Raw genomic sequence first — 124025 nt, 5'->3', positions numbered from 1 at the left:
ACATGCATGGCTAAAAGTCCTAATATCAAGCCACCAAAATCATTATTTTCTGTCATTTTGAAAATGAGCAATGTAAGTCCTCTGAACGGAAGGCAGTCAATCATTGTGAAAACAATAAACAGCTCTGAGTTTCATGCAATGATGCTGGGTATGTTAATGACAAAGTCATCCATAAATGATTTAACACCAATAGCAAATGCATGTTAAAGCACCAGAATTAATTATGATTTGATTTAAAGGAGAAAATATTCTTTAGTAATGGTATTTTCCAAATTAATCGCCACGGGCACAAACTATTTTAAGACTCAGTGTGCAAAATGTTTACATGTAAGCAAAGCCTTTAATGTCATTTTAAAAATAATTGTTTACAACCTTAGATGAATCCACTGATTCTTTGATTGTATTATTATTGCTTGCCTGAATGAATGTATCATAAAGAAGGTTATATTCTTGATTTGTTCGCTTATGATTTTAATGACCTCCATAGTCACAGGTGACATACTGGATTTTACTATAGTAATCTTTGCTTTGCACCTATATGCTTTGAATTAACATGTAGACTGTTACACACTAAGACTTAAATGTTATCTGAATTATTTTAAATGTCCTAATTTATGCCCTAAATCCCCCATGGCATCACAAAACCTAATCCAGCTCAGATTGATATCACATCCATATGTTTTGTGATACAGCCAGTTTGTGACTATATCACATTTGCATCCTGTGAAACAAAAAGAATGTTTTAATCTACATATTGAGTTAAGTGATTATATGTTCTCTGATGGCATGACTGTGAGATCAAGCGTGGTTTGAATGATCATTACTTCCATCTGTTGCCACTTCTGTACTGTACTTCACTTTTGGTCTTGGTGAACAGGCTTACGTTTCCACCCCTCGTGCTAGCACACAGAATAAAACACATGACCCTTTGCTCAAAGGACATATACAACAGAAATTTGTTTTAGTTTGAGTAAATGTACAGCCACCTGACATGGTTTGATTGGGCCACTTCAGGCTCAATCAAAACATATACGGTGTATTAAGATATCAATTTTGCTAATGCACATGCATGCTTGTGTATGTATTTCATGTAAGAAGGAGCCAGGTTTTATTGTTGGATATAAAACCATCCAAAGATGATAGCAATTTGTTAAAAATGATTTCATTGTAAAAAACATATTACAATCTTTCATAGATTTAGTCAGGTTACACTGGTAATGTAAGTATATTATCTGAGTTTTTTTTTCCCTGTGCTCTCGGGAGGTTTCCATTGAGGAAATGCAAACAGGGAAGTCATTCTATGGGCATTGTCTTATGGCTTATAGTTTAGAGAGTGGACAATGTCAAGGACAGTATATATTTGTTTTGTTGTATAAGTCAGTCCTTGATCATTTCACAACATGTATTCATTTCCTCAGTCTGCTTGTTTCCTTGGTTGCATGACTGCTTCAGCACATCTTAACATGATCTGCAGTGCTGACCTCCAATGAATAACATCCCTCAAAAACCCAAAGCAATCATGTCCCTAATATACATCTAGTCCCTAATGACAGTCCAGAAGATATTTTCTCTCCATGACAGATAACATGCTGGCACAGACAGTGGCAGATCGCTGATGTGAATCGCAATTTTTTTTTTTTGGCTTTACCAAGGTATTTTTGCACTTTCATTTAGTTCTTTTTTGCCTTGGGGCTTAAAAAATATGCTTTTGGAAGGTGTGAGAGACAGCTTTTCTGTTTCAGCAGATATATTCATAGATGTCCTGTTTAAATCCCCCAAAGTGACAGAAGGAGCCTTCCCACATGTGTATTATGGGAAGTGACAATGCATCAGGTTTGTATTTAATCAGAAAGCAATGGTATAATGAAACAATGACAACCCGTTCTCATACTGAGGATTTTCAAAAGAGCCTGGGATAGTTCATCTTTCATCAGGCCCAGCTCACTCTACTGGCATGTGTTTTTGAACAATAGCCAAAACAATATTGTGTATGAATGATATCCTGGATTTTATGATGCCAATAATCATATTCCTTTCTTCCTGTTCCCAACCTTTCAAAATTTCCACGTGAACAGCTATCATTTGTAGCACATGCGTTGCTTTCAGTACTAGTACTATTTGTTCCCAGATATGCTTTGGCAAAGTCCTGAAAAATGCCAGTAGATGGTCTGATTCCGCAATTTTTCTCTACCTCCTGCCAGCAGGAGTATGATATAGTTCCTCTAAAGTAGTTTGCGTAATTGTTTGTTACCTTTCTTCTTGTGCTTCCTTTGTGATAGAAAATGATGAGGATGGCTGGTTTTCTTGTCTTTTCCATTTTTGCCAAGATACACTTGATTCCAATTATTATTTTTTACAAGAATGAAAAATTAAGGTGGGTTTGTTTTATTTGGTGTGTTGATTGTTTCTGATTGGTTCAACCTTTGGATCTGTGTTAAACCATTTTCATCACACACAGTATGTACTGTACTTCTGACTGATTGTTTGATCCCCTGATTGTCCCTTGAGTCCCTTCCAGCCCACAGAACTGAGATCATATCTGAGATATCCTGAAGTAATGAATAGGGTGACTCTGGGTCAGTGCTCTCAGACACCAAGGAGATTTTTAGGCACAGATTCTTGTATTTCCTTCTATTTATAGCCATTGTTTTCACTGTTCCTGATAACCTGTTCCACTCTGACACCCCTCCCAAGTCATATCTCACCACTACATACACTGCTGTTGACTAACTGTTTCATCTCCTGATTTCATTGCACAACCCCTGCTGTTGCAACTTGCCAAGGTCATCATTATAAGTGAGAAACTGTTTGCACCTGACCTACCTGGTCAGATAAAGGTTACATAAAATATTAAAGACATAAATAAAGGCACACTTAATTTTGAGTGATTTATGCAACCCTCTGCCCAAGTTTCAACATGTAGCTCAAACAATTACTTTCAACAACTCCTCCCTGATCCCGTTCCATCACTGAAACTAGGCGAAGCGAAAACAAATAAGCAGCATTAAGTAAAGTTTGGAAATGCCAAGGTCAATGCTGCTCTGTTGTTTTTGGAAGCTGTTCCATGTCACTCACTAAACGCTTCCTGGGGGCCAAAGAATATAAGCTTGTGTAAGTATTTTTTGTAATATAGAACTTTTTGTCCATGGAGTGCATTATACCTGTCAAGTTGGTGTATTGCTATAGCTTAATGTAGTTATCAGTGTTAGCCTGTGAAAGCCTGTTCACTGTATGACTATTAAAAGACATTGTTTATGGTATCACAGATAATAAGAACCCAAGTCCCAAGCTCCTAATGTTCAAATCCAGATCACTGCTGGAAACATTATCTGCTTATATTTTCAGCTGCAATTAATCAAGTAATGTTTTCAGATGAAAGGCTAATAAATGAAATTATACTATTAAATCTGCCATGTCATGATGTATCAGTATAGTTTTTAATCTGAGAGCATAAATGATAAAGTTTAACCCTTACACACATTCTCTTACAGCACATTCAATCCCCCTACAGTGCTTCCTATTTAATAAATAATTAATTACATTGAGAATCATCCCCCTTCAGAGGGGTCTTCCATTTTCTGCTTGTGTGAATTATGCAAATATATTTATATTTTTTATCTTGTCTAAAAATATTACACTATTACACAAAAATTATTACACAAAATAAATATGCTTTTTATTGGCTTTGGGGTCCATACAAAATAACTATTCAGTCATGATTAAACAAACTCAAGCCTAAGGTCTTTATTATGATAAAGATCATACATACCCATTACCCATACTTGTTCCCAGACTGTTCCCTACAACTTTTTAGTCCTCCACATCTCACCTCCTTCAGGCACTGAGGCACTGTCGTATTATATTCATAATTGTCTCTATGTACATTTTGAACTATCCATTCTAACATTTCTCATCTCTAGACAGCTTGTTATTCATGTGGACGTCCTCCTCTCAAATTACTGTCTTTGATGCTTGGCTGATATTACACCAGCATGGTTCTTACTATGATACACAAAGGCTTGGAATTTGTCCACTGTTACAGTATCCTCCATGTCTTCTGTATGGATGTACTGCTTTTAGTTGAGTATTGAAAAAAGCATATTGGGCTATCAAATTACATGTCTGTGAAATCTGACAGTGGCTCAAGTAACCTTAAAACTGACTGAACATGAAGATTAATCTCAGACAAAAAAATCGGCCACCAGATGGTTATTATTAGAATATAATTAATAGGAATTGCAGATTGACTTTAGTCTAGGTTTGTCAATATTTAATTACAGCATAGATTGGCTGTTGTTGATGTTAAAAGGAACGTTCTTGAAATGTATTTCAACCATTTTTTTCACTGTTACATTAAAGATTTAGATGCATAATGAGTTCTTAATGTAGAAATGTACCATTAATATGGCTGTTACATTTTGTACTTTTTCTGTAATGGGTGGTTGGGATTAAAAATTAAATTGTTTTGAGGTAGATTTTCCAAGAGAAGAGAATATGATTCAACTAAACAAAAATAATCAATGAGCAAGAAAGAAAGAATTACTTATGGTTGCCAGTATGTCACAGTAGTAGCCCCTGATGAGACATTAAATTGAGGTACTGAGTTCATTAAAATGCATTGCCCTTTTGATCATGAATTGGAGCAAAACTGCAATCACATAGTTAAATTGCAATCTGGCAATTTAATGCCCCTCAGTGTTCCCGACTTTTTAATATTTATCTCATCACCCATAACTGTGCAGAGCCCATGTTTGCACTACATTTGTAAACATGTTAACAAAAGAAAATAGGACTTTTAGTTGAGTTTCAGAGGGACAATTACTACTATGATAAAGCCAAGAAGCTGTCAAGTTAAAACCGTGCTGTGGTGCGAATGGGCTAAGCACTAACTGAATTATTTACTATGATATTATTTATTTTGATATCAAAAGTTTTAATAGCTAAGTAACAAGATCAGCAGGACCTTTCAGGCTCCTTCCAATTGCAACATTTTAACATTTTTGCACACACTTTGCAAGAAGTAATCAAATGCATACCAGACAACACTGATTTAATCATGAAATATTCCTTCTGTATGAAATGCATTCAGAGGTGGTGCATTATTACTTTATTTTGCTCCTCTAAAATGGATACCCAAAGCATTAAGGCACACACACACAGACACACACACACACACGCACACACAGTATCAATAATCAGCCTGTTTAAAGTAGAAATGTTGTAATGTGAAAAGTGTGCCTGATCATCACTGATTGTGTGAGAAAGGCAGCCCTCCTAGCTGTTATGCTGTGCAATAAACAATGCTGTAAATATTTTAATTGCAATTCTTGTAAATGCCTTATTTTTGTGCTCTAAACCTCAGGGAGGATTCCCCCTTTAAGCGACTATACATGTGAAAAAGGCAGCCCGCTTGGCCCTAAAACTTCATATCTGTATCTATCATATCATATATTTATATGTAAACTGTTTTCGCTTTCCCAGGGTTTTCATTCAAGTTCATTATTATTATTATTATTTTTTAATTTATGTTTGTTGGGGGAGAGTGGTCACCATTCTGCCTTGAGAAGACTTTTTAATTTGAAATATTGGATACTGCCAGGATCTTTTTAACACTTTGATTATGGATCTGGAGGTTTGAAAGGTCCTTGTTTAGAAACCGAGTGTTTGCTGTTGTCTGTGACCTACTCAGAGGTAATGGATGAGTTCCATCTCTGCAATTCCCTCTGTGGTGAACCCTTTACCTTCTGCATCTTCCCGTGCAACCATGACCCAGATCTCTGTGACACAAAGATGGCCTCTTTGAGGCTTAGCCTGCCGCATTTATTTTTTAATTAAGTTTCAAATTTTCAGACATTTCACAGAAAGTCACAGATGCAATGCCCTTTAAACAAGGTTCTGTGTAGATTTTTTTAAAAATATTCAGACATGCTATTTTAAAGCTATTTCTGCCATGACCAGTGTTTATGTCACAGCTATTTGTTGTTAAAAGCCTACTATATTACTTTGCCATCATTGACTAATCAAGATGAATGTTTTGTTCGCAAAATAAATGCATTGCCTAAAACTGAATCATAAAGTCCTATGTTTCTCCAGTGGCCGGCATCTCGTATTCACTCTGTATATCGCATTGCAGGATAAAGTTTCTCCGCTTGCTAATGTTTCGTTATTCAGATGTGGTTATAATAAACAGTCCTCTGTTGTATGCTGAAACCTTGACATGCTTTTATGATCCACTGGAGAGTGACTTGAAAACCGGGGAAGGAGGAGGTATGGGTCCACTGGGTTGACTTGGAGCTGTAAATTCTCTCCAGAAAGCCGACCCTCCACTGTCACCATAGGAAAAGCTTGGTAATTGCTCAATCTCATGCAGTGGCGTCACATGCCAACGGTTAAACAGCACTCCCCACCCTGTCCTCCAGCAGAAAAACCACAGGCAGCTGCTGATTTATGGGGTACGCAGTGTGTGTAACTTCCTACATTTTTATTGCTTCTGAATCAAATACAAAAAAGGCTAAAGAAAAGCAATTTTTAGATAATGTTTCTGGCAAAAAGTGGGGGCAGAAATAGACACCCACTGAACAGCTTGTTTTCCTGTGACTTTGCATGAAACATTTTCACTGGCCCATGCAGGGCAGTTAGCACAGTGCTAACAACAGTATACAGATCATTTATCAGAAGGATAAACAGGAATTCATTGACACACTTTAGCTTAAGAGCTAAAATGGAACACTAATAAAAAAAGTGTGTAGATGTAGTTTATGCAGTGTAGTTTACAGTGTAGTTTAGTAATGGCTGCACATGTTTGGTATTGATCAAGTGTAGTTAAGATTGAGTTAATGACAGCATTTTACTTAGACAGCTGTAGCTAGATGGAGGGTGTGGGGGTAAACATAATTTCAGGATAAATCATTCCATTGGTTGAGCACCTAGATATGAAAGGCATTTAGGGCAGTGAAGGGATGGTCAGACAGGTGGTCAACAGTGAAGGAGTGCAACGGACAGATGATGTTTACTGTAGTTTAGTAAGGACAGTGCGGTTGAAGGATATATGTGGTATATCGATGTGGTTTAACAGAGATTGTGGAAATCAAGACAAAATGTAATGAGATTAAACAAGTTTGACTGTGATCTTTCCATTTGAATCCATACATATTGTCTTCTTGTCGCTGATCCGTATCATTCATTGAGCACCTAATCATTATCCTTGCCATGTGGAAAGAAACAGGCAATGATTAAGTACTCCAATATTTTCAATCCCAGTTTCCGAGTTTGCTTTGAACTTTGAACTTCATATGTTATCTTGATGTATTTATGCACAAAAAAAGACAGCTTTACAGTTTTTTTCCCCTTTCAAAATAAAGGTTCACTCACTGGAGTATGTATTTACTTTTCCTGGCAACGCTCCCTTTGGAGAAAGACATACTTATAGGTGGTCTAGAAAAAATGCTGGAAAACAGTGGTTTCAATCATGAACATGCATGTTGCAAAATTTCCATAATGGGCAGAATGGTAATAGTAATGTAAAATGTTATAAGGACACTTTGAACACTTTCTAAGTTCAAGTGGAACAACAACTTCCATAGAACTTTCTTTGAACCTTTCATAGAACCTTCCGTCTTTTGTGAAATTAGTTATTACCTTAATTTCCTGTTTTCTTTCCTGTAAAATGCCGTTGAAGGAACAGGATTATCTGTTCTTGCTGCACAGTTTACAAAGTAGCATTTGATGTGTATAGACAATCTAGTATACCTATGAAGGTGTTTGTTGCCACATGGTGTTCTGATGGAATGATAAATATTATACTCATGTACATGGATATAACCTGCATTGTACTTCACATACTATTATGTTACACATGCTAAAATTGTGCTAATATTACTGTAGCTCTTTTAATCTTAAGAGTTCCATAATATTTCTTCCTGAGAAATGAATTGAGCAATAAATTGCAAGTGTGCTGAATGACTCCCTAGTAATCTTGGACTTGATTAATTCATCAATACCTTTCATGCATTGCAAAGAGTAATTTTCATTTCAACCTACATTTAACACAGTGGACTTGCTGCCATGTGCAATCTGCTCAGTTTGGTCAGCACCCTTAACTTTATTCTGCATTGTACAGTGTGTCCTTTTTCCATCAGCTTTAAACAAATAATGAAACAAAGCTGTTGTTGGCAAAAAAGGGTTTTAAATTGAACACACATTTTTGGCAGCTGAAGAAAATTTTCAGAATGGTTGCATTGCACTGAAGTGTATTTCATAGCACAAATGTGAATTTCCTTAGTGTTGTAATTTCAGCCCAAGGGGCAATGCTATGCTCTGTAGCTGTTGCTGGGTCCTTCTGGGCTTTAAACCCCCTCAAATGGAACATATCTGTAATGATCATGTGCAGCCTGACACTTTCTGTTTTTACTTGCAAAATCTGGAGAGGGCCATGGGTGAACACCTTTCACTAAGTAAGCCATAAACATTGCATATAGTGACAGGGTGTTTAATGCAAAAGGAAATAAAAACTGTATTTTAACAGTTTTGTCATAAACCCTCATGTTAACTCATTCCTTCAGAGATTGTTCCATTATTCATTTCAGGAATTTAATCAAACCATAAATATTAATCATTTTTATTCAAGTTCATGTTCATGATTTCAAGCTTTTTTCATTTTTGATCCTCTTTGAATCAACACACAAACACACACATACACGCACACGCACACGCACACGCACACACACACACACACACCACACTTTCATCTCAGTTTGGGTTGTTAATCTGTCACTTAACATATATTGTATTGTTCTTGTATTGTACTGATTTGCTGATTATTTTTCCACTTTTGTAGTTTTGGGGGGGATTTTGTATATGTAAATTTAGTGTCTGGAACAAATGCAATTTAGCTGTGGAATTTAATTGGTAATCTGTGTGGAAATGCAACTGGAATGGAGTGCTTTGAATTAGGGCAAAGTGGAACCCAACTATTTTGCAATTGATTTACTTTCATGCCCCTCTAATCAATGTATGTGAATGCATAACCTAAATCCTTTTCCTTTCCTCCCCAAGGGCTATACTGCAAATGAGATAATATATTTATGAAAATATTTTCCAATGATTTGCTGTTGACATTTCAGCAGATCCAGCACTGCATGTTCAGTCTGATATTTATGAAATGAACAATAATTCAAGCATAAGCTATTACCCAAATATACATAAGTAAGGAGACAGAATAATATATCACCGGGAGGAGTTCCCAGTATTTACTGTTTATATAACACACATTTTCTCATTTCCTTCAGGGTGCCATTCAATGTATGTGCACATGTACTCATAAGACAGCACCATCAGAGTTCAGAGCTGTTTAACATTCATAAGAATTTATAGATGTGACGCTTCATAAATATTACTGCGTAGTCCAGGTCCTTCCACCAATTACCAGACTAATGAAGTGATAGATCTCTCCTGTGGCCATTACAATGCATTTTACCATGTGCATTCTATTCATACAAATCCTGCCACTGAAGCCACAGAGCGGGTCGCTGCCATTTCACTGGAGCGCCTCTGCTAAGTTGGGTATTGTTCACGCACCTGGCTGCAGCACTGTGAGCAGATTTATGACACACCTTTTAGATCTGCCAGGAGGGCCTATGCATGTAGAGCTTGGCTCACGCTGTTTATTATTTTCTACCAGCACCCATTTTTTTTCCCCCCTCAGTTCATGCAAGTTCAATGCAATCTGCTTATCCCAGGTTCTTCGTTTCATATATTCATGGATTCCCATGAACTTGGCAGATATGCGTTGGTGTCAGATTGCTCAAGCTTTGAAATCGGAATAACATACAAATTTGTTCAGTTTGTGGCTTGTGATATGTCTTTAAACACACACACACGTTGGGATGTTCGGTATGCCAAGACAATCATTTCCATCTGTTTCAGACTATTGAAATACTGAAAAGTTACCTGATCAAGTTACCTGACTTAATTGAATGGAATGGAATGATGTCCCTGAAATTCACACTCATCTACACAGCTGATCAGATCAGATGTGACTGTAAACAGCGCATTTTGATACTCTGAGTAGAGTTATTGCTGTAGTGAGTTACTCACAGGATACTTCTTTGAAAGAACAAGGACAATTGACTGGAAAAAGGCAACAATGTGGAACAAGTGTTAGGACACTAAGTATGTAATTGGCGCACACTGTTGTCGTACCATTGATCAAGGCACCTGATGCTTTAGCTATGCTTTACTAAATATACAACTGGATAAACAAATTGTATGCAACTGTAGACTAGGCCTTCCTAGATTTTGAATTCCTTCCAAGCAAATGGAGAGAAGTAACAAAGCCTCTGTGGTATCAAGGCTGTCTGCGGATACACTTTTAGTTCACCCTTTAGTTCTTTTTCACTGTTTTGGCTGAAGCAAACCATTTGAGATGTGTCAAGTAGTAATCGGGTTGGGCAGAGAAGAATACAACATGGTGGAGGATAACATGGCTGACCCTTCTTTTGGACAACCAAGAGTAAGAAAGCATGGTGGTTTAACGCTGCTTTATTCTGTGGTTAGTGAAGAGGTGGGAACTGCATTCATTTATACCTGGAACCCAAACTGGCGCAAACATAAACAGGTTGCATGACCACCATCTCTGCAGCTAATTCACTTATTACCATATTACCATTATTTTGTCAAAAGAGCTACTGTACATCGCTTGGCCATCATGATTGCAATTATAAATAAAGCAGAATTACAATGATCATTTCCAGCCTTGGCCTGGGGTGATTTCAGGTGACTTGGTCTGCCTGCCTGTTTGTCTGTAGTCAGTCAGTCTGTCTGTCTGTCTGTCTGTTTGCCTCTCTGTAAGGGGAACACTAATGATGTCTCAATGCTAGAGGGCATGGTTATGTCAAAGGAGCAACGATCTGCAATCCGTGATTGTACTCGTTTTCTTGAAACACTTCTTAGAATATACCACAGACCCGAGGGAGCTTACAAGAGTGCATTAGGGAATGATGCACCCAACCCAATAGGAGCAATAGCAGTATGCGCTCTGATCATATTTCACAAAGCTGAAAGGGAAAACGAGCTTGTATTTGACCATGCCTGTAGGATACATACCAAACTGCATGGTCTTCCTGCTCAGGCTGTATCAGGTAATAGGCTGGCTATGTAATGGTGACAGTGATTGAAGCATACACACTGCTCAGTTTGTCTGAAAAAACATCAGAGTTGATGTATAGGGTGCCAGTTCGCTGACTGTGTCGTCATGAGTTTGGTATAGATTTCCTGTTTGTTTTTATGGATTACCAAAGCTTTGCTACTATAAATCATAGTGCCATGGAATGTGCTATAGAGGTAGAGCCCTCATTTGTGCAAAATATCCTTAATAATCCCCTCCATTGAGGAATGAGGTGAGTACAGCAGTTCTAATGGCCATTAAAAATCCCTCACCCCCAGGGTTTGAGACAATCGTTCTTTGTACTGGCCTGAGAGATTGGGTAATATCATCTATCTAAATGCCCATGGCTGTTGGCAAGACAAGTAAAACATACAGGCAGTGAGGGCATGCTGAAGAACTTGAAGAAAAGACAGGACATGTGATATAGGGACATTTGAATTGGGGGTGCATGGATAGCTCCTTGAAGAAAGATGTCATTCATCAAGGCACTCAGGTCCATTCTGAGCCAATTTTAGGAGCCCCACTATTGGCAGTGTGTTGTGTGAAGAATGGCTTCAGATCTCCCTCTGCTGGTAAAAGTTCTTCATACCAGCAACAGTGAATTGACTCTCAAACACTTCTCTGAAAATATTTATTTTAAACTGCAAATGATTGTACATTTTTCCTCTAAAAGATTGTCAGTGTAATCTCTAGTCATCTGTCCTTCCTCAATTAAAATCTGATGCTAAAACCTGAAAAAGTATGTTATAATCAGAAAATGTATTGTTCCATATCTGAAGTTACCTTTTAATATATATTTTTCAACATACACATTGTTATATATGAACTACCTACAGTATATTCTACCTATATTCAGTCAGTCATAACTGCAATCCTTTGATTAGAGGCACATTCTCTATCTGTAACTACCTGTAAGGTCTTACCCACTGTTATTGGATGCAGCTATAATGAAAAATGCATATTTTGTAAGCGATGATAACTGGGGTCATGTAATTCTGAAATGGTTTGCAAATAGTGACAGCCCTTTCAGAATACCATGACCCAAGCTGTCATCACTTATAAAAGATACACTTTTAATAAAATGCCTGCCTTAATGTGTTTAGTCTTCTTACTGTAAGCCCATTTAATAGTGTGGTTTTTCCATTAATAATAATTAAAAAAAAGAAATCAGGTTGAGCTTGATGGCAATGAGATGGTGGCCTGACAGCAGTAAGTCTCTGTCATCTCCCAGTCCCGGGCTTCCCTGTCCAAAGAGGGAAAGGTGAGACGCTGTTGGACATTTATACCAACACTCGATCCCCCGGCTGAGGGGAACAGGGTTGCTCATTTCTTGAACCCGTGTGCGGGATTCCAAGACAAACAGCTTGAGCTCTGGCCTCCCTCCAGGCCTGTGGGCTAGGCTGGCTTTCTCTGCGTATGCGCATGCCAGCGCCTGTCCTCCCTGGCCTTTCCCTCAAGATGAGAGTCTCGCTCAGTCCCAGAATGCTTTTCATCTCATTTTTTAAAATCCTATCTCCTATAACCCCCTTCCCACTAAACACAGTCCAGAGATGTTTAATTGGATAGGATCGGGTAGGCTGCGGCGTGGACATAATGCAATGGGACGCAATATGAATCTGAGAGACGGAGCCCCTGCTGAGTACTTTCCTTTTCACATGGATTTCTTCCTCTCTTCCTTCAGAATGTGAAAACCACTCATCAATTATGTGCCATTTCACTCTCTTGCTGGAATGGCAGTCAATTGATCATCTAATTTTCCATGTCAACACTTCATTAGCCGACCTGGAACAATTATGACTTTTTAGTCCTGGTCTAGTCTTTTGGTCTGCTGTGATGATACTTAGCATTGACTGTTTGTTCAAGGCTCTTGTTATTGGATATTTATTAGTGGTGGAGAGGCTGGCATGGCAGTTCTGTGCAAGGAGTGTTATGGTATTTACAGCATACAAAATGAACGCATGGCGAAAAGGGTGTGTTTCATTTAGGTTTCAGTTGACTCTGGTGGCCTTTCTGGTTTGAGTGTCTGTCACGAAAGCAGCCGAGTAAACAACAATTCAATTCGTGGGCCGGCCACTTCTGGCCATTTGTGTCTTTCTGTTCTGATTATGCAAAATGTGAGGTTAATTTATGAAGGATGCCACAAGCCGTGAAGGGAAATATATCCTCATCCACTTCGAAACTGCAGTGTTCTCCAGGGGGATATTGAGAACCATCTGTTGGCATTTCAGCAAGGCCTGTAAAATTTTATTCCCTTTCCCCGGTGACACAGAATACACTCCAGTTATTTTATATATCAAAATATTTCTATAGAGTTCTGCAGCTTCTGCTTTGTTAAACTGACTTTACATACCGTACTCATGGTATAGCTGTACGAACAATCCTTATCCCTTATGGATTGTTTGTTGAAACAATGTTAGGTGAAACATTCCAGTAAGTGTGATGTTATTAAAGTGTAAATGTATTGCAGAGTAGTTCTTTTTATTTAGCATTTAAACAGATTTTTATGAGAACACACAACACAATATCAGATATTTTTCAGCAATAATTAACCATAAACTTTGGATTGCACTGACAGGCCACCTGGCTATTGGCATCAAACAAATAGAATAAATGCCAAAATATTCATGGTGAGGCTTGATTTCATGTTGTCCACATTATTCTCGGTGTAAAAAGATAATAAGGTAGTATTTAAACACCAGACTTTTGCTTCAGGGCTGAGATTAATACAAAAACAATCTGCAATATATTGCTGAAGGTTGGCTACCCTCTTTAATGCCCATAACAACCAAAGACATTAAAAATTGAACAAAACCATATTTTCTTATCATGTGGGAAACAAAATCTGGGGCAACATGTCCAACTTCCATAAAAAACACATTTCCGTGGGATTCATTGCATTCAGTGTTTTGGGAAAAATTACGTGTAACTATGCAGTTTGCGGCCTGAGGTTTGGTTTGGAACTGATGGTAGCTGTGGCTGGGAACTTGAACTATCATTTACTCACATATTGCTTTAGAGGCCAAAAACCTGTTATAAACCTATCAGCACCTACATTGCGCTACAGTTAATAAATATCCAATACTGTTCAAGCTTAAGTATTGCTTCCACTGTCGTGCCACAGCCTTACAGTATTAGAAGTTTGGATCCTATGCTCATACTTGAGCATGAGACTTGAAGAAATTCTCCCAAAAGTCAGATACCTAGACAGTTGGCTTGTCATAACTAACTGGCTAACAGATAAACTTGTGTTGCTGTACTTTCTAGTTACCTACTGCATTTGTATTTACACCTTCATGTTTGCACAAAAGTTAAAAACAGAGTATTGAATCCATGCTAGTTCATCCTGCCCAGCAGCCTTTGTTTTTCATTTTGCTCTGAATGTCAAAGACATGAAACAAAGCTCCACACGAGCGGCTGAAGCGAATGCACAGAAGTATTTGCAGTAACTGTCCACAAGGGGGTGCTGTGCCACAGAGTATGGAGTCCTCGAGATGTCCTTGAATTATTCATGCCAGCATAGCCTCGTTAAAGAATGTGTTTGGGAAATACAATTTGTTTAAAATGTGTTTTTTGGACAAGGTCTTAATTTGATCACATTAGCTACATTTGCTACATCAACTGCAGATGTTTATTATTATGCCATTAGTATTAGCACTCAGCTTTGGTGTACTTGGCCCCATTTCATATTTAAATATGGAGCAATCATGTAGATACATAAGATATACTTCTTTTTTTCCTTTGGGCTGTGTTGCATAAAAAGTATCTTTATATTTACATTCAGTTTGTATCTGATAACCACCAGATTCCTGTTCCTCACAGCCTGGTGCTGCTGGGCTGTTGTGAGTGAAGCTGCCTCCATGCAGAACAAAGATCCACTGGTGGTAGCAACTGATAGGACAGAGTGTTCTCTTTAATTTGAAAGAACAGCCTGACATTCATTGTTTACTCATCATTATGGATCTATGTGCTGAACCTGACTGTGCGACTGTTCCCAGGTGACTGCTTGATGGATGATATGTTTTGACTGCGCATCATTGATCTCTTTCTGGACGCATGGTACTGTAGACAAGCTCTACAGCTCCACTTTAATCTTTCATTGTTGTTATTCCCATCACTGTAATAGTAGTGTCTGTTTATATCAGAATATCAATTTTACTGAAGTAGACTTATGCCATTTGTGTTTCAAGTTTGAATTACAGGAAAATAGCCTCTATTTCCCTTTCAGCCAAGAGCAGAGGTAGTTGCTGTATTGCGCCCTGGTGTAGATGTGCTTCTGTACTGTTTCAGAATGGTCATTTCAGTTTTTACTCATACAGAGCCCAGTATGTTATTCTGAAAGTCAGTAAAATGGCTGGTTTCTTGATAGGGTTTTTTCACTCATTTATTTATTTACTTTGTTGAGAAAATGTAAACAATTGCTTTTTTCATTATTTTAAATTGTTAATTAAAATTTCGAAATGACTTCAAATTCACAAACTAAAACTAACTAAATGACTCAAATATCTGTATTTGTACAAATGTTACAATTTTATATAATGAAAATGTGTCACACGCAAACAAATGTTCTTCTAAAACTTCACCATCCTGGTTCACAACAGCTTCTCATTCATTCAGCTGACACTGTACGGTCCACTGGTTTTGTGGTGTACTGTCATTTGTTATCCAGCTCACTGTACCCTGACTGCATTCTTCATGAGTTACGTAAGAAGAGGTCACAGTCCCCGTGTTACCTTGATGGGAGCTGTTTTCTGTCATTGATTAAGATGTATTTTTCAGTCCTGGGGCAGAACAATCACTTGTGTATTGAAGGGCACTTCTCCTGGGCAGAGGTAGGTTTGTCATGCATCTTGTTTTGTTTGAGTCATTATTCAGACAGGCGCCACACTGCTATGACAAGGTGGTCCTGAATGAGGTGAGATAGCATGTGAGGCTTTGTGAAATAGAACTCCATGTCAAAGGGCAGTTGACTCAGGGACACCCTGGAATCTGTTGAAATTAAATAACAGGTGACCTTCGCTGTCCCCCATGGGTCCTTTATTGTCCAACTGTCAAATGCTGCCCTAAACAACATACTGCACTGCAGAATCTAGATGTATAATATTATACCCTCCACATTCATCTGCTATGGTCGTGAAACATGCTATCTCATCCTAAAAATTAACCACAGTCTCCAAGAAGTCTACAGCATCAAAACACACTATGGTCCTCAAACATACCATGTTATTATCCATGTTATCTATATTAACACATAGGCAACTATACCCGAGAAATGCATATGGACTATGTTATGGATATTTCTCCTAAATGCACTTCACCTAAACCTTTACCATTGAGTGTAGACCAAAATACCACTTAACTACATCGCCTCCCTTCCACTCTGGAATTGAAACTTGGCTAGTTCAGTTCTAGTAGTTTTCCATCATCCTTTTTGTCAGGCTTACACGTGTCAATTCAGACGGCTAGCATTACTGGTGTTGGCCTGTCTGGGGGCAAAGGCAGCCAGGGTCAGTCATCTCTGTCATCTCAATCTGGGCAGATACAAGGGATTAGTGTAACATCATGTGCTGTAGTTCTGATTGCAAGTGATACAATGGACAAACGACTATGCAGTGCAGGTGTGGCCAGCTAAGGCCTAGAGCTTTCCCCAGCTCTAGAATGGAAAAGCAGTGTAGTCTAACAGGGATGTCTGTTCCCTGTCTGCAAGATTGGGAGTATTTGTTCCTTTTCCAGGAATGTTCTGTGGTTTTAATGGTCTAAGTTAAACCCCTGCTGACATTTTTGCCATCAGTCCCTCTGCTCCAAACACATTACAGTATCCAAATACATATAACAGCCTTTAAGCTTACAGCATTATCAATATGCTCACTTTAATATCCATAAATCAACCAAATAAACAATGTTGTCTATAAAGACATTGTATTATACAAAGACACATAAAAATAGCACATGTAATATCCAAATACACATTACAACAATTGCCATTGTACTTTGTACATTGTAATTCTGTGGAGAAGGCACCCCTGGCCTCCATAATAAAACATCCTTTTCTTTGTAAATGTTGGACTAAACATCGGAATTGCTTATGTTGCAGAATTGCAGAATTTACTATATAACTGTACAGCTTCCCTGAAGTGGTATTACTAGCAACTCTGTATGAGACTGCTTCTCATTTATTCAACATAAATGGTGAGAGCCTTTGTATCCTTCATTACAGCAAGAATACAGAGCAAGATTGATATATTTCATTGCACAGAATGTATAAACCTCTATGAAAAACAGTCTGACATGTACAGTAAGTGTTGTTACAGCTCATATTTTTCAAACCACACTGTTTAATTCAGTGTATATTAAGCAGTTACAAATATGTCACACACTGGACAAAAGTGTTTGACATTATATACAGTGCATCCTTTGACACAAAACAGTCCAGTTGTCTACTCCTAGTGCAATTAAATGGATCAAATGGATCAGGGGATGATTTGTATGTATGTATTCTTTGTAAAGACTTGTGGGAGCAGGCATTATTAAAGGAAATGAACCCACACCAAGAGCTCTTACTAATTCAAATTTAAATGAAGACAGCAGTAACAGACATAAAAGATTCTATTCATAAAAAAATAGCCTTTGCATTTAAGGAAGCTTGTAATCATGTTATTCCCAAATGCTGTACAAGCACTACCTTAGAAAGTGATGCAATAACACAGAATATGGTGAACAAGTAAATCACTAAAGACCATACTCGGGGGCAGAATCTCATTATAATGAGGGCTATAAAACCATTAACACCCAGTATCTAGGACTGCTTGGAGATTAAGCTCAGCCTGTTCTTGTGTTGGGCTATAAAAATGTTATTTAAAGCAGAGATATTTATGCATGTGAAATCTGTTTAGGATAAAGGTTTTTTCACAGACTCTAAAATTTTTCAACAGTTTTAAAAAGTTTTAAAGTTTTCATACAAAATAATCTGAGTAGCAAATGCTCTTCATACATGCAAACTCCTGTAGCCTACTTGGGTTAACCTAAATCAGCAAAGACATACCAGAATTCATTCCATGTTGACGAGTTAATGGCATACATATTGGAAACATTCATTTACTGAGACATAGAAAATATATGCTTGGTTCATGAGAAGACGTTAGCATATTTGGAAGTTGAAATACTTTTTGTTGTAACACTGATAAATGCCTGCCAGATGACAGACTTTTATGTCTATATTAATCAGACAGGTCCCTAAAGCTTTGTGGTCTCTTTTTCATCTGCAGTTTTTAGTCACCACATTAAATGATTCTTCAAGCATGATTTGAACATGGACTGAAACATCGATGCTAACTTTTTTATATGGGCAAGCAGACAGTGTATTCATAATAACCCATATTCAACTGAACATCAAAGGATTTTGTTTTTGCAGCCTTGATATTGTCTTCCGGTTATATCCTGGGCCAAGCCGAGAATGGTTTCTGTGGCTTATTTCCGAATAGGATACTCAGAGTGGTCAAACCAGGTTCTTAAAATATTTGCTTTGTTGAAGGAGGAACCAAGAAGGGTTTGTATGCACACATTTGCTACAAATAAATAGTCTAGAAAAGTATTTTTACTAAATTTGTGTTATGAACATTTGCTTTATAACAGAGGGAAAATGATAGGCAATTTATTGGACAAGTGAACTTTCATTTAATTCTATTTGTAATTAATGAAGTTTGCTTCAAGGGCTCTTTAATTGCTGTAAACAGTGGATGTGCTGATTAAATAGTCGATTCCACAAGGGTGCTACTTTAGCTGAAGATGACTACAGACACACAGTGCTGTTTTACTCTGAGCAGGTGCAGGAATGAATTAATTCCTTTGTGAAAATAATAGTAGCTCTCATGGCCTATGAATGAGTGACCTGTGTTTATAATAATGAATTCAAGCCTAAGAGTAATGTACTGAGAACTGGACCGAAGGAGTGAAGGACAACTGGAGTGAGGGACAGCTGTTGGCAGGAGTTCATGTCTGCTGGCGTTGGGCCATCCCCAGGTACCTGTACTTGGTCAGGTGAAAAGATATGTATCTTTGTCCCTTACCCTCACCCAGTCCTCTAAAAAGCATTCTTCTAAGTTCTGGTTCCTTTATTTCTGCAAGAAGAGGTGGAAGCTGTCTGAAGTTGTATCAGTGATGAATAGGCCTCTCAGCTCTGACTGCATTTGGCTCATCTGTCACTTGAGAGAGTGCAAAAAGATTAGGATGTGAAAACAACTCTGCTTAACTGCTCTGAACTAGCTGTTAGGTGGCTAGGGTTGTGGGAACAAATGCATGGCTGTTGAGTACATGTCAGACCTCAAGCTAAGAGATGAAGAGATGCCAGCATCAATTTGGAGTGTGAATCAATGTGGAGTGTGACTTTTTTTTAACCCTAGTACTCGAATTGTTGATGATTGCACTTCAGGTTTGTTTGCCACTTTTGAGTACTCCATTTCCTTTCAGATGAATTCTCTCTTCCTAACCAAATAAGATCTGTCATTTTCCAATCTTGAAATGACTTCTTTTGATTTTTAGTCAAATGCAGCTGGACTCCAGATCTTTAGATATCTAGTTTATTTTTCTCAGAGACGACAGCGAGAAAGCTAACTCCTGGCTATTTTTCAACTGACATTTTCATTTATTGTTATTACTTTGGCACTAATTTTTCTAACAGTGTTTCCAAGGGAAGACATTTTTTTCCGATGCCTCTCCTCAGATCCTATCATCCTTATGCATTCAGAATGGCTAGCAAGGGAGCAATGAATGTAGCCACGACATGCAATACGGTCTGCTTGTAGGAGAATTCACTCAAACGGACCCTGGTGTAAAGAATTTTTTAACAGCTACCCCTATGTTGCACTTGTGTGTAAAACCATTGAAAGGATTAATAAAATATCATTTATTTATTTATTTATTTGGTGATTTTTTTTTTTCAACATGCCCAATAGCAAGCAACTGAAAACACCTTGTCGCAAAAACCGTTGTGTATCCTTGCATTTGATTAGCAACAGCTGTGGTTGTGGCCATCGAGGTGGTGGCGAGGTTAGAGGAGGATCTCAGACTCCACACTATGTGGGATGAGGGGACTTTTTCTCCTCACAGCAGAACAAATAAACTGCAGTGCAAAACACCCACAGCTCTTTGCCAACCAGTTCTGCAAGGCAAAGATAAGGGGTACAACTTGCAGAAATCAAACCCAGGTGGTCGGATGAAAGGGAAAAAAATACACAGACTCAAGCCTTCCCTTTAATCTCTCATTCCCTCCCTCTTTTTTTCTCTTGCTATGTTTTCCTTTTTTACTCAGGAGGAAGTTATACCTCTTACTTCTTCTTTTTTGTTAGCTTTCAAAGAAAATGTCTTACCAGGCAAGAAGAGGTGAGAGAGCCTATCAGCTTTCTTTGTCAAGCACTCTTCTGGTCTCAAACTGTGACAAATTTGCCCTCCCTTCAGTTATAACATGTATCAATTTGTGGTGATTCTGAGGGATTGGCTTATGGTGAAAGTGTCCAAAATTAAGTAGTCTCTATATGACTGGTGACTCATGCACTGTTCCATTTCATTCTATGCAATGCTATTGAAGCGCATGGGGAAGATGCATTCTTTTCAGTGTTGCAATCTGAATTTCAGCAGTGTGATTAAACATGGGAAGGTGGGCCCTGTGCTGCTTAGTTGCTTTCTTTCCAGACTTCAGCACACATATCACGTGGGAGCTCTCCCCATTAGACCCCAATTTCACAGGGGCCTGCCCTGCCAACATGCCCACCGAAAAAGCAGCTATGCTATGGAATTTCAAGTGTGCAGAATTTTTGCTGATAGACACATTCTAGCACACTCATTTGCTGCTGAATCTAATATGCTTTAATGGATCGTCAATAAACTGAATGAAACCAACTGGAATTAAAAGACACGATATCTACAAAATTGGAGAGAGCGCTAGGACCATGCAAATGTTAGAGCAGGAGAGTTTTGTGCAAAAAAAAAACATGTGCACATTGAACTGACAGCCTCTCTTACTTTTGGTTACTGTTATTATCCCTATTTCTGGCATTGTCCACTTGGAGAACACCTTGTTCCACTGCAAAGCGTGATAAACGAGTCTCACTGGACAGTTGTGTGAGTAGGGTAAACAGATCGTTGTAAACCTGAGCCGAGCTGTTTGTGCGCACATCTGATAATTAATCAACCCACTGGAATAGTTTCCTCAGCATCAAAAATTAGCATTCTCCCATTCCGATTTCAGCCGAGGCAGTGCAGCTGTCTGCAAATCCACAGCAGCTTGCTGCATTTAATATTAAACCAGCCGTGAGGTGCTTAGCTCAGTGCTGCATGTAGAATTATAAAGAATACTATGCAATCACTGGGATTTGTCAGAGGTGCTGTTTTGACTGTGTATAGATATTAATCACCTTGTTTTATTTGTATTGTTCTTTTTCCAAGACAGAGATATTCACTGGTTAATAAGGAAACATGAAATGGTGATGGATTAGCTTGAACCCGGTTCATTTGTGAATTTCCTCTTTTGGACCTCTGCATGTTTTGTTAGTGTTGTTGTTGGTGTTTACCATTATGAGGGCACTTTTATCATGCTCTTGCACTTAGTGCTGCAGCATTTTCCTTTTGACAGAAAAATCACAAAATAATGCTTGGGCATACCAATCAGTACTGTAGGCATTTTAATTTCAATGCAGATCATCTGGAGTTGTGCAATGAGCAAGAACCATTTCTGTTATTGTATAATATTTTATGGTTTTTTGTGTGTCACACCTGCACTGTCCTCTCCTCCAGGAATGTGGCACACAGCTGATTATGTCAACCATTGACTGAGTGGGTTTGATGGTTGGGTTGCCCCTGGAAATGGACCTTGAGAGTGTGGTTATGGATGATGCCAGTATTTCACAGGCAAGCATAACCCAAATTGAAACCCTGTTTGAAATTCCCCCATAGCTGCCACACCTGCAACTTTTTATTGCCCTTTTACTGTAATAGAGACCTCATAGGAAGAGTAGATGGAAAGGAAGAGAGAGAGGGAGAGGAAGAAAAAAAACTGGTCAGATTTTAAATACCAGGTTGCTTGCTGGGATGTTCCTTCCACAGTATTTTCCCAGCAGACTAATAACCATTCAACAATCATGTTTTAACCACTCCCCCCCCCCCCCTTTTATTTCCCCCCTCAATCAAAGGGGTTCATTGTCAAGAGAGTTAGTTTAGGGAGAAGGCTGGGGGTGGTTTGCCTACAGACAGTGAAAGAGCTGTCTCAAAGCTCCAGGTGACCTTGAGCTGGCCAGCCCCTGGGGTGTGTCAGGCGGTGTACACGCGTGTATGTATGTGTGTGTTTGTGTGTGAATGCCTTGTGTTTGTATGTGCATGTGTGTGCATGTGTGCAGCTCTGTGTGTGTGTGTATGTGTTTGTGAATATCTTGTGTACGTATGTGCATGCGCATGTGAGTACATGCGTGTTTGCGTGTGTGTGAATGTCTAGTGCATGTATGTACGTGTGTATGTGTGTATGTGTGCACAAAGGTCTTCTACATGTATGTGTGCATATGTGTGTATGCACTATAGGCAGGTGCTCAGTGGCTGCAGAGTATGACAGCTGTCCAGCTGCAAAAACAGTTCCTGCTGCAAGCCCTCTGATGACCTCTCTTCATCGCTTCCACAAATAGGTGTTGAAATACACACGTCAGTGCATATTTTGCATCAGTGAATGGCAGAAGAGAGCACAGTGTAATTTATTTCCTCAATTATGCAAAACGTCAAACCCTGGCCAGGAGCTGAAGTCCAACAACTGTGAGATTTACGTGTCAGCCGTGCTCCATCTAATGGGTTTCTGCAATTGTGGAACTGATTTTTTTTCTTTTGGAGAGAGAAATTGTCTGGCCTGTGGCCCGTTAGATGGGAAATCAAAATGGAATTGGTGTGTGTGTGTGTGTGTGTGTGTGTGTGTGTGTGCATGTGTGTGTGTGTGTGTGTGTGTGTGTGTGTGTGTGTGTGAGAGAGAGAGAGAGAGAGAGAAAGAGAGAGAGAGAATTGACCACTGACCTTTCCCACCTTTTCCCCACTCCCTGCATGAGGCAGCTGCATCCTGGGTCCCTCAGTCACAAATATGGCTGTTATATCCTAGGACATATTCGTGTGTGTGTGTGTGTGTGTGTGTCTCTCTCTCCTCCTCCTGCTCCCCATCCAGGTTACTGTGCGATTGCCGGATCGCTGTGATTGGCTGGAAGATGGGTGGGGAGATTTGAAAAGCGGCATCTGGGCAGGACCGGGAATTTTTCCTCCTGCGAACCCCCTTGCTGCTTACACTGTTGGAAAGTTTGTGCTGGGGTTTGAACGTGGATGTGTGTGTCTGTATTATTGTAAATAGTTTATATTTGTTACCTTTGTGCTATTTTCCTTGTCAGCCTGAACGTTCAGGGGGTGGGTGCCATTTTTTGTGTAATGACTGTTTTCTCCTGTTTTTCATTAGTTAAGGAGTTAGGGAAGTTGTTTTGTATTTCGTTTCGTTATTTTTATTTTTTTTTTGATAGGTTAGCTAGCTTCCCTCCTCCCCAGTTAGTAGTGTTTTGTTTATTATTTTGGCCTGGCTCACCCCTGAACTATTTTTTTTTTCGTTCAAAGAAAAAGAAAATTAATGAAAAGGGCTGACTTGAAATTTGCAGTGTGTGTGCATGGTTCAGGTGGCAGGGGTCGGAGGATGTCAGGTTTATGTTCACCCCACCCTAGACTTTGGATATTGTCACCAGATGTTGTTTTCCAGCACTGTGTATTGCGCGTCCATAGTGTGTGCACACAGCGGGCTCGTTTGCCAAGGAACATCTCCTCCATTGTGTCTATTATTACAGTTTTCAAAACATGCACCAGAGCAATTGGAGTGGTCTGGAGTGCAGACCCTGGGGGCATGCATGAGAGAGGGTCTGTGGCTCTTTCCCTCATGGCTTCGGCACAGAGCAGGCAGGGGCAGACAGTGACAGGCGCTGCACGAGGACAGGGAGCTCAGCAGCAGCCGAACCGCTGCCACCCCTGCTGACTTGCACCAGACAGATGGCCCAGGGGAGAGGAGCGAGAGGCAGCCACAGGAGCACTGCATTAGGCAGTGCAGCAGGAGCAGCAGGCCCTTCTGCACTGGGCCCCCTCTGGTGCCATGGTTATGAAACCTGCAGGTCTCTGTCCGGGTCAGAACTATAGCTTTTGCATCTGTTTATGTGTGTGTGTGTGTGTGTGTGTGTGTTATTACATTCACAGCTCCCCCGTATTTTACAATGCTTAAAAGTTAATCCACATTGTTTGTATTCCTCTTCCCTTTTTCTCCTTTTTTCTCCTTCAGAAACATTCTACTCTACTATTTTCTACTTTTCTACTATGACTGATACACTGTTACATCACTGAAAAGGTCTGGATGAAATATTCCTGCCATTGTTAGCCATTGCCCACTGCCCTGTGTATGATTTAGTATCGATTGGGCTTTTGTAGAACTCTGTCTCTATCAATAATAATCGTGGAATGGCATCTAATGTACATAGTGTACATTACATAGACCGTTACTCTTGGCTGTGCAGTCGGGAGCCTATTACAATGAGTTACAGTGCCCTATTTAGCACTCATTGCCCAAATGTGACCAGTCATCTCTGTCCTCCTCTGAGGCTGTCCATTTAGCAAGGGGCCGTGATGGGAATGTAAATGAGATGACTTCCATATACTCCAGCTGGTAAAAGGGCAAGGGAAAATGTCTGAGGAGACACAGTGCCGCTGTGGTCCCCGCATGTCTTTGATTGGCTGACCTATCATGTGAGGTGAATTGACATTCATCTTTGTTGTAGCTTGTCCTTTGTCAGGTGAGGCTGCATCAAACCCATGAAATCCCAGGAGCACCTTTTGTTTTATTAACCATGAGTGCATCAGTGCAACCCAACAGCTCTGTGATGGAGAGGGCTGTTCCTTGGTCAGGTAATTAATATGATATCTTAGCCTGTAGCATGTGAGACGGGTAATTAGTTGCAAATTTCCCTTATTATTCATGTAATGAGTTTTATTGAGAGGTTTAACCTGAATAAAGGCAATTTTTTGGCATGCGCGGCTCACAATACAAGTTCCAAATTCTACTCCATTCTAAAGTGTTGTTTTCAAGTTTTTCTGCACAACATACAATTGGCAAAAACTGTCAACATTACAAGGCAAATGACCATTCACTTAGATGTTATTAGTTGTTAAGTCTTATTTATTGCATCAGATTTTTTAATCATCTGCTCAAGGTGACACACGAAAGACATGTAAGATGTAAGGTGATTTCAGCTGAACCAAAGGAGGCCTGTGTCTGAAAAATAATGGCACAAGTTTAATGTCTTCAGACTCGCTCGGCTCAATTTCCTGGTCTACGCCCCAGTGCAGCTCATATCTCATATGTCAGGGCCTGTCACTCCTCCCAGCCATCATACTATTCCCCTGGACCTGCCTCCATTTGGGCGAGTCTGTCTGTCAGTGGTTGATGTGGCTCTTTTGATCAACAGTGTCATTTGTGAATAGTGCATTCAGAAGGGCACTTTTTGACTTTATGGAATTAATGGAGGAGAATTATAAAACGTAATTAGGCAGGTCTTAACCTCAAGTATAACACAATACAAAAGAAACAACAAACCTTTCCTGATGTTAAGTTGTGGAGGAAAGGTACACAGAGCCTGTTTTGCTCTCTTCAGGTTTCAGCCTTGCTTATGTTTCCCACAGATCATCCCCTTTTCATCCTTCACATTGTCCATGCAATGCATAAAATCACCTTCTACGTCACCTGTGCCCGAGTATTACACTTTGTGGACCAGAGAGGCTGAAGGGAATGTCACAAATACTCACGTCTGCCTTTCAGGAAGCTTGTGATGTCAGGAGCGTAGGCAGACCCCCTGGGGCCCTGCAGGCTGCCAGCTCTCCAGCGGGACCCCCACGTCAAGGGAAGGCCTAGCTCTATCATTGGGTGAAAAATTACTGCATCAAGGGCACAGTGCTGGCTGACAGCCCCCTACACTCATCCTCTTACTCATAGTGGGGACCTAATTTCTCCTGACACTGGTTTGGAGCAAAGAGGTTTCCCCTGGTTGAAGAGTGCAGGGGTGGTGCATTGTAAAGGACTGTGTGAGGATTGAATAAAGGTGACATTTTCTCCCTATGTATGCGAGGATGCCTGTGAGATAAAACAGTGTGCGAGCATACCAGCATGCCAAAAACAGCGACCGAGATACACTCAGCAAGGGTGTGGGAGGGCACAGCAGACCACAGAAAAAGTGATCAATTTTAATCTCTCTTACTCCACTTCCAATTAATCAACAAGGTCGTTAATTGCTTTTGGTGCTGACTGCTGCCCTCCATGCTTCAGTGTGCTGAATGTGGCACAGTGAAAACTGGGTTAAAGCATCCACTGAAATTACAACACGTGGAAAAAAAAATAGTGCCTACGCACTAACAAATGCTTGGGAAAATCCCTTTCCCGCATCTCAATTTACCTCTCTCCTGCAGTCAGTGGAGGTGTGTCATCCATAATGGCAAAGAGTAGTATATATATATATTTCCAGCTATACAATAAAGAGAGAAATGGGTGGATGTGTCTGTAATCTTCATTGGCCACAAACCCATGGGAGAGTCACAGTATGGGCACTGGGGAACGAGAAGCAATTTATTTAGGAGTTGTGGCGGAACTTTGATTAATGCTGTATAAGTTTAATTATATTTAAGTGTTTTTCCTTATCATAGGTCTCTGCTAGCGCCATCACTACCAGTGCCAGGAACGGAAAAACTTAACTTTTATAATGTGACAGTTTATATGCTGTTTAGTTGACATATTAGGGCAAAAGAGCAATCCATATAGTACATATAATAAACCAGTAATGGGTGATCTGGCCCCAGCTTTAAGTACTGAATTTAAATATTTCCTCAAATGTTTGCCTGTGGCTCGCTTTGATTTTTAGGATCTTGCTGCACTAATGATGAAGATCGTCTTCACCTGATGGTGAAGACAATAATTTCATTAGCCTCTGTAGAGGAAATGTCCACATTAATATAATGTGTGTATTACATTCTGATATTTACTAAAAATATATTTGCTAAGGTGTTAGGTACCTTGCTGTGAGGATGCTACAAGAGTTTGGTATATGGGACTTAAATTTGAAACTTCTGAGCTCACAAGTCCATGTTGTTTTCAGCCTTTTTATTTCTGAATATGAATGAATGCATCAGTAAGCAATAGAGAGCACCTGGGGAGGCAAAATAGCTGTTAGCTACAAGAGGAGCATTTTTTGGAACAGCTTATCCTCTTTGAACATCAATTAATGTGACATTTTAATACACTCCTCTCTTCACCTTAGTCTAGTCTTTTGTCCTTAAATTAAAATCAAGGCAGGCTTAAGGTCACTGGGCCTCCTCTTGGCTGTAGTTACTTGGCAAAATACCTTCCACTGTATTATATCAGGCTAAAGGCAGGGCAATCACCCTACTGGGGGAAGCCACATTTGATTCAAGATCACAATTTTTTGGTTCAATGCTGACTCAAACCCATGTCAGAGCAATCATGTCAGTACAGAATATCCACTGCACCCACCCACTTCACTGCAGTTTTGGTAGGTGTAAAATAACGATTTCTTGATATACAATGACTATTCTTTTCAAGGAAGCCTACACTGTTTTTTTTAAGTTGATTTGTTAAAGAGAGAAAAGGCCATTCAGATTAGGATTATGAGTTTGTTTGTTTTTTTTCTATATTTTTAAATACTGGATTCTTTTTATGTAAACATGTCTTTTGTAAACAAGTACTAGCCATTGGCATTAATAGCGTATTTACTCATGCAGTGCAACTTCATGCTATGCAACTTTATTTGATGTCTTATGGGTCAGTGGTTGCTCTGGTCATACCTCCTTACATGCCTTCAGTACTATCAAGATATGCCTTCACAACAATTACTGTGGTTTCAAAACATGACCAAGTATAATAAATAGAGAATGCAATTAATAGAGAACATTAAGTTAACCTAAGTTCCAATAAGGAAGACAAGAGGAAAGCGTTGATTGCATGATAGTTTAATGTGTGATTTTTTTTCCAAAGAAACAAAAACAGGGGCAATGCTATTGGATATGATCTTGTAATAAGGATTCATTTGCTCAAGAGCTGTAACCCATGACTCATGCTTTTTTATCGTTTGAATCTGGTATGCACATTTTTCAGTGGAGTACTAACAACACATTTCACCACATTTGACAAGTTTTAACTTGTGCTGATTTGCTTCTGTAAGTTCACTATAAATGGATCAATATAATTCAACTTCAAAAACAGTAGGGTTCCCTGTGAAGTGTGTATTTACATTTATTGCAGGAATCTTCTCATAAACAATATTTGTCAGCAACTGTCATGAAAGTTTTTTGCACTTCATTAGTTAGTTGATTTTATGCTTGGTGTAAGTCTTTGCAGTATGGCAAAACATTGCTGATTTAAGTTGTTTTGAGTCACACTTTTGGATTCAGGCGCTCTTAAAAATATGGTATGGTCTCATATCTTACAGCCCACTCTATTTCATCTTCATCTTGGCAAAATATATTTAAGAAAAGGAAGGGGGCTACTGAGGAAGCTACATTGCACCCTGGAATTTACAGTATTGCAGATGTCACAGGAGCAATTGGGTAATACTTTTTGCTTTATGAGTCTGTGAGAAGTTATTCTTTAGGTACCCATCCCTGACTGCTGAAGTTAAATAGACCCTGTCTGCATGAAAGGAATAAATCATTGAAAGTGAGGTTTTACATCACTGCTATAACTTGATATGAGATTGAGGAAACTTCCAGACGTGCCTCCTTTAATTTGACAAACTGCAGAAATGAGAGCATTTGTGACATGCACTCAATGTCACATTTCCTTTGGCTGGCAAAAGGGTAAGAAAATGGACATGTGCCCCTTTCAACCACGTGCTAAAGAGTATTCGTTGAGTCGAGTATTTGTAAGGTGACCACTAGTTGGAGAAATTCTGTAAAAGCTTATTCATCTTACCAACATGTCTAGTGACTTAATTACATTTTTTGTCATATGGGTTGTCATGCAAGTACAATAAAACTAAAACTACTTCTGATCATCTATTTTTATATGATTATTTATCTGGCTTTTTCAATGCAGTTTCTGTGGACTTCAAATTAAGATATCCTGGCAATAACAGTGAGTATCAGTGATTAGAACACCACTCCTCGGACATAACTAATTATAAATTATAAATTTGAAATGGATTTCTTCTTTTTATTTCTAATCTTTTACTAAATTATACATATGCGTTTTGTTGCTTACAGATAGATGTTGCTTACTGAGATTTATGAAATAGTGCCTATGACTTAAGTTCATTGTTTTTTTTAAGTGAGTCGAAAGAGAAATCAATGCTACAACAAACGTGGTATCAACAGTTTCACACAGGCCTGTGATATGAATCAAATGCAAGGCAAAGGCTGCAGAGTTTGTACAGTAAATCTGATCCTATCTCTTCTTCCTTTGTTTGTCCTCCATTCTTCCACTTCTTTGCTGCATCTTCAGTATTGTCACGGGGTTTCGGGTGCCTGCTCCAGTTCTTTCCATTACCATCCCCATTTTCAAGAGGCTGGAGTCCTCTTTCCTTTTGTTATTCTCTGATGTTAAGACCAGATAGGTCTTGGTGCAATTTAAGAACGTCTGTGTTAAAGACTGCAGTACGTTTATACCATAACCGCGGCTTCAGAAAAGTTTCAGTCTGTGAAATATTATCACATTTCAGTGTCTTGACCAATCTGTAATTTGTTCGACATCTGTCAAAATAATCACACATTCAAGCAGAAAATGTTACATATGTATCACATTGGTGAAACGTACTTTCTTCCTTTATAGACAAGTCTTTTGTCAAAATAGTTGAACATAGTCACTTCTTCTGCTCTTGAATTAGAACCCCCTACCTTTTTGCACTAATTCCATTTAAAGAGGCCGTCTGAGAAATTCATCTCAAAGCAACACAACCAGTGTGATTTGAAGTGCTGCTTCTTGACCTAGAAAGCTCACTCTCTATTTTTCATACACCCAACTGCACATGCTTTCATGCAAGCCTTCTTTTATTTAAAATATTATTTGTACTACATCAGCTGCAAACATAGCAGGTGATAGGGTTAATATCAATGTCAAAGAACTCTTGTCAGACACACAGAATGCAGCAACACACCTAATCTCACAGAATTGTTTGTAACAAACAGACAAAAAGCAATATCATCAGTATAAAATAAATCAGTAATATCAATAATCCCAGCAAACCATATCTAACTGGAAAACACTTCCTGTGCTAAAAGATACGGTAAACTATAAATAAATCACTTTGATTAAAACATTAAGCCCCCAAGAAACAGCAAACCATGTGTAGATTTTCTTACCAATGGGCACTGAAATGATATTATATTTAGAAATGCATAAATAATACCCATGACAAAACAAAACATGCTGATATGTTCAGCATGCAGAAATGTAAGACATATTTTAGGTATGTGGTTTTACCTTACCCCATTTAAAGCACAAAAATTGGCTGTTGCACACCATAACAATTGCCTTACATTATTTATCTTGTATAAAATTATGTCAGGGCCCCTGCCCCCTAGCTGTTGTTTTTGTTTTTCCCTGTCCATGTGCTTTTTGTTTTTCCTTGTGTTCTAGCCCTGCCCTGCTCTCCGCCCTGTCTCCACCCACCTGATTGTCTCCACCTTCCTGCCTGCACACCTGCTTCCCATCACCTTATCAGCCCAGCCCTATATCTACCCTGCTTGTCTCTGTGTTGTTTGCCAGATTGTTTCAGTGTTTTTGCCTGTCTCGTTTCCTGCCTGTTTCCCTGTTTGGATTTTGCTGGTTTTTGCCTTGCCTGTTCCTTGACATTTTTTTTTGCCTGCCCTTCTGTCCTGATTGCCTGATCTGCCTGCCTTCAAGGTTTGACCCTGCCTGTTTCTGTTTTGATTCCTGTTTTGCCCTTGGACTGCCTACCTGGTATTTTGACCCTGCCTGTTTTGGACTGCCTGCTTGTTTGACGATTCTGTTAAACGCCTGGAATTGGAGCACTCGTGGTCCGCGTCTGAGTCCGTGCCTGAGTCCTGACAAATTAACTGTGAGGCACTACATGGAAATCTATTGCAATAAAGTGCTAAACAACTGTGGCCAATATAGTGTCACTATTGCAGTACTTTCAAAAATGACTGTACTTTACGTGTGCCTGACCACTAAAGAGCTAAATGAAACATGGCATGGGACTGAACTCCCACCATTCCAGGGCAGAGTGGACATGCCAACCTCATGGCCACTGAACCAGTCCACCACCTATTAGATGGATACTGAAGAATAAAACTTGTCTCTTACAGGGTTCCAGAAGACAGCACAGTACCACCAAACCTTTTATAAGCGGATGTATGGATACTGAAACATGCTCTCACACGAGTAACCCAGAAAAGATGTGCAAGTGATTGCAGTCATTAAGGACACGTGTTCTGTACAGCTATTTGTCACAAAGACGTATCAGTTTTTGTACAACCGAAATCAGATGCTGACATGTTCTCGTTCCCTTGTTGTGCAAATGAGCAACCGATAAAGAGTGACTTGAGCTGGTGTTCAGGAGACATTTTGTCCAGGTCCGTAAAGGCAGTGGCAAGCAAGTAGGAAGAACACATTACATTACACTATTGGCATTTTGTAAAGGCTCTTATAAAGAGCAACTTGCATAAATTACTATTTATTTTTTTTTACATGATACCCATTTATATAGCTGGATATTTACTGAGGCAATTGTGAGTTAAGTACCTTGCCCAAGGGTACAACAGCAGTGCCCCAACAGAGAATTGAATTGGCAACCTTTTGGTTGCAAGCACTACTTCTTACCACTGTGCTACACTGCCATTCACATGACTCCTTGAAGGACACAAAGGTCAGACATATTGTGGCTGACTAATGTTAATGGACATTGTGATTGCCTCAAATCAGTTGTAGACTACAAATGTAGAGGAAAAGTCACAGTATGCAACACTGCAACCCAAACATTAATATATTACTCTGACTGCTTTTGAAGCAAGTTAATGAAACACAGCTCTATCGAATACTATCTGATTTTGGTCTTTTACTGCGGGTAGTGTTATTTATATTGAAAGTCTCTTTGTATCCTACCCATGTATCAATTACCATGTGATCCCAAAGTGGATATCGGAACTTTTAATCTCTTTTCGAGATTTGGCAAACTATTTGCTCGTTGATGAGGAAGACACTGCTTTGCATTGCCGTCCGATGGCTACATGGAGCGACGCGTTTACCGCACCAGGTGCTCAGCAGTTGTAAACCACCTGCCAGCCAACCGCACGGCGTCCGTCTCCTGAAGCTCATTAGAGGGGTAGTGGCGGAGCTCCATACTACTACTACAAGCAACCGGCCAATGAGGTGGGAGCGGGGCGGAGTGCAGCCTGCTCTGTTACTCCAGTACTGCGGGCAGCTGTGGCAGCATCTTATATTAGGTACAAGCATTTTGCTCAGATAGTCAATGGATTATACCGTTTCTCTTCAAGTGCAACATCAACTGACGGTGTTCCCAACCCATTTATACCAGGGTTACAGTTTGGAGTTACAGGTACATTTTATTTATGTCTGGCGTAATGTTGTCGTTTTCCCAGGTTTCGTGTTGTTCTCAACCAAGTGAACCCCTCTCTCAAACTCCGCTCTAAATGGATTTACAAAGCACAGTTAGAGGAGATGCTTTCTGGCTACTCTAGCTTTGGACTGAGAACTGGATTTCCGCTGTCTCTGCCATGTCAGCGTCTACGCGGCTGTAGGACAAAATGTGTATTTGTACCTTCTCCATAAATTAGCTCGTTAATGTTTATAAATGTTATAAATGAACCTTGTCCTCAATGTTGAATGAATGTTTACAAACAACGTTGAGTGCACCTGATCCGTGATTTGTTGCGGCGGTTTCATCATACCAATGTTGAAATTAGCAATGCACGGGTTAGTTCGATTTCCAGTGATTATATTTTGTACCCAGTCACCACCAGGACGGGACGAACAGCTGAACGTCTTTATGCAGGAAACCACACTGTTTAAAAATGTATACGGTACTCTAAGGACAGGTTGAGGATGTGTGAACTTTGGCTAATTGGGTCGACATGACTGGAACAGTAATTTGGTTATTTACAAAAAAATACGGTTAAAAGGGGTGATAGTAAACATCTGCACTGACTTTCATTTCTGCTTCATGTCCTCAGGTACACTTAGTGATACTGTACAAGTGTAGCTACTGTGTGAATTGTGTGTACAGTCCCGCGTATATACGCGCTCTTTTAGCTTGCAGTTGTCTCACAGATTTTAAAATATCACCCACTGCGTACACGCGAATTGGATTTTGTTTACCCGAATAACTCTCCCAAGAATAGCCTCTCTGTGTGGATAGTAATAAGTTGTATTGCTATGTGATGCGCTATCTTAGTTATGTGTGCTTGATTAAATGTAGCGAATTCATTGTTTGCTCCTAATAATGAAGCCGCATCACAGACCGCACACGGAACAGTGGGACGTAGCGGCTAACGTTATTCTCACTTTCCCTGCAACAGTGTTTACACCCAGTAATAAAAGATGGTTTATGTATATGCAGATAAGGCGCTTTGGGTTGCGTCCACATTCTGACCCCAGGGAATTAATCTCTTGTCCTATTCACTTGTTGAGGAAAGGGAACTATTTGGTTGCAGTTTAACGCGATTATCAAGTAAATTTGCCTTCCCTTAAAAAACAATATGTGCATGAATTAATCAGCAGTGTTGGATCAGGGCAAGCCTGTAATAGCATTTACGTCAAGTTAATGTTATCTTAACTGTCTTAACTGTGTATCTACTGACTGTTTTCGTGCATAACAAAAAAAATGTAAAATGAACTTTGGATGTAAAATCATAATGTATTTGAAGTTTTTTCCCAGGTCGTGCTGAGTTTGAAATGTTCTTTGAGCCTGACAAGAATAGCTTGAGTATTCTTCTTCCTCACCGTCCCTTGAGTGCAGCATTAGACACAATGTGATTGTTGTTTATGCTTGACAGCAACATGTCATTTTTTTCTGAAATAAGGTAACTGACAACTTGCAGGCAAGTACCTCCTTATATGACATATGTAAGAACTCTATATGCGCCAGTCAGAAGACAGTAATTGTAGACAGAGTATGGGCATAACTATATAGAGTCCCTTCTTTTAATGACAGTGAGATGGGTGGTTTTATTGGATGCTAGGTGTCAAAATCAGTAGACATATTAATGCTTTAACATATTGGCTACTTTACAGTTTCCCCAAAGTAGTCATTTTAAAAATTGACCTGCATTTATTTATAGCTAGTCTGCAGTGGAATGCAAATTGGTGTGTTATGTTGGTGTTTTTTGTTTCAGTGGAATGTAAAATCAGCCCTTTGGCTGCTTGGAAAATGGTTAGAAATTTACTGGCCATTTTGATGTTTAAAGCACTGATCATTCTGCTCGAGTGATAAAAATTCAATGCGCTGCTTAAATGAGGATGGATCCTTATTTTTGACAACCTCAATGAACTTGCATGTTGTCTACGACTGGTAATAAATTTAATTGTTAGATTTAGGATAGCATGTGGAATATTCAATACTCACAAAGCTGTTGATACTGCATGTGCTGTTTATTGAATTGAACAGTTACTGAAGTATCCTTTTTTGAAGTATCTGTATTGGAGATGCTCTAGTTTCAGAACTGACTTAGTCCTACAGAATATGTTGTCTATGCCTGCATGATGCATGACTGTATGATAAATGCAGGTGCAAAATACTTGTGAAGTTAGAAGTGCATGTGGAATGTCTAATGTTTGACAGTCTACTGTCATAGGTCTATTCTGTTTCACTAATAGTGAAACAGTAATAATTCTTGGTGTATCACGACTGCATTATCTTCGTGCCAGTTTTAGGGGAATTTTAAAATACTTTTAAAATTCACTGAGTAAAAATATTTTTATCTTTGTTGCTCTTACAATTTTTGTATTATTGGTGCTTTTTCCCAGTGCAGTAACCATGACTTTGTGGTTACCAAACTAACCAACAATATAAAAATCACAGAAAACAAGTGACATGAACTACTGAAGCATTGTTAACCATGTATTTTACCATATATTTATATACACAAGCAGAGCTTCTGTCCAAACAGAATGTTTAAGTATTAACATGCAAGGCCTTGCAGATGCTCTGGCATTTTGCATAAATCAGTGCAGCAAGAAGGGGATATCTGGGATGACAAAATCAGTTCTGCTCTCCTCATTCATAATAGATGCATCACAGTCAAAGACGTTTTCTGTGAAGGCTGTTTTATGACTGTGTGAAAAAAGTGCATCTGTCCAAACTTGTATGAAATGACACCTGGCTAGTCCCCAGGCTGTCTTTCGCTTCCTCGGTTTCCTCTTCCTTTCCCATTCCTCCAGATCAAAGTGCTCATGTAAATAGACCGATGGAAGCCAGGATAGAGGTTTGATTGCACTTGTTCGCTGTGGAACAGCTTGCAGTACAAACCACAAGGTGGCTCATCGGCCCATCCGTGCGCTATCAAGTTCTGCATCTGGTCCGATTCCATTTTTAACATGGTTGCCTGTGCCATCGGCTAGTCGTGCTTCCAGAATCATTTATTAGCTTACAGTTTCCAGAATTGTTCTGGTTAATTTTGAATCAGTGCTTGTCTGTCTTTGTTGGTGAGAGTGGGATGAAAATTCAGACCACCTTTGTGATTTTTTTTTTTTTTTGGGTGTATGGTTTTCAGAAAAAGCAGGTGTCAATTACTGCTGTGTGAATTGGTGTATCGGTTTTTAATCTCCTTTAATTGTGTTTTGGGATCCATACTCAATTCAACGTAACCTTTATGCCCGTATGATGATAAAACAGCCTGCATCATTGTTCCCATTAGACAGGTATCACAATAAACATAAATACTGACATGGGTTTCACAATGTCCTTTTCCATTTCCTAGTGAAAGCTGTTTCTTTTCTCCACTTTTTTGCTCTCACTGCATGTGAACAGGATTGAGCTGTTTCCTCCTGTGAGCCTGCACATCCAGCACATCGGCAGTAGGGGAACTGCACAGCAGGACCCCCCTGACCCACACATCATAATTGCTGTGAAACCAAAACCTCACCTGGGCTTTGATTCTACAAGTGTTCAGCTTGCAACTTTTCTAATCACTTTTTCCTATGGAGAAAGGCCAGATTCTAGGAATCTCAGGCTGTAAGTTTGGTAATTGTCCCTGCGCTTTTTCTCATTTTGCAAAATTGCATGCTTTGCACCTGTATTTTTACTGCTATCAAGTTTTGATAGCTGTATTTCACAACATGCTAAGTACTTTGCCACCCATATGTTTGTGAATATATCACTTGACTGAATTCTTGAGCCATTTTAAACGAGTTTGCCATGCTCTTGAAGTGGAGTAGTGCATTGAGTATTTCACATGCACTGCTCACCTGCGCTGTCCATGTGGGCAAAATGGTGTGCGGCAACAGGGTCCCTTGTAATACAGTGAAAGCATCATGTTGTGTTGTGCTTCAGTGGGAGGTCCCTTGATTTGATGAGATACAGGACGGAAGTGCCGGGAGCTGCACAAATGCATTTTCCCAACAGCTTGTTTATCTTTTACATGGGCTGGATGAATAATTGTGCCGTTCTTCAGAAAGCCCATAATGTGTGTAGCACCTGCAGGTGTGTGTATGTGGCTGTCAGGGAATGTGTTGCCATAACATCACCTTATCAATAGAACATACAATACACTTGAGTTATTTCCATGTTAGGTTTTATGCAGTAATGTGCTTATCAATCTGCGGTCTGGGAGCTTTTTACAGTCCTATAAATCCACACCCTGTAGGCTGCTCTAGGAAATGTAGCAGGGCACATTCAATTTAAACTCGGCATATGACTGGGCACTTTCTGAGATAAGTATTTTAATGACTAACTGTATGAATTTGCATCCTTTTTTGATATCATTTAACTGTACACTGTATAGACGTACCGGAACGTATAGATCAGCATGGTTTTCTTTGTGTCTTACCTTCAGCCTTGTGGGACTGTGGTGATGCTAGGCAAATCTTGCTGAACCACAAAATTAGACCAGAGAGATTATTTTTGTGTGTCTGGTGTATTGGTGTGTTGTACTGTAAACATGTTTGTATTGTGGGGAACATGTTTGCAATGATAACATGTGTAATCATCCGTTATTTCCAGCCTGTCCTTACTTGTTAGATGTGGCATGTCCTCAGCTATGTTTTATGGTCTGTGCTGATATAGGAGGGAAATTAGTATATTATCACATTTCCCCTGCTCTGCTTTAACTAATTAATTTAGGTTATTTGAATGGGTTGTGGTTTGTGCTCTAAGCACTAACACATGGGCCAGATGGCCTTGTAATAACCTATAATTTTCTCTCTTCACATCCGCAATGACTGTGAGGCTTTCTAGCAACACAATGTAGCATTGCAAGAAAGATGCAGGATTTGTTGAAGAAAATGAATTTGTTAATTAAATTACTATTACCTGTGGTTCAGAATAAAATTACACTGTACAGCCCACATTAGCCTTATACTACCATAAATTATGATTCTGATCAATACTGTTCATAAATGGATTTGTATTGTGCACTGATTACAAAATTGTTGTTCCCAAGAGAGCACAGTCTGGGGTCACCACAGGTCAAGGTGGACTCATCTGCAAGTGGTGCATTTCAAACACTGCTGACTTTGCACTGAAAGCAATTTTGTCAAAGTGTTGCATTATTGCAACATGTTGAAGAACTGCCATAATTTACTGTGGACTACTTCAAATATACAGGAAAAAACTGACATGTGTGGGTTAATTTCCTTTGATGTCACTGTCTCAGATGGCACAGATAGCACCCATTTCCATTTACTGCCCATCTCCAGTAACGTCTTCGCTGGCATTGTTTGACAGGATGAATATATGACGGCTGACAGATATATGCCTATGTCAGCTATATTCAGCTGTCGTGTGGTGATTGATTATTGCTTGTTGACTTGATTACAGTAGTGACTTTCATGAATCACGTTAATTCAAATATTCTCCTATCTCTCCCAGCTACTGGAAAATTGTTTAATATCTTTGCTGTTTTTTTTTGTTACACTTTCTGTTATTAACTGTTATCTTTTGCCATGTATCACTTAAAAATCCATCAACACCTTAACAATCTGGGTAGACATGTGTTTGTGTATTATCATAACCCAAAACTGGACCACTGAAAAAGATCAGTAGACCTGGGTGTTTTCCTCTGATTTACATTAGATTTGTTTTAATTTTAATTAAAAAAGGAGGCAGCCCAAAGTTATTATTATTATATTTCCTTTAAATGCTAAGTGTCTAATCTAAACCAGGGATTTTTTTCATTTGCCTTTCCATCCGTCCTCTAAATCTTGTCATTCAAAATGACATCTTCAGTGTTAGAACTAAAAAAAAATCTACATTTATTACCAATCATTTCTGCATGTGAAAAACCCGTTTTAGGGTAATCTGCCTGCCTCATTGGTATTCTAGCCATGATCTATTGCAGTGCACGCTACCTCATTCAGTTTGTGAAATCAAAGGTGAGATTCATGCTAAGATGTGCGCTTCACGTTGTTTAAGAAAACTTGAGAAGAAAATGAAAAATGAAATATAAAATAAATCACCAACTCTGTTCCTGCAGGGCAGTTTTTTCATATAGATAGGAAAAAGTAAAAAAAAATAAATAAAAATAATAATAAAGATGAGGTCACCTTGCTTCTAGAGAGGCTGTTTTTTGGATGAGATGTTAAACTTTGAGCCTGGTATTTATATTTCTACCCTTCTTTCAAAGAGCAGCTTTTCTGCATAGCATAGAGCGTTGTGTGCTGTATATTTGTTTTTCCTTTGCAGATACACTCAGATCTAGAGACAGCTCGATTCCCAGTGGTTCAGACATCTAGTGCTCTGTGTAATGGACCTAAACCAGGAAGGGGGTTGTTGGATGAGAGAAATGGGGTGCTGAACAACTGGGGACCTCCAGCCCTGCTCTCTAATGGCTTCCAGTTGAACCCTCTTTCCCACCTCTACTTCCCACAAACTCTGCATTGATATACAGGGAATGATGCAACAATGAAATAAATTCAAGTCCTATAAATGACACCATCTCTCCTGTGGTTGCGTGAGGGTACTGTCTGTAAGTGCTCAGGCAGTATGTTCAGGTATAATTTTTGAAGACATACAAATGCATGTTTATGTTAAGGGTTGTCTGCATTTGTATTTGTATTACACAGAATTGTCAAGGGAGTGATATCGATGGCAGTGGGCATGTGTGATTTTGCATTAAGTCCAAGAGATTCATTATCCAACTATATGTATCTGATTTTTTTTTAACTGGGCCAGTCTGTAATTCCTTGGGGGAGCTAGATTCAGAATTTTTGACAACATTAAGTGGCACACTGGCCCATAAGCAAGGGTTGGACAGTTGGTTTTTGTCATTCGAAGCAAATGAGAACCAGTTTCTTGTACAATATTTGTCACGTTAGGACAGGGTCTGATAGACAACAGCTATGGTTCTCAAAGTCAGTAGCAGCGGTTTCCATTAGGGACTGCCTGTCCCCTGTGGAAGTATTAGTAAGGTCGGGGAGCACCTGCTCAGGGGAGAGCTTTTGCTCTGGGGACACCTAAAGCTGTGAGTGGGTTTGTCAAATATAACCAGATTTATATGCACTCTCAATCACAATTTCCCCTTTGTTAGCTTCGTTTGAAAAGAATCAAGGTAACCTGGCTAGCCCTGTTTTCATTAAAAACCACTTTGGTTGAAATTGAAATTAGATAAATGAGATCTCAGGATGTCGTACATGGGGAAATCAGCATGGCTTACAGCAGATGTTCATTCAGCAGTAGAGTGTTTCAGAGGATTGTACTGTTATGCTTTTTTAATGGAAACTGATTACGTCTACATCCTTTTAAGAATACTGCAGATAGCTCTCAAACTGGCAGATAACCTCTTTGTGTTTTTAAGAAACGCCTGACCTTCAGTAAGCTTGGAAGGATCAGAAGGTGAATGCTGTTTACCTTGTTGGCAACAACTAAAAGCTTTTATGCCAAAACATAAAAAAATGTTTGTGTGATTTAGAAAACCAAATAATGAGACAAAAAAGCACTGAAAATAGCAACTCATCAATGAAAAGTATTTACAACTTTAAGATTTTTTAGGTTGAGTATTGCATTTATTTTCTAGTTAAACCATTAGCATTCTGTAGGTGTTTAGAGCCACTCATTGTATACCAGTAACCTCTGTACTGTAGCATGTATTTTTTTGTTGAAAAATGAAAAAGGGAACACACAAACCACTCTGCAAGCATCACCTGCTCTGACTGTCTTTCACTCCTCTGCTTGTCCACTGCACCTCTGGCCCTCCATGTCAGGGGCCTTGTTATGACCATGGCTTTTTTCCAAGAACCGTCTGTTCTGTGCCACTGGTCTAGAGGTGAATTGATCCAGGAGCCCAGGTGACACAAAGGTGCATTTTTAATCCGATGTCATGTGACACTATTGTCTGCTGTATGATGGTGTAACAAAATTTAATGGAAAATATCTCGAGTATATGTCCGGGGGGCATCCAAAATTCATGAATCCTGGACAGAAACGTGCATTGTCCCCCACACATCCGACAAGGATGGGTAAAGAAAGGCACCCGTTTTCAATTTGCAAAGTAAGTGGCTGGGTTCTGTGTCACAGCTGGGCCTGGCCAACCCCAGCAGTGATAAATTATTACTGCCGGGCAGAGTTTATAACTAGTCGTTTTCCCTCACAGTGAAGTTTAAGGAGAAGGATTTGTTTTCTCTTTGCCTGCAGATAAACAGCCCTGAAGAATTCTCCCTGCTTTCTGAAGAGGTGCTTGCAAGTTGAAAACTCAGCCCTGTCAGGCTGTGAGGGAAGGCAAAGAGAACATTAGAGAGAAATTATTTAATGAGGGCCTGCTGGAATTGAGATGCAAGGATGTGAGGGCTGTTATTTCTCTTTGTTTTGCCTTGCGTGTCTTCTGCTTTGCTTGCTTTGTTTACACAGTCATGGCCTTTATGAAGCTAAACCTTGATTTGTTCTGGGACATTGATATGGAAGCCTACTGTATGTGATTCAAATTTAGATATGTCCCTCTGATTGGAAAAGACACTGCTGAAGTAAATGTTTGGTCTTTTAGCTGAGGAGTGTTGTCCTGTGATTGGCTTGCATATTATTGAAGGTGACAGCTTGAGAGGGAAATTAATGAATTGCAACATGTAATGTGCTGCGATACTTAATTCCAGGTGTCCTCTATTCCATAAGGTTGTTAATGCGTGCATGTAACCTGTCATGTCAAGACAGCTCCTTTCAGAGCCCAGATTGTGCTGTACGTTTAACAGACAGAAATGGAGCAGCACAGCTGTGGCATTACCACACAAAGCAGGGTTTCTGTTATCCTCTGCCCACTGTCCTCTGAGACAAGGCTTCTATTTGGCCCCTTCTGCCATTTGACAGCTGCTGGGATTAAGAATAATCAATCACTGTATGAATAGGATGTAAAGTGGTGACTTTTTTCCTTTTTGGTTTTGTTGTCATTGTTGTGATTGGGACTTGTGATACCAGCAACCTCAAATCTGTATAGTGACTGTTTTGTATTGAATGACTGTCATTGTTTAACCTTTAGACAAGTGAGAGAGACACATTTTACTTTAGAAAAAAATATTTTCCTTGCTTCCATTTAAGATCTTAAATCCATTATTCAAATAATGTGCTGATTGTGTAAATGCTGTCTGAGCTCAAGCCTGATGTGTTTCCCTTCAAATCTATTTTCTAAAATAAAATTCTGATTCTTGCACAGTAACTCTATCATTTCATTTTCTCCATAAAATATATGGTAATAGAAATAATGTCTGACAACCGATCAAAAACCATGCAAATATAGAATAAGAGATCCTCAAATTCCAATTATATACATTTACTTTTTTGGAGGAGACTAGAACCTTTATATGCATTTGCTTAAAATATGTATGTATTGAATGAAATAGTAGGATTTGGACTGTTTATCAGTGGAAGTCAATGCGAAGCAGGTGGTACTGTGTTATTCATGTCTGCATAACTGCTATTTGCAGTTCAACATTGAGTACACTTGTAAAGCAAAATAAACAAATGCATGAAGACACAAAAATGAAGATACAGATTTTTCATGAGCTGTCAACTGTTGTTTCTGGCTTCTGAATGTAATATCAGTGAAGCTCATAATTCATAAATGAAACTGAAAGATATGTTAGGGTTGTAATCTACATGTAAAAAATACATTATAACTGAAGGATGATTTTTGTTGAAGCAAGCAATGTGAGTTTTAAACGCCATCAAATATTCTCTTTCATTCATCATGCAGCAATTCTCTGAAAATTACTTCTCTTCCTTTTGTAAATTGGTATTATACATAAAGGATTTGCGATGCCTACTTAATCAGTCTATTTTTAACACATTACTTACAGGAATGTATTCCCATTTTAAAGCTAGAATGATAAAGTGAACAGACAGGTGTTCAATCAGTCACAGCCTAGCACTTCTGTTTTGTAAGTAGTGGTCTGTGATGCAGAAGACTGGCTTTTCACACAAAAAATTCCTTCTTCCAACGTGTGAGATAACGTAATGTGGTAGGCCCATATTCTACATTGATCATTGAAAGAATTGTATCTTCCTGCAATTCATATGCGTACATTTCTTGAAAAAGCATCTATATAGATGTTGGATATTGAATGAATGTTTTTGCTGTCGTGCTCAGGCAATGATACTACCCTCATCTGTTTGTTCATACATAAAAATGGATACACCATTCTGCACACTTGTGCCACATCTGCAAATATTCATGGGTGGTCAGCACAAAGTCTTGATTCTTTGCAGGAAGATGTGACTCCGATGCTGGCAAGTCCACTTGCGGTGCTGTTGACACCATCTCATTATGTTTGCGCTGGGTGCCTGTGTCTACAAATAATGTCCGTATATTTACCTTTTCACAATGGAAATACTCATGCGTGGGTCATTGTGGACTTGTGGTAAACAGTGGAACTGGTAGTGTGAAAATGATCGTGCAGATTGAGCCTAGTGATTTCTCAGTCTCCATAAGGTGTTGTGATCTGTGGTTTCCAATGTCATCATTTAATGTTTGTCTGTAATATCTTGTCAGTTTAGAAGTCTCTTTCTTGCTGTGCAGACACAGACAGCAGTTTAGCTTAGTCCAGCTTCAAACGTTCTACTAGCACAAAGGCCAGTGCTTGATGAGCAGGATATATTGATTCTTGTCTGTTTTTAGAATATCCCATTTAAATGGTTACATGACCTAATGACCTGGGCCCAGTCACCTCCCTGATGGTGTGTATGCAACAAAGTCTCTCTAGGGCATCACAGTCAGTCATGACTGATCAATTCATGAAATTCATGGTTAAAATGTTATCATACATAAATCATAAATCATACGGGCAAAAATAGAGTGAGACTCTTCTTTTGATGTTCAGGATTTCAAAAACTAACCATTCCCTTCCATAATGGTTTAAAAAGTACTTTGCAAAATTTAATTTTTGATCCTAACCTTACAGTGTAGTGGGAATGTGTTTTGAAAAGAAAGGAAACATCATTTTCTTCCACATTTTATGTTCTGTGTCAGTCTATCTCTCAGCCATAAGGGGTGCAAGGCCCCTTGATTCTAATCTTTATATGAGCCTTCAAAGCATGTAGTGGTTGCTGTCCTGAAACATTTAAGCCATTATTTTTTTAATGTTGATGTTTCTTAAAAGCGCAAATTAGTATGAGTCTATTCCATCTCTTATAGCTCCTGTCTGTCTGCATTTAGTTTTCTAAAGACTAAGTAATAGCATTTCAGTCTCCAAATGCAATTTGCTGTAGTTCAGTTGACAGGGAGAAGAAGAGGTGAAGCAATGCATTATAGGCTTTGTGTGAGGGTTAGATTGCCTAAAGAGAGTGATGAAAACATGAAAGGAATTCAAATTACCTCATGTTTTTAAATATTAAAGGACATAGGAGGAGTTTGTGTGTGTGTGTGTGTGTGTGTGTGTGTGTAAAAGCCTTTGATTATTCTTGGGTAGCTCAAAAAAAAGAATTTATGAAGTGTTTCAAGGCTACCCAGTCTTGATATTCTTTGTCTATATTCATAAACATAATGGCCTAGAATTACTCTCTCATTTCCCAGGCCCTGGTTTGTTTGTTTTTTTTTTTTCCATATTCCGCTTTTTTCCATTTTTCCCCCCATTGATTTTTTTTGGCCTTCATATTTTTTCCCCTTTAACATCACTGCGGAAATCATACTGGCTTATCTTGTTTTCAAGAAGCACTGTTTTCTCTGCTGTAGTTTGATTCAGCAGGGGGGTTGTCAAGGCAGGTTAGAACCCGCTGCCTATGGTAATTCTCCTGATTGGGATAAGAGGCTCACCCTTTCTTGTTCCTTTCCTCCTCATCCCAGTTTTCCCCCTTTGGTGCACTCTGATGTATTGCCACAGATTCGGTGCCTTGTTGCAGCTGTGGTAATTAGCTCAGCTGGGACGTGGGTCTCTGAGAACGGCCCAGGCGCCAAACGTGCCGGGACGTTCCAGAGCTGTGATCCGAAATGTCACTGCCAGTGATCACATCAGAAGAGCGCTCAGCACGTGCCGGCCAGCCTGCCAATCTCACACAGCGCTCCTCTGTATTATGCTAATTAGAACTTTTCCCCTGATTTCCATTTGGCTTTACATGCAATGAGTGCCATGAATATTCAAAGTCTGCCCTCCCCTCCCCTGTATTGCTCTATTTTTTCCATTTTGTATTTCAGGGCTTCTTTAAATTTGCAAAAATGGTGATGAATTATGGACATTTTGTCCTTTTTTCCCTCGCTTGAATCTGAGCATTAGGACATTAGGATCTCTCTCTCACTCTCTCGCTGTCTGTACAAGGGATGTGCTGTAGTAGCTGTATTCGGGCATCTTGCTTAGATTTACAAACCTGCTGGTGATGACAATGTTTGACATGCCGTATACATGGTTCATATAGTTGATGGATTGTGAAATTCAGCAGAGAAAGTTAGATTATGAAGTCCCAGTAAAATAACACTGCATGGAAACTGAGTAGCTGTAAGAACACACACACACACACACACACACACACGCAGACACATACGGGAACACGCACACACAAACGCATAGTCTCTCATGCAATTGCAGGTAAATACTGGAAGTCTCCACTGAGCAGACAGTGTTGCAGTCTGTTTATTAGAGACTGTATCCTCTAGATTGTGTAGAGCTGGGCTGGTCCTGGGGGTGCCTCTCTCTCTCTCTCTCTCACACACACACACATACTTGGAGCCAGAATAAACAGACAAACAATTTGTAGCAGTCAAAGCTCCATCGCAGTAAAGTTTGGCTAAACTTCAAATACTGTGCATGTCAGCATTTGCTGTGTGCTGTGGGCTCTGTACAATCCAATATTAATTTGACAGAGTCCCTTTACGTGTTGGGCGGCAGTAGCTTTTGACAGGCTCAGGATGGGAATGCATAGATGCAGACATAATAGATCTATTCGATCTGACGCCCTTCAATGTAAACTTGATGGACTGTGGCAAATTAAGCCAGAAAACAGAACGTGCATGAGTATTTAGACAGTTTTTTTGTACTTAGCTTGTTCAAAGGTCTTTTCAATTACTTGAAGTTGTTGTTGTTGTTGTTTTTTTTTTTTTTTGCATGTAATGAAATGGCCTGTAGAAGTGTGCCAATTATTGATGCACGTGAATAAGAACCTAAAAACTACAGCACTTCTGGAGAGGTATTCTCATCCGCTCCCATACCTAGCCCTGAAGCTCCTTTGTGAGTCATACAGAAGAATGACATATTTTGCATTGCCAGGTCTTCCTTGGGCTAAAGGGGCATCTTGTGCCCACGTCCGCACAGGCTCCTGCCCAGCTTCACAGCTCAACACCTTCCCAGATGAATTACCTCTGAATTTTATAGCCTCAACATCTGCCAGGCCGTCCACTGTGTAGCCCTTTCTGTTATCTCAGCAAACTGCCCTGGCTGTCCTCACAGTGGCCAGAGATTGCCAGTCACACACCCAGGTGATCTTGTAACGGGCGATTTGCTACCCTGTCTCGGCATGCTTCTGGCCCCACACATCATAGGAGCAGAGCTGGGACTGAGGCTGGGCTGGGGCTGCTCCTTTTTGGAAAACGGTTAATCAGAGTTTCAGCCCAAGTCAGTTTTCTCTAATGTGAAATAGTAGCATCCTGTTTTCTGTAACTTCTTTGAGTTACCTTGGGTGTCAGTGTGTAGAAAAAGAGCAAGCAAAGTTGAGAAAGAAGACGCAGGTGACTTCACGATCGCTGGCTTTTCCTTGACAGCAGCATTGTTTTTCAAATATTGTGCTTTGCTTTAGGGGGTTGGCTGTTTTGTCATTTGTCAATGCTAAAGAGGAATGAACGAGGAAAGTAATTTTATTTCCCCCATCTGCGCTGCTCAAGAGAGCCCACAGTTCTCTTCAAAACTCCCACTGGCACTAGATGAGAACTGATGGTTGCCTGACCCTGGCTTAGATGAATTTTCCACTGCACTGAAGTCTTTATACATCTACAGTGTTTTCAATGAGGAATTAATGAAGTCCCAGTAAAAAGGGTGAGAATGTCAAGTGTATGAGTGTGTCTTTTGCCGTGGTCCACGTGACTAATTAACGATTAAGAGGTCGTATTGAACAACCATAGGAGTGCTGGTATAGTAGAAAAGCACATCTGTTATTCTGATCCCTAAGTCCCAGCCTCTACTCTCTTCCAAACAGCAGGAAAATAGTGCACTACTGAGTCACACAACATTATGTTGTTATTGTGTCAGTATACATAATGCTTCCTACAGAATAATGCTTGACTAAAAGAGAAGTTAAGCAGGAAGCTTTGTAATGTCAGACTTTATTTTACCCATCCTCATTTCACACTCATTGGGTTGGTGAATAGATTGCCAATGAAGACAATCTGAACACTGCAAGGGAACGAAACATCTCTCATGCCAGGTCAGGGATTGTTTTAACTGGTTCCTGGACAGCTGCTACATTTGTGATGCTAATAGGGTTTTAGTGCTGCTTGAGACAGGCAGAGCCTGGTGGTGATGTGCGCTGCTACTCAGGCATCCTGCAGGAGAGGGTGCGAAGATGTTTTCCCTCGTCACTGCTGCTTCCGAATGGGATTTGATTAATAATTCAGCTTTCCTACCAGCTTTCCTACCAGCTTAGCTGGGACTGTGGAGTAGGCTGAAGGCTGTAGGCAGAACGGGGGGGGATACAGCCCTTAATGCCCTTTATTTAAGATGCTTGTCCTGTGGAATTTGCGCTTTGTCTTCTCCCAGGAAGTGGTGCTCCTCTCAGCCGATTAAGAGGCTGAGGGCTCACTGATTTAAACATTTCCTTTCCTCCTCCATGCCAAGGCATACATCCCAAGGCTTGACAAGTTTATTGTCAATACCACCCCCCAATATGTTTTCCCATGCCAAAATCCAAATGTCTCCTGGTGCAACAGCTTTTGAGTCATTTTGTCCCTGTGAAATTTCTGCCAAGGTCACAGAACTGAGTCATTTCAGAAATGGCATTTCAAAAATGGTGCATTCAAGAAAAGCAAATATACAGGCAACCTGCATTTGTCTTAGTGGCACTTTGAATTTCAACACAAAAACATTAAATTGAATTGAAGGAAAATAAGATGACTATAATGACTGCAATGATCAGTTATTATTGAGCTGCTAGAACATTAAGGAACCATAATTACTTAAATGTTTACATAATTACTTAAATACTTAGTGCTGAAAGGTATACATTTCTTTCAAAATCAGTCATTTATGTAATTCAAAATCAAGCTTGTTGGTTCAGAAAAAGTGTGCATGAGTTTTGGTCAGTATTTAAACTCCCTAATGAAGATTAACATTTGCAATCAGCCCCATAGGGAGATCATGGAAACAAGGCACGTGTATGGAGCAAATCTTAAAGGGAAAGAACATCTCCACTGCCTAGCAATTAGCGTTCTACTCTCAAGGTGGTTCCCCGTCTCTCTCATTGATCTGTGATTTCTCCCTTGGCTCCCCCTCGCTGAAGCAGGAGCTGCGTGATGCAATATTAATAAGCCACGGGTGATGAAATAAATAGATAAGAAAGAAGAATGTTCGTGTGATGTCAAGGCTTCAGGCCACAGAAACAAATAAACCACAGAAACCGGGAAAGCCCCCTTCACTCATGACTTATTCACGAAGCCGAGATACAGCCTGCCATTTAAAAGGCCTTTTTCCCCACAAAGTGATTTGTATTGGGCTGTCAGTTTCCTATCCTGACAGTGAGCAGCCGAAGGCACCAACTGCTCCATCATATTTGATGTTTTGTTAAAGCCCTCTCCCCACCTCCATCCCTTTGTCCATTGATTTCTTCTAAATCTTTTATTTTGTTTTCCTCTCTCCATTCCTTTGCCAATACCGGTAAAGATATTGTATTATTTAACTTTTTGCCATAGTTCCCGATTCCTCAATCCCAGTTCCAACAAGAATTTGACAAGAAGGAAAATATGGCACGAATTGTTGATGTACTTTTCCTTTTCTTGCATTGTCATATCCATGTTTTGGAGGAAAATAATTTCGGGGGGGGTGTGTGGAATTCAGTCGTGCAAATTACTTCTGATAGAAAGAAAGAGGTGTTTAAGGTATCTTGATTTCACTAATTGGCCAAAAGCACACCTCTGTGGCAAAAAAAGTTTGTGGATTCGACCTGTTATATGGCACAAACATGTCAAATTTTTACTCAAAAGGGGGGCTGCTGGCCACAAAGCACTGTCTAGCAGCAGTATGAAAGCTAATACAAGTGAATGGGAAATAGTTTGCGATAATCTGCACTTTGGGTCAACTAATTTGATTGTAAATAATTGGCTCTGCTTCAACTAAATGTGCTGCAATTGGCCATTTTGTGTAATCAAATTAATGATGATGGTGGTGGTGCTACATGATCATACAGACAGGCCCACAAGGCTTTGTTTGGAATGTCTTAAAAAGTTTCACTGTACTCTATTTTATATGAAGATTTAGTAAAATAACATTATAGAATACAGCCGCAGAATATGAATCTTAGTATGTTTTCAGACTCCCCGGCTAGGTTTTGTTCATTATATAAACGCATTGATAGCCTCTAGCTTTTGTGCCCTCAAGGCCCAGATTTGTTCTCTGTATTTTGACAGGGATTGTAAATGAAATGAACAGAGTTCCCAAATACATGATGGAGCCTGTAATGGACACAGAGCTGGATTAGTTGTAAAGAGCAGACATAATTCAAACTGGCTGCCTTAAAAAAAGAATTGGAGGAAATTACCTCTTGGTAAAGATGGCTGCTTAATTGCTATACCCCAGTACATCTTAACTCTGACACTTTATCCCGACATTCATTCACTCCTTCTTTCAGTTCCCAGACTATACAAACTATGCCTCAGCACTTTCTATTTATTTTTTTTATCCAAAACAGTCTTTTTATGCCATCTTATTCCTGAATTTTAGCATGAAAAATAGCTACTATCACCATTTGTTATTATTAGCTTGGGTCCTTCAAAATCATGCCCTAGGACCCCCCGTGCAACCTGGGTTTTGTTTCAGCAGATTTCAGTTGAATTCAGTCATCAGATTTTTCATAATACTACTTCCCAAAACAGTAGCTAAAGAGAGCTTCACAGAAAATGAATGCATTCCTTTTTTCAAGAACTGATCTGGCTTCTTAGTGATTTGTAGTGGTGCACAGACAGATGAATGTGTAACTCACACTAGTGTTCAATTAAGAGCTCATTCCTCTTGAGGAACTCTAAATATGGACTGAGATGAAAACTAACACTCACAGGAAGGCAAGAAGCCATGCATAGTTTAATGATATGGATGCTCATTTGAATTCCATTCTGTGTTGGAATGCTTAAGGAGATGATAAAAGTGTGGGGGTGCAGGAATGCTTCTGAGCAACTTACTTAATTTAAGCAAGTTTAAAATGTGAAAGACTGAAAAAAGATAACTTCTTTGGCCTCATTTAAAGTTCATTTGGAGCAGGAGATATCCCTTAATTATGGTGCAGTGCCTAATACACTTAATGTGGATCTGAGAGGCAGAACCAACTTGCTGTCATGAAGTATTAATAATACCATCATCAGACTGGCTTCATAACACGGCATTATTGTTTGCACAGATGCTATTTTAATACATTCCAGCAAGTGCACAGAATGCAAAAGTAAAGTGATGTTACACTCTGTTTGTGACTGCAGCACACTGAGTTTTCCCTTTGAAGTGCATCCTGCCTAAAAGTTTCCTTCTCCCTTAGATGAAGTCTACAGAAGTGGACCAGGGGCTTTTCACCGACAGCTACTGCAGAGTGTGCAGCGCTCAGCTCATATCCGAATCCCAAAGGGTGGCCCACTACGAGGTGAGGAACGTTTCCGGCAACTACCCCCCCCGCCCCCCCCCCCCCCCCCCCCCCCCCCAAGAGAGTTCTTCCAGGCCCAGCCACAGCACAGTCTGTTGTGAGGGTTGAAGTCCACACCCAACCTCGCCATCACGCATGCACAATTGCTCACTGCAACACAACCCCCCATCTCACACATCTCTCACACATCATCATATATTTAGCATAAATTATATAAATATACATAAATTAACATAGCATGAATTTCCTCCATCTCTCACGTATTCCTCCTGTGGGAGTAATGCCCCTGCCATGTCCAACCCTCTCTGCAGGAATCTCCCAGAAAATGCTGTATAGGGATGCACAGTTGTATAGTGAACTTCCTAGAAACAGAATTGCAGAAAAGTATTAATAACTGTCCCACCCTAGTGCAGAAGCCACCCCGCACTTACTGTGATGGCATGAGGATGGGCCGTGCCTCTTAGACTCTATGTCCTCAGGAGCTGAGATGGTGTAATTTTGGGACTTAAAGCTTCTTTCCTTTCCATATGAGGACACCCATGGTCACAATTATAACAGTTATATCCAGTATGCCCTCTAACCTGATGCTGGAAATTTCATTGCACATGGAAATTAGCTCATAAAACCATTAAATTCAATATAATAAAATAGTCCAATTTTATTTTAACTATTACCCTGGCTACTTAAAAATTGATAAGGAATTCCCAGCCTTTACTTTAGTGTATCTGCCTGTCCTTGAAACCATTATCAATTTATTTATATGCACTGTCAGACAAATGGATTTGCGGAGGTTAGTTTCTGTGCTGCCGGTCAGTTGGGGTGAATCATGTGTACTCTCTGAAGTGCAGTGCAGTGGAAGAGAAATCTGACCCAGCCATAGATGGTAACATAATGAATTTGTTCAGGCAGGCATCGCTGATAACAGGAAGTCAGTGTACCCCACGGTGTAAAATATTCATCTTGTTTTTGTTTGGTGTGTGGCGACCGCACCGTTTGGCCTTTCGTTGTCTGCTGGTGGGGTTTATCTCTGTTGTATCTGAGCAGCGTCCGTCTCCCCTTTCGTCATTCAGGCCGGTTATTTAGGGCTCAGTGACGACAGAGAGCAGAACCAGTCAGTTGAGAACAGGATGCGGTTGCACATTCTCTCCGTCCACACTGAGCGTACCTTTGGTGGGAGATAGTACCTCAGTGCAGATTGCACTAAGGTTTGCATATTGCAAAGGATTTGTCTGTCATTTGGTGGTAGTTGAACAAGCTTTTATTAACTAACCTTTCTACCGTTGAAAGAAATAATGAATGAGAAGGAAATCCACGTATACCATAATGGTATTTCTATTAAGACACTTGTGCCATCACATGTTGTATTTACTGTAAAAACAAAACAGCAGTTCTGCCAAAAGCTGTCTTAAATTAGAGATCTCTGTAATGAGAAAAGTGTGCTTGGTAAACATGTTAGAAACTGCATATTCGTAGATTTGTGAGTTTTGGAGTAAAGCTCCTTAGCACAGTGTGAAGGCTGAAGCTGCTAATTTACTGAGCCTGAATCATTGATGTGGAGGTTTATCAGAGTTTAAAAGGCAAAAAGAAGTCAGTGTTCTCAGACCACTGTTATCCTTTTAAGGTTGAAGACAAATATTTCAATAGAACGGGTACTTAATCCCTTTTTATAGAGCACTGGGTGCTGTTCAGATGTAGCAAGGATTCAGAAACTGCTGTTATAGAGTTCAGAAACAGTGTTAATCATTTGGTAATTTTATGAAAGTGTTTACTCACAAGAAAAGATGTTAGTCCTCTAAAAGGAAGCAACATTTTAGCCTCGGAATGTAATATAATTTTATACTTTTGAAAATGAATGCTCATTCAGCTACCTTTTAATACTGCTTTAATCTTCAAGGTAAAAGGGGTTGTTATGTGTGTGATATTGTCAAATAACCATGTTCAGGTTGCTGTGGCAATTAAAGACCCTTTGCCATCGGAGGGAGGGGAGAGATTAAGCCATATGCTTAATGATTCCAGCCTCGTCCCAGAATTTCTCCCTCTCCCATTGTTCGCTTCAGCGTTCTGATGCCCCATTCTTTCCAGCCTGCTATCTCTGCAGAGGAACCAGGCCAGGAGGTTGAATATGTGAATATTCAACTTGGTGATAAAGTAATCTCTGGTCATTTCACCCTCAATTTGCGGGGAATTTATATCACCGCTCGTCACCCTTTCACATCGCCGTTGAGCTTAATTTAATCAGATTTTGGGGCTGTCGCTGGGTGAGAGGGAAGTTCATTTTCAGAACTTCAGGTGCTGGTTTTAATTTGCTTTTCGTAGTCTTGGCTGATGCAGAGGTTTGTTCCATACAGCAGAGGTACCTTGCCTTGTGCGTGGCACGGAATGCAAACCTCGATTCACACATTGTTTTTGCAACAGGGCAAGGTGGGAGGCTGTAATTTCAACAGGGTAGTGTACATTGTTCTTGGTGCTCAGCTGAATTTGTTGGAACTGTTGGAATACCATCTCATTTCCAGTGCATCTTGGACTTGACTTTTCACCCTGATCTTTTGCAACCTCTGTTTTTTTTCTTGTAATTGACCTCCATTGTTGTGGAGGCCTTGAAATGAGTTTGCTCTACACTTGAATGTGATGCTGTTATTATTGTTTATTTTTTGCTTCCTATTGTTTGCTGTAGGATGCTTTGTTTGCTTTCCAGGCTCTCACCATTATGTAATTCACTAATGAGTGGGAGCTGAAAGGGAAGGATTGTGTTATGACAATAAATACCGCACCAATGTCATCTGTGTGTGTCTCAAGAGCTGAATACTGGACGAGGGAGCTTGTACTCCTGTCAGTCAGCACCCTGTAATTCATGGTTGCTTGCTCCTGTCCACATGTAAGGCAGTCTCCCATCTGGCAGCAGGGTGGCCCATGTCAGGCTATAACATGACCTTCCAGTCGATGTCGCAGGATCAGAGGGTTCTGCGTTTCAGGCCAGCTACCACGGGATGTTACAGACACACAGTTTTTCCGATGAATCCACCAAATTGCCCTTTTCTCTGTCTATAGGATTTGTTTTATCTCATCAAGTCTATGACAGATCCATTATTTTTCCCATGCCTCCTTTCACCTTTTTGCTCTTTGACCCTTGTGGTAAGCAACGTGTAACCTGCAAGCTTTTTACAACTGCAGCCTTGGGACCTTTCCATATGCCTCTCTCCTGCACTCTTACATATGGATGAGGCGGTAGATGCAAAGACCGCAGGGATCAATGTTTCCCTTTGGTCATGTTAATATGTATCATCAACCTTCAGGCTCCTTCAGACCATGCTGTGTGTGTTGATCATGCTCCATTTGTTTGACCTAGCTGCCTCTGATACTGATATTCTTTGTAATTAATGAGACCTTTCTTGACCCTCTTTTGTCAAGAGGGGCAAGTGTATGCTTATTTTAATTATATCTGCTCGCATGGTGTATGGGCACTGATCTGATTTTAGACCCTTGTTAAACACTGCCCATTTGGGTGGTATGCTTTATCCATTGGGGAGGTTCCAGAATGCCTCAGTAAAATTCCAGCTGTATGTGTCACAGAATGGTAACACTGCAAGCACTGCAAACCTCTGTGGATAAGGGCTATGGACACAGCTAATTATAAAATGTAATAAAAATGTGAGCAATATGTTTTTGGTAGCCATTTTTGGTACAATGGTATCTGTAGCCTTAAGCCTTCAGTAAATGTCTTGTCTTCCCCTTGGCCTCCATCCTCAGTTTTTTTTTTTTTTTCTCCATCAAAGGCCTTTCAGTGACAGCACACCGACACAAAGGAGCCTGTCTGTTGAAGGGCTTGTCTCCACGGGGATTGTAAACACCGCTTTCAGGATCTCTGCCCTTATTGAATGCTAAATAAGAAAACGAGGCGATGGGAGATACCACGGTTAACGCTGACGCCTTTTTCTTTCTGCAGGCGTGTGTTTTCTAACCGCTACATCTAACACCTCCCATCTTTCCAAACACTTGAATTCTCTGCTGATTGCCAGTGCTACAAGGATTTCATAAAGGGTGTTTATTTTTCAGGAGAGATGGCACAGAAATGAATGTTTGTCATTGTCTGCATTGTCTGCATTCTGGTAAATCAGCACCAATCAATGGAAGTAAAAGAGGTATTATGAGAACCCATCTGCAATGTTGTAGAATTGATTCTAGGGCTTTGTCAACACCCCCCCCCCCCCCCCCATCATTGTTTGTGCCTATTGTGACGTGCAGCATGTCGGCTCTTATTGTCCGAAGAAACACGCTGCTGCTTTCTGATGGTGCAATTTGGGCTGTCATGCCATCTTTTGTTAAAGAACAGAAAAAGTCATACTTTGATGCACCATGCCAAAAGTGGGCTCTAAGAATATAAATCCTTGCGGCAAAAAAGCATGTCAGCTTTTGCTCGTAGGAAGATTGCAGTTTGAAAACTTTTCTGCTCTTTGAGGCAGCCTTGTTTGTCCTTAGTCTGTAGCTTTCTGGTCTGAGCTAAATTAATTAGCCAGATAAAGAAAGAAACTTTTTTTGTAATTTGGAGGCTTCAGTTAATCACTTCCCCCGTATCATTGCACCAGTGATGACCAGTGATGCTTTTTAATTATTCCACTAAATCTAGCTGTCACTTTTAGTTTCAAGGAGCTGAGATGTATGCTGAGACATAGTTTATGGTGATAGGAAACAGGGCTACTTGAAAAGACGTCAAGTTTTAGTTGACTTGACTTGAGTTCTGTTAAATCTGTTCTGTTAATGATTAATGTGAAAAGTCATAACAATAGCTGGAAATGATTTTAATTCATTAACCACTCAGTCAAATTTTGGATGGAAGCAGTTGAATGAACCTCGGGCCTACGACATGACCAGTAAATCTGTGGGATTTACTGCTGTAAAGTTTGTAAAGATAGTTATGAGCACATAACTATGATCAAGTATAACTAACACTCTTTTTGACTTTTCCAAACTGAAATAAAACTATAAAAGGCTAGGACTGAGTGCAGTAGTTCTTATACATTTCCATTTGTTTAAAGGAGAACAACGGCTGTTTGAGTAAAATTGAATTGACCCCAACGTTGACTGTATGAAATTGCATGATCTTGGCTCATAATTGTTACAATATATTTCTATATTCTGTAGAGGAGGACTCTACCTTAAAAGCAATACATATGTGAATTATTAGTCTGATTTTAAAACAGTTTTTTTATTATTGCTGTTATTTTTGCTTTTATATGAAATTAAGATACTGCCTGTTTTTCATTCTTTAAAGGTAGATCATTGTCTTACATCATAGATGAAAACACTGTAGTTAAGACATTAAAATATCAAGTTAGAATTTAAGTCAGAGATGTTGTTTTAATTGTTTTTCGTTAACAGATTCCTGTAGCCATCGATGGTATAAAATGAGGGGAACATGCTCAGATGTCCTTATGCTACTTATTCATCTGTATTCCCCCTGCTCCTCCCCCTGTCTGTACAAATCACTCTTAGCTCGTGTATAACAACTATGATTTCTTTTCATTTATAACAGTGATATGGGCAACAGCCTCTCTGTGAGGCTATGTCTCTATAAGTTGAAAAACGTCTTGGGATTCCCTGGAGTGTATGATATGTGCTGTAGTGACAGACCAGTGTCAGATCATGGATAAGGGTTCAGTTCCAGTGTCATGTAGAGGAAAATTGAATCCAGGATACAGATTTTACTCATGGTCAATTAGCATCATGAAGGCTCCCTTTGGGTATTTCCAGGATAGGAAAGCACCTTAACTGCTTTGAAATCTTGATTCCTTGCAATGCAAGAATATGTTAAACCCTATCAGTGACAGTTGTGGGGGATTGTTTAACTGCGGTGTGCATTTGTACATTAGACAGTATGATATAGCTGATATCAGGTGAAGAATTCATGGGAAGCAGTTCTGTGAATGCTGGACCCAGGTAAATTACAATTAAAATGACATTTTCATGAAAATAAGGGAGAATGAAGGCTTAAAAGATACCTTTACTCCTTACTCCTTACTCCTTACAGTGATTATTAATACAAAATAATATGGTTGGCTCAATCGTGATTCAGCTCTTTAAGATGGCCCTGAATACAGGATGTATATGTGCACATTTTTTTCCATGAATGTAGATTTAAAAAGTTAGTGCCAGCTTTAAATTATAATGACAAGGGAGAGACTGGCTGGTAAAGCAAGGCAAACTAAAATAGCATGAGGTTGAGATCCAGCTCCCTCCCAGATGAAATTCTTTCAAGATTCCAGCTTGACTCAACTCATAATCTTTGGACTTCAGCAGGTTTTCATTTCAATGGAAAATGAATGAAAGGCCCCAAGCACTCAGAAGCCTGCCAGCTTCATCTGCCAAAGAAATTGTTTTTTGGGCTTTCTGAATTTCAGCTCTGATGACAGGCATCTTGGAGGAACAGCAGCTCTGCACCCTTAGTGTATCAGGATATTTGCATTTATTGGTATTGTGCTGCATCATGGGTTTCATGAATTTTTTTTCATTATTGATTGATGGCAAGTATGGTCATGAAATCAGTCAAGCAGAAATAGATGGGTTTTACTATACATATTGTGACTTACTGTGCCACACTTATGTTTAGAAGAACCTCTCAATATGATGTGAAGAAGAGAGAAACACTTCTGAATATATAGTTACAATCTGATTTTCTTTGCTGGAAAAAACCCCTTTTATTTAGCCCCCAACAGAAATCGCTTCCAAACAAATTGCATTCTGAAATGGCTAATGGGCAAAACGAAGGATGCTGAAGCCACAGGGAGTGAAAATGAGGTGTTTTGTGAAAAGCTGTCAAAAAAGAAGATAGAACTTTTGAAGGGCCCCAGGGCATATTGAGAAGTCTTAGCTAAGAACAAACATCTAAATTGGCTGCTTTGAGATCAGTATTTTCTCAGATGTTAAGCCATGCACAGTGAAGCCTCAAATATTTTAGGCTACAAGTCTATAATACTGACATTATGCTTTTTACATTCGTTTGCACTACAGCTGATTTCGATAACGCACTGCAGTTTCCTTGCATGTTCAGTCGTTGAAGCTTTTCAACGTATTTAGTCTCAGTTAGATTGCACGGAAGTCTCATAACTTTTTAAACGGTTCTATGAAGTATTCATCTACTTTTAGATGAATTTCACAGAACGAATCGTGGACGTTAAGCAGTGCATGGCTGTAGTGGCTAAAGACCTCTTAATTTCCTTCAAGATTTCCTATGATTTTACCTCCCCAGGCCTCAGAAATGTCTAGTGTGTTTCCTATACTGTTAATGTTTGCTACCCTGTTAATGTTTGGCAAACTTTTAGTGTCTTTTATCCCTCGGTCTGTGTACCGCACGGTTCTTTGTCCCTCTTAACCTGTTTTCCACACATGCTAGAGATGAGGGGGATGTAGAGCTTCTTCCTTTCTCTTAAATTAGCCTGAAATGGTGTCCCGTTAATGACATTCAGCATTACTGCTGCTGATAACTAATGAAAAGGACAAGGATATGACAAAAGTGGCCTCCAGCACAGGAAGAACCATCCCATTGCCAGGGTGTTATGATGTGTGGTAATAAGCTGGGTTAACGGAAGGGATGTACTTACTGACTCGTGCATTAAAGAGAGCACAATCAAATTAACTGCCTTAACAAATTCAAGCCATCTGCTGAAACCCTGACTTTTAAAATGTGCCTTGTTTAGAGGCATGGTTGTGTAGTTTCTCCACAATAGTGGATTGCAAGTGTGTTGCGTAGTAGTCCTTCAGCTTATTGGTCCTTTTGGAGAGTAGCTGTGGTATTTGTATTGAGCACAAAAACTAGGGCTTGAGTAAAGCAATCCATTTATCCATAGTTGCATGCTGTCAGATTTTACACAATTGCAACAATCATCCTTTACATGATGTTGTCACTGTCAATGAAATGATGCCATGACGAGGTCAGAGCTTTGCGCTTCCAGTCGCAGTCCATTTGTAATGGCAGGCTGCTACAGTTTTGGTCACAATAGCGTTGCGTGTCAGTTTTCTCAGTCATTAGAGGAGTTAACTTTGCATGCCTTTCCCCAGTCATTTCACCTCTTATTTGCTTATCTTGGTGTTAAATTAGCTTCTGCCTTTGTAGCAGTGGGTTTTTCATTCCTCCCCCTCCCCACCTCTTCATGCTGTGCGGTTACTGTTGTTGGGCTGCCTTTGGTAGGCTAGAGACTTATTCAGCAGGAGGGTTGTCAGTGAGCCCTGTATGACATAGGAGAGTATTTCCACAGATAATGACAGTGTACCCCACTGCAGATGTATATGCATAATAGGGCTGCAACTAACGAGTATTTTGATAGTCGAATAATCTATCGATTATTGAAACAAATAATTGACTATTCAGATTATGACTCGCACAATTACTCAGTGGCTCTTATTTATCTATCGGCTTTTAAATTTAGCTTGAGGTTGTTTTAGGCATATACTCACTAACAATAAAGACAATAAAGATGAGAACTTCATTCAAAAATATGTCTCTTAATGAATGGTTACTAGGACTAATTCAGTGAGGGCAGTTGCTTGCTGGGGAGTACAAGTCTGATTCCTTTGAAAAAGCCATCCGTGGTAGCATTACAAGATCCAACAAACCCATAACTCGTTTCAATTAATTCGAATGCAACCCACATTAGGCATGCACGTATAGACACGAGTTGTAGAAATCTTTCGTGATTTAGAAAGTATCAAATTCTCCAGTGTTCTCTAAACTTGTGCACTCAGCAGCAACACTATCTACAGCCATAAACGTCACCATGACAACGATGCAACGCTTAAGCAAAGAATTTCTAAATAGCAGATGGGCTCTGGTTTAACATTAAAGTAAGGACACGTTTGAAATGTGAACAGGATCTTTGTGAATAATATGTTATTATTTGCTATGCTGTATGTTCAACGTCATTAATAATTTATTGATCAAGAGAAAATGTATTTCAAAATAGAAAATGTTACAGCTCATAACATGAAGTAACATGGCTTTTAACATTAACATTAACTATGCTAGCTAGCTAACTAACTTAACGAGACGAATCATCCAGAGATCATCCAGAGAGCCAACATCCCACCTCTTCAGATGCTTGAGCATAACTGATGTGCTCCCATGACAGGCAAGGTCAGGTTTGCAAATACTGCAGGTAACAACCTTCTTGGCAGAGTTAACCCTTTCGCACATGTAGTCACACCGGTGTGATTAGCCATTTAGCGTGTATGCTAAAACCGCTGCAATTAGAAAACTAGATCGGAAAAATTCTAGCTAATTTAAGCTTTGAGGAAACGGCAATTTTTACATTAAAAAATATAGCAAATGCTAAGTGAAAACTATGAGAAGCTTAATAACGCTAATGAAAACATAACAAACCATGTAATGTAACACAGGAGCTACATAGCATAAAAGTTATACAAAGCATAGGTTATGTGTGAAAGGGTTAAGAGTGAAATGCTGCCACACTTTTGAGGTCTTTGGTTGTGAAGGTGTTGCCATCTCTATTGTTCACTCCAGTATAGCAATGTAGCTTAGGCTACATGTCTGAGCATTCCGAGTCAGCATGAAAAACACACGCAATGATGTCACCAACTACTGGACAATTAAATTCGTTGGCAACCAATTTGGTCATTGATTTTAGTCGACTACGTTGATTATTCATTGCACTCCTAATGCATACAGAAAGCTGTATGTCAGTAGTGTGGTGCTATGGGCCGCTTTGAAATGGATACTCAGTGTAATGACAAGCATGTCAATGCAGGTCAGATTTGGAGACAAACAGAAAGCATCCCGCAGAGCACAGACAAATACGTCGTAGAACTTCTCCCCCTCTGCATTGAAGGGCCTTTTGTAGAGGGTCTACTTTGGCAGAAAGGAGAAGGTTTATAAGTAAGTAGTATGTAGTGTATTGTGAAGTTCAAACCAGAGTACCGTTTGTGTGTGTGTGTGTGTGTGTGTGTGTGTGTGTGTGTGTGTGTGTGTGTGTGAGTGTGTGTGTGTGTGTGTGTGTGTGTGTGTGTGTGTGTGTGGAGAAGAGTTGTAATATGACACTTACATTCCAACCTGGCAGGTTTTTATGGGAGATAGTAGAATGGACTGCATTGCCTGGTTTCTTGTCAGGATTGTCAGGTGTCAGGAGGAGCATTTTTCTGTTGTTTGCTGATGTGTGAGCAGCGCAATGTTCTTGTTCCTGCCAAGTTCTCTTGGCTCATGCCTGTAAGCCTGCACAGCACTAAGGCCTGTACTGAGCTAGGCTGTTTTCTTACAGAAACGCAAAAAAGTCTGAAGGAACAAAACTTAAGGCTCTTGTCCTGTTTGTGTAAATCCAGAAATTTGCAGGCAGTGTTATCTCCTACAAAACACAGGCCTTCTGCCAAGTTGCTATGATTGACTAATTACCATGGGTCAATTTTTTTCTTGCAAGAACCATAAGTTAGTTTAACAGTTACAACTTTTTCCCAGCTAAAAATATCTTTTTTTTTTCATTTTCCATTATGTTATCATTTATTGTTTTCAGCGCAGATTTTTCTGTGTATGCATGAATAAATTTTAGAAAGAAAGAAGTTAATCAAATTCCCCTGATCTGTCTACAGAGATAGCCAAATCAAGGATGTCTTTTAATTTTAAATTGCAGTGTAAATTGGAATGTTTGATAGCTCCGGCCTAGGCAGGTTGAGCTTTATTGATGAGAGGCAACTTCCCCAGAAAGCAGATGCATATGGTAGAATGGAATCAGTTTCCTGCGGTCCTCACTATTCTCAAAATGATAACTATTTCTTTCTGTGGCAATTCTTCAGTGAAACTCAAATGCATTTTCATCTTCAGGTTTTGATCCATAAATGCTTCTTTTTCATATGCCTCTGACTGTTGAACTTTCAAGATGGTATGGTGTGTAATTTATGTGTTTAACAGGACTACTGAGATTGTAATTATGGTGATTTTTGTGATTACATTGTTGACTTTATTGAAGTAAATTCACAATTAGACATTCACAGACATGCAATGATTGTCAATGTATTTCATTAAATATAAATTATAAACCTGTACAAAAAATGATTTGTGTCCACTATTCTGATGGGTATGCTGGGCATTTTTGATAGAGTATGACAGTTGATGCATTGCTTAAACAAAAATGTATGTCTGATTCCATTTGGAGAAAAGGTAGTGGTGTGCCTCTTTCTGATCTCCTGACAATTTTTAATCTGCAGGATTTTCGATGTTCTCATTGGCATAATCTCACAACTACTAGGCTGCTGACAGTTACCAAAAAAGAAGATTATATGAGAGTTGCATGGCTCTTTGGGAATGCCTCCCAAAAGTCATAGTATGCTAGACAGTGCACATTTCAATCCATTACGCATTCAGCTGATGTGTTGCGATTTCCTGATAGCTTGATTTCCCCATGTATTCCTGCATTTCACTTTCTACAAAACATTGTTTCCTAAAACAAATCCCCAATACTGTCCTCCTCTGTATTGCGTTCTCCATATGCCGCCATCTTCAACAGTGCTTTGATTTACGTACGTATAAGTCTCAAGGCAAAATTACAAATGTGGATCATCAATCACAGTGGTCCACAGCCAATCAGCTCAAAGTGATTATTTTTACTTTTTGCCTGCATTCAAATGTGGTCTGCATGATTATTTACTGTTCTCTTTACATGAATATTTAATGCTGAGTATACAGTCTATACCCTGAAGTAGACTACTAATTATCCACAGTTTTCTTCCTGAGACAATGTGTGGAATTGAAGCTGAGTTGCTTTTTCCTTGTAAGCTAATAATTTTTCATGGCGAAACTCTTAGTAGCCCTAACTTTGTCAGCATGTGCTAGTTTTTCTAACAAAGCACAGAGGTCAGTGCTATGTAAAAACTGGCTTACAACGATGCAGTGTGGCCATGCGTTAAATGAGTATTGATGTTGCCATGGGATGGCAGAGAAATAACTGGCAGCAGTAATCCATCCCCGCCCCACAAACTCTGCCTTGTGTCCAGAGTCACTTGTTACATTAAATGAACACGGGGAATTCACCTCACCATGGCAGAGCTGTGAAGACTCTGTCAACAGAAAGGCTTTCAAAGTTTGCCTTCACTCCGCCATGTTTATTTTCACCCGTCCATTGATTAAAGCAGAGGTGCTGGAGAGATACTGTAAGCTGCAGGCTAGGGAGATATTTCTCTTGGGACGTGTTATCAAGGGAAGCTAAAGTGGAAAAGTTTGATGTCCTGGGAAAAAAGCAGGTTTTGAGGGTGATATTTTCAAGGGATTTTCCTTTTTATACTTTTTGTCTGTGCACAGTGGATGTGTGATGGGTTGGCTTCTAAAAGGTGCACCAGTGTTTGCCTGTTGGCTGTTTCTCCAGCTGAGCCTTAGTCTTTCACTTTGAAATGTGAGGAGGGACACATTCTAACTGTGAGTTAGTGTCTGTGCGGCTCAAAAAAAGAGGACATTCTGTTGAAAGTGATGTGGAGTATTATGGGAATAGGAAATGTCTATGAGCAGTGAGTCACAAACATACGTCTAGCAAAAAGAATGCTGGCAACAATGATGGGGTGAAACTGCAGGTAGTGTTGGTGGATTAAGCTCCTCTGACTAGATCCCAGCATGGAAGGATGCAGCCCAAGTCACATCAATTAGTCCACCGCTGTTCTTAATTTCAGCATCCTGATGGCAAGCTCGGCAGTAATCCATTCAGGCAACAGCCGGAGCAATTTGGTGTATAATTAAAAGAAAAGAAGAAAAAGACTTTGAAAACTGTCTGGCAAAACAGACTTTTTTCCACTAGATATTAACAGAGGGAATCTGATTACCATCCCAGCCTGAAAAAGGTTAACTCAGTTCAGTATCAGCCTGAGGCTTCACTATCAGACATGAAAGTTCCATAAATCAACAAGAGTAAGTGCAAACAGCCATCTAGTGACTTGCCTCTCAAGTAATAAGCTTTGAAATGTGCTGATTCCCTCTGTCTGCACACAGTGTTGCCAGTAGGTGACCACTAGAATAGTACAGTGCCATAGTCAAGTAATCACTGCTGAGTGTGGCTTGCGCTTGGCTATGCAGATGAATGTTTCGGCAGGACTCAGACCCCAGAAAACACTGATAGGATGGCTCATGTACACCTCATATCCCCAGAGTTAGCCTGACCCACTCCAGCCCAGGCTGGTTTTGTCTGACCTCGCATAATTACTGCTCTGTTGTACTCCTCCAGGGGTGCAGCTCAGAAGGTTACAGGCCTGCTGTAAATCATTGGCTGCATAAGACTTAGGGTGGAATTTGTTCAAACATCTATCTTAAAACTTCAGTGGAGTCAGGTGTTCCTCAGGGACACTGGCAAAAGAAGCGTGTTTTGTTTGGGATGGCCACACTGATTTTGTGGATTAGCAAAAGCTCTGGCTCTGACAACATGCCCTTGCTTGTCACAATAGTCAAAACAAAATCAAAACAAGACATTCCGTGTCGCTGTGTCAGGTTATACAAGTCTGCGTCAGGTACAGCCTGAAGCCAGTTCAGAACTAACCGCCGTGCAGTGGGTGATGGGTGACTTTGATGGTATATCCTTGTCCTTTCAAGCCCTACAGTTCCACCCCAATGGAAACTGTGTTACCAATCACTCTGCCCAGCAGCAGTGTTCCATGCACAGGTTTTATTCCCAACAGGGTGACCGCAGTCTGGACACCCACCAAACTCATTTCTCCCAATTTCTTGACATGATCCAAATCCATGGTTCTCCAGAGGATGGCTCCTTAACCCATCATGTCTCATCAACACCTAAACACCTTTGTGGATGTTATGTTGTATTCTTTGTATAGTGTGCCTTTTTTGGCTATTCAGTCCGTTTCAGTGGGCCGACAGCCAGGTTGCTTCAGCATATTATCCTAATGTTCAGTATTCCAATTATCAGCAGATCAGGATGTTTCCTAAGTGCATGTAATTACAGGCATGCCAAAATGTCTCTATTAATTCAAGTGTATGCTAACAATTACGGACAGTGCTATGGCTGAGTAAGACTCTGGTATATAGTAAAGAACATCTATTCCCTCATTTCAACTTTTTAATCTGGTAGAGCCCATTTTTAGCGCATTCAGAAAGAAGGAAAACTATATCCAATTCTCCGTATCTTATGAGAAAAAGAATAAAAGGAAATAGCTTCTTCTCACAAACTGAAAATTGGAAGGACCCTTTGAATGATTGTTTCATTTTCCCTTTGTTGTCTGTTTCAGCTTCAACAGCCTGTCTGTCACTAACACAGAATTGGACCTAATAGTTTTTTTTTGTGTGTGTTAGGGAATCAAAACGGGCTTTGTGTGTGTCCCAAATACTTACAGAAAAGACGACAGATGAATTTCCCTGGTGCAGTCTCCGACGAAAAGGTTACAGGACCTGTGTACTGTGTCCCCATGGCAATGCCCTGCATTCTGCTTTGTGGAAAATGCATTTCCATGTTCGCTGGTCAGTGAAACAATAAACTCTTCATCTTTCACAGTGGAACTGAAAGATGCTCCATAGCTTGGGACTTAATCCCTCCCCAGTCCTGCCTTCCCAGACACCGTACTTGTGGTGTACAGACCCCCATTTCAAATGCCATCATTTTCAGATGGAAGAAAAAACAGCATCCATTTTCTCCCTAGTCACTTCTGTGCTGTCAGAGCTAGACAATCAATGGGTCAGTGATGTGTGGCTCTCACTCTTTGAATGACAGAGACTGTCATTATTTATCTACTTTAGTCAGACGTGCTGGAATAGACTGCAGTGTGCTGCATTACACCTATTTCACTGATGTGAAAATTTGCTCTGTTGGGGGCGCTGAGTTATCACATATACTACCCGGTAGGTGGAGCAGAGGTTAATGTGGCTCCCCTGTCTGTCCATCCATCGTACTGTCTGTCTGTCTGTCTGTCTTTGTCTGTTTGTTCAGGAACAGAAAAGTTATGAGCAGATTTGGATGAATCTCGGTGGAGGTACTGCTCGTGAGATCAGGAAGAAATGATTCAGTCTTAGAGCTGATTTGTATTGTACTGGAGGTGGCAGAGCCAAGCAGAACACAGCTCTATTTTCCAACTGCAGTGCGGCTCCCCAGTGAATCACAATGATATATACAGCACATACATATTGAAAATACATTGATTTCAGTTCTATGCACCAGATATTTTCGAAATGCAGGCACAGTGCGTGAAAATGTTAGGAATAACGTGCCTATGCTACACTATTGTGTGATTTCATGACAATAATTTATTCATTTATTCAAAACATGTAGCAGGACGAATTTATTTGAAATAAATGATGGGTAGCGCTTTAACATCATAAGTTGTACGGACACCTGTGGTGTAGCTGCTGTAGAATTGTATTGTAGGTACCATGGAATTCATCTTAGTTGCGTATTTGTGTAGGAACAAGGGATTTAAAGATTAATACCTTCTTTTTACTGAAGGAGTTACCACATAGTTACTTACAAGTTAATTTTTTTGATTGTCATGTTTTACACATAAAAATACTTTACCGCCATGTAGATGTGTCCTTTTTGCTGTGACCTCTCTATCAATCTCAGTCAAATGGAATAAAGCCTGAATACAATTTAAACAAGTTTGCACTTATACAGCATGAACACAAACAACAGTGTTAAGCATGTCAGAATTAAAATAAAATAAAAAAAACATCCTGTCTTCCTCTCCTTCTAGAGTCGGAAGCATGCAAACAAAGTGCGGCTGTATTACATGTTGCATCCAGTGGATGGAGGGTGTCCTGCTAAGAAACTTCGAACAGATAATGTAAGTGCATTTACTCTTTCTTTCTCTTTCTGAATTTGACACAGCACATATGTTTGCAGCAGGCATTTCTCAGTGCAAATCAGGATCCTCAAATGGCTTCTCATTTTTTTTATGGACTTTTCTGTGATTGATTGCCATACCTACGGTGTGGCCCACTCTGATATCAGAATGTTCGATACTGCCTTTTTTTTTTTTTTTTTCACGGACCGCTGAGCTATGAAGTGTGAAGTGACAGTGAGGCTCAAAGATGCACAATGTCGGAATGGATTTCCATCAAGTGAGGAGTGCACAATTTGAGTACATCTTGTTCATGTAAACTATAGCACCAACGTGCTCTCTTTTTTTTTTTTTTTTTTGCATTGACAGCTGCAATTATGATCAGCTGTCAGCTCCCAGTCAGTAAGTGGTCAGAATGCAGTGTGTGTGCTAAAGCCGTTGTCTGAGAGGAACTGAAGGAGAGTGTGCAGTACAGCAGTCTTGAGAGCCCATGTGTGTTTGCTCAATGGAGGAACAAGAGTTGGAGCCCGCGCTTTCTGGAGGCATGCAAGCTGCACGACTGACAGTATGATTCATCAAGCTCTCCAGCTTTGGCCTGCGTCAGAATCAGCTGCACTCCTGGGGCCCCAATGGATGCCATCTGCATTTCCTGTGATTTGAGGGGAGGTTTGCTCCAGACGTTCGGTTGCTATGTTTAGCGGAGTGACATCACCCCATTGAGTCAAGATAAGAATCGGTTCTCCTTATGAAGGGCCCAGGTCTTTCGAGCTAATGGTTTCTCATGTCGAGAAGTCATGCTGTGTAATTTCAAAGGTCACAGGCTTAATCCCCTCTGGTACCATGATGGTTATATACATAAGCTTTATCCATCCTCTCTAAATGTTTGATTGTGGTAGAAGCTGCATGTAAGGTATAGGTCCCTTGAACTGTGTCTCATGTGGGTCTGCTCTTCTTTGCAGATAGAAAATCTTCGTTTCTAAGTCAAACCATGCCCCTGAGCATTACTGTGCTCATGCGTCTCTCGACAGCAGAAAATTGACATTTCAGCGTCCACTTCAGAGAAACATATTGCATCTGTTTTTAGTGGGTTATTACATGCTTGATTTATTTCCTTATCTTTTGTTTTTTTCTTCATGTCTGGGTTATCGGGAGAGAAGTCCCATCTGTCTGCCTGATGGTTTTGTGAGGGGCCGTAATAATGTGAGTGAGTGAGACAGCGTGGTCGTGTCAGGCTGTGTACAGTAGGCCACCGACTCATGCGAGGAGCACAGCTGTAATTAATCTCGGCCCACCATCTATCAATCTGGGAGATGTCACCCCGGCTTGATAAGACCTTGAGAAGACGACCATGGGAGGAGAGAATTCCCCCTCCTTGCCCGTCTTCCCTGCGCTTCGTCTGAGGTAACACAGAGAGTGATTGCAGTTTATCACGTAGAGACACGGCAGAGCCCTTGCCTGTCGATAACTTGGGTCATAGGCCAAATGGAAAAAAAAACAAAACGCAGTATCACCCAGCACCATGCGGTCTTTAATGCGATTTTTTACTACTTGTTTGAAGAGCAAATCATGTATCCATCCTTTGTGTATAGCAGCTAATCGGCATCACTAAGTAATTGATGCTTTTTGATGGCAACTTGTGCAATGGAAAAAAGCTTGTATCTGTTTGACAGCAACATCACACATCAGACTGCATTTTGAAATGAAATCGCTAATGTTCACATTTTCCAGTTCTTCTGCCTCATGTCTCTGGTCATGCTGTCCCTGGTAATGTTTTGTGGAAGACCTTTTTTTTACCTTCTAAGTTCAAGGCCAATCCAAGCAAGCATATGTCCTATTTTCTTAGGATTTGCATTACTCATTTAAATATTACAACTCCATATGTGCATATGTCCTTGACCCTGAATGACGCACCAAACCAAATGTAATTTTTATATTTTAGCATGCATGAAATTGCTCCCTAAAGTTTGGCTGCATAGAAGATTTGTGGATGTTTTATTATTGCTTTTTTTGTTGTTACGAATGTACAACCTTCAGTTTGGGGGATTAGCATAAAGACTGTGTTTATTTCTCTTCATGCACTCGTCAAGCCTGCTGTAAATCAGCACTTTTTCAAAGGGGGTGGGGGTAATCCAGGGGGAGGCGGAAGCAATTATTTTTCCAGTACGCTACCTTTTAGGACAGTTTAAAGATCAAAGCGCGGCACTCGGTTGCTGTTGTGACGAGCCGGAGTCGGGAGGAATCAAACGCATCCTGTGCGTCCGGCCTGACGCACTTCTGACACTGTCAGGGAGAGCACTGAGACGGGTCGCTGTAGCAGCTGCTGCACGTATGCGCTCAGTGCCCTTGCTGGGATTGGAAAGGCAGCAGTGCATCCAAACAGTGCACCAGACCATTAAGTCTGCAAAACAACTGCACCGGCTGCACTCTCACCCCCAATCTCATGCAAGGGGAATTTAATGTGCTTTGTCATTGGGACGGAGGCATTTGGGCCTGTGTTCATTAAACTTTTGCTATATTAAGGGGTGATGTAGAGGAAAAGTACAAATACGTCAACTAAAGCTTTCCGGATGCTAATTATGTCTCTGTAGGCGATTTGATTTCGTCTGATGCTTTAGTTTGGGAGTATATCTTCCCAAAGGGTAGATTTTTTTCATTATCTGAAGTGCCAGCTCTGTGTTCATGGGGCTGGTATTTGCAGTGTTTATTGCTTTTCCCTGCCAAATATAACATGCCCGAGGCCGTCATTGGACACCCATGCAATATTGAGTAACTGACATGTCCATTGCAGCACTGCCCATCTTAATTTCTCATAGCTGTGTCTGGAAAGGACTAGTTTGTGACACCACATTCAGAACTTATGAAACTGGAATACATTTGAATCTCAAATTCTCTTAGAGATTATAGGGGCTTTGTGTACATTCCAAAGTAGCCACTTAGCTTTTAATTAACCTTATTGCTGGATAATTGATGCATGTCCACTTGTCAAGTCAGCTTTACATACATGCAGAATGAAATTTTGGGACCATGAGACATGACACACAAACAGGTTTATTCCTGACAACTCCAAAGATACAGGCAAACACAACACTTCCATGTCGACCAAAGATATATTGATATATACTGTAATTAATCAACTGTAAACTTACAATGTTGTAAAATACTTTATGGGAATAGAAATACATAGTTAATTAAGTGTGAAGGAGACAGAATGGTAAAAAAAAAAATGCATTGCTCCAAGGTAGCCAAAAGCACCAATAACTAGATGCTTAATCATGTTACTCGTTTGGCAATAAAGTTTTGGGCACCCAAACGTCCAGAAACCTGGGAGCTCGTGCATAAGCTGACATGTATCTCTAGTAATGCACACACTTCTTGAACAGAATGCATGCAATAAGTAATTTCTGCAGACAGCGTATATTCAATGGTGGGTATTAAATGACAGGCCAAGGTATATAAGTTTAAAATTAAAAGTAACAAGGCACACAATGGCTCCAACAGAGGGAAGAAGACATTTTGTTCCATCTAATGTCTCTGCAATGTCCTGTTTTTGGAGCACAAAAGATTGATTTATGCATCTGTCATATTCACTAATAAAGATTTACACACAGAATATTAATTTTAAGCACTGCTGTAGCCACTTTTATCAATCAAATAGTATAAGCTATGCAGAGCATCACTGCAAAAAAAAAAAAATTGATCAATCATTTCACAACAAATTCAAAACTGCCCAAAGTTCATTTTTGAATTGACTTTTCCGCACAGCTGGAGTCCAATTATCTGGTTTTAGCTACATTTCCCATGCAGGGGGTACACAAATCTCATCCACTTACCTCATGCACTCTACCACTTGCTTGGCTACGGGCTATGAATCACTGTGCCAGTGTTAGGCCAGTTACCTATGTTACAAGCCACTGTACCTCAGTAGATGTTGAGCAGCAGCACAGAGGAACATTACCCAGTCCATCTGTTCTGTACAAATCAGCCAATGGCATTAGTTACTAATAGGTACATGGCCCCCCCAAGGACAGTTAAAAACTCCCCCATCTTCTAATGCTGTAACTTGATGTGTGAGCCATTAGAGTGGATACAATTAGCAACTGGGGAAGACTTTTGCGCTGATTAAATATCCCCTCTGAGCCCCACTCCTATTTAATTAGCAGTGTTTAAATCAACCCTACGCCTCGGCTTTCCAGTGAGGAGAGGGCTCTTATTTCAGTAGCTGTGAGAGTGCAGTATCCAGGAGAGGACACACTAGCATTTGTCAGCCTGGGCCTTCCGGTTATTACACAATTACTCCTCTGAATAAGTCAAGGAAGTTGCTGTGTTTGTGGACGCATTCTGTTTTCCATGAAGTGCAATTTTTTTTAAAGCTTTTATTCTGTAAGTGCAACTCTGTAAATGCAACTGTCTTGTTAGTGCATAGTCATGCTGTCAGGTCATACAAATACGAGGCGTGTAAATCTCATGAGAAACTCATTCTTTGTGTATTAAATTATGTTGGAGTATTGCGTGTTTGGGGGTTGCATTAATGTATCAATACTCTGTTGCCCATGTGGAGAGTGTTTGTATTCCGAGCACACATTCAGAGGTACCCTCTCCAAAGGACCTTTTCTCCTTCCCTGCTGTGATTCGCTGTCGTTGGATCTGCTGTGACTCAAAGATCTGACAAGACTGGACCACAGCCAGTGCAAGCCTGCAAGGTGGTGGGATCTAAAAATACGAAGGAGCGCCCGTGGGGTCGACACAAAGTGTAGTGCCGAGCCCCCGCGCACGCCTGACCCTGGCTGAGCTGATGCTGGCTGACAAGTGTGTGAGGCTAATCCGGCCACGGTCGGCGTGGTAACCTGTTCCCGTGACAGCGCAAACGATGAAGCATCACAATGAATTCCACAGCCTTTTATCAACACGCCCGCGCAGCCCCGTCGCCAATGGATTGCCACTGCACGCGGGTGCTTCAGACACCCATAGCGCTGCAAATCTTCCACGGGAGGCAGAAAATAGCACCAACATCCTGAAGTTTCTCTGTAACACGATTAATGTAATTAACAATCTGCCTGACGAGGCAGAGCCTGGGGGGGGCATGTGCTGGAGCACACTGGTACTGTAGTTTAAGCTGAACAAAAGGAATGCAGGCCCTGAAATTGCCTACACCTTTTACAGAACCCTCTCCTCTAAGGCAAGCTGTATACATTGTGGGTTTGTTGCAGAAATTTTTTTATCTCATGTTCAGAGCACCTCCTTATGAGCATAAAGGCACGACCATGTTCTATTGAAGTACTTAGTTTAATTGCAGTGATTGTAACACTTTCATTCGAGTAAGAATGGTATTGCCTGATCTCTGATCCACAGATGCTCTGATTAATTAAAAAAAAAAAGTTCTTAATTTAGAAATTTCATTTTTCTGGCAAATTAACTTCTGTACTGACTCCAAATCTCTCAACACACATTAAACCAAACCATTCGAAAGTGCAATGAGTGCATTACTGTATGTTAAGGCTTTTTGAGGTGCTTAATGAACTGAATATTGTCATGCCTTAGCAGACACTTAGCAGAATGGGAACTTATTTATTTTACCTATAAGACCAGCTCTTAATACGATCAGAATAACATGCAGGAACAATACTTGTGCTCTGAGTTGCCATGGTGAGTGCAGAGAAGGAGACCCAATGAGGATGCAGGCAGCAGTTGGGAGGCTTTGACCTAAGACTACAGCAGGGCCCCTTTTGCCTGTGCGCCCCCGCTGTCACCCCATCGGCCTCAGCTAATGATAATATTGACACAGAATAATAATATTTGACAGCCAACCCCACGAGGTAACAGTTCCTCTGGCTACTTCATATCTCCCCGCTCTCCAGCCATGTCCCCTCACTCCCACCTCTGGATCCGCTCTCTGTAATTATGTCAACCTGATGACCACCACATACATGCAGGATGAGAGCACTCATTCCATATGGGGAGCAGGCCAAAGGGGGGGGGGGGGGTCGTTTGGGATGGGGGGGTGGATGGGCATCACAGCAGGGGGCTGCTCATCTCTCCACCTGTGTATGTTATTAATTCACCCTGCTCGCCTTGCTTCAGCTAAGCAGACCCTGGGTCCCAGCCCCTAACTACAACCAAGGGGCTTCCCAGGGATAATGTTCTATACAGGCTTTGTCATTTTTAGGAAAACTGCGCAGAACTGGGCAGCAGAGTGGCTGTCAAGTTTAAAAAAAAAAAAAACATTTTCCCATTATGAGCATAGTTTAATGTCACTCTTAAAGGCAAAGCCCATTTCCAGCAATTCCAGACCTGACCTTCAGCCCAACTGATCTTCATTCCATAGACGTACACATGTATACACATACCTAGTACTTTAAGCAAATACTCCATCAGGAAATCTTCAGTCATGGAGTGGTGTTCATTACTGTTACTGTTACTGGCTGTGAATGGCAATGAACTGTTTCCTTATTGTATTTCTCCTCAAGTGTTCTCCTCCGCAGCTTCAAAGAGATAACTTGGCATAAAATAAGACTGAAAAACATTTTGCAGTGCCATTATCAGTTGCTATGAGTTCTGTGCCACCCCAACAGATGTAGCCTACATGCTTGCAACAATTGAAAATGAAATATTGTTTTCACACAACATTCTGCCCACTTGTGAATGCTTTGACAGCATTTCACAGACCAAAATTTTATTAACGCCACCTGAAACAGCCTGATGAAGATTTTGCCTTACTATTGGACTGAAGGACAGATTCATCCTTGTGCCAGCTCCATGTTATCCTCTGTGCATGATGGGCATAGGAGAAATGTTTTAGCACATACCGAAACAAGATCTCAACCCTTCCTCAAACAACAAAGCTCAAGACAAGGGGTGGAAGTTAAACTGTCATCTTCTTTATTAGTGGAAAATGCTGACAGATTTGGGTTCGCTTTAGGGTACGGGTTCATGCTAATGTGAACAAGAAGTGATGTCAAGATGTGTGATGACACATGTGCATTTTATTGCTTCCAGAGATAAGAAAGATAATTTATTCTGGGGCTGTCTCAGAAGGGGGCGTCCAAACTGATGAAGATGAGATTAGCCTTTCATTCTGTTCTTTTGAAATGAGAGGGGCAGAATTAATTTCAGCGCGTGAAATGCATATTCTTTAGGCATTTATCGTCCATGGAAAAAAATGATTATTTGTAATCTCAATATGCTGTGGTGCTGTCTGCATTGCAGTTATTTTTATTATGTCATGCTGGTAGTATTCATAGCATTTCTAGGCTACCAGCAGTGGATCAGACAACTTTGTGACATTGATTCCTTTCTATTTCTAGCCTGTGGCCTGTTTTTCTTTTCCTTAATGTTATATTGATAATCAAAATGCAGGATAAGATGCTCTTGAGCGCCCCACACATCTTTTGTATCTACCTCTAAAGGATAAAAATAGAGGGACTCTACTGACGCATCACCAGTATGTATGATACATATACAGGTACCAAATATAGGCACTGATATATCTAAATATAAAATGAAAAGCATCCTGTGGATTCACAGTTACAGTCAGAAATATCGCTATCACCCTTCAGCTTTGTGGGCGAGTACCAGAGCCTGGTCTCTGCTGTGCTCTAACCAAGTGCAGTAGTGCATTAGGTTTCAGGGTGTTTTTGCTGTCTCCTGCACTGACACCTAAATAACAGAGCTGGCCCCACTCCGTGCTCCCATGGGAAGGGGCTGTGCCACTAACGAGACGGTTATCAGATGGTTGATTACACAAACAAGGCCCTGGCTGGCTCTGTCAGCTCTTCCACCAGCCTCAGGGCAGACTGCCCCAGCCTCACCCGTCTTCGTTGCTTTTAGGGACTAGGGGGACCTCACCTGATTACGGGTGCCTATTTCCGCTGTGAATACCACATGGCAAAGAAGATCTATTGCAATCTGTAACCTCAAAACAAGTGGTTTCAGCTGGAAATTGGTGTGCATAATTCATTCTCTGAAGACACTGTTGTCTTCTTGTGCGCCGTGTAGCCTGATGTTGATGAGTTCCTTGCAGTGCGCCCTGTCAGGCTGTGTTTGTTTCATGTCAAGTCTGTGTGTGTGTGTGTGTGTGTGTGTGTGTGTGTGTGTGTGTGTGTGTGTGTGTGTGTGTGTGTGTGTGTGTGAACAAATTTGCTTGTTACTACCCACTTTGCCTTTGCGGGCACTGTTGATTCAGTCTGTTGAATCCCATGGGAGGGAAGGTTCGTAAACACACACATTGATTTGAAATGGCACAGGTGGAGAGAACTAGCTTGATTGAACATGAAAGTGACTGCAATCTTATGCTTCTGGGCCTCGACTCCTCCTGCAGCAATATGCAACAGACTGCACACATCTGTTTATCTGCAGCAGGCACATCGTGCTGTGAAGGGAGCCCCTGTACATGATTCAGCGGGGGGGAGTGGCTGGCTGCTGGCACAAAGGAAAGGAGGCCAGCCCTTCCATGATTTTTATTTGTCCTTGTGGGGCCTCTGATTTAATCCCTAAGGTCACTGTCATAAAGAAACATTGTGGGAAATAAATTATTTTAACAGACAGGAAAAGACCATGCCAAGGATGGAGCAGGTGCTGATGACAAAGAAAGTAACCCTGCATCCTCTACCATACCCTCATAGCCAGACGGAGTCTCCGGCTATGGGGTTTAAACTGATTTTTAATAAATAAATAAACAACCTGTATTGCTTCTTGTTTCTAAAATGATAAATCTATCCCTTCATTTATAAAAAAATCATATGCAGTGCAGGTGTTCTATACTGACTAAACCAAAGGCTTGTTTCTTTGGCAACAACAGTGATATAGTACAGCCTTTATGAGAAAGGCTATGCTACTCAGACAGAAAGAAAATAAATCAAAATTAAACTACATCCAAAAAATAATGATTGCGCCTTGGAGCCTGGGTGGGATAATTTAGATAATTCAGAAGTTGGTTTTTAGAAGGATATTTCACATGATTAACAGGAAAGCACCATACACTAGAGCTGATTTGGTGATGGACCTGCAGTCTATGACTTTGGCAAGGAATGTCCAGTGGCCAGCTCACGATTGGCTGAGGGTTACCCCAGTAGCGGCTGAGTGCATGTGGGTGTACATTGGCTGAGAAGCCCCCCATTCATTGCGCACGAATGGACATTATGGATCTGCATGTGGGTCATGCACATGCTGGCTCAGGACCGATGCCAGGACTTATTGGTCATTTAAATAGGAAGAAAAAATTATGCAGAGCATGAGGAGTCCTGCAAATGTTCCAGTATTTGGAAAGCGATAGGTAGGTACTGTGCAAGTTACAGGAGTGAGCTGATCGTGGGTGAGCGCAAGTTATTTTGAAAAGTAGAGGGAAAATAGCTTTTTTTTCTGTGTGCTTATGAATTTTCAATAAAGTATTTGTCATGCACTCTAGTGCAGAAGAGAGAGCCTCTCTGTTATGGTCATCCATAACAGCACTTTTTCCAGCATGCTTTAGGGTGCTCTTTCAGTGCTACCCTCTCTTCAGTTCTAAATAGATCTGAAATGAACAGCGCTGTTTTAAAGTATGAGGTTGACTTTGGGTGGCTGAGCTAAGATGATGTGTTGCTACTCTTCATTTTTTAAAAAATATCCTCTCATCCTCTTGCGTGGTATTAATACAGCCCCCGAGAATAATAGGTGATTCTTTGTCAATCTCCTCAGAATAATGAGCTGTTGCAGGAAATCTGCCGGGATGGGTGGGTGAGGAAGAATGAGTCGGCTTCACAGACCCATTTCACAGCATCTGAAGGTGCGAAAAAGATCATATTGTGCTGTCTCTTCCCTCGGTGAGATATACCCATACAAACGGCTCCTCTTCTGCATGGCGCATCTGCATTGCAGTGAGTGAGCAGAACTTAACGTTTATGTTTTCGGTTATCCACGCATAGAGGGATATCTGTATCTGTCTCCTACTCTGTGATATTTCTCTGTTTCTTCTCATTTCATAGTCGGTCCAGTTGTGCTATGCAGCAAAACGAGATGGTGGCGGGGGCAGTGGGAGGGAGTTTGATCAGGGGTAGGTTTGAGTACTGCAGTGAAGAAAAGTTCATTTGGAATGCAGTGCCTTCACAGTAACTACATGGCCTGCTGTATGGTAGTGGCCACTATGAGAAATTTACAATAGTCTTTTATATTCTGTACTGTTTTTACATTAGTTTTCTTTTTTCTCTTTACATATTTATTCTTATGCATCATTCATGCACTTTTCAGGAGTCATCCTTAATGCTACCACCTGAAACTGTAGTTAAACACCACTGCACTCATGAGTGAAGCCAGAGTTCCCTCCCTCTCTCTCTCTGGACCACTGGCACAACTACAGTCATAGAGTCATAAGCATATGGCCTGCTTGATTCAAGGAGGAATATCTCCTCAGGCTCATTGGCACCTCTTTAAACAGCTTAATGAAGAATTTAAACACAGTGCTCTCAAATATTATTTATTTTAAAAAACCCAAAACATAAGTTATGAACAGAGCAGTGCCTTTGCATTTACTTATCACTAACAAACAGATAAATGCAACTGCATGTAAACAAGTTGTGAAGAGTATCTGAGGCAGACACATTTCTGCTCTGATTGTCAACACACATCAATGCCACACACAGTGCCATCCCAACCACTGAAATTAGTAGTCATTGTAGTATGTTTTCGCTGAGTAAGACCGTAATTTCGGTAATCAGTTTTTGCATTGTCAAATCTCAATTGCTCAGCTATTTTCCTTGGTAGAGTACAATAATTTCCAATTGATTTCTTTTGGGCTTCTGGATATATTCATTTAACATGAAATACCAGCACATTGCAAGTAATGACAATTCATATGGCCAATTGCTTGCTCATCTAATTAACTAACCAGCTAAGCTGATACTGGGAGTCGTTTATCATTAAGGACAAAGAGCTCAGATTTGTTTTTCTTGTTAAAGAGATTGAAATGGTGGCTGCAAATCATTGTGTCTTTACGAAAACAATTATATCATTACAGCTTGGCTCATTGGGTTTTTATAACATGACGTAGTTTTTCAGATACCATGTAGATTGTTTTTTCTGAAGGGAGGTTCAGTGAAACTCCACTTTGCCACACACAGTGTTTCTGCCCACATTTGTGAGGGTCAGACTAGGTGATGGGCAAAAGCAATCCCGAATATTGTGTCCGTGCTGTTGAGTTGTCCCAGACATGGCCTTTAACAGCAGTAGACTCCGGTGTCCTGTTCTATATTAAGCTGAACTTTTTTCAGCCACTCGTGTGCTCCGCTGTCCTACTTCCTGTGCCTGCCTTGGGGGGAGATCAACAGAAGCCAAGTGCATTCCCTAGCCCAGAAAACCAGCACCGTATCAATTTTAGCAGAAATGGGCCCACCCATTCTCCAAGAACACAGACTTGTCTTGAGAAGCTAACTTGCCTGTGAAAATATGGAACATAAACAGGCTTTGATGTTTCAGATCTGGTGCTGGAGCTGTGAGCTGCGAGCAAGTCCAATGCAGCAACACATTGTGCATCTTCTTTTACAGCACACATATACAAGCAAGCAAGGAATTACATTCCCGGGCAAAGGCGAAAATATGCAGGACTGAACCGACAGCAAAATGGATTTCCTGCTTGCAAATCAAAATGATTATTTTATTATGTTTCGGACGAATGAGATGCAATGCATCCCTCTGTGACACATTTGTAAAATGCACTGCAGCAGTATATTTTGCCCTTTACAGCAACATAATTATTTTGAGCACAGTTTCAAGATTTGATACGCCTATCCATACACATCCATTGAAATATGGTGGAGATTAGATCTGTTGTGCTATGGATGAGTCATGAGTTTTCTGGGCAGAAAAATTACAAATGTCATTCGGTGAAAGAAAATCTGTGGCACTGCACTGCAGTTGCCGTCTTGCTTTCCTTGACTATTAGTAATGCATTTTTGGAAGGTGTTACGTTGGCTTTAAATCGCATGCCAAAAAAGAATTTGCCCCCACAACATATCATACTGAGCACAGAAAGCCAGTATATAAATCTGCTTAGTGTTATGTGGTTCAAAGGTTCAAGCTCAGTTTAAGACACTTCAAAAAGAGATGGATGAAATGTTGAAGTGTGACTGACTAGTTCCTTTCTCTTGTAAAGCTATAACATGCATACATTCTCCTGTTGCCTGTGATCATGTACGTGTTTAATGATTTACGTGCACGTGACAGAACATTTCCTATAATGGCTACAATACACCGCCGGGGACAACCTGGGTGAGTCATTGTATGCACTCATTTCAGTGCAGATTTCATGTAATTATTCATTTCCAGTCTCCAGGTAGAGGTGAATCCCTGCAATGGTAATTGTCTCTTATATTGGGTCTCAGGTATGGGTCACATCCTTCTCTGATACCGTGCCTCTGATTTTTCTTATTTCATTATTGGTCAGAGGTTTTAGGCCCTCAAAGAACTGCCACCGCACAAAAGCAAGGGGAAAATCAGGCATTCTGTTTGAACCCCCCAGCGTAGAGGCCAGTTACAATGAAAGAGCTCTCGCTGTGGCTCTGAAGGACATGACAAGGTCAGGGGGAAAGAAGTTGTGTGTCACTGAGTGACTCACTGTGCGTAATCCGGAGTGTGTCCAGCCCTGCCCTCGGTGCTCAGTCCAAGGCTGGGAGATGCAGATCTCTCCCCGTGCAGCATACCTTCAGGCACCTCCAGAAGGAACGCAGATGGACCTGCCCAGTTTCTAAGCAGTGAGGTGCAGTGTGTCTTGAGATCTGTGTATGTTGTGTTGTGTGTATATATTGCAAAGAAAACCACCATATTAGCACAGTAGAATGTAGGGTTATGTTGTTTTTTTCTACCACGTGCAAAAGCTTTGATTCTTAATGTTACGCTATATGCAGAGCCCTAAAGCTCAACGGCAGTGGTCACAGAGGGTTGAAGTCACACTGTCTTCTCTACAAAGTCCTCTGTTGCACCGCACTTGAGGGAAACAGGAAAGTGGTGATAAAAAGCATGTGTTGAAGAATGTTGTTTCTTTTAGACTGGAATGGCTGTCACGCATTTAACTATATTCACGGAATATTGTCATCAAGCCATGTGAATATTTAAATTCAACATATCAAGTTGTCAGGTTGTCACAGTGTAAACCTTTTTCTGCAAAATGTGACAGAACAAGACAAATGTTTATAAGCGCATTATTTTATGGTGAAAAAAGGAAGCAAGAAAGTGAGAGTAAGACAGTAAGAAATAAAGCAAGAAAAAAGATGAAAAGATAAGCAAAATAATACGCTTGCAGACATTCCAGCTTGAAAGTCTTTAAACAGAATGAGAGGAAGAATTTGGACCTAAACAACAGGCTTTTAGACACTCAATTTCAGACTCTAAAGAAAAGGAAAATCTATCATGGACATTTGGCTTCAGATAGCATTAAAACATTCATGATGTTTTTTTATTTATTTATTTTTCATGTGTCTGCCTCATAGCTTTGTGCACAATGCTTGGTGATCCAAGAATATTGTGCTGTCAAGGGAAACCTTTGTGGGCTGATTTGGTTATTCTCAGTGAGACCATTTCCCCTCTGCTCTCTGCAGAAATGGTTGCATCAATCTACCATGGCAGGTTCCTCTCCTCTCCCTGTGCTATCTGAGGGTAATGTTTTCTGCAGCAGTCTGCACAGATGGAATCTCAGTGATGGCCCTGCACAATCAGCAATCATTCCACACCGCTCACCACTCTTTAAATGCAGAATTGCACCCATTTGCTTCCCACAAGGAACCAAATGAAAAATCCGGTGGGGAGTCACAGTTGCACGTACTCTCTGGAGCTGTGTTAAATGGGCTTGTCAATGCGCTTGCCGTAGGGCAGCCCATGAGTACCATATGCCTTTGACCGCCAGGTCTAAGGAGGAATCCTTTCATGCCACATATGCAATGTGCAGTCACCGTCACGTGTCCTTTGTCTCTCTTTAGCTGACAGAAGAAATCACACTGACACGTTAAACATACTGTAGCTTCTTTTGTTCGGTTTCCTTTCTGGAGGAAAAAAAGGTGCTTTTTCCGGTCCTCTGTCTTCCAAGATTGATTGCTTTGTTGTCCATTTGTCGAGTTCCACCTAATGTTTCACTCATCTCTCAAGCAAAAAAGATGCAGACTTCCCTAAGGGCACAAGTCTCCTTCCATTTCTTGAGCTTGCAGTTTTAAATGTACTTTATAATAGACATTAACACTGACCCTGTCTGTTGGTTTCTTCCTTCAGGGCAGCGAGGAGGGTGATGTTGATAAGAACAAGTGTTGCACACTGTGCAACATGTCCTTCACCTCAGCAGTGGTGGCACAGTCCCACTACCAGGGCAAGATTCATGCCAAGAGGCTAAAGCTGCTGCTGGGGGAGCCGCCCGCCATTAACGCCAAAGGTAGGCTACTCTGTTTTGTGTCGTTGATGTGGGGGGCTTAGGGGATGGACTGGACCAAACAACTGCATCTGTGACTGAAAAATATCACTTCAGGAACTTGGCTTTAATTAAACCTGACTGATAGAGGCTGAAGATTACATCCATTTACACCGTATGTTCAGCTGATGTTCCTGCAATATATGGAACTGGCTTGGTTATCTCTGGCACTTTGCGTTGTATTTTGAAGGTCAGCAGTGGCTGATATTTCCCATATGTCTACTGTTTCTCTTGAATTGTGTCTGCCTCTGAGCCTCCTCGCAGTGCTTAAAGAGGAATCTGCAAACTTGCCAATTCAGTGGCCGTGTCAGTGGGCAGATAATGCAGGCAAACTGTCCTCTAGGCGGAGGGGACAAGAGCCTCAGGTGCTGTCCTCCACTCCAGCCTCCGCAGTTGGACATACAGCACCGCAGTGGATTGTCTGAGGGAGGCGTACAGGCTGGCAGTGCGGTGAGCTGAGGGAACAATCGGGGGCTGTTTGGACTGCCTTCCTGCAGTGTGCGTGGAGCACAGGGATCTTCCAGGCAGCAAAGGGGGGAGCAGGTGCAGGCAGACTTTTGGATGCCAAATCAGCCTGTTTTGGGGGGGGCGCAGCTTGTGTCGACTGGTGAACTGAGTTCCATCCTATCTGTGGGTGGCTTATTTAGATTTAATTACAGCTCTGCATACCTTGGGGCAAAGAAAAGCTGGCCGTCATTGTGAACTGCGGCAGCTGCTACCCCAAAAATCCGTAAACAAATTGGCAGTTCAGAGAGAAATGAATGCCAGTAATGAGGGAATTCTGGAAGTGAAAAACGCACTAACTTTTTAAAACAATTTATACCTTAGCTGCACACCTGAGACAAACTCTGATTATTTATGTATGCAGCAACTGAAAATTTAAACTTTGGTTGGTATCCCTATGCGGGACATTTGCAGGCTGCCAGCATAAATAAAAATTAATATCATTTTGCCTGAGCATTTTGTGTTAGCTGTACAACTGATGAAAGCTACACAGAACAGGCATTATAAGTATGTAGTACATAGTAATGTCTTAAGGTGTAAGACAAATATTCTGCCAACATATTCCTGACAGCTGGTGAATCTGTAATGCAGTCTCAATCTGACTGTCACCTTCAAGATCATGGGATAAAACCAAGCTGGATCTGCAAGTAATCTATTCTGCACTCAGTTACATCCATCTGTAATCTGCATGACAACCACTACACGGGCATTAGAAAGCACTCATATTATCCCTACAATGTTTTATTATTAAATTCATTGAATTGTATCAGAAACAATAATAATGTAACTTATTGGTGAAAATGGATGTGGTCATGTTATATTTTAAATAAATCAGTCCATCCTGTGAGATACACTCCTGTAAATTTTTTTTTTTTTTAAAGTCATGAGATTTATGTCATGGATCAGTCTGATACATGCATCTTTATTTTGCTGTGTTCACAGGCCTTATTGAGGCAGCTGTTGCTGAATTATAACATTTGGTTATTTTGAATTGTACATTATAATAATCTCAGCAATTGGCAAAGTTTGGAATAGATATTTTTGGAAGTATTCATTTAAATTTTAAATTTAGCAAATATACATTTCTGGCAATATTTACAGTAGTACTGTGTAGAAAAAGATACATTTTTTGTTTGGAAAGAAAGTAGGCACAGCTTAGTAATGAATGTGCCAAATGGAACGTTATGGCCTCAATTCAGTTTAATAACTTTGCCCTAAACATTGAGAGAAAGAGAGAGAGAGAGAGAAAGAAAGAAATGAAATTAATGATCTGTGCAAATGCAAAACATCTATATGTCCCTCTTAAACTGGAATTAGTGCAGAAGATCTCTTTAACCCTTGGGTCAGAGAGGCCTTGTTTCCTCCCAGGGTTTGTGTTTGAGGGATGCAGCGTTATGGTAATTTCCAATTCTCCCGCACTTCTAATGTCATTTCACATGACAGGGTTGTTGTATCAGGGTCGAGCCCGTGCAGGAGGCACGCTGCGTCACCCTTTCAGCGCACATCAGCATCCACCGTCAGCCTGCCCCAGGTGATAATTGACCCAAAAAAGAAGAGCCAAGAGCGCCATAGAAAATCTGCACTGTTGTAGCAGCAGCTGAATAAATAAAGGGAGAGAGAGAGAAAACGGGAAAAGCAAATAAAAAAGCAAAAAAGGTAACTGACTGGAAGCTTTCTGAGTGAGAGAGTGATGGCTTTGGGTGATGGAGCTCTGTCGGCATTTTGTGTGTGCGTGTGTGTGTGCGTGTGCGTGTGTGTGTGACTGTGTGCCTGCGTACACGTGCACGTACATATTCTTCTGCCACAGAGTGATCTAGTCCATCATCCATTACTCCCCCTCTAACCTGAATACCCAGAGAGATGTCACAAGTCCAGGTGTTAGATGTTCTGCATTGTAGCTCTTCCCTATAGCAGGTTTTGGGTGTTTATTTCTGTGTGGACTATGGATCCTTCAACTAAGAAGGCTGAGAGAGAAGCAAAACTTGGTTCCATTTCAGGGACCCGGGGTGCTCATCATAAGGAGGTCCTCCAGCCGAGCACATGTTGTCCGGATGTTGCACTCAACCGCGGGAAAGCACTCAGGCAGCATAATTCATTGCCAGGCACCAGGAAGGCAGTTCTGCCTGCTGCCCGCTGCCCAAAGTGACAAGCGGTGCCCCTCTGCTGCCGTCATCAGCCATTATAATCAGTGGCCCTTTTGCTGTTCCTCTCTGCTCTGCGGGCTTGTGCGCCGCTGCTAGAATGATCATTTCTCTGGCACGTGCCTTCCAGGAAACATACCAGAGAGGAGGGCATCTGAAATGAGTCAAACAGCTAAGCAGATTATAGTGATGTTCCCTGAAAGCTACAAAGATATTTAAATCTGCACTGGCATTGGTGTGTTTAATCGAACAATTAAATTGGATATGAACCATTTTATTGATATTGGGACTTCCGTTATACCTTCCCTTAGACGCTGTGGTTGTTTGCCAAAGGTGATTAACTTTATTTTTAGCAGAGAGGTCATAATTAATGTTTTGAGTATATAGCAGGGTTTCTCAGCTCTGATCCCAGAGGGCCAAAGTCCAATAGGTTTTACAGCCATCTTTATATTACACTCTTAAAACTAGGGTGGAAGATACATTGGTTCAAGCAACAGTCAAATATGTTTTCTGTCTGAAATGAAATTTTTCAGACAGTAAGTCCCTTTATGACTAGCGTTCAGTTGCCCTGGTAAATAGTGTGATGCTCTCATCATGATTTGGTACTTCAGAATCAGAACCCATTTCCTCAGGATTCTTAAAAAGTGTTTAACTAAGGCACTTCAGTGGCTGCCTCTCTCTACCCTCCCCTGGTGCTGACAGATTCGGTCATTAACGACACCATCTGTGTCTGATGGTTCAGAGCAGGAAACGCCAAAGCCCCGACTGGGGAGTGGAGACAGAGCCATCAATCTCTCTGACACTCAGCCCATATCAGGCAAGACGGTTTCCTCAAATGCAGTGGGAGGTCAGAGCACCCCGAATATAGAACGCTCAACATCTGTCTCTGTGTGAAGCATCGTGCACATCTTCAAACGTTCCATTTTCAGTTCAAACTTATTTCAGTCTTTATACATGCAGTATGGAGCTAGGAAATGAAAGAAGCAGTGTTTTGATCCAAAATGTTATCTGTACAGATTAATGCAGTCTCAAAATCAAAAGAGAACCTTTCACCATCCGTTTTACCCCTACAGCTAACTGCTGTTAATGGATCTTGTTTTAATTCCAACACACTGTTGCAATTTTTTGCTGCTCGGGTACGTGAGCAGGTGATCTATCTGTGGTGAATGGGAAATGTCAGGAAGATAAATCCAGCGGGTGCCGAGGATGTCTGATGAGCTGCACTATCGATTTCTGCATAAGGAGGGTTAGTGGAGTGGCGGTGTGCAGCCTTTGGTTCGGCCATCTCCACGGAGACCCTGTTGTTTCAGTTGAGTTCCATCAATAACTGAAAAGAAAGAATCTCATTTCCATCTGCTTCCAAGAGAAAGTGCAAAGAGTAGAATAAGGCAGGCTATGAGGAGAGACTTGAACATACAGACTGCCCGATGAAGTTTGTCTTTTGATGTATATCATAATTGTTTGTGTTTACGATTTTTACTGTAAACATTTTTTTTTCTACAGCCCCTTCTGCTCCTAGGCAGGAATGCCACATACACAATTTCAGCAATGTGAGTGTATATCTCTGCTATCAGAGGTCCTGTAATGTAATGTAACATTTCAAATGTGATTATGTTTTGTATTCACAAATCACCACAGTGCATTGGTCATGTTTTCAATGTATGCTGTGTATATTAATCGTCCTTATGCCAATACCCAATTGGCATTAGAATCCTTATCTCTGACTACATTCTGACTCCTATATATAATTCCACAAATGGCTTGTTAGCTACTTTAAGCACTGTTGCCAGGTCCTTTTGGAATTAGCTGGCTCACTTCCAAATTCCAGTTTCAGTACAATAGCTTTGAAAGCCCTTGCTCTATAATAACTGCAGCATTAAACTGAAATAGACTTTTTGCATATTCACAAGTACACTGCTGAATTATTTCTTAATTTCCCAGTATGATTATTCGGCTTAGTTCATGCCACCATAATAAATACTGAAGGGATTCTTCCTATAATAATTATTACTATTATTATACAGAGAATGTGGCCCCTACTAACAGAGTAATTTTACACTCTGCAGTTACATCATCACTGAAGGCATCCCAAGCAAAGACATAACATGAAACGTGGTCAGATCAAGTGAGTTAAGAGACAAATAGGTGAAACCAAAGTGCAAAACATTCAAGGGCTACTGTGAGTTAAAGCCATAACAAAGTACAACAAACTGCAACGTGATTTCTACAAGTACAGTCCAGTTTTTACATTTATTGTCTCCAGTGATGACATCAGTACATGCCTCACAAGTATACAGTGGTGAGAAGGGGTCTGATTGCACTGCCCACAAGACCAGGTATGACAGGGATGCAGTTACAAAGGTGGGTACGCACCAGGCCTGAACCAGCAGGTCTATGGAGTATTCCAGGAAGGGACCGATTATTCAGATGTTTGCGGGGAGTACCTTTCTGTGAGCATGTGAGGGAGTTGTCTAGGGTCATGTCGAGGTTTGTGACTGGCAGAGAATGAGTGGAGGGTTTAAACAAAATTTTGAAGATTGTGACTTGCTTGTCGGGAAAGGGAAAGATGGAAATATATTATTTATTGTCAACACTGGTGGCAATAAGGAGGTCTAGGGTGCTAATACCAATGCATGCATACAATGAGAATAGCAGAGAGCCCGGGACACTCTCTTGAGGTACCCTTGCAGAGGAGGGGTGAGGGGTGTGCAGAGAGCAGATCTGTCTAGGAGACCTGGTACATTCTGCCTGCTAGATAAGGCCAGACTAATGAAGGGAGGTGGCCAGAATCTCAGCACAGCAACGGTTCTTCAGGATGATCTAATGGCCCCCCATGGCAGTTCATTGTTATGGTTTGTAGCCACTATCCTTTGCACAGCCTGCGATTATGTTTGATTTGAATATAAGCTGTAACAACTTGTACCGAAGACAAAGCATAAGGTGGCATTCTCTTCCCTTAGACCCAGAATCCTCCACACAACCTTGAGTTGCCTTTGTAATTACATTGCAAAAGACCATCCTTCACTGCAGCAGTCGCCTGAAAAAAAAACACTCCCATGCTGTCTCCTGCAATAGTACTCTCATCTGAGGGCATGTCCTTACAGCATATGTTGGGGAACTTGTAGAGATGGGCTTTTTCCTGGAAGACGTGCTGTGCTTTTTCTCAAGAGCTGGGTGAGATTTAGCACTGAGAAAATATTGAGATTTTGCTCTGCAGATGGGAGGTAAGCAGGGGGAAGGAAACCCCAGAGGGAAAGGCATTGTAGATACGGATAACTGCATGGATCCAAAGCACCTTGATCCATTTGTTTTTGATCCAATAGATGTTTTTTTGTATCATCTTTTTTAGCTATTCCTAGTTTTCCATCATGTAAACCACAACAGCACACTTCAGCATTTGATGAAGCAGTACAGCCAAAAGCTGTTTGGCTTTTTTTCATCATTGCCACAAATGAGGAAGAGCACTTAAATGCACAAGACTTGGATGGCAGTCATTACAGTACTTATGTTCAACAGCCTGTGTGATCAATACGACTTAGTTCATAAATGTAGGGCTGCATTGTGGAGAATACAGAGCTGGCCATTATGTTCCTGTGACTTTACAAACGATGATTAAGACCATCGCATGCCCGTTGAACTGCTTCCCTCCTGAGCAGCCAACTTCCCCCCTGAGCCTGCTGGTTTCTTAAAATGCCTACCTTCACTAGAGCACATTCTTCTGGGCTTATTTAAAATCATAATTAACGATTCATATCCCACACAAGGATGTGTCACTGTCCACCCGTGTGTTTATTACACGGTGAATTGAAAACCAGAAAATATGATTGACGGTAATGTTCCCAAAACCCTTCCCTGAACTTGAACACTGACAAAGATTTGAATAACTTTAAGACGGAACAAAACACATGACAAATCAGCATTCAAAATGTGCTTGTCCATTTGTTAGATGTGTATTAAGATTTCCAAGATGAAAGGCAGCTTTGTGTCCTTGAGTTATCTACAGTAATAAACGGAAAATAACTATGTATAAAGTCTGTTCCACTTTTGCTCAAGAAAGGACTGTTGTTGAATGACATTAAAGATAATACACTTTAACAGCCATAATTAGTTTATATTTATATAAATATAAATGCATAATTTATTTACAAATGGAATATGTAAACAGTCTCAAAGCAGTATTCCATTATTAATGATTTTGCTCTTAGTTGAATTTGACTTTAGGCTCTTTTGTCCTACATGATAAAACAGTGGTGAAGATTAATTCATAATAATGGACAGCATAACATTCTTCAACATAATGGACAGTCTTAACATAATGATATTTTTACCCTTCTGTGTCTGCAGCTTTTCATGCTGATTCAAAACCGTTTCAAATGAAACCATCAAAATTGTAGAAGCATCGGAGTTGGCTTTTCTTCATTGTCAACATTTTTGCTGGTTTCATTTGAAAGCTTAGTGCAGAGGTCTGGTGAGGCTATGAGAAGGCTATTTCACCATAAAGCTATTGCTGTTTACTTGGCTGAAAAGGTTAGAAGTTCCATTTCATCTGCTTTCATAGCTTTCTAGACTATTTTGTCTTTGTTTTCTGTTCATCTTTTGAAAAAAAAAATGTCTGTAAATATCTCATCATCCCCAGCAATGGCCGCAATGCCTGCCATTGTAAGTGATTTTTAAAGTGATTTTTATCAGATGACTGAGCAATGCTGAACACTAGGTCCTAGGAGGTCACAGTGAGGCTCACTCTCTCTCCTCTGTATTCTCAAGCCAAAGACATGCCGTGTTGTAAACTGTGGGATAATAATGCCTTTTCAAAATAGAGAAAAGGGATTTACATCCTTCTGCATGATGATGCTTAAGGGGGAAAACCTCTTCCCACTACATGTAAATGTAAGCTTTGATATATGAGCATATAGGCACCTCTGGTGAATGTAAACAGATTATGCAAAGGTGGGTGACTTGTAATGAATGGTTTTGGCTTTGCAGTGTAGAGAAACTAAAGATACACAACTTAATTTGGGGTAGAGCAGGAGGCCTTCTATGGCACTGTGTTTGCATAATTGCAGTGGATCAGATAATACACCCAACTGTGAAACTATATTGATTATGACTAATGGTCCTTGGAATATTTTCCTATGGCGTAGTTTCTTCAGGCCCAGTTTCAGCGGTTTTCATGTTTCCCATGCGTAAATTCTGCCACCCATTTTGTTTTCTCCATGAACAAAACTGATGACAGCAAACAGTGCTTGAGTGATTGTTTTTATTCAATTTATCACCTTTGTTGAGCTGTCAGGTTAGTACACATAACAGTTTTTGTTGAATCCACTATGTGTGGCTCAGTAGGAAAGCTATCAGTTACTTTTAAGCCCCTAAGCCCCTGCTTTATGTGTGTGTGTGTGTGTGTGTGTGTGTGTGTGTGTGTGTATGTGTATTCCAAAGCTCATATCACTCCAGATAGATGAGGACTTGAGAGTGTGAGTCAACTGTCACGGCAGTTACACTCACTCTGTCACTTCCACCCTTCCGTTGCCCAGCCTTTTCTCCCATTGCCTTTGCAGACAAACACATTCAAACAGTGCTTTACTCAGGAGTTGTGAAGAACCTCCTCTTGGGGAAGGTGGTCTTTAAAAGATATCTACTGCTATGTAGTTCTTTGTGAAACTCAAACACAGCAAAAGTATTAGTTTCCTAGACATTTTCAACATTTATATATTAGCCTTATGGGCCAGTGGCTTGGTGTGAATTTGGTACGTCCAACTAAACACTTTCCCTGGGGTCAGCGTTTAAATATTTACGCACTAACTTTTTCCCAGAAAGCCTAATTCATTTCAAGCTCTAATTAGAAATCCATGTTAAATGAGAAATTAAGAGAACAGCTCTAGGTGCCTTTTAAAGTAGCTCAGGCGCACGAGAGTATGCCCAAATGGATGACAACTTGGCCTGTACTGCAGCAGACACACACTGAATGGGGCTTTTCCACCCAGGCAAGTGGAACAAATCCCTCCAGTGAGAGAGTCTGTGTGCAACTGCTGCCATGCTGGAGGATTTTAGGCATGCTGCAGTGAGACAGAGGACAAACGCGTCCGCGCCTTCTTGCTGGGGAACATCCATACGGGTTTTGAAGTGACAGGAGGACCGGCTGGGTTATGTCTCTGAACGTCATGTGTACGTTGTGTCCCACAATCTCGTTGTTATGGGAATATGCAGCACTCTCGCTGCACCATTGTCCGATCCACAAATGCTTGAGCACGGTAGCCGGGGTGATGCCAGCGAGCAGCTCAACTGCACTGCAGCTATCAGCACCACCTCAGGCAGAATAATTTGGATTGCTCCTCAAAATGGAGCTCTGCATGAGAGCAACAAATTATTCTGAGTTTGGAATGGTACTTTTAGTCCTTGCAGATAGCCCGAGTTAGAGGGGTCTCAGGTCCGATTCGAACAAAACCTCTGTTGCAGAGTCAGTCAAGTTTTTTTTTCCCCTTTTTTCTTTACTAAGAAGGCGCTTTAGGCAGCTTATCCCAGAAACTCGACCGTGTATAGAATATTTCAGCGTCTTGCTTCCTCGCCATCACTTCCTTTCAAGCAGGATTTAAACTCTGAAAAAAATGCTGAAAAAAGTAACCAGAAGCTAAATAAAGAATGACTGTCCTAGATTGTAACAAATCACAGGCAGTCTTGCTTTTGTTTCCTAGAAACTACAAATTCTCTTCGGGCTGTATTTTGATAGATGTTTTGGTCCAAACCCCAGAGTTCTCAAATCAATATAGCCATTCATCACTGCTGGCCTATGCCAGAATCCACCATGTACCAACAATGACTGACAGTCCAAGCCAGTCACACTTTTATACACACCTTGGTATAGATTGATTTTAGGACGTATTTCCATTGGGCAGTAAAGGCAGAAGTCAGGAGAATCACAGAGGCATGGTCAAAAGTTTCATCTTGTAATGTGTTTTTTATGGAAGCGCCGGAATTAGTTTCAAGTCCAGCTTCTATCATTTGGTTAATTGTCTAATACTTTCCTATAATGCATCGCCATTTCTGGATCTAACCTTGAAAGTGACACATTATGGGCTGTAAATTCTCTCACAGACTGAAAATGTATCCCTCCCCTGCACAGGCTGTTTACAAGCTCCATTTTGAGTTGAGGAAGAGTGCAACCTCCCACTCTCCCTGTACAATGACAATGGTTAACAAAAAGATTCTGGCAAACTATACCCTCTCCAAAATGTCTTCTCAAACCTCCTGGTCTTTTTTGCTAACAGGGAGGTTCATTTTTTTAAAACAGTCATTTTCAAGGAATGAAGGCTGCGATGCCAGAAAGGGGTGGGACGGGAGTACAGGGGCTGCTTCTGTACTTTATTTCTTCTTATTTTTTCCTGCTGTTGATCCTGCTAGCTATCCCCCACAGCCTGGAAGGATTCAGGCCCTGGCACAGCAATCACCTCACAGACAGGCACAGCTGAGTCTGATTGCTAATCAGGCCAGGTGTAGCTTGTTGCCTTTGTTAAGCCTCTGATCCAGGAAGCATGGCTGCAACCTGTGGGGCGGCTGTTCATTGGTGCTGCGCATGTGAGCATGAGAGGCACTGGCGAGCCTGGTGTTTTGTTTTGTTTGGTTTTGTTCAGCTCCTTGCCAGAACTTTTTCTTGAGTTGGATATTTTTCTTAACCCCAGACCAGGGGAAAATTAAAAAAAAAACCCTTGGTTACTGTCGCCCTGTCTAGTCTCTGCATGGCATGTGGCCACCCCAATCACCCTACTACAGAGAGATAGACAGTGATGGGATTCATCATAGTACAATGCCTTGAAACCATGATGAGTAATTTTCCAGTTTACAACAAACATATCACCCTACTACAGTGGGATAGACAGTGATGGGATTCATCATAGTACAATGCCTTGAAACCATAATGAGTAATTTTCCAGTTTACAACAAACATATGTCCTTTTTTCTGGCCAATATGCAAGTTATTGTTGGACTGTTTTGCACGTCACAGCCATAATCGAAAACAATATGCTAGTCACTAGTTGTAAAGTGGTATACTGTACGTATCAGTATGGAATCAGACTGTTTGATCTTTAACCAACAACGATAAAATCGCAGTAATAATATGATAATAGAAAAAAATGTCCGGGTATGTTGTAATACCATGTATTATTTTGTGAATGGATCTGTTATTGCCATCTTCATCTAAGAATACAATTTTGTGGCAATATTTTTCTGCAACACTTTTAAAGTGTTTTATCCACTAGCTTTTTGTCGTGGTGGAAATACTCAAAATGCCATTTTTTAATAGCAAATGTGTAACAAATGTCATCAAGTCAGTCTCATTTACAAATCAGTCTGATTGGAATGTTTTTGTTCTATTTATAGACATTAGATTTGAAAAAGTATTTACATGATTGGGTGGATGTGTGCTCAAACTGAAATTTCACAGGGTACATGACATGACGTGCAGTTGTTGATTTATATATCTGAAGAGTAAGGGCCTGTCTTAAAAAAAAAATGGAGCATGCACTGTGACTGCAGACAGAAACTACTAACAGATAGATATTTATCAATATGTTCGAGGCTATTTAGGGAACAAAGAGCTTCAATATGACGGTATCTTTTCTTCTGATAATTAATACCTTTTGTTGCTTTTCAGTTTGCTTTCCTCAGCAGGACAAAGCAATTTGATGATACTCTGCCAAAGAGTTACAAGTAATAATGTGTCATGCTATCTAATAAAAGTACAGTTCACCTTCCTGTTTCCCTTTATAGTATGCACAGCTTGCACACTGGAACTACATTAGCAAATGGGAGACAAATCACCTTATGTTTTTGCCGATGAAGATTACACATCACATTAGGTTAGTGCTTCTTGAAGCACATCTCATTAATTTCATTGCTTCTAGGGACATATTTCTCATTTATGCTTTGTGGAACCTAGAAAGCTTCAATTAGCAACGCATTTTGGACCACTGTGTCCGTGCCAAAACATTGCTGGGGCGCAGAGAAAAAAAAGAAAAACAACATCTTTATGTAATTATCTCTTCTTTTCTCATGATTAATCATCTACTTTCCCTTTGTTCTGAAGCTCCATTTATTGTCATCCCCCACAAAATCTGTATATTTCACACCCTTTGATTCTAACTCCTACAACCACTTAATTCCTGCAGTCGTTTTACATTCCCGGCTCTTCGTTGTAGCTGCAGCAGTTAATTGTTCCAATTAGATGCTGTCTAATGCACCTGCTCTGTTACCATATCACCGGTGCCTTTTGAGTCAAAACAAAAACCGAGAAACAAAGTACGCTGAGCTGCTTGACTTTCACAAATCCATTATGTAAGACAAAGGCTTTATTCCACCTTTCCCATTGTTTTCAGTTCCCCGATTTGCTTTGAACATGCAATATGAATGTGCTCTGCCTGAATAGCTACGCTGAACAGCACCATCGTAGACAGCAGGATAGAACCCATCGTGGTGTACAGTGTGTGCTTTCACTGAAATTCCGGCAGTCGGTCAGTTTCTGTTGATGATAAATTAAATTGGAGAGCTCGGCAAGGATCAGGCAAAGGGGTAGAATCTACATTTCCATCCTGAAAGAGACTGAAATGGGAGAGGGGAGGACAGAAGTGACACAGAGGCTTATGTGTCCTGCCTTCCTTGACAACTGTCACTTTCCCAGGATTCCCTGAGCATTGGTGACAGCTGCTGAATTTTAAAGAGCAGGAAAACGAGATGCCCTTCTCCAAGTAACCTTTAGGATCTTTTGTGCTTTGCTTTTTATCTGATGAGATAAAGTGGAGCAAATTTAGCATTAGAACATTAAGCATTCCGAGAGATGTTCCGATCCCATTTCTGTGCTTTAATGCAAGACTCGCTGGCTTCAGGATAAAAGCTCTGACCATGACATGCACAGCCATTTCTAGACTGGGGAGAGAGCCCTATTTAATAAATGCAGGCGAACTGGAATGTGATCGAAGGACATGGAGTCATCCTCCTCTGTTACTTCGCCTGCTGTCTGCATTTGTCCCATGATCCACAGTGGTTCTTCCATGTGACTAATGGGAGATGAAGCCTTTTAACCGGGTCTCGGTAAACACTGTCCTTAGAAGGGTGGGTCGAGCATTCAAGTGTTAAAGCTGATGAAGTCCATAGTGCAATGGGATGTACAGTTGTGCAATAGTATGTTGGCCCTGCGCTAATGGTGGCATCCATGCATGAGCATTTAAGTGGGCAGCAGTAAGTAGATCAGGGCTCTTCTCCTGCACCAGGGCCCCCTCACTGTCAAGAGCCATGTAGGCATTCTTTTCCAGGTCTGTGATGGAGATAACAGCTCATTACTCATGGGTTGCAGTTTATGTAGCCAAAGAGGCACTGTGATACTGCGACTTTGGTCATCAAAAGTTATAGCCCCGTGTTTCCTCAGTAACAGAGCTCAGTCATATTAGCTATTGTGTCCCTTTTTAAATTTAGTAGGCAATGAGCAGAAAGCAGGCTGTGTGTTGCATTGGTCTAATTTTGTCACACTACCTCTGTACAGTTCCCTTCACATGTGTGATAGATAACTTAACCGAGCACATGCAGTGACCTGTGACCTGTGCCCTGCATGTCCTTGCAGAGGTGCCACCCAATCCGGTGAAGGCGCCCTCAGAGACGTCCCCTGTGACCTCACCGCGGCAGCGCCGGGATTCAGACCGCTACTGCCAGCTGTGCAACGCCTGGTTCAACAACCCAGGCATGGCGCAGCAACACTACGACGGCAAGAAGCACAAGAAGAACGCCGCCCGTGCCGACCTGCTGGAGCAGCTGGGCAAAACGCTGGACATGGGGGAGATGAAAGGTAAAGGGGGGCAGGAGGGGTGGCGGGGACCTGAGCCAAAGCAGGTGTGGACCTCAATGAGTTGGTCTTGCTCTGTTAGCCGAGCTCTAATATTCAATTCACTTGTAGATGCCCTGTATATGGTGTGACACAGTGGTATGAAAACATGTAGAACAAAAATGACAAGTGTTTAAATAAAGGAGCTTACATAATCCTATAAGAGCTTGTCCACTGCAGAACACAGCACCTACATAGTATGCTTTAAAGAAAAGATGAGACAAAAAGTATATATGAGTCAACATGGTTGGGTAAAAGCATGGTGAGTGGGAGGACACACTGTGTAGTGAAGTTGGATATGGAGCCAGGCACTTTTCAGACGAGTTTGCATTTTATATAAGGATGTTATCAGCAGAGATAGGTTTTCCTCTGAAAATAGAAAAGGGGCTTTGTCAGTGACATACACCAATTGCTTCTTGTGTAACTCAAAATTGTTTGTCTATTGCCTTTTGTTTAAGATTTTTTTTTTTTTTTTTTTTCTGCACGGACAAATGTTTTTGTTCCAAAAAATGCTTTCAGAGGCAAGCAGTGCTATTCCTCCAGTAGGGGTAAATTTAGGTTATCATCATATTATCCTGCCTCTACTCTCTCTGTAGCTGCCTTCCTCCCTCAGCCCTCCTTGTTGCCAGTGGGAGTCGAGAGCTGGCTCTGCTCTGAGTGCCCAGAGTCACTGTGCATCACAGACTGTTAATTTTGGGGCGTGGGGGAAATGTGCTCTCGGATCGCCTCCTGACCCACTTTATGTCAATAACAATTATAGAACTATTCTGCCACTGCCGTGCGAAATGTTCCTGGGCACCTGGAACAGTGGAGGGGGCCGTTAAGTTAAGTGGTGCATGCTTAGTCATAATCTGTGATGTTGGAATGCGTGAGCTAGGAGCTGTCTCCCAGCATCCTCCCACTCAGGTGCTGATGGATGGGTCAGGATGTCTGCAAGGCGGAGACGGACAGTGCTTTTGGGATGGCTTAGGGGATATACGTCTCTGGCTGCCAAGGTCTGATTGAGGTGCCATCTATCTGTGTGTCAGCCCATCTTTACTTCAGTGCCTCTCTGTCTCCTACCTTTGCTCTGTTAATGCATGGCTCTGCATCTCTTTCAAAAGAAGAGGATTTGCAGTGAGCATCCCGTAGAGAAATAGCTTTTTTTGTTCTGCATAGTATAGATTATGGTTTGTTTGCTCAGAGTTTGATTTCATTGATAGTAAAGGGCACTGTCTGATACAGGCATCCTCCAATACGCGAAAACATTTTGAGTGATCGGTTCTGTTTCTTCTTCCCAGGAACAGACAAAGTATGTCTGAAAACTCATTTCACTCCATTGACTGTTTTGCACCCTGTGCCCGAGAGAGGGTTCAGAGACCATCACATAGTCATTAGGGAGACGGAGAACGTCAGAGCAGTCATCTAATGAGCGTTCCTCTCTGGTGATTATTAATTAGTAACGAGGTAGCAAATCATGGCAAAGGGCAGAAATTGCACTGTGCTTCATGGATGAGGACCACAGCACAGGAGCCGGGATGGGAGCTGCTTTATTCACGGGGCTGTGGGAGAGATGTTGGCAGAGCCATCTTTCACACAAAGAGGTAGAACAGAGGAAACACAGATGCTGCTTCTGCAGTCTAAAAATACATGTGTTTCTGCCCAAGCTTAAAGCAACACAAAGCCTGCCCCTGATTAAATGCAAAATGGTGAGATCAATGTAATTAAAAAAAAAATGTGCAAGTAATTAAGTCAAAGGTAAGGGAAAATGTTTTCCTCCAGATCCAATGCAAGAACTAAAATCCTAGATGATTTAGTCACAGTTCATCTTCATTTGTTTTTTTTGAATAATGATTCCTCACTCTCCCTCTCAGTCTACAAAAAGAAAATCCTGCCAGCAGGATGTAAAAAAAAGCAAAAAGTACTTTAGACCAGGGTTTCTGTAGTTAGTTTGTTCTTATCTCACTGGTTGGTGACATTCAGAGATATTGGTCGTTTTGAATGTTCAATTTCAATAATTTATTAGGCTCACCTTTCAACCTTCCAAGAATTATAATTTTACTAAGCGTATGTTTATATGTATCAAGGGCTAATTCTTCTATTTAAATTTAGTCATTATGACTATTATTCATTTCTCTCATAAGTTCTGGCAAAATCTGTTTCTGTGGTTCTGCTGGATGACTTTGTGACCAATATTCATTACCATTATTCTATTTTTATTTTCTTTTCTGCAAAATACAATAAAAACACATGGACACAAAAAAGGTAAGGGCAAATGTTGATTGGATCAATGGGAAATTCCTCATTTGAAATTTTTCTGCAGTGAAAAACAGCAGCCTATATTTTAGATGTGCACATTCACATCTGAAAATGACAAAATTTTTCCAGCATCGCAATTGTCAGTTGTTGAACAAATCCTCTTTTTATCTTTCTTCTTTGCATAATCCATGGTCATCTCTTTTCAGTCTGTTTATTTCCCAGCCTAAACACTGTTTGCCTCACACAATGGCCTAGGACTGAATATTCTGGAAATGGTTATGCTTGGATTGCAACAGATAGATGGGACGCACCCACTTCCTACTATACCTCTGAAACCACTGGTTAAGCGATTACTCTGATTTTCAGCAATAGGAACTCCCACAGGGTCCTATACTATGCGTTCACTTCATTAACACTTGGTGACAGTCCAGTCACTGGGACACTTTAAAGACTCCAGTTACCAGTGGACCACAAGCTGTTCTACAAAGGTACTCGTTTTACACTGTTTTTGCGTAAGTGCTGTCTGTTTTCCCAAACAGGACTGTTCGTTTTGTAGAATTGTAGAGCTGAATCATCCGGTTTTAATGGTTCACTTGTACAGACTGTATCCATTATATAATGCACCATTTTCCTAAGAAGCACAGACTGTACCGTGTTCATTTGTTATGCTGCCATTTGTTACATACTGTGGAATTCATCATTTTTTATTGACCTTTGTTCACTAATGCACTGCATTTTACCTTAAAGAAGTAGTTTTGGTAACATAACTTGGATATATGTAAGGTGCTAAGCATGATTTTGGATTTTTTTTTCATTCTTACCAGTAGCCGGTGTGGTAATTTCCAAGCACCCCACCTTCTGTCAAGTAGTGTTCGGGTTTAAAGTGCAGAGCCTGGGTTGGGCTCGCATTTCAGTTTCAGGCCCGTGCAGACCTTTAACTCAGTTCTGATATCCCTAGCAAAGCCAGATGTATTCATTCTACAGACTGGTCCATTTTTTTGGCACAGTATCTCCCAGTTCACTCAGGATGTTTGGTTGATGTTTGGTGTAAACAGGTGTATGGCCCTGGTTTTTGGATTCAGACCAGCAGTACTTTAGAGGAGGATGGATGGTGGCCGTTGATTTCTGTTCCAGCTTCCCTCCTGGCATACCGCCAGTATATCTGGGGACTAACCCCGCCATAGAATCCTGAGCACCACTCCAGGCATTGGATCTGCCTCTCTGCCACCAAGGAGAGGGAAATGGATGGCAGACTAGACCCGTTTTAATCCTATAGCTGTGCATTAGGACACCGACTGCCTTATCTCACTTTATTACTTTTGGTCAAAATCTTTCAGTACATTTAACAAGCCAGGGAAATGTGTTGAGGTGTCAACAGGATTTTCTGGCACTCTGGGTGAGGTGAACTTTATGATTACCTCTACACACATATATCTTTTGCCCCTTGAAAAGGCTTACACTGCACTTTGAGACTTTTTTCTCGTGTCTGTTATTAATCCTTTTCAAAAGGTGTACAACTTTTGTATAATAATTGGTCAGGGCAGGATTGCTGACCTTGTGCAGTCAGAGGTGCCAGTGCCTCGTAACTGCACAGCCTTGAGTCTGTAAGAATGCAGGCTGGAGTAGCAGCGTGTTTATTCCTGCTGAAATAGTGTGAGGTGAAATGAGATTCCTTTACGGATTCCAGAGACATTTCCAAGTGTCCAGAATGGAGCAAGCAGAACATGATTTGCAGTCCTATACAGAGGCTAAAGAAAAGACATTGTACCACATTTCCCTGATTTCATGGCAGAGTCAGATAAGGGCAATGCTCTTTCAGCCAGCTTTCAGTACTGATGAGATATCCAACAGCTCCAAGGCCATGCATAACTGTTCCCCCACATGCATCACCTTGCACCAACCAGCATATCTTACCACAGAGGCTGCCGTGCAGCCTTCTCTGTTGCTCTTTGTTGCAGCTAACCTCCCATGTAATGCAAGAGTACCTATTTTTGTGCAGTGTGTTCATTGAACAGGACGCGGAACTAGATAGCAGAAATGGAGACAACTTTACAGCCTTTGATTCTCAGCTGGTAATTTGGATGGGGAGGGTGGCTGTTCCATGAATGCTGAAAGGCTAATTACTATGGACCCATTGGCCCAAAGGAGATCTCCGCCAAGTGCAGTCAAGTACCTCTACCACACAGCGTGCTCAGCATGGGGTTGAGTGATTCTGTCAGTTTGCTCTGTTTTGATTTGTGAGGCCGTCGAATTGTCTCACACATGCAACAATGATTATAATTCATTCCACCCACCCTGTTGTTTTTATCAATCAGTCCGTTTACATTTCCTGCTAAGACACTTCCTGATGACATAATGAGATCTGATATAATTGCGTCCTGCCGATTATGGCTCCCTCTGAAGCGTTTCATTTAGAGCATAGGCCGGCTTGTCAATCACAGCCACCAACAAATTGTGTTCTTTTTTTCCCGGTTCCCATTCTCCATTAATTGGAGAGACGTGTCCAGGAGATGGAGATGCAATCACTTTCTGCACCCAATTCCCTGTCTGCGTGCCATTTCATCCACTCCTCCTGACCCTAAAATCGATCCATTATCATCCTAATGGCAGTCTCAGGCTGGGAAATTTGACAGAGTGTTTCACATTCTTCTGCATGTCAGCCTGGAATGCACTATTCTACAGCTTTCAACTGTCAGGCTCTCCCATTAGAGATGATGTCAAAATGGACATAAATGTACTCCAGTTGGCATTATATTCTGAGACTTGGTATTCGTGTGTGTTTTAGTCCTGCAAGAGCCTTCAAAGTGGTCAGCTAACGGCTGATTTAGAAAGTTTTCTTATATAATAAATGTGTCCTTGGTCTGATCACAGCCATACAACCAAAAAACTGTGCTAGAATCAAGCTCTTTTAAGACTTAAATATTGTTTCGGATGTTAACAAGCATAAACAACGTTGAAAATGTTGAGAGAAAAACTAATTTATTTTGGTTGGAATACTGTGCTTTATACCAAGATATAAACATTTTTGTTGTTTATCTCTTCTATATTCTTTGTTTTTTGAGCATCCTCCCATAAGTCACCTTACATTCTCAGAACTATTTGTGAATGAGGGGGATAGAAACTGGCCAAATGGTGAGCTGTTCAGGGGTCTATTACTTGGCATAAAGTACCTAATTTCCATACCCTTTTTCCTATTGGCTCAGGAGAAGCTTGTGTTGGTCACATGACAAGTCTTTGATGTCTCCCACTCCTGCCTGTAACTCAAGGGCCTTCTCTTTGTGTCTTTGTTGTTTCATTAAACAGTCTCTGTGATCTGCTACATAATATGTATCCATGCATGCAGCAGCTTTTTTGGGATGTGATTGAAGTTACATATTTTTTTCCTCATTACCATTAATATCAGGATGGCATCAGCACAGCAGTAGCTGCGGCAGCTGTCGTTTCCCTCTGTTTGTTGGCATTGATGTTCTCAGCTGATGCCAGTATGTAAAGCGATTTGCAATGGTTTGAAAACACGCTGTTGCAATCTGCTCATTCAGTTGCAGATGTTGGTTTGCAATATACCTTCCTGATTAGGATCCGAACATGCATTTACTAATTGATGTAATTAAGTAATGGGTAGGGCTATGTGTAGAAAAGAGGGTAGGGTATCATTGGTGTGGCAAGCATTAGTTATGTTATTTCCAAAATGTCATATTTGCCATGAACATTGTCCTAAACTCAGGTAATCAGATGTGTAACCAACCACCTAGTTTTGGTATATAATGTCTGCAGCTCATTTCTATCATGTTCCCGTTTATAAAAATTCACTGTACAGCTGATGTACTGAACTGAGGTCAGTATTGGCAGAGATGGTGCAGGGTGCTGGTGTAGCTCTTGTAAAAAACCCATGGCACATTCACCTGTCATACATCCTCCATTGTTGGCCTGAACTGTTGACTTACTTCTTGCATTGTCAACACATCTCACATCACGCATGGGCACTGTTACATTTTTAAGAGGAGTGCCATACCATGGCCACTGTTGAGAACTTATCCAGCTGTATAAATGGATAACATTGTAAAGAACTGTAACCTATGTACGTCGCTTTGGATAAAAGCGTCTGCCAAATGAATAAATGTAAATGTAAATGTAAACTAACATATGTTATTTCTGCCTGAACGCCACCATTTCAGCCACTCTCAATTTGGCCAAGAAATGGACCATCTGAATCAGGCAGGTGGCTCAGACAGCCATCTTCTTGTTCTTCAATTTCCATGACAACTGCTAGACATCATCTACATAGCCAAACAAGTGAGAGCCTCACTCTGATCAATGTCATGATGGGCTTTTCTCCCTGTTGTCACTCCCAGTAACTGAGGAAGCAAGGCCTGGTCAGAATCAGACTCCTTTGTCACAAGCGTTGATTGCAAACCAGTGAAGCAAAGCAGCTTGATGCACAACCAGCTCTCCGATGATCTGGATGAAGAGCAGGGAAACACATTTCAGGGTGGCAGATGTGATCACGCTGATTTATGCTCTGTTGTCCACAGGCTAATTATCTCGTACGGGCTGGGGATGGCATTGCAAGAGCCGTGAACATATGCTGCATCAGCTTGCAAGGCGCTCAGAGCTAAATCAAGGAAATATGTGTATGTGAGTGCAAAGACAGAACCAATTTCAGTGAAGCAGGACTCTGGCATACCATTGTGAATCAGTCAGCCATAATGCAGAACTTTTGACAAAGTATTGGCTATCAGGTTGGGAGAACGCTATCTTGTCTTTTAGTTGTTATCACCTTGGGTTTTCCTATGAGAATCGATAAAACAAGAAATTTGTTTTAATTTGTTACGTGCATTGCATTGTTCTTGGTATGTTTTTTTTTTTACATGTCCAATAAACTCTTTTCTTGGAGCTAATTTTCAAGCATTAAATGAATTATTCCACATTTTTAAAAGTAATTTCAAGTTATGTGACAAGGTTGAAATTATAATTGTCAGGAAAACCTCTGGTGATTTATTTATTATTATTTTTTCCAGGGAACAGCTCTAGATGCCCTTTAACATAATAGGGCGGAACTTACAGATGCAGACAGGCACAATTGAGAGAAATGAAACGGATGAGATTTAATGCAGTTCGCTCGCTTTCCCTGCCACGGCGGCTCCCACGTCCCATCACTCACAGAGGTTATCACCAGGGAAGCGCTTCAGGTGGCTGGCAGTGATGGATGCCAAGTACGCGGCACGCTGCCTCACCTTATCAAAAAATAGTTTCAGGAGCGGCTGTCGAAAGGCCACCGCCAAGTGCAGGCAGGCTCTGCTGCACGTCTTGACGACGACAACGACGGCTTGTGAGCGCGTCAGAGTAGCGCACGAGAGGCAGAATTTCAAACCCTGCAGCGGTTGTCTGACACGTAGCTTCCACTTTCCATAGAAGAGACCACAGAATAAAACGCTGTTTTTGGTGTTGATCTGTAATTTAACATTAGAGGAAAAAGTGGAAAGAACAAAGCTGATGTTATGATTTTTTTTTTTTAGTTAGGACAACTTTAAAATCAAAGTACTTTTCAATATCCCGTTGGCGCAACCTTGCGAGTGTGTTTTTGTCAGATCAAATTATGCTTGTCGGTTTTGGTGTCTCAGCATATCTTGAGCTTTTCCATTATGTCATATTCAGGTAAGGCACTCTGAGCTATAAAGATGCTCTCCATCATTCTGCCAGAGGTGTCTTCCCATCAGTTGATGGTTTTGCACATTAATCTGAAGTGAAATCAACATCAATTATGAAGAAAATTGGTATGAAGGTGAATAGGAATATTACAAGTCAGACAGCGCGATGGAATGATAATGAGATTTTATTTTATCTTGCCCTTTTGTTCAGAATAATGTTTATAGGCTTAACTCAATTGGAGAGGCTGAATTGCCAGGGGCTGTTTTTCACTGCATTGTGTCATTAGCAAAACATGACAACAGTTACACAAGGCACATGCTCTGTAGCAGAGGGGTACAGGAAAAGCCCACACTGATGCTGACAAATTGTTTGTTTTACCTCTGCGTTAGTCACTGGATCCTCAGGCATGCATAGTCACCAAAGACACAGGAATAGCAAGTCAAAGAAACATCAGCTTTACTCCAAGCAGAGGGCATCTTGAAAACCAAAACTGTTTTTTGCAATGTATTTGTACCCTGCCCAAATATTTAGCTCCCTATAGAGCTTTGAGAGTAAATGCAGATGTATCCTCTTTAGTGGCCGATACTCAAAAACATGTCTTAATATATCATGCAAAATAAAATCATGATTGTGGCATTTTTTAATGCGTGACTCTCCTTCATTTATGCCTTTTTAATTGATTCTGTCCACTTTCCCTGGGAGCAATAATCATCTGAATCTGTCAGGCGGAACCTGAAAATGCTCTATATGTTCTAAAATGCCTCTGGGTAGAAGACAGAGAAGTATAGAAACTGACACTATCTATACCCTTCCAGTATGCCCTTCTATGTCTTGACATAAAACGTTATTGACCAGTTATTTCCAGTCAGCATCTTCACATGGCATTGATTTGCGCCAACACAAGGTGACCACTGTACTGAAATTAAAATTGAAAGCTTGTCTCAGTTTCTTCCTCGGTTTTAGATGCACATAATATTGTCAAGGTGGACCCAATATAGCAGTGTTTGCTATGTGTTTGCTCCTTAGCATGAGTAATTATTAAGTCTATTCAGTACAGTCATGAATTGTTTCTCGCCCATGCAAAAGATTCCCTGTCAAAATATTTGTTTTTTAAACAGTAGAGGTTCAAAGTGCTCAGTGTTTTGTGGTGCAGAGGTAAACTCCCGTGTCACGCTTGCTGAAGCACTGTAAGCAATCCTACAGTGAGACCTGATAGGCAGGTCAGCACAAAAAGAGAAAACAACAATGATTAAACACAGCAATTTCAGTAGAGAGCCATGCTTGTGCTCAGACACTGTGGCACCTTTAGGTTATATCTGTTTTCAGATTATGGACAAGAGTGGGGTTGTTCTCCAGATGGAATGACTAGATGCCTAGCTTTAAAAATTTGACATTAGTTGTCTAATCCATTGTGTGCCAGTGGAAAGGAAAAGATGTAAAAGTAATTAAAAGATGTGCCAGCTTTTACCATTTTAACCCTTTTGATCGTAAGCAGTGTTTTCTTCTTCAAGCAAAGCCTATCACATATTCTCATTGTTTAGAATGTATTTGTATTCTTGTTAGGAAAGGAGATGCACAGTGGTATTGTGAGGCACAAATCAACGTGTGTGTCTGTTTCTTGACCCTCAGGACTGAAGCGCAGCTACACCTGTGATGTCTGCAGCGTCACGCTCAACTCTGTGGCGCAGTACCACGCACACCTACAGGGCTCCAAGCACCAAAACAAGTGAGTGCTAACATGCATTTCTCCCATTATCACTGCACCAAACAACAGCGAAGCCAGACTGAAACAAGTTTAAAAAAAAACATTGTGAGCTGAATGAATGGGTCAGATGATCAGGGGTCAAATATTTTTGACCCCTGATGTCAAAATCCAATTATCAGGGATGAAATTATCGCTATGTAGCGATATTCTGTGAAGCTATAAGACAGAGGTTGTTAGCAAGTCTTTGTGAAATAGCTTCTTTGAAATAAACACGTTTCCCGTGGCCAAAATCTTTTTGTAGCCAGTACACTCAAATGGGATTGTGAGACAGTATTAAAATTGCACCTTTTTCCTGTTCTTTCATGGATTAATCACGGTCTTTATTTTGTATACAACATCAGCAGGTAAACTCAACAAATGACATGTTGGTCACTTCAAAGCTGTCCTCTAAAATTTTCTTCTTTGACCTTGCCCAGTACCATCAACATGCATGTAGAGCTCAAGCCTGCATAAAAAAAACATTGTTCATACTGATTTACTTAACATTTCTGTATCAACTGACAGTGCATTCACGTAAAAACAATAATTAGACCACACAACTGCAGTTATTAATGCAAATATATATTATAGATGAAAACAGTGATTAATTGGGGTCATATAATAAGCATATGTCATTATGCCAACTTTTCCCTATATGTCAGTCATGTGTGCAGTTTGATGTATGACACAGAATTACAAAAGACATGCAGAGCCAATTTAATGAGTCTCTTAAAATACCATTTCTGATTTGATCCTTACATGAGACTGCATTGGAATTAACCACATGTATGAATTGTGTCAATTCAGTAATTCTGTTTTTGTATACCCCACTGACGCTGAGGGATTATTTTATTTATATATAAACTGAAGCTCATCAGTCTCTCAGTACAAACATAATATGAAACACAGAGCTCTCCATAAATTATCTAAAGATAGGTGGGATTACTCTATCATAGAGGCCATGTCACATTCAAAAAACATGAAACAAAAATTTGAACCCAGCTGAACCCATACTTTTTAATTGAGTTCTTAGGGTTTTTTTACATGCAATTTAATAAAGATACTAAAGCAAAATGGACAATTTTTCTATTCAATTTATCTATTACAACTTTTTCAAAGCAAATCTTAATCACTCATGTAGACATATTTGTTGTAATGCTCAGCTATTAGTGTACATATCTCCAGACAGCAAATATGAGATACATGATTTGTAAAGAAAGCAATTTTTATTGGTTTCAATAAAAAAAATTACCATATAATTCTTAACGTAGGAGTGTAATTTTGCAAACATTTTAGTTCCATGGAACCACAGTACTTTTTAATGGTGTTAACAGGCTCTTGAAGTGTGACAAAAATACAACAATGTATGGTGAGACTGGGGTGACTTAGTCTTACTCCCTTTCTATGAAAGTCTTTTAATGAAGAATGTAACAGGACAAAAACAATAAGAATGAACTGTTTCTTTAGCAATAGCAGCTGCAGCAGAGCTGAGTAGATTAACCTTGGACTCAAGCAGGTGAAAGAGCCATATGAATAATTCAAATCATTTCAATATGTGCTGTCAAAGAAGCTAATACAGTAAAGTCCGTTTATCTGCACTACATTGTTGGCATCACCTTCATTCACCATTTTGTCCGGGGTGGAGCCCGCTTGAACAATTCCCCTGCTTTTTTGTCAAAGATCATTTTTAACCTGGAATTGTAATTAGTTAATCTGTTCTCTTTACTTTATGTATTTAGGAATGTGACAGGTGTCAATTGCTAAGGGCACAAAGCAATTTACACTGAAGAAAATTTAGAGCTGAACAGTTGTTCAAATGAACAATTATTTTTGCCATTCTTTGAACATTTTTTTTTTACCTTAAGCATTTTTATATGCCCTAAGAGAACTTCAAAATGGATCTGAATAGTGATAACGCTAATTACAGATTAGATGTTGATGAACAAGAGAGCTGCATCAGGTTTGTTAAGTGCAGTCAGCCAGTGGACAGATTGGTAGAGTAATTCTGTGGAGGCTACTATGAACACAGTGAGGTTTCAAAGGACATTATGAGCTGGAATGATAGATGGATGGCTATTTACACAGACAGGGAGAGAGAGGGCGAGAGCAACACGTCTGGGAGGGGCGGTCCTGCCAGCTGCAGGCTTCTCCGGCTTTCTTTCCACTTTGGCTCCGATGTATTGGAAGCAATTACTTCTTAAATTTGTCTAATTGAGCCCTTTTTCACTGCTCTCACACAGTCGCTAATTGGAGCCGGTGGTGCCTGCAGGACAATGCTTTCCTCACTCAGAGGCAGCAGCAAGTGCTATGGAGCACACAGAGGGACAAGCAGGTCTTTCAGGCACGCACAAATAAGCCAGCACATTGACTTAGAGGAGACAGGCATCACAAGCCCATCTGAGTGGCTGCACTGTGTGCTGCGGTGTCACCTCCCCCCAACCCCAGTCAGCCACACTACACTTGCTTCACGAGCAAGGGACAAACACAGTGTGCGGAGATGTGACACGCCTCTTAAATAGCCTGTGACTCAGCCTCATCGAGCCCCATGGATCGAAAAGGGTGCCGCGCGGGCCTCCGCTGGGGCTCGTGTGTGTGAAGGGCAGCCAGTTGTGTGCGTACTGATCCTAGTCCCACCAGCCCCACTCTGCTCACAAGGACAGTGGCCCAGTTATCCCCAGGGTTGCCCCGTGGGAGAGCATCACACACACGCACACACACAATCTCACGCTCACAGCAGGTCTGGGCCGAGCTCCTGTGTGAATGCACACTGCCTCTGACGGGTGTATTTAGGTCATTTCATGCCAGTTGAGCCGGATATAATAAAGGCACATTTCCCCCAGTGCTGCCTCAACTGAGGAAAGAGGGACTTTATTACCCTTTTTATATACCAGGAAACAAATGGTCTGAAAGGCATCTGCTTCTGGTAAAGACATGGTAAAAGCCTAACTTTTAGCAATAAAGTTAATGTATGTTAACTTCCAGTCAGTTTTAGGGGGGCTGCCAAAATTGTGCAGCATTAGGAAGACTTTTCAGAGCACCACATAAAACCGGTTCCACTCTGAGATTTGTGTCAGAGATTATGATTGTCTTCTTGGCTCAACATTACAATAATATGGTCATTTGGGTTTAAAAGCCAATACATACATAATCATGTCACAACTGAAAGCTCATCTTGAGAGCAGAGAGCCAGGTCCGATATGTGTAGACAGGGCTCGCCACATTTCATCACAAATTGTGTATACACATATGTGCTGTACACAAACACACAACACACACACACACACACACACATACACACACACACACAAACACTTTTACAGTATACACCGCAGGCAGTGTGTGTTGTGCTTGGAAACTCAATGAAGAAATTCAATTTGAATTCTGAGGGGAACTAAGAAGCAAATTGCTCAGTTATGAGGATACTAAGTAGGTGTCTAATCAATATACCACTATCAAGCCAGCCCTGTACAACACACCCAAATGCCTCTTCAAAATATTTTAATCCAAGACTGTACTCTTTGCATACTAATAGGAGGCTTTGGCACAACTTAAAGGAAGGCCCTGTTGAGCCTACTTTAATCTACAAAAGCTCTCTGTTTTCTTTACAAGTATTTCAAGCCATATCTTGTACTGGACACAGCCCTTTGCTCTTTTTCAGAATAGTGTGGAGGTCCACTGTTGAATGGATTCTGATGACTGAGCACGTTGTCTTTTAGGGCACAACATGACAGAAGTAGTAGACTTCCCATGTGATCATTCTGATGATCAGTTTTATGCTGAGTAATGAAGGCAGCTCGGAGTCCCCTGACATGATGCAGGGATACAGGGAACACAGTGGGAATTCTGAGTACGCTGACCTTAACTCTTGAGGACAGAGAAAGTCTGTTGTACTTGTTCTTGTCTTGAGCACAGATGAGAGATGCCGTGTCTTTGAACTCTTTAAAGTCTCTTTTTATCAGCTGCGCTTGTATCAGCAAGTTTCACACACCAGACATTTTCAGCAGTAAGGTGACGGAACATTTACTGATATTTGCACTTGCCAAAGCAATAGATCAGACTCATCTTGGAGGAGATAGGACTATATACATCCAAAGAATCAGTAAGCTTTTTTTAACGTGAGACAGTTTCTTCAAATGTCCCACTTGTCCCACTCACTCGGGTGTAATTTTGAGGACTGAGAACTACTTCTGTACAGGAAGTGATGTCAGCCACCACCTGTAAGAGTCCTCAGGGATAGGAGAAGCTGGTCATGCACTGCCATAATTAAAATGGGGGATGGGTGGAGGAGTCACCAGGGGTCTGCAGAGACAGAGCCCTTTCCTCAGCATGCTCCTCCATTATGGATGGGTCAAGTCAGGCTGATAGCCTCATTACCATGCCATCATCAGCATCCCACACAACCATCCATCAACGCCCCAACACACCGCTGCCTCGCTTCCCACCTCAGCCATGTATGCTAATGCGCTGCGGAAATTCATTAGCCTCTCTCTGTGTCTCTGCACTCCTTGTGAATCTGGAGCAATTTGACGGGAAGTGTGTCGCAGTGATTTGCTGTGTTTCCATGTCACCACAGTGCGTCTGTCATACCAAAAGCTTATGAATATGCAGCTGAGCATATTTAGATCACTGCTTTGAGATGGTGCTAATTTCAGAATGTGACAGCCGAACGGTATATGGCACGTAGGTCGGTTTGTTTTTAGTGAGAATTCCTGTGCTCCCTTATTGCAGTTATGACCTCTCCTCAAGGTCACAGGATTTTCACCAAGGGACACTGAGTCTATAAACTGCGAAACTGTGAATACAAATGCATTTGAATCATTTATGTTAACACTGAGTGAAAATGGTTGCGGATGCCTCAGTATTATTTGCATGGTTATGCAAAATGAAGGTGAGATGAATTGTTTTTTAATTGTGCCTGGAAACAAGTATTAGCTACAGATATCAGCCATTTAGGTTTAAATCTGTATCAGCCTGCATGTGGAACCTTTACACATAGCCAGTGGACCCATCTTCAAAGTTTGACCTATTTAATAAAAAGCACAGCAGAAAGGCGTTTGTAATGTATGCACAGCTCAAATCCGGTTGGTAAATCTGTCTGACAAAGGCAGCCTGATTTATTCTGTTTATGCAAGTGGCTCACAGTGCACTAGACTGGCACATGAAACAGAATAGTGTAATGAGAATGCCTGTGTCTGGGAGCTCCCCTGGCAGTGTCCCCTGCTCCCCCCATCTGGCCACACACTTTCTCCAGTCACGCAGAGGAACAGAGGGAATCCTTTTATCCCCTGGCTTTCCTGCACACCTGCTGCCACACCACGCAGCACAGCCAAGGGGACGGCCCGCCGAAATGGAGAGCCGGGCTGAAATTCGTGACATCAGCAGTCCCTCTGAGGACTTCTTTCTTCCTCCTTCCCTGTTATGGCTTTCCAAACCCTTCATTTTGTCATCTAAAATGTCTGCCTTGTCCCTTGTTTCTCCCTTATATGCCTCCCTTATATACTTAATACTTCCATCAAGGATTGAAAGATGAATATTAAACACCATATAGCATCCAGTAGAATTACCTAAAGTTTACCTGAAGTAAATTACATGACCAGAGTTGCAGGTAACACCACCATTATTAGGTTTTATCGTATTATTGCACTGGGTACAGTGCACAACATGGTCTGTTCCCCAACAATTTTAGACCTTTAAGGAGGAAGTTTTAACCTGGGTGTTTAGGTCCCATCCAAGGAGCAACACCTTTGTGCTCATGGTATGTGGGAGGACAGACTGAATTAGTGCGCAGTTTCATCACAGCCAGCAGTCCCTAACCTGCCAAGGCAGTTCGTCAATGATAGGCCATGATCTAAGAGACCTAGAAAGCCAGCACCTTGCCAAGATCGGGACATCATTGCACTCCATCTTCATGATTGTTTTTGCGCTGCCAGTTCTGGCACATTGGAAACTGCAGGTCACAGTGTCCCCAGGATCATCAGTTTTGCTGTAAAGACTTGGCTAACGCTGTCATCATTAGCAGGCCAGATGACCACACGGGGCCAGGCGTTTTTTTAGAAACCCGATACCGAAAGGAATACGCTTTCACTGTTGTATTGGCTGCCATTGTTGTGAGATTGACCCAGTAAATGCCCATCTCCACAGCACAGGACCTCTTTCTGTTCTGTGACATTTATGTTTGTTTTTACTTTCAGCTGTTGCAAGGGAGGGAGCTTTGTGGCTGGAAATGTCACAGTTTACACTGCTGAATACGAGAGCCTCTAGTCACAGGAGGCTGTGTTTTCTTCTCCTCTTTCTTTTGTCACGTTGGAGCCATTAATATTTCTGTCAAGACAGCTCAGGCTTGGCGGTGAGAGGAATGTCCAGGCTGAATACTGTACAGAAGCTTATCTGTCGTGTGGAGTTGTTCTCACTCAGTGCAGTCTGAGGCAGAAGACCCAATAAGTAGGAGCTGAGCCCCACACTGCTTTAAAAGCAGTTTACCTACAAATTTGAAAGACTTGGTGAAGTTCCAAGTCTTCAATAGCACTGTTGTAAAAAGAAGTCTGTGAATGCACGTGTGTGTGTGCTTGTTTGTGTGCCTGAGCATGTATGAGTATATTGTTGTTTGTGTGTGTGGTTTGACAGAGAGGCAAAGGAGGAGAAAGGCAAGCATTACATTAAAACTGAACCCTATTATTCAACTTGTGCCAAAGACGGCATCTTTATCATGTTGTGTAATATAGGTGATCTGTCATAGCTGAGGTGAGGACGCACACAGTAGCTTTCATCACAGTGATGTCCCCAGTTTGTTGGGTGCAGCATGCGAATTGATGTGATGGATTTCTGAAGCCACCCCTTCTTCCCACTTGATCATGGTGGACTTCCCTCCCATCTCCGAGGAGACAGCCCAGGTACACACTCATGACCTTTAAGTCCAAAGATGTGCATCACAATTCTTACTCACATTGCTGGTGACAGTGGCAGATTACTGTCCCATCTGTTCAGAATTGCATGCTGATATAATTTTGGTATAGATGATGTATAGAGTACATCTATATATGGAAGCTGCTCTCGAAATACAGTTTACATACCATTTAATTGTAATAATTGTAATAATAATTATAATGTGATTCAGTACTACATGTTTGTCACTACTGGTGTCAGGGAGGTTTGAATACTGGAGGTTGTGCCAAGAGGACTGCAATATTTTATCCCTTGAACTACTGCACAGCTCTGTGAACAACTGCAGCCAAAGTGAAAGAAGAAAAGAGCTGAGCATTTTTTGTGGGGACCTTGGTGGGCAACATATCCTGCCTCGGCAGCAGTATAAATGAACATATGGGAAGAACGCTTTACCAGGATAAATCTGCTGGCTGTATTGAGCCGCAGCCTGGTCAACAGAGAGAACGCCTCAGGGGTGGGAAAGGCAATTGATTCTGAAGCTGTGCTGAAAGGGCAATCCAAAGCCTTTATTCCTCCTGGGCCTAGCATGACCCTAGGGTGTTTTTTTTAAAAAGGTGTTGGAATTCCGAATTTGCTGTCAGGCTACATAGCATTTCAAAGCGGTAGTTCAGCGAGTGAAGAGTGGAGGGGTTCAGTTTCCACCCTGTCTAGAGACTGCGTTTGAGGACTTTATGGTGCACATTTTCTGTGATGGGTTGATGGTTTGTTTCTGAACTTCTGTAGCGGCTTGAAAAATTACCAGGGAGTCCTTTGCGCTATATGCCTGTTTGGAAACTCGCTCAAGTCAATCCTCAAAAGCAAATGGTAAACTGATTGAAGCAATACATCAACCAGGCTACTCTAAGGCAGACATTCAAAAGCACAGATGGGGAAGAAGATAGTCCAATTGGCTGTTGTATAATTCAGCCCCTACCCCTTTTTAATGACTTAGTAATTTACCATGCTCTTTGGGCTAGCATTAGCGCATCATTTACAGACCTGTAGGCTCCACATTAGATGAGTAGAGGAACAGATCTGAATGATTCTGTGTGGCCTCGCCTGCTAAACTGCAACACCGTAGCTGTGTCTTCTGCCTACTCTGTCAGTTCCATTCCCCACCCCTCCCAGTCCTTCCCCTTGATCTGTTAGCCCTCGCCTCAAGAGATTTCCAATTCATTTGAAAGTGTGCCTGAGTCCGTAGGGCTTTTCTTTGAGTGGTTTCTGATTGAAATCCTCCATATGTCAAGCAGGCCCAAGCGACCAAAGCAGGTCTCTGAAGCGTGCTTTTCAACGATGCGTCTCAGAGGCATGGGGTTTGTGGCATGTGGCATTATGCTCCATAGGCTTTCACACATCATTTTATAGAGTTATTTTACGAGTATTTCTTTGAGCCAAACCATGGATACTTGGACTTATAGTGGCAATATAGTAAGTGTCAGATCAAACATACAGCACGTGTCACGGTGCCCCAGACACCAAGCACAGCAAATTATGTGCATTTACCCTATATGCAAGTACTATAAATGTGCTTTTGAAGAGCTTATGAAGAATCTTTTTTATTCTCCATTCATAATTCATTCGATAATTATGACTCTATTCCTGTGTAATGTGTACAAAGCCCTCAGCTATTAGCCAGCTGAGAGTCACGTGGCTTACTTCTTCCATTTGTTCTTTTGGCAGTCTGCATTCTTGCATTATTATTAACCCATGCATAGGAAGTGACACAATGAAGATGAGGAGGAAATGACACAATGAATGTGAGTGTGTGGCATGATTGCAGCTGGGTGGTACTGTGAAAGCACCAAATGGTAAGATGTTATTTGTAAGATGGGAGGAGATTAGAACAACTGAATGTGTCATTAACTTCAAACAGAAGGAGCTGGCATTTCGCACTGAACATGCAGAGGAAACACATGCATGAATTTAAATAAGAAATGCAAAAGCTCCGAATATGACTGATTCACCAGGGTAATATAATGGTACAATCTGTCATTTATTAATGAATACCTAGTATTCACAAAGCACAAGAGTGGTGTATACAGGTGGTGTTCATTCCATAGCTGTAGCACCCAGTAAAATTGTGTAACATACACCCACTGCATGTTGAATTACTTATGAGGTAGTTTGCCTTGAGAGGAAAACTGGGGCCTTGATGTTGCTGGTTAAAATTTCACTTTCCTGCAAATTGAAGGCAGTGGTATTGAGGGGAAAACACATGCAGCCTCTAATCTTACAGTGTTTTAAAGGACCTTCCTGTTGTCAGTGCAGCAGAGACAAACCTCTGAGGCCGAGCATTTTGAAGCAAGGGTGGTGCCGTCAGGGTCTATACTGCACATGGCAACTCCATAACAACAATAGGATGCAACAAGAGAGGTGTCATGTCACCAAAATGTTGAGGGAATCTTCCATCCCCTCTGCTTTTGGTGAGGGTCCCCTACCAAGACCACTAGCATCTGTGCTATTCATAAATTAAAAAAAAAAAAAAATTAAAAATAGTCTAGCAGAGAATCTCATAGTGACATAGAGACAAATTTAGTTAGAAGTATTGACTGTCGTAATTAGTGAGTATCATGGATGATTTCCTGCGTTAATGTGGTCCCCAGAGGACAACTGTCAGGTCTCTGAAATAATCAGCACAATAAACAGGGGGACTGGGAACTAAACCAAAACTTAGGCACTTCCTTGCGATGGCTATGTGTCTGTGAGACCAGCTTTGTCTGTGCTGTCCATCTGTTGGTAATAGCACCCAGACTGTCCGTTATCTCACCATTGTGAGACTATGACTTTACAGTGATAGGATCATTTGGGCAGTATTTTATTGTCTTTGCATCTTCTAGAGCACAGTGCCACATGCTCCAGTCCTCCAGTCTTGGAAGAATTAAGGATTTATTTCGTTAGGTATCCACCTTCCCGAATCCTGTCGAGCAAATACACTTCAGCCAAAAAAGAGGCATTTAACTGTAAATCCTGCAGTGAAAAGCTATCAGCGCTGAATGCTTGCAAAATATTCCAGTACAAAATTAAGAGAAAGGAATGTAATGTGTATGCTCATGCAAGGAATCCCTGCATATCCTAATTTCCATCAATCTTTCAATTAGTGCAGTCTAGGTTGTTTTAATGTGTAGAACACAAAGCATTTCAAGGTCCTCGGAAAGCTGGCATGGTAATGCTTTTGTTGAAGGCAGCGTAGAATGGCAGAGCTCCTTTAATGAAAATATAAAGCCCTAATAAACACAGCCTTGAAGGGAGAAAAGTTCAGCTGAGTGCCTTTTCCTCCATGCGTATGTCATCTCGGCAATTGGGTGCTCTGTGCACGTCAAGGTTGCTGTTCTTCTCAGCATGTTGCTCTGAGTATTATAATCTCTCTCATTTTTTGTTATCCTAGAGCATGTTCAGACTGTAGTTTGTCCTCTATCCGTATGTGTGTGTGAATGCTTGTGAGGTACATGTGTATGTGTGTGCATGTGTGTGTATGTGTTAGTGTGTGTGCATGCATGTGCGTGTGCATGCCAGTGTGTGCCTGCGTCAGTGTGCATGTGTGTATGTATGTGACTGCGCATGGATGTATGTGTGTTTGTGTATTTTCATGTGCAAGCGTGCCTTTCTGTGCACATACGAGCTTGCATACATGCGGTGTGTGTGTGTGTGTGTGTGTGTGTGTGTGTGTGTGTGTGGGAGCCTCAGGTCAGCTCTGTGTGGAATTTGTCTGATTTGATGAGTGCGGGGTGAAGGGTGATTAATCACACTGGTGGAAGGGTGAAGAGGGGGCTGTGAGAGAGCCGTTACCCCAGAGATAACACGCTGCGGTCTCATCACCTCCACTTCAGCCTCCTCCGAGGAATGGCCACGGGTGCAGGCTCATTTTACACTGCTAATGCAGCTGCTTTCCTTAGGCTCACTCTTCCACATTCACCTTATGTCCACATGTTCAGTCCCTATGCATCACAGCGAGGAGACAACAGGAATTGCTCCATTTTCCTATTGCATACATAATGTATTGATGCAGTAATTGCTACATAGGAGACGCATAAAGTATTCATCATGTCTTATTACATGGTTCACAGAGCACGTCATATATAATGATTGGTAAACTTCAGTTGACTTAAGCCACGCACTTTGTGTGGTGTTCATGGCACCACATGCTGTGCATTGTTCGAATCATAAGACGTTTGCCTGCAGCACATGTAATAATGCATGATGAATAAATTATGTGGCTGTTTTGTCATTTTTATGTTGTGCATATGAATTTGTGATGTTTGCATTATGAATTAATTAAAACAATTAATTAACTGTAAAGCTGAGAATGTGAAGTGTTACCAAGACCTGTTTTGCAAGCCACATGTGCAAATGCAGTAACTGTAGTTCATCTTGGTGTATGCTGAATCTCATGTGTGTGCTATGTGGTCAGCTTGCTTAGTTTATTACAATGGAGTGGTTCAGTCTGCCACACAACACCGTGGCAAGTCATTAAAAGTTAGCTTTTTTGCTCTCATGACTGGCCATATAATGTGTGTCCAGTAGATCACGTGAACTTTAACTGAATGTATCGGTGCATGCACAGAGATCTATTGTCAAGAAAGAGACATCCACTGGCTTGGAAAGCCTAGGCCTTTGACACATCTGATTTCATCGCACCAACCATGGCGATGATGTCACATGTATGTACACTGGAGGGTTATCAGGGTCATTGAGACAACTTGGAAGTGGAGCTAAAGCTGGATATCTCAGACTGACATTCAATGGCTTGGCTTGGATTCCAAGGGGGATGTGTAAAATGTCAACTAAACAGGGCTGAAATAATGTCAAGTGAAGCCTGCACTCCAAAGTGAAAAGTGGTGTCCTAGTGGGAATATAGAACAATGTGCTGTTGTTTGTTATATGGAACAGTTCCTGTTTTGTTGTTGTTTTGACATACTATGATACAGAATTAACATACATAAAACAATTATACTATGATACAGGATTAAAGCCACACACACTTTATTATCTGGGAATGAAACGTCCCACCAAAAGAAATAAAATAAATGCCAAGATTTCAAAAAATATATTTTTTATTTCATCATATGTGCAAAAAGTGCAAAGTGTTAAACAGAGATAAGCAAATGTTTCACTCAAGTGACCCTCAACACTTGGTTTACTACTTCTGGTGGGATGTTTCAGTTCCAGATAATGATGGTGTGCCTGGTTAATTCTGCATCATTGTTTCTTTCCCTAGACCAATACACCTGTGACAAACTCAGATTGTAGGGTTTGCTTAGAGGCACAGCAACATAGTATTGTGTAAATTAATTTAACCTGAAAAGTTCCCATTTGCTGACATATGGGACATATTTCTTCAATTCCCTGGCTGTACCTTTTAATAAATTCAAGAATCAGAGGGAAGCTCAGTGCGTTGTACGTGGGTATAACAGTCTATACTCATGTATCATTTCTCTGAGATGGGAAAGAGTGCCCTCCATCCTGCCCTTAGTGTCTGAAGATGAAGGTGTAGATAAGGCTTTCAGTCAATGTGGCTACCTGCCAGGCCTGTGGAGTAAACAGGCTTTGTTAACCTCTGAACTGGCACTGATGCTGAAAAGTGGATCAAAAGCCTGCTTCGGGTGTTATTATCAAGACAACAGCTTAGCTGACCGCAGGACAAGTTATTATACAGGAGCCAAGCGTGGGGAGAGTCAGAGGGATAGAGCTGAGAAATTCTTGGGTCAGATATCTGGCAGAGTGTTATGATCAATGCCAAGGCATTGCACCTGAATGCAATCTCAGGTAGGTTTAGCAAAATGATTCTTGAATATGTTTTTGTACTGTGCTTATCATTGGAATTTAGTTCTAATGACACCCTTCACAGAAAATGCCAGCTCTGGAATGGTGTCTGAAGAATATGATGACATGACATCAATCTTGCTCTACAGTATCATTAAACCTTTTCCAATGTAGGGTTCAGCCTTCCTACACAACGTAGTTAAGCCAGTACAGCTAAACTGTCCCAGAGATGGAGTTTAAGATGTCAATAGCATTCCTTCAATAGAATAATGATGTTTTATCATCAAATGTGCATGCACAAACATCAATGAAGATGGGATACTGGCTAGATGTATTTAGGTTGACTGTGTGTGCATCTCTCTTTCTTGTTCTCTGTTCCAGCTTAAAGAATCAATTGTGCGTCCAGTGAATCTGAAGCGGAGACAAACATTCGAATTGATGTCAGACAAGCTACAGCCGGCTTGTCCTGCTTTTCTGCGTGTCTCTCTCAATATCTCTCTCTCTCTCTCTCTCTCTCTCTCTCTCTCTCTCTCTCTCGCTCGCTCGCTCTCTCTTGCTCTCTCTCTCCATCTTTCTGTGTGTCTCTCTCATTCATTAATTTTCTCTATGTTGGTATTGAAGACTAAAATGCCCCCCTCCCCCACCCTCACCCCACCACATTATACTCCTGAGGACTCAGCATCATAGAGCAGGGTGAGAGTGCAGAGATAATCAAGCCTTCAGCGTTAGTCTGCAGTATCCAGGACGGACACCTCATCACTCACCACCATGGTCCGGGAGTGAAAGAGTGGACCTATTTAAGTCAGCCCCACTGCTCAAAATCCATTCTGCCTTCCCTCTGACTGCCTGTTTTTTTCACCAAAAACAATCCTTTGGTACTGTTTAATCAATCAATTATTTTACATTCCAGCCTCCAGTTGATAGTTTTTGTGTTCCTGTCTCTTAGATCCCTGTAGACATTAACAATAAATGGAAGCTTGTGGAGATTGGCAGTAACAAAACTGCAGGGCTGCACAGAAAAAAATTGAGAAAGAGAAGTTGTTTAATAAAGCTTTCAGTAATAATTCCATTGAAATGATCAGTGTTGTACAACTTACTTGTTTTACATTACGTTGGTTAATTGTACAGTCCTGAACGTTTTACAGTATGAGCAAATAGGAAGATAGGTCATTTTATTTTTATTACATTTTAAAAAGACAGTGTATTAGAAATTCAAGTAGTAGTTTTTATTTTGTTTATGGTGCTTGAAGTTCATGATAAAAAGATCATATTTTATTAAGCTATTACAATCTGTATGTTGAGCTAAGAAGAATGTTTAATGTGTGATAGATTTTCAGTGGGATCGCTTATGTAGCATTTACAGATGTATTTCCACTATTTCTGAGGTGTATTCTTGCTTGGCCCATCCATGCAGTTTTGAGGTGACAGTGGTGACGTGCTCTTTGTCTCAGGGAGGTCCTCACTGATTGAAGATCTTTATGTTACTTTATCGTAACTGTTTATCATGTTTGCTTACATTGAATTACTTGTAATTTCAGCAAAGCCTTTAAAAAATATTAGCATACTATTTTAGGGTTGAATTTATTGAAGTGTCACTGTTGTATATTAAAAGTGTTGCGGCTGAATGCCATTTAAAATGTTAGGCTGAATTCCAGCCGACAAATGAAATTCTCACAACGTTACTTTAGCTCTCTGCAAGGCTATCGATTTGCCCCAATATCGGACAGATGTGGCATGTTGTTGATGTCATCTGGGTTTGGAGTTATCCCTTGGGGGAATTTGGGAAATGATAAAGTAGTTATACTATTAGTGATATTTTGTGAATTGCTTATCTTGTTGAATCAAATCATTTATAATTGCAAACGACTGTGAATTACCAGGAGTTATTTATTTGCCTGTCACTGCGGCGTTGTGTTGAAAACAAAATGTTGTTTAATCGATAGCCCTTACAAATGTGTTTGTATTATGTTTGTCGTAATTTGTTACTGATGTATTTATTTTAAAATGAGAAATTCCTGGGAGGATCACTCTCCAATCAAATTCAACTCTTTCTGACATGCGAGAAGACTTTTTACAGTTTCTTTTTTTCTGCTCAACAAAACTCCATCAAAGTTTTTTTTTCCACCAGAGAGAGAAGTGAAGAGAGAAAATTAAACCATTATGAACTGGAGGAAAACTGGATATGGCTCAAATTCATGCATAAAAAAGATGGGGGAAAGACTGCATTTTTGAGCTATTGGCCTGGGTGGTGCTACAGGCCAAAACCCAGTGTAAATATTTTTATTAATATTACAAACAATAAGGATTCTGTGCACGGATTGAACTCCCCTCACTGAAATGCTCTGCTAACCCCCAAGCAATGTTCTCATCATTGGGCCATCTCTCTCTTTAAAAAGTGTATGTTTCACCCTTTCCATTGCACCCCTCTACCACCTCTCCCCCCTTTGTATTCTGGGCTATGTACTGTACTGCGTCTTGAGGAGAATAAAATACACTTGCTAACTAGTGAAATTGTGTTGATCTGTCTGAGGTGGTTCTGCTCATTATCAAGATGACTCCTGAGCTGAAGGTGCCCCCTTTCAGTCTCAGTTTGGTTGTAACAACATGATGACGTGTAAGGGACTAGTGTCAAGAGGATACTTTTCAGTGGTACAGTGCTCACTGGATGGTAACATTTACCTTAATTGCACAAAAAAGAAAAGGACTACAACATGTAAATAACAGAACAGAACAATTCCATATAAAGTATTCTGACCCTGAGTTTTGAACCTGAAACAAGTACAGGTCTTACTCATGGACAATACAAAGCGACAGGCACACTTTGTCCTTACCATCAGAATTCAAAGGCAGCTGTAGAAATTTTGTTGTATTTTATATATGAACATGCCCTTATCCCCCTCATACATGTAAAGGATTTAGCACTCTTGGTAACAGTTTGTTTTCTTCATCCCTGCCCATTAGGTGCCCCAAATAAACACCACTATTCAGCACGTGAATGTTAATAGTTACATTTCTCATAGTTTCAATTACAGCTTGACCTGTTCAGTTTTTTTCAGAGATTTTGGGCTGATTTGTGAAAGCCGTAGCCACTTTGCATCTAGAAAGCATCATGGAATGGGACAAGGGTGGTGCACAATTAGAGCAGTGTGGTGAAAGAAGAATGTGAAAATAGAAGTAAGCATTATTACCCTGAAAAGCGCTCTCAGTTTAATCACTTACCCCGTATCTCGATCAGATCACCAATGTCATCTCGTTCCCCAGCTGGATTGAGCAATTGCAGTGATGTCCTCTGAGGGATGTAATGGAGTCTGCACCTGCACACCTGTCTCTTGTGCTGAGTCACACAATTATGTTTGCCGAGCTACACCAGTCGTTGGTTTTGACAGTAATTGATTAAGGAGTTTACGGAACAATAGCTGTGCATATTGGCAGGGTGCTTGGCGGGCAAGATTGCACATGCTCAGATTGAGAAGTGTGAGATATCCAATAAAGGGCCTTAACTTGCAAAATGAATGTATTGTTGTTCAGATTATTATTTTTTAATGGCTAGGATCACCCACTGTAGCTAAGAACTCTAATGCATAATGCAAAAAAAAATTCTTAAGAGTTGCTTAAGTCTTATTGTGATAGTCATTATTCCTCTACTGCATTCCCACTCCCAGCATTAAGCAAACATTAACAATGTGTCTCGCTCTTTAAGAGGTTGTTAATCCTGTTATCAGATAAGTAGTACATTTGATTAATAGAGAGTACAGTCAATGCATAGCAGACATGGCAGACGCTCAAAACGATTGCTTTGTTTTATTTGCAATTCTTGCGCAAAATGTATTTAAATGTGATATCTGCACAGTAATGTTGTCATTTAATTTGCAGTGATTTGCAGTAATTCCTTTACTCATAAAACTTGTTTCATTAACAGGTTTTCAGTGTACTGTGACTGCAATGTCAAGGAATAATCTAGTTCCACTGATTCCATTTCACTGGACATGCTAGCTCCTTGGTAGAGCTAGAATTAAATCAGTTAATCATATTTATGTCTTACGTATATTGTACATTGTGCATGGGGACAAGAATAAAGGGGCATGGGAGAAAATACAGGAAAATTAGATCAATGGAAGTGGCTCCCATAAGGCCTATATGTTCTGCCTTTTATCATGTTATCTTTAGTCTCTGCACCAAGTAGCACCAGCCGCTGGATATTTCAAACAGCTCAATTTCTTATGAGTCATTTTGCACAGGCGGATGTGGTGTTCAAACAACATTAAACATTTTAGCCTACTAACAGTTCGAATGATTTCAAACAATAATCATGCTGTTAGCACAACACAAAATGGCTGATGGCATCTTTTAGGGTTCGTGTGGGCTACCTTCACTCAGACTGCCACATAACATGATCACCTGTTGGGAAGGATCAGGTTTTGGGAAGCAAGCCTGTCCCCCAAGAGGAACAAGAGGGAACATTGTGTGTTGCTTACTGATAGGCTTGCATTGTTTACAAAGGTGAGAAATCAATGTTGTAGGTCTTGCTGCAAAAAATAGCCTTTCTCCTCACAAGCCTTTGTTAGAGTCAAGCAGACTGTCAGATTGTGCTGCACGTGTTGTACTTTTATTGGGTATACATAGATCTGGGTGGCATGTTGGACAGCGGTGTGGTGTAATGGTAGAGAGTTGGGCTCATAACTGAAAGGTTGCTGGTTTGATTCCCTGCTGGGGCACTGCTGTTGTACCCTTGGGCAAGGTACTTAACTGAAAACTGCATGAGTAAAATTTCCAGCTGTATAAATGGATAATATGTAAAACTGTAGCCTATGTAGGTCTCTCTGGATAAGAGCATCTGGTAAATGACAACAATGTAATGTAATGTAGATCATCTAGTTCATTCTAGTCAATACACGTGACTAGATGCCGAAAGGCATCCAACATGGATGCTGGAGATAGAGGGCCAAAGGAGGTATACACTTCATCAGTGTGCAATATGTCTCTCTGAAGGGGGGAGCAAATAAGTCCTGAGGTTTGAGGTCAAGGTATTAATATCTTTCATTTAAGCTGAAAACTCACTCAGGCCTTTGAGGTTCAAGATTTTCCGTTATGAAAAATCCAGAGGCAAAGAAATTGGTGATCATTTGACAGCAAAAAAATTAACATATAAGGATGAGCCCGTTGCCTTTGAATTCAATCCCTGGTCTTGACTGCATGGCAAAGAGTTAATCCATCACAAACCTATAAAGGCGCTGTCATCCAGAACCACTAAGTAAGAGGTGTAATTAGGCTTTATGCAAAGGCAAGGGGAATTAGAGAGTGATTTAAAAAGGGAGGCAGAGGATTCTTCAGAAAGAGCCCAGGGCTGAACCGTGTGTTACTGTATGAAATGTGTGCGGGTGAAGTCTCTATGTGGCACTCCAGGCAATCTCCTCCAAGAAGCCCTATACCTTTCTTTCGTTCCAATCCATTCTATGAGCTCCTGAAGAAATTAAATATCATTTAAATATCATTTTAAAATCATTTTAATTTGTTGCACCTTTCACTTGACCTCTGTAACACATCTACTCCATCAAGGGTTTTACAAGTGCAAAACTTCATGCAGTATTCAGTCAATAAAGACAAGGCCTGAAGAAGCAACAATGGACTGTGGTGCTCATAAAGGGCATTGATTGACACCCTGTGGGCATCATATGTGATTCAGTTATTTGGTTTTAAGGCAGACTCGAGATTGATTTCACAATGCAAAACGTAGTCTGTTGTTAAGTAGGTAACTCATTGGAATGATGACATGCTATTACCAGTGATGGCATTCATTTACCTGTAAATCACTTCAGCAAATCATGTGGCCACATTACTCTTCAATGTAATTGGTAGACGGTAAAGGAGTTGGAGCATAATTGTTTGATCAGTCTATTGTTAATTCAGGTCAAGCCCTGATTATCTCTGCGTGGAGAGAGACTCCTTGTTTATCGCTGTTATAATGCCTCATCTTTGTGGAAATAAAATTCTTGCCTTGCATACAAAGTAGGGGAGTGTCATCAGAGGAAGTAATGAACACGAATCAATTTTTAATGGTGCATTAATAAAATATTTTTGCTTGATCATTTCCAGAGGCAGAAAAGCAGCTCTCTAAATTTCTCAGAGCAGAAAACAAATTCTGGTCTTGTTACTTAACCGTATTTTTTGAGATTTCATTCATCGAACAGAAACGCATGTATACATCTTATGCGCATACATTTACATGCATACAAGCACACACAGACACTAGCATGAAATTAATGGCTTTTGGCACGTTGAAAATATGGAAAAATTACTTTCAAAGTTGATGTGAAATTGTATCTGGGTGTTTTTTTTTTTGTAGCTCATATGTGCAGTGCTCTCAAGCTTCCTCTGGTGCCCACATATTCACAGATTGCTGAAGGTTCAGATACTCTCTGTATGGTCATGTCCTCACATGCGTATTTGCTGTGGTAATGCCAGATTTTGTCACCTAGCAATTTGATCACTCTTGCTACATTTCAGTAGATTTGAATTTCCATAAAATCAAAGCCTGAAAGTTTTGTTTGATGTGGTTATAGTGGTACTTTTATTTGGCTTCAAGTACAACAAAGGGATTGCACCTGGCCTTGGGCTGAGGTTGTTGACCTCCTCTCTGGACATCATAAACAGGGAAAAGAAAGGGGGAAGATGGGGTGGAGAAGGGATCCTGTGAACAGCTGAAATGGAAAGGAAGTGGTAAGTGTGATGTTTATATTCGTGAAAGGGACCACTTTGTCTAGGTTTTTTAATTTCAGTTGGCAATGTCTGAAAATTCTCTTCCCGAATCTTTCTTTGGAACTTCAATACAAAATTGTATTAAAAAATGTCTTAAAAGACAGAAGCAAAGCAACAGAACCAACATCCTTTCAAAGTCTTTGGTCCAACCAGGCTATGATGTTAATCCACAACCCTCCACTATCAGCACAACACATTCCCAACACATTATAACACATTAACTACCAGGCCCCTAAAATGGGTCTTGATTTACGCATTATGCGTACAATGGACAGACTACAATAATTTTGCTCAGCGTCTTTTTGCCTCTTTGTGTTATTGCAAATTTGCGCACAGCTCAATTGCTGATTAAACCTTAAACCTCTATTTTATTGCATGTGAGTCATTTGTGGCTGATGAATGGGTGGAAAAGTTTTGCGCTGTCTGATTCCATTTGGCTGCCCGTGGTTTGAGTTCCCCAGCTTGCCCCCCGGGAGACTTGGGGTTGTCAAGGTGTATCCGTCCAGCAGTCAGATTTTCTCCCTTCGTGTGTGTGCGCGTTTTATTGTCGGTATTTTTGTTAATACAGAAGCACCCCATTCCCCCTGACTGGTGTGATCCCTAGGGGCGGGGGCCCTGCCTGTCACACTTCATTTGAATAGC

General features: G+C 40.8%; 1 protein-coding gene across 1 annotated transcript; it reads left to right on the top strand.

Annotated features, from left to right (window-relative positions):
* The first annotated feature begins 32657 nt into the window (after positions 1-32657).
* Positions 32658-117174, top strand: zmat4a (zinc finger, matrin-type 4a). Its single transcript, XM_036527430.1, has 7 exons — positions 32658-32781; positions 50533-50634; positions 66304-66393; positions 80614-80770; positions 94058-94279; positions 103832-103928; positions 117009-117174. The coding sequence occupies exons 1-7, from the start codon at positions 32695-32697 to the stop codon at positions 117034-117036; spliced, it is 783 nt and encodes a 260-aa protein (XP_036383323.1). The 5' UTR covers positions 32658-32694; the 3' UTR covers positions 117037-117174.
* Positions 117175-124025: the final 6851 nt, after the last annotated feature.

This window comes from Megalops cyprinoides, chromosome 4 (genome assembly GCF_013368585.1).
Source record: "Megalops cyprinoides isolate fMegCyp1 chromosome 4, fMegCyp1.pri, whole genome shotgun sequence".
Taxonomy (NCBI): domain Eukaryota; kingdom Metazoa; phylum Chordata; class Actinopteri; order Elopiformes; family Megalopidae; genus Megalops; species Megalops cyprinoides.
The sequence above is the reverse complement of the archived record's forward strand: the minus strand, read 5'-3'. Positions and strand labels throughout refer to the sequence as shown.

Bases quoted from the DNA above. Each gene is read 5' to 3' on its own strand.
- zmat4a (XM_036527430.1), top strand. From the start codon at position 32,695: ATGGATTATACCGTTTCTCTTCAAGTGCAACATCAACTGACGGTGTTC. The intron at 32,782-50,532 runs GTACATTTTATT...CTTCTCCCTTAG, and splicing joins GTTACAGTTTGGAGTTACAG to ATGAAGTCTACAGAAGTGGA. The intron at 80,771-94,057 runs GTAGGCTACTCT...ATGTCCTTGCAG, and splicing joins GCCCGCCATTAACGCCAAAG to AGGTGCCACCCAATCCGGTG.